The sequence below is a fragment of the Arvicola amphibius genome, chromosome 7 (assembly GCF_903992535.2).
Source record: "Arvicola amphibius chromosome 7, mArvAmp1.2, whole genome shotgun sequence".
Lineage (NCBI taxonomy): Eukaryota > Metazoa > Chordata > Mammalia > Rodentia > Cricetidae > Arvicola > Arvicola amphibius.
In genome coordinates, this window is record NC_052053.1 from 45510564 (window position 1) to 45651086 (window position 140523).

Sequence of the window (140523 nt, forward strand, 5' to 3'; positions counted from 1 at the left end):
CTTCTCTTTTTCTTTTTGCTTTTGAGACAGGGTTTTGAACCTGTCTCAAGAGTTCAGCCTGGCTTTGAACTCACTGTGTAGCAGGGCAGGATCCTGAAGTCTTCCACATTCTCTCATACCTACCTCCTGGCTGCTGGGATTACAGGCGTGTGCCACCACACCTGGTCTGTGTGATGTTAGAAACTGAACTCAGGGTCTCATGCATGCCTGGGCATGCATTTTATCAACCGAGTTACAAACTGAGGCCCGAAGTGGCTTTGACACAGGCTCCTTCACCACCAAGGGACTCCTTCCACAACATTCTAAGCTCTGGGTATCTACTCTTTCTTTTTTTTAAGGCTTGTTTTATTTTAATGACTGATCCACCTGAGGCCACAGGCAGTCTACTATGTACACATACAAGGGAAGCTCTAAAAAATATTATAGAATGCTTCACAGATTCGCGTGTTATCCTTGCACAGGGGCCATGCTAATCTTCTATGTGTCATTCCAATTTTAGTATATGTGCTGCCGAAGCGAGCACGGTATCTACTATTTCTGCCCCAGACGTTCCAATCAGACAGCTCTTTCTGCAGTCACTGTATCCTCTGAGGTTTGAGATCTGATACACATCCTTTCCCTCTTGGGTGTGATGTGGAGTCAACCTGTCCCTCTGTCTGGCTGCTTATCATTGACCCTGTTTTCACCTCCTATGTATTCCAATGGTACCCACAAAATGGACACCACACTATGGGCAGGTACACTGTGAGCCCATGTCCACACTTAGGTATGCATGTCGTGGACACACACAGGGCTCACACTTGCCATGGATGGACATTGTGACCATAAGGACCTGCAGTGTGTACCCACTGAGACCCCACTCTCCCACATGGAGCCTGCTGCTCATGGAGGTGAAGCTGTTGTGCCCCCCATGACAGCTTTTCTTCCCTCCCTCTTGTTGCTGAGGAAGTAGTGGGTTGAAGGACTGAAGTCATGCAGCTAGTGCATGGCAGGAGTGGGTTTGGATCACCAGGGCCTCCAAAGCTACCTTCTCTCTCCTACCTCACTGTGACAACCTGAATGCGTCTCTTTACACACACACACACACACACACACACACCTTTGTGATCTGTGCCTTGCACATATGGTCTATCAATATGTGTCTTGGATTTTCTATTTTGAATGATATATTTTGCAGAATGAAGGCTTTTAATTTTGGTAAAGTCCAATTTACCTTTAAAAAAGAATTCAAGATTTTTGTGTGCCATTGTTTTCATAAATAAATTTTCAAAGATTTCATCTATTTTTTTTTCAGGGCCCTTTTAATGTTTGTTAATTTAGTTTAGCTAATTGAGTTAATTCCCGTTAGTTCTCTGCGATCTAGTTCAAGTTAACATCTGTGTTTGATGTTGGGGTTGATGTTTAATTTTTCATATGGTGGATACAGCTCTTGAGAGCCTTTTTGTAACAAGTTCTCTACTGCATTGTCTAGGCTCCTGTGTCAATTGTGGTGAGGTCTTATTCCAGGGTTCTAAAATATACATAACATCTTTCATTTGTTCAATATTTCATTTAAGAGTTGTGTGTGTGTTCACGCACATGTGTGTGAATGTGCATATACACACAAGAGTGCAGGTGCCTGCAGAATCAAAGGCTGATGTGGGTGTTGGAAACTGAACCCAGGTCCTCTGCAAGAGGAGTGTGCTCTTAACTGCCGATCCACCTTTCTAGCCTCCACTTCTTTCTTTTAAACTAACATCAAACCACTTTGTGTTACTTTTTGTAGACACACTTAAAATCAGGTAAATTATTCAATTTCATTTTTCTTTCAAAAATTGCTTTGACTGTTCTAGGTAATTTACTTGCAGTTCTACAAATAAACTGTCAACTTCTGTCAAAAAATCGAATAGGGATTTTCAATGGGATGTGTAGAATCAGTTTAGGAAACCCAAAGTCTCATATTGAGATCTCTAATCCATGAATATGACATATCATTTATTTATTTAACTATTTACTTATTAATTAATTAATTAATTAATTTTTGGAGACTGGGTTTTTCTGTAACTTTGGAGCCTGTTCTGGAACTAGCTCTTATAGATCAGGCTGGTCCCGAACTCACAGAGATCTGTCTGCCTCTGCCTCCCAAGTGCTGGGATTAAAAGCGTGCGCCACCATTGCCCGGCTTGGCATATCATTTATATACAGCCTTTTTTACTCCCTCAGTAACTTTTCTTTTTTTGAAACAGACTCTTACTGTGTATTCCAGGTTGACCTTGAACTCACAGAGATCCATCTGCCTCTGCACCCTGAGTGCTAGGATTAAAGATGTGTGCCACCACACCCAGCTATTTTATTATTTTTAAGTGTGTGCCTATGTGTGTGCGTGCATGTGAGTATAGGTGCCCATAGAGTACAGAGGAGGGCACTGAATCTCCAAGTGCTGGAGTTACAGTGGCTGTGAGCCACCTGACATGGGGGTTGGGAAGATAACTCAGGTCCTCTGCAAGAGCATCACACGCTGTTAACCACCAAGCCAGCTCTCTAGTGCCTTCTGAAGCCACATGGTATCTTTCTGACTTCGTCTTCTTTCTCCCTGCATTCAGTTTAGTTTCCCGCCTCTATTCTGCTTTGCCATAGGCCAAAGAAGCTTTTTTTTTTATTAGCCAGTGGTAATAAAACATATTCACAGCATACAGAGGGGAATTCCACATCACCAACTTCTGGCTGCCGTAGATGCAGATACAGCCTGATGCTCTCTTGCTTCAGCTGGGGAGGGGCTACACCCTTCACTGTCAAAGGGGCATCTCCTTTTCATGAGATCCTAAAGCTGAAGGCCAGGGAGGCTGCCCATCAGGATGGGGTGTGTCACCTCCTTCCTTTGCCATGCACAAGGAATTAACTGAGTTTTCTTGAGTGTTTCCTTCTCATAGTCAAATTCTATTTTGTTTTGAAATTATGTATGTTTTTGTTTGGGGGTCTGTGGATCAGCAGTAGAGGCTTGCCTGGCAAGCATGAGACACCCACTAGGTTCAATGCCTTGCCTGGCATGCAGAAACAAAACAAAATATGACAGAAGCTGAATATTGTTTGCTCTTAATGGACATTGTGCTACGTGTCTTGTCTACTATTAGAGTCTACTGCACAGGAGAGGAAACTGAGGCTGTGTCCTAGGGCATTCAGGCAAAAGTGGTGGAGTCCTGGGCCATCAGTCCTCACAGGTTAAGCCACAGACCCCTCACTTGTGTGAGTGCTAACCTATCTTGAGGTGGTGATCCAGATACAGGGGCCAGTAGGAGCCAGCCGGAAAGCCCCTGAGAGAGTGACAACCTAGAATTTCTCAGTAGCCCCAGATGAACCCTGGGGACAGTTTATAGCACAATGGAAAAGCCAGTGTCATTGTCCACTTATATGAGATGCCAGGCTCAGTTACTCTCCGTAGTACCTTCCATCTTGGAGTGTACCCAGAGGGTTCTTCACACTCTCAGCACCCATGACCTCTGGAACTACCTCTCCTGATGGATGACAGCCTTCACAGAGAGCTTCGCAACCTGCTGGATGATGTAGGGAAAGGTCTGAGAACCAAGATGCTGCTCTTGGCCTTGCAGCCATAGGACTTGTGATTTTAACCACACAGCATCAGGAAAGCCCAGCTATCTCTGCCCTTGCCAGGCTAGACCTCCTGGTAATAGGAAAGAGGGCTGGGAACTCACAGGAGAGCCGCCAACCAGCTAGCACCCTTGCCTAACTGCCAGTTGTGCAGCTTAGCCTGGAGGAAGGGTGAGCAAGATAGAAAAATGCCTGTGGAGGGGTGCAGGGGGCTGGGGTCCATGCTAATTCCTCTTCATTCTCAGAAAAGCACAGAAATGGCTGAGCCACAAATCCTGTTAGTGCTTTGCTTGTGTCTCTGGAGGGCACGTGTCCAGTGGTTCCAGACAAAACAGTTCAAAGGCTTCCTGGGGGCAGCAACAGGACAGGGCAACCCAAGGGAGGGGCCACAGCTGGGGCTGCTGGGTCCTGGTAGGGCTGGGGGCTCTACTCCCTGGATAGCCTTGGGAAAGCCCCTTATCCTTTGGGCCTCAGTCCCAATGTGTAAAATTGGAGGGTGAGAGAGAGCAGACCGCCAAAGGGCCTGGGTGCTTGTGGGATATCCTAAGTCTTGCTCGGGCAGGGGGCCTCAGAGTCCCCCTTGGGTGTTGCTTCCACCTCGCCTCCTTGTGCTTTGGGTTCCTTATCTGTCCTGGATAGACCTGGCCCACAGAACATGTGTCCAGTACCAGTGTATCAGCTGGGATGTGGCATACAGCGGCCGCTCCTTGCTGCATTCATCTGTGACCCTCCACTCTTTCCTGAGATATGTTTGCGGAGTGCTAGGCTGTGGGGGGGGGATGGTACTGAGTTCAGGGTGCTGGTATCTGAGGTACTGGAGTTTAGGACTGTGGATTTTAATGTCTGGGATGTTGTGGTAAGAGGTGCTGGGATCTGGGTTAATGGCATTGAGGGTGCTGGTATCTGGTGATCTTGGATCCAGCATGTTGGGGTTAAGGTTCTGGTTTGGGGGTACTAGAGCCTAGATTGCTCAGATTTGGGGTGTTAGGATATGGCATCCTAGTATCCAACATGCTGGTGTTGAGGGTATTGGGCTTTGCTGCTAGAGTCTGGAGCACTGGGGTCCAGGGTGCCCTCCTCCTGGAGGAGCGAGCCATTCACTTGTGTTGGCACGAGACAACGGTGAACCAAGCCAAACCATGCCTGCGTCAGCTTTTAAAACCACTGAAATGAGCTCACTTGTCGTGCTGTGGTCCAAATATTTTGGCCATTTAGATGCAACCTTCTGTGCTTGTGAAATTAAGTGCATTATTAATCTTGCCTGGCCCGGTGACAGGGTAGGCAGATCAGATAAATCTCCTGGCAGCACAGAGAGGGAAGGATGAATGCCTTCTTATCGTATAAGGAAGATGTTGGTGTTTCTGCAGGCTCTTGGAGGGGAGCTGACCCTTGGGGAGGGCTGACCAGGGCTGAGGCAGGCCTGTGGCACTGGGGCTTATCAAGAGGAGAATGTCCTTGAGGTTTGAACCCTGTTTCTGGATGTTACATGGGGCAACGGGCAATGTAGCTGAGGTGGGGTAGGGTACTGTCCTGCTGGATCTCATACTGGACTTTGTGGAGGGCGGGGGGTCCGAGACTAAATCTGATTATGAAAGTAATAAAATTCATTGGGAAAGGTGAGGAAAAGCGCAGAGGAGGCTGTACAAGCCCAGGCTCTCTGTAGAGCCTCACTATCATCAGTGAGTAAGGTGGGGTGCATTTCTTTCCAAGCTTTACCATATGTATTAGGGATTGGGCTCCCACCATCTATGCATCAAGCTGCTTTTCGCTTCCCCTTGCATTGCAACATAGCAATTCTCGCATAGACTCATATGAGGATACTCAGGACCCCGTGGTTGGTCAGCTCCTCTGCACTGCTGACCACAGGGCAGTCTACATGGTGCAGCAATAGATAGTCAACTGTCCTGGGTACGTGCACTCATTCTAAGCTGAGCTGTGAAGCTGTGTATGATTGGCAAAGCAGAGTCCACCTCTCTGCTTTTGTCCTGTGGCTGCCTGACAGCAGGGACATGTGTCCTTCCTAGCCATTCAGCATCTCTGAGTGGTTCCCAGATCTGCTGAGAGGCACTTGTTTCTCCCTTAGTTTTCCAAGTATGGAAATTCTTGAAAGTTGAGACCAGAGGCCAGACAAGCTATGGGGAGGCCTCCTAGCACAGCTCGAACCTTAAGGGTTACATCCTTGGACAGACTCAGCTCACATGACCTGTATTGTCTGGCAGCCTTGGTGCTATGAAGTTTGGGGCAAGGGTACCATCACTAGAGTGATCTTGAAGCTTCCAGCCACATGATTTAGTTGTGGCCCAGCCCCAACCAGTTTGTCTGTCACCAAACTGCCAGCCCTTGCACCATAGAGAATTCCTTCCCCGATGCTGAACTCGGGATCCTGCTGCTCATTCCATGTGTAGAGAGAGCATTTGCTCAACCAGGCTCAGAGACATTGTGTCATTTGATGGAGAGAATTCTACATGGTCAGTCCTCTCCGAGATGGACACCGATACCTGAAACCTGACCAGTCAGCAGAGAGGGGTACATGCGCAGATAGATCTGACCCTGAACCCCGTAGACCTGAGATCCCAACATCTCTCCACTATAGCTGGATTTAGCATGAATATGATTAACTTGGTGTGATGGTTTAGATAAGAATGGCCCCTAGAGGGTCATATATTTGAATGCTTAGTCACCAGGGAGTGGCACTGTTTGAGAAGGATTAGAAGGTGTGTTCTTATTGGACTACGTGTGTCACTGGAGGTTGGTTTTAAGGTTTCAAAAGCTGATTCCGGACCCAGGCCCCTACCCCTTGGCATCTTTGCCTGCAAATCAGGAGGTAACTCTCAACTACTGCTCTAGTGCCGTAAGTGGCACCATGTTTCTGCTATGCCTCCACCATGATGATAATGGACTAACCCTATGAAACTGTAAGCAATCCCCCAATTAAATGTTTTCTCTGGTGATGTTGTCTCTTCGCAGCAACAGAACTAAGACACTCAGAAAACAACAACAACAAAATAGCATCCATACTGTCTCAAAAGCTCACCATCCCCGCAATAACAACAAAATTCCAAACACCACTAACAGTGCATGGCCAGGAGAGGAGGACTTTCGGGATGACAGAACTGGCAGAACTAGGCTCTTTCCCTGCCCTGCTGCTGTGGAAGGGGGACGGGAGCCTTGGCTTCCATTCCTGAATGTCCACAGCCTTCCAGTTGTTGTTAAAGCCATAGGACAAGAAGCTGGGGCGTTAGGATTCCTTCTAGATCTGTTACTACAGGGGAGTCCATCAGGTGACTCAGTGACTAGTACATACTAACCAAGGTCTGGGGTCCTTAGGCAGCTTCAAGCAGGATGTGACCCTCTACCTGATTGCTGCCTTCCATACCAAGGACAGTCACAGTTAGTGTTGATTGCTGAGCCCCTGCACAGCCCACCGGCCTAAGGCAGTTTCCCTTCTATATCTATCTTTACCTTTTCTGGGCTTCCATCACTCTGGGGAAGGGCTCCAATAGGCTGTGAAGGAAGCAGAGGGCTCCTGCAGCCTAGGGGTGTTCTACCCAAGGGAAGCTCCAGTTTAGGACAGTAGGAAACTTCTAAGTTGTGAGGACATATTGAGAGCAGACACCTCATGGGAGCCCCACATGTGAATGTTTACGAGAAGCAGGTGTCCTAGGAGGTAGGTTGTGGTGAGGGGCCACATGTGTGGCATGGCATAATGCCCGGGGCTTCACCTCAGCTTCTTAGTGATGCTCTGGGAGTACAGACCTGTCTTGGGGTATTTCCCTTGTTTCAGGGAGGCTCTGAGGCCTGGGACTAAGCTCTCAGGCCTGCTGACTGCAGGCATCTGTCTGGCCTGCTCGGGGTGACCTCATTTCCAGGACAGCCCCTTCTTGTGTCTCAGTTCAGAAGAGGCTCTTTTGGGGGAAGGGGACCCTTATTAGAGGGACAAACAAAGGCCAATTGTCACCATGAGCTGGTAATTCATCGGCTTAGGGACTGGGCTCCCCCGGGTATTGTGGCTGTCTTGTCTTCTGGGACTCAAGATGGAGGGCTTGATTAGGGGCCCAGGATGAGGCAGGGTGGGGTTAAACCCACCCCGTCATAGATTGTCTCGGACATTGGTTGCTCTCCAAAGCAAACCCCTAAAGTCTTTATTAGTAAATGAGCCCTTTTCTCAGAGGGACCTAAATCTTGAGGCAGGGGTTGGGGTAGGGGGCACAACTACATTGATAGATAAGTTGAGGCCCTAGGGTGGAAGGTCTTTTTTTTGGGAGGGGCTGTATAAGTGGAGAAGGACTCTGATGTCGGGATTGGAAATGCCTCCCTCAGGCCCCTTCAAAACAAGATCCCTGTGTCCCTCCATTAACTTTTTTGGTTTGCTTTGTTTTTTGAGACTGGGTTTCTCTGTAGCTTTGGAGCCTGGTCCAAGCCTGTTCTGGAACTAGCTCTTGTTGACCAGGCTGGCCTCGAACTCACAGAGATCCACCTGCCTCTGCCTCCCGAGTGTTGAGATTAAAGGCGTGTGCTACCACCGCCCGGCCCCTCCAATAGCTTTTTAAGTGTTGGGACGTTGTCCAGTGGGGACATGGAGAGCTATGAATTGTAAGTCTGCCTATAGTGAGTGAAAGAAGATGCGTGTGCACGTGCAAAGGCATGCGTATATTGGTAAGTGGGTGGGATCAGCAAACTGTTGTGGGTGTCACATGGAAGCTGGGTCTTCAGGTAAAATGTGGAGTGGCCAGTATAGACGAGGCGTGGGGCAGCCATTCCTCCTCAGCTAGCCTGAGGAGGGGTGGCTGTGGGTAGGGCTGGTGTACAGGAGGAAGATGACTCAGGGAGGGAGGGAGAGTGCAGGCCTCGTGAGTTTTGCTAGGAGTCTGGACTTCATCCCCAGGGCAAAGGGAGCTGGAAAAGGGGTTGGAGCTGGGTAAACTGGGTGGGGGTAGAAGAACTGCCTGCTCTGGGTTGGGCTGCGGTTGGCAACAGGCTGACCAGTAGGAAGTAAAGTGTGGGCCTTTGGGGGTCTTCATTCCCCAGGCCTGCAGTCGGCCCTGGACCTCCAGATGTAGGATGGCAGCCTCCCTAGGCTGAGCTGCAGCCTGGAGCCTAGCCAGGACTCCTTCATGGGCCACGTGAGCCAACACTGACTGGATGATGTGTGCCAGGGTGTGTCTTTGCCTCTTTCGTTGACTGGAGGGCTGGGCAAGGGAGAGCAGCACTTAAAGTACAGTTTCTCTTGCTGCAAGCCCCGAGGAGAAGCACTCGGCAAACTCCAGGGTTACTTTACCCATTCTTCAATGCAAAAATGACGCCTCTTTATGGCGCTATCAATAACCGCTCGCCTCTCCTGCTGCCGCAGTGGCCACATACATAATATTTAAACCACACTGGTGGATGACAGAGACAGACGGATATTTTTAATCCCAACAGACTATTACGGTTCATATCATGTCTGTCAAATAAATATTATGAATCATTTCCCGTTATCTTTATGGGGGCAAGTTGGTGACATCAGGGGATTGGGCAGGGAGTCTTTTCTCTGAATATTTATTCAGTTCGTATGTATATGTATGTGAACAGGAAATTTATGGAGCAATTGTCGATAATAAATGCCCCGATAAAACACATTATCTCCTCGCTTGATGGGCTACGTGTGGAGAGGGGCAGGGTGCAGGAGGTGGCGAGAGTGTGCTGCCTGAACTCAGGTGAGGTTGGGATCCTGTCCTAGGCTGGGAGATTCCCTCAGCGTTCTTAGCTCCTGTGATGTGTTAGTATCTACCGTACACGGTCATCTTCTCATTTTAAGCCCCCAAGTCCTCTGTGATTCATTGATCATGTCCTCTTATCTTACAGAGGAAGAGACCGATGTCCACAGAGGGCCTTTGTCCGGGGGTAGGGTTGGCCGTTTTGGCCTCCTCCTCCTGGTACCTCCCACAACACCCCTTTCTCCAAAGCCAACAGCTGTCCTTTCTCTCCGGTCTCCAGTCTTCCCTGCCATCTCCTGCCCTGTCTGTCTGACCCCCACCCTGTGAGGAGGCAGGTGCAGTGGCTCGCTGGATGGAGGCGTGTGAGACTGGCAGTCTTCTGGGGGCTTTTTGGGAAATCTGGCTGGTGCCCATGGTGCTGGGTCCACTGTGGGACCCAGAGTCACTCTCTGCTGTACCAGTCTCAATCAGTGTCTCTATCTATGGAATAGGGAGTAGGGTCTTCCTGGCTGGGAAGGCACTGGTGGAGGCCTGAAGTTGCTGCAGACCTGGCACCTGCGATACACAAACATCCTTCTCTCGGGACTCATCTCTCCTGTCCCTCCACTTTCCCCAGCACCCCTGGAACTGCTAGGGTCCTCTGAAACGCACAGGTTCTTGCGCAGAGCTGCTCCCTAATCCTGTTCCCTCTCTCATAAGCACATCTGTCCCATCCCATCCTGTGCTTCTCTGCTGCTGGTGACAGACAGAAGGATCTCTTGGGACTGAAGACCCTCCCCAAGGTCCTGATCCATAGGCACTATTGTCCTTTGTGGCTACCAGTTGGGACAGACAGGAGTCCAAACAACTTTTCCTCTTACCCTCTGGAAAGACAGGCATGGAGAGGAGGGTTGAGTCTGGACCGTTGGGCTAGTCACAGCTCCATGCGGCCCTGCCTCTCTGAGCTTCGCCTACCATTACCCAGCTTGGCTCATGGTTACTCCAGACTGAGCCACTGTGGGGGTGACCAAGGGACTCTGTAGGTTAGGGTGCTGGAGTTCTGAAGAGGGTCTGGCAGAATGCCAAGCTCCTAGTCCACCTTGCTGAGGATTAGACATTACAGACCCCTGTTATCTACCACTAGTTCAGGATTTGAATGTCCTGGTCAAGAATATTCCACTAGAAATGAAATGGGAACAGCTCAGTCCCCCTGGGGTCCCAGGAACTGCTGGGCCCCAGATGTCTGTCTGATGTAGCCTCAGGGTGCCCAGCAACACTGGCCTTTAAAACTCCATTCACTAGGCAATCCCTAGACTGTTTACAAGGCTGAGTCGGAGCAGTGTGAGAAAAGAGCCAAGGTACCTTAAAAAGCATCCTTCACAGAGTTTAAAAAAAAAAAAGAAGAAAACTCAAACAAACCAACCAAATGGCTCTTAGACTGTAGGCATAAGCAGAGAGATATTATCACAGAAGCTTTTGGCTGCCGAAGTATATGGTACAGGGAGGCTTTTCCCATGGTCAGCTTGGTCCTGGGCCAGCCACTGTCTCTGGCAGTTTCGTGTGGGTTCACGCCTACCAAAGAGCCCCAAGTTGAGGGGCAGGTGGAACATGGTGGACGCAGAAATAATGCGCAGCCTGCTCATGCTTTTCATCCCAGAGCTGCAGGGTTTGAGGTAAGGCCTCCCTCCGGTACCCTACCTGCCCTTTGTCCTGGGTACCTGTCTGTGTCCCTGTCCTGTGTTCGAAAGACACCGTGATTGCTGAGGCTGGACGTGAGACTGGACTGGGTTAGTAGGGTCTGGACCCTTTATGTTCCCCACTATCCATCTATTTCCTAGAGTGGCAGGCTGTCCCTGTCCCCAACTAAAATCCCCGCATGGAAACCTGCCTTCCTAGGCCTCTCTGCCTCCCAATAGTTACAGCTGTCCATAGCAAGTGACAAGGCTGGAGGAGAGTTGGGATGGGGAGGGTGCTGGACTCCAGAAAGTCGGGCTGCCCGTCCATCATCAGGAGGTGACCTCAAATTCCACTGCCAGCCCTGGGGACCTTTGGGCTGAGCTTTCCCACAGTAGACCCGAGTGTTGTGGTCTGACGGCCAGGCTGGCTTTCAGCTTCTTCCTACCTCTAGGCCACTGCCATGCCAACCCTTCTACCTGGGCGTGTCATCCTGACTCAACCGGACAAACATGTCCGTTCTTCATGGCACAGCTCAAGGACCAGCCATCAGGAAGTCACCAGAGCCCCTGGCTGGGCCTTGTCCTCCTGTCTCTGTTCATGGTGCTTTGGTTCTGCCTGCACGACTTCATCCTGAACTATGGCTTCTGTGGTCGTGGTGTGGCCATTCTAGCCTGTGTCTTCCCTATCTTGTGACAAAATAACTACCACCTGCCAAGCCCTCCTCCTGGCCTAACAGTCTCTATATTGCCTGGTTAGTCATTCCAATGACCTAGTAATGAGGGTGGGATTATCTGCACTTTACAGATCAGGGAGCCAAGGGCAAGAATGGGGAGGCTCGGCTAGGTCACTAGACAGCTGAGAGGCAGAGCTGGGGTCTGCCCTTTCCTTGCAGGTCTTGACCACACCTTCCCTGAGCACCCAGGGTCGAGTCTTCAGTATGGACTGCTGATTGGAGAATAGAGATCATTGAAGTTTCTCTGCTCATCACCCCTCCCCTCAACCTTCCTCATCCTCTCTGTTCTGAGACTCAGTGTGGGCAGGCTGTCTGCAGCCCGCAGATTGCATTGCACTGGCCATGCACTGGGAGGGGGGCCTGGAGGTTCTAAGAACACCTCTCTGGCCTTGTTGTGGACACAGGGAGTTCGTTCTACCCACTCACAGCCTGCCAGAGGATTCTCAAAATGGCCCTGTCAAGGAAGGGAGTCTGGGTGCTTTTCCCTTGGACTAGGTGCACCAGCAGAAGCACTGTAAATTGGGTGCCACACTAAGGGAACCACCCAGGTGATGGGACAGGCCTGGGAAAGGGGGCCTAGTTTGTAGCACAACCCAGGGCATTTAGTACCCCTGATTTGCTCTTCCTTTTCTCCTGCCCTGTATAGACAGGCCATAGGAGCACCAGGGATGACCTTCCTCTGGGACAGGTTTTGGGCCTTCTGGGATGCTGTGAAGAAGCATCTTTAGGAGGGTTCCATAACTTTCCTCTACAGAGAAGAAAAAGTGCAGTTCTGAAGGGTGGCAGTAGTGCACCCAGGCAGGGCTTTCCTTTATGTCTGGAGGGGAGGTGCTCTCTTTGGGCAGCACCCACTCTGTGTGGCCTGTGGACTTTGGTAAGCCCCTCTGCCAGGGCCTCCACGCTGGATGTTGGTCTGGCAGGCACCAGCTGGGAGTGGAGGGAGGCGGGACTGCCGGTTGCCTAGCTTGGCTCAGCGACACAGTGCGCTTAGGGAGCTGGCTTGGCTCTGCTCAGGTAGCTCACACCCAAATCCGAATTCCAGCCGCCCAAGACGGCGAGCGGGTTGCGGAGGAGGCCCAGGCTCTCCCTGGGTAGGAGTGCTTCCTTTCGTTTTTAAACAAACAAATCATGAATTTAAAAGTCAGGGCAGAGAGCTGCCCAAGGTATAAAAATAGCCTGGGGCCACTAGGCAATGTCCGAAGACGGCACAGTGCCTCTCGAACCCCACACCTCAGAGGAGGGTGGGAGCTGTCGGGGTAACACCGGTACGCGGAGCGACCCCCACCCCCACCAGTCTGGCCTTCGGTCAGACACCGTGGTCCTTTTGGGGCTTCTCGCGTGTAAGTGGGAGGGACTGGGGCATCGGAAGGGCAGCATCCCCCTGCTCAACTCTTTGCCTCTGTCTCACCGCCCATCCCCGGCCTCAGTTTCCCCATGTGTCCATCGGGGTGTACTGGGGCCTTGGTTCTCTTTATAGAGAGCCCTGCCGGACCAGGGTCCCAGAGCGACCACGGCCGGCCTCTTTGTGTGTCCGCGCAGACAATGGCCCGGCCGCTGAGCTCTCCTCCCGGCCCCGCTCTCCTCCTCCACCACCGCGGGCCGCGGGGATTTTGGGCAGCTGGGGAGGGAAGGCTTCTTCAACCCGCCGCCCCGCCCTCCTCCCACGCCGCCGCCCCTTGGGCTCCCGGGATGCCCTGGCAGACGCAAACTTGCAAGTTTGCAGGACGCTCACAACTCGGGGTCTGGAGGCGAGCGCGGGGCGGCGGCGGCGGCGGCGGTGGCGGCGGCGGCGGCAGCGGCGGGCGGGGCGCGCACCGGCTGCGGGCGGGGCGAGTGGCCGCGGCGGCGCTGCGCCGAGTCCGCGCCCGTCGCGGGCCCCCCGCCGCTCCCCCCGCTGCAGGCCGGGCCGGAGCGGGTCGCGGGCGCGCGGCGGAGGCGCGGGTCGCGGGCGCGCGCGCGAGGCGCGCGCAGGCACAAGTAGTTTACATTGTTGGGCGACTTTTGCAACAACTCGCCGCGCCGCGGCCTCCGCGCGCCGCCGCCGCCGCCGCCGCCGCCGGCTCCCCGCCGCCCGGGCCCGGGCCGGCCGCGCCGGGGGCCGCCGCGCTGCCGCCCCGCTGCTCTGCCGCCGGCCGGGCATGAGTTAGTCGCAGACATGGACACCAAACATTTCCTGCCGCTCGGTAAGTGCCGGCCGCGGCGGCGCGGGCGAGGGAGGGGGCCGGGGCTGGCGGGGCGGGGGCGCGTGCGCAGCGCGCGTGGGGGGTCCGGCCGGGCCCGCTGGGCCCCGCGCCGTGGCGGTACCGAGAGTTGGCGCGCCGGGCCCGGGGGAGGCGAGTGGGCACAGGGCAACTTTTCCCGGGCCCGAGCGCGCGGCGGGAGAGGGCGAAGGCGCCGGGCCTCTTGACTTGTCGGGGAGCAGGAGTGGGCGGCGGGGCTGGGGCGAGCGGCAGGTTCGCTCGGGACGTGGAGAGGGTCCCTCACGGTGCGCCTAGCGCGTCCGCAGAACCCCGGGGCGCTGAGCCCCAGCCTCCCAGGAAACGGGCCACGCCGGAGGAGCAACTTCTGCGCTCGCTGGAGGGCTCCAGGCCTCCCTGGCACTGGGATGGGGGCGACGCGCTGTGCTCCAGGAGGCCACTGCTCCTCCGGGCTCGTCGGGATGCTATTTGGAGCAGGCCGCTGGCCCCTGGGTGTCTGTTCGCCCAGGACGGAGTCTGCGATCTTGCCATTCCCCGACAGCAGCCCAAACCTAGGTGGGCACGGTCACTCAGGGGCCTGTGATCAGGAACATCAAACCCAGAACCGGGACCCCACGCTCTGGCACCCCTAGTTGTTCTCCTTGGTATTTAGGGGGAGGATAGCCCATCGGCAGAAAAGTCCGTTTTCTTGTCCTGTTGCCCTCCCGCCAGCAGTTCTCAGCCGCAGACAGCCTGCCAACTCCGGGAGTAGAACCGAGCAGGGTCTGATCCCCCCAACCATTGCTCTCGCTGGGGTTTTGGGAGCCAGAGGGAAGCAGTGTAGAGAGACTTTATAAATGAGCTCTGGGAAGGATATTAATTTGGTGGTGAGGACAGCAGCCAGGCTGTCAGGCTGGTGAAGAATTTGTGCTGAATGGCAATCAGGACAGCTGATTATGGACGAAGCTCCATGATGATCATTGCCTCTTTGCCTACCCATCCCCTATGAAGCTTGGGGTGCAGTTTGGCTACCCTGGGGTGATCAGAATCTAGCATGGCTTTTAAGATTTTTGGTGATTTGGGGAGGTGGCCCCCCCTTGGCCCCAGCCTTCTTGCTGCAGAGTGACTTGGGTAGAATGTTCCAAGTTTGTCAAAGCTTCAGACACTCGGTCCTTAGGAGTAGCGATGGAGACCATGGGAGCTCAGCTGAGCTTGCGGGTCTGCCTCCCAGGCTGTACACTCCTGTCCGTGTTGCAGTTGAGAAACTGGCTGGTAGAGGCCACACTTAGAGACTAAGTGGTGGATTTGGCATTGGAGCCCCCAGCCAAAGTCCCTGGACAAGAAAGCTGTGTTGCTGTGGCTTATTGCTGCAGGGCCTGATGTCGGGTTGGTTGGGCTCCTGAGACACCTCTTTCTCTTCCAGCCAAGCCTTCATGTGCACGGAGCTGGGTCCTTAGGACAGGAGTGTTTTGCCCAGTCAGAGACCCGGGACATGGCTAGGGTCTTGGGATGGGAAGCAACGCCACAGATGGGAATGAGATTGCAGGGTGGCTGGACTGGAGACTCCAAGAAGAGGAGTATTGTCTCGGAGCTACTGTCCCTCCCCCCCCCCCCCCCCCCCCCCCCCGACTAGGAGACCCAGAGTCTTGGGTTCACAGAGTGGCTCTCAGGACCAGCTTGTGGCCTCTCAGGCAGCCCATGCCCCAGGGCTGAGTCCTGGGCTCTGATTACATTTTATTTTTTCCTAAGCTTGTGACCAGCTCTGAAGTCCAGTGCAGTTGAAGGTCCATTTAAGTGGCTACTTGCCTAAGCCCTTCTGTCAACACAGCCTAATCCCTCCTGGGGGCTGAGTGTCAGAGGAGCCTGCTCATCCAGGGTCTCCACTGGCTGCTTGGGTCTGACTTGAAGTGGCTAGGAAGGTTTGGCTATCCCTTCTTCACTACCCTGCTACTTTTGGGGTCTGGGACTGAGGGCTCTTCCCAGCCTGCACTGTGTGGGGTTTGGCAGTCCAGGTAGCCTCTGAGCCTCTGTCCACTGAGTTGATCCGTATGGGACAGAACTGAGAAGAAAGGGAGGCTGGGGAATTTGCCCCAGGCAGCCCCTGTTTCCTGGCCTTGCTGCCCAGGGCTGGCCTTCCTCCATGTCTGTCGGGGAGTGGGGTAAGAGCTGGCCTCAGCCTGGATGGTGGGATTGGAAGGCTGAGCCTGCAGAGTCCAAAGGTCCCGAGACTGCACTGACCCTCTCAGCTGTTAGTGGCCCGTTTGTTTGCGAGGGTAACAGGTTCCCAGAAGCAGGGCTCCAGGCCTCCAACCACTCTCTTGTAGGGTACTTGGGGACCTAGTGAACCTGGGGCCTGTGTGAGGGGGCTTTTTAGTAGCATCAGAGCCCTTGTGACCCAAAATAGAGCACATTCCGGGCGTCCCGAAATAACAGGGTCACATGACTCAGGAGGCTGGGCTTGGAGTCCAGCTTGGGCCTGACGAGGCAGTTCATGGTTAGGCCCCCAGCTGCCTACTCATTTGGGCATTTGTTTTGGGAAACTCTGGAGGGGACTCTGTTGTTGACTGAGGAGGTGTTAGGGCGAGAAAAAGTGACCCCCTGTTGGTAGTCTGACTGTGGCAGTGGCCTTGCCTGCCTGTGTTCTTCTTTGGGCTGATACTGTTGTGTTGGGCACAGGCATCTGCTCAGATGTGGGCTCCGAGAGCTAGGCCCACAGGAAGGACTGAGTGAGGGTGGGGAGCCCTCCACACAGCACAGGTCTGCCCTGCTCAGAGTCTGTGGGATGTGTGGGGAGTAGAGCTGAGTCCACAGCTTGGTCACGTGGGGCAGCTGCCGTGGGCTGGCTCCCAGGGCCAGGTCTGCCAGGGCCCAGGCGGCTCTTCCAGCTCTGCATGTCCTTCAGGGCCTGGGCTAGGTGCACCTCCTCCGGGAGGTCCCTCTGATTGCCATGCTAGTGTCCTGTCCCATCCATGCCACGACTGTCCTGGAGGCTGAGCATAAGAGTAGGACCCTGCCCAACCCTCATGCCTTCCTTTAGGAAAGGAAGAGGCTCAGAGGGTTTGCTGCTCTGTGGTCACTGTAGGGGTGCTCTGGCCAGCGTCCCTCCACCCATATGAAAGGGTCTCTAGTATCCACACGTGTGAATAGACCCAACCTGCACAGAATGTGCTATGAGAGAGTGTTGACCCACCAGTCAGTGAGGCTGCCCCGGGCTTCCTATCTTTAGTGATACGGGGTTTCACTATGTTAGAACATGTTAGGGCCAGGGTCTCCACTGTGAGTGAGGCCTGGCTCTGCGGAGAATTGGGCTGGTGGACCTGGCTCAGCTGTCTTAAGACGTAGGCCTTGTGCATGGCCTAGGGCCAGGACAAGCCAAGACCTGCTTTCCTTCCATGCTCCTTATGCCTAAAGCTTGTGGGCCCGGGAAGGCCTTGAGGTATCAGATTGGCTACTGAATTTTCATGGGAACTGGCCATCAGCTGGGCCAGAGATGGGGTCTGGAGTCCTAGCTCTCCAGAGTGTAGGCGTCCGGTTTGTGGCTTTGAGTGTGTCCGTTTGCAGGTTCACCTTCCAAACCTTTGTCCCAATGCTCTTTTAAAGAAATTTTAAAATTACTTGTGTGTGGGTATATGCGTGTGTTGTGTGTGTGTGTGTGTTGTGTGTGTATGTTGTGTGTGTGTACTTGCAGGTACACATGCCATAGCATTTGTGTGGAGATCAGAGGACAGCTTTTGGGGGTTGCTTCTCCTTCCACTATCATGCGGGTCTTAGGGATCTAACTCAGACCTTGGTAAGCAAGTACCTTACCCACTAAGTCACCTCACCAGCCCCCAGTGCTTTTGAAACGGGCTAATTTCAGTGCTGGGGAAGGGTTGGGGGAGATGGACTGTCTACCTGCTCATGGGCCTGCAGTCTGCCCTTGCTGTAAGGTGTACTTGTTCCTTCCCTGTCCTTTCTCCCTTCCATTCAAACTCTCTTCCATGGCCACAGAGGGCCCTGAAGGACAAACACATGTGGAGAATTGATTTCAGCCACCTGCATCTGTAAAATGGGCGCATTCCTTGTTTTTCAAGGCTGTTGGGCCTGTAGCCTGTTTTGTCTTGGCTGGTTGGGAGTTCACAGAGCTCTTTATGGGGTGTGCCCTTTTTCTTTCCCAAGGTGAGGTCTGTAACCACGTCTTCTCTAGTCCTCTGCCTTGTGTCAGGACAGGGCCAGGTCACCAGTGTTGAGCCCAAACCATCCTGAGACTCCCCCGTGCCGTTGGGCATGGGAGCAGAGATGGAAAGTGGGTATCCAGAGAACACAGCTGCAACCTCTTGACCCCTTGGCAGTGTGTCCCCTGCCTCGGTTTCCAGTCCCTTGCTGGGCTCCCTTGACATACCCCAGCTGCTGCATGCCTCTCTCCAAGGCTCAGCGAGTCTGTTGGAGCGAAGAACTGCGTGTGAGCACACCCACCCGAGTCTGGTGCGAGATGTTCTGAGCAGTCGTGCCCCAGCGCCTCACAGACAGGGAAATTGCACCCTAGAGTTACAAAGCAATTGTCTAGCTCAGCAGCTGAATGAGCGTGAAACGGAGCAGAAAGCAGCTAAATAAAATTGGCCCAGGACGTGTGGGGAGAGGCCTGGGTGTGCACAGACACACATACCCCCCCCCCACTTACCTGGTGCTGCCTTCCACCCCACCATGAGGCAGCAGGCCAGTGCTGCAGGCCTCTCAGGGTCTCCTAGACTTCACATGGATCTGTGGGCCCGGCAGCTTCTCGCAACCCTGTTCTTTGAAATCTCTCCTATCCTGTGTTCAGGACCTGCCCACCTGGAGAGGGTGCTGATGTGTATCCATTGGGTGTCTGCTATGTACTGGTACTTAATTCAGGACCTCATGGGTAACCCAGGAGCAACCTCACTTAGTGATGGAAGCTCCATGGTAGGGTTTGCTTACCTTGGTACTTCACTGTCATGTCTCCGTGAGGTTCTCTGCTCTGCAAATTGATTTCCCAGACAGGCCCAGCCCTGATCTTCAGCAGGGCCAAAACTTGTTCTTGAACTCGTTTAGGTCCTGTTCTGTCAGCGTCTCAAGAAGCTGCCTCTAAGAGTGGGGTCCGTGCCCAGTCTGGTTTCCCAGGAGCCCTGCTGCTATCTCTGCTTCCACCCCTGGGCTGAGTAGCTGTTTTGCCTTTGGACTGGCAGGTCTGAGGTCTCACTGTGATGGCTCTAGATCCTTGACCCTTGGAGGTTTGCCCTCCTTCCTCAAGGCCCGTTGTAGAGTGGAGACTCCTTGACTGCCACTCCGAGAGCGTCTAAAAGTTACCAGGTTCCACTGGGCTATTGTAGGTTGGGGGTAGTGGGCAGTAAGAGGTACCTTCTACCCAAAGACCCAGTAGCTTGGCTATTCTGCCTCACTTTGCCAGGGCCGAGTTGTTTGCTAACAAGATCCATAGGGGCCCGTGACAGGGGGCCAGAGGAGGGTGGCCCCACTGGGTTCTCAGGGCAAGGACTTGGTTATATCTGCAGTCCCTGCCCAGAACATGAATGCACACATATATGAATGCACATGTGTATGCACACATACATGTGCACTGTGACCTGGCTTTTAGGAATCCATCAGCGTTGTGCCAAGTCCTTCTAAGGAGGCCCCGGGCCTGCTGGTGACCTCTGTCCCTATGTATGTAGGGAGTACCTGCTGGGCTCAGTCTCTTTCAGCCCATGGAGAGACTGGCAGAGGAGGGGGTGCATGACAAGGAATAGCCAGACCAAAGGCCCAAAGGCAGGCCTGGACGCAGCAGTCATGGTGAGAGGTGGTGTTGTATGAGGCTAGGCTGGAACAAGCATGGTGACAGGTGGAGTCAGCTCAGGCCCCCTGCGCTTGCAGGGGTGGGCTGGAGGCTGCGGACTGGGGCTAAGGTGGAAGTATCTCACACCTCGTCAGTGTCTCGGTTGGGGAGGGGGCTCCCAGGGCTTCCTCTTAGGCTGGCCCCTGCCTGACCTGTGGGGTCTTCACCTTTCCTGGCCAGTGGTCCTGCTTATGAGATTGAGGAGAGGACCCCGTCTTGCCCATCCCTTGTAGTTTATCCACTTCCTCCATTTATGCCTTTGGCCTGTTCTAGGGGAAATCTCTTAACCCTGGGGCTTATGATGTCAGGGAGTGTCTTCAGGGTTTTTCAGATAGGTGAGTATGGTGGTCATAAATTTATGCCCTGGCCTGGAAGGACAGGCAGGCCTGGTGTACTGGATGGTGCTAGGGACCAGGTTGGCTTTGGGGGAGCCTGCTCTGTGGGATCAGAGTAGGTACCCTGAGGGCCATGATGAAGAAAAGGCTTTGGGGCTTGGCACTAGGACCCTGGATTTCCTCAGGGAGAGGTCAGCACTGAGGCTCAAGTTCATGTCTCCTTCATGATGACCAATCCTGTTTCAGGGGCAAGTTCTGTCAGTTGGTCTTGAAACTCAGGGGAACTATGTATATTTTTCCGTGGAGAGCAGAGCCTGTTCTAGCCTCCCTGTGTCTCTGCTGGCCCATTGGCCATCTCCCCAGACAGCATCCCGGAGCTCAGGGCTATTAGTGGAAGCTATAGCATCCTGAGTGGGAGGGGATGGGAGCATGCTAGGCTGGGTGTAGGCTAGGCTCTGTGTGTGTGTGTGTGTGTGTGTGTGTGTGTGTAAATCCTGCAGCGCCTGTGGATAAGCCCTGCGGAGTTCAAAGCCACTGGGTGTGCGCAGGCTGTAATGAGGTTACTGATTCAACTGGCTTCCTGGTGCTGCGGCCCAGAGTGCAGGGAGGCTGGGAAGCCCCATGAGGGATCTAAGTATCCCATAATTGACCAATTTAGCTTAAGTGTCCGTGCTGGCCCCGGGCAGAGGTCAGGCGGTGACAATCCAGGTGGCTGGAGTAGCTGCTCGCAGGCTCAGAAGGTGCTTCATTTGTCCAGGACCTCTGGAGTGGAGCCCTTTCCACATGGGCTACCCTCTGTGTTTTTGCCTTGGACCATGCAAAGGGTTTCAATTTTGTCTTCAAACCAGTTGCTTCTCTGCCTACTGTCACTCTGCTTCCTTATGGGACTTATGAGACTGGATTCCAGGCCTGGCTGGTAGAGTGCATGCTTAGCCGGAGTGAGTCCTGAGTGGCCGGCTTTGATCCTGTGTCTCTTTCCGAGACTTCCTGAGGGTAGGGCCAAGCATGTATTGCCCAACTTGAGCTGATGGAATCGGCCTCTGGCTTTGCTGGAGCTGGAAGATGCCCAGTGCTCTGGAAAGGGCTGGCAGGGCCATGTAACCTCATTCTTTGGAAAGTCAAGGCCTGGTGTCTAGACACTTTACCAGACAGGTGCCCCTCAGACAGCACTGGGCACCGTGCAGCCTGTGACAGCATAAACCATTCCTTCAGCTCAGGGACCCTGGTAGATGTCCCTCCTTCAGACTTCTGATGTCTGGACATGCCTTTTGTCAGCTTGCTCTGCAGAATGGGCTTTTAGAGATGTTACAGCTACTCTTAGTTTGGGTCCACCTGAGCTTCTGATTATGCCCTGCCCAGGTTCTCTCTCCCCAGATGTCTGTGTGTCCCTAAGTAGCTCTTCTTCTCCCTCTGGCCTTGGCCTCCCTAGGGCCCCTGGCAGCTGGAGGCCTCTGTGTTTCCTTTCTGGCATCTTGGCTTTGTTCTGGATTGGTGGCCATTCAGTCTTGTGACACATCTGGGGACCAGCTCCTTAGGAATGACTGTGTTCCCTTCCCTGGCTTAGGGGGACAGGAATCAGACTGGAGTGCCCCTGAGACCCAGGATGCCATGGGCTCTTAGCCAGCCATTGGTGGTGGAACTGGACGTGGCTCTGGATTTCAACTGGGAGTATTAGAGAAGACCCTTTGAGGGCAAGAGACAAGCATTGCAGATACTGTGGTTTTTAAGAAAGGGATGGGGAGGGGCAGGGGCATGGGGCCTACAGATGAGTGGGTCAACCCCTTGCCAGCCACCACCTAAGTTTAAGGTGCCTGGGAAATTGAGGACACTTCATGGAAGTGTGACAGTTAGGTTTTGAATCATGAGTACAAGTTTGCTAGGTAGGCTGTGTAATTAAAGCAGACCTTCTCCAGAGAGCTGTGGCCCCAGCTGAGACTCTAGGGATGGGATGCCCAAGCCAGGCTTCTCTGGCCTTCCTCTTGCTAGCTGGGTCACAGGTGTGTGCTGTGGGAACCATGTGAATGTGTGCGTGTGTGTGTATGTTTGTGATGTGAGGGCATGTGGCTGGCTTATGTGGGAATGATTAACTCTGTGTGGAGCTGAGGCTGAGTCCAGACCTGGTGGGGATGTGGTGGCCACAGATCCTCTCTTAGCTGCTCCCCTGATGACCCAATTTCTATTCTCTCCTCTGGTTCTCAAGGTGTGGAATGTGACCCCGCTGGCCCCCATGGGTCATTGCCCACTGAAGATGCTATCTTTAGGGTAGGCGGCCCTATTCAGTCCCATTTTGGATGGAACAATAGGCTTCTCCCCACAGTCAGTCAATCTTCACGTTTTTGGTCCATCCCCATTCCTATTCCTAAGGTCATTTTTGGTATTATCTACCACAGAGACTACAAGAAGTACTGGCCCTGTCCCTCTTTGCTGGCTGTGGGACAGCTCTGATTGGGACCAGAGTCCAGGGGAGGTGGCAGAGCCACCCCCACGTACCTGCTCTGGACTTTCTGCCTAGGATCAAGGTTGAGGAGGGTTGGGGAGGTGAGGACCTTAGTCATTGGATACCAGAGCCAAGAGGGGCAGAGCTTCTTTCCCTCTTGGACTCCCTGGGTATGATGACAGGGCACCTGCCACCACTTGGTGTTGGGACCCTGGAGACCTGGCCTAGAAAGGCTGGGTGATGTGGTTTCCAGGCCCTGCAGCTTCTTAGGTACTGCTATCCCTCACTCCTTGCGGCATATACTTTCTGACTCAAGCTGTATAACTCTTCCTCTCTTGTTTTCCTTGATGGCAAGCAGGAAGGACGGACACCCGACTTTGGTGGAGGTGGGGGGGGTGTATGTTTGCGTTGTCCTCCAGGATCCTTGGCAGTTTATGGCAGAATTGGCTTCAGCCTTTTCCCCCAGGGCCCAGTACCTGAGTCTCTTTCTGGATAGGCTGGCTCTGAGTACCCTGTCCTGGGCAGTTTGCTGTGGAATCCCCAGTGCTGTGTTAAAACCCTGTAGGGTGTTTATGGAAAATGCCCTCTGCAGAGCCCCTACCCCAGAATCAGCAGGTGTCTTCCCTGGCTTTTGGGGCAGACTTCTTTGATGTTTTCATCCCTGAGCTTGACAGCCATGCTCTTTCTGCTGTTGTGATCTGCTTTAAGACTTCTGGGTGTCCCTTGGCTGTGGCCTCCAGCAGTTACGTTCCTGACCACAGCAAGAGTGGGTGCAGTTTCAGAACTTCAACCCCAAAGAGAAGTCAGATGTGCTGGTTTCTTATAGCTCTGCCTGCTGAGTGCCAGTCTTGCAAGGGGTGAGGGAGCTGAGGCAGGGCCGTGAGTACCTAGCCCACAGAGGAGCTCCCTAGGGTGCACAGGCAAGACCTCCTTCTAGCTACGGTTATGGGGAGATATGCAGGGGCAGGCATGGCATCCTGAGGAAGATGCAAAGTGGGAGAATATGTGCTCAGGAGGAGCTTTGGAGAGGCCAGCAGCAAGCTGCATGGTCACAGACCTGTCTAGGGGCATTGGCCAGGAAAAGCATGGGGCTAGGTCTTAGTGAGGGCAGAAGGCCAGAGGTAGGTCAGAGGAACTGGGGTCTGAATGTTGGGGAATAGAGCCTGTGGAGGTGATGTGTGGTGAAGGCTCTGTTGCTATACAGGGGGTGTAGTAGCAAAAGTCAAGGTAGGAAGTAGCAGATGGACGGTGGGTGGTTCCTAGACAAGGTCTGAGGAGGGATGAGGTCCTTCCCAGATGTCTAGAAGGTGCTGCTGTGGGCCAGATTTTGGATGGACCCTAGCCCATCTGTATTCTAGGCCTACACTCCCTTCTGGGCGTCACAGACTCTGTCTTGATGGGGCTGTATAGCTTAAGGCAGTGCTTGGACCAAGGCTAAGCCACCACTAGTAGGGTGGGCCCCAGGTCTGGCGTGAGTAAGAGGGGAGGTGGTCCCGGCTTTGTCTTGGGATGGGTGCCTGGACCCCTGTGGTTCTAGCTCCTTCACCCTCACAAGACTACCTGTGGTCTTTAGAGAAGTTTGACTGACCTGGGTGGGGCATGCACATGATGTTACTGCCTACAGACAGCTTTCTGACTCAGGATGTCCTCTTTAACTGCATATTCTTCCTGCCCCTGATGGCCCAGGTGAGGAGGATTGGCCTGCTCCATGCCTCATGAGGCCTCTTTGGTCTGGGAGGCAGAGCTGTGGGCACTGGCAGGTTCCCTGGCTGTCCTGGCCAGTGTTCTCCACAAGGCCTCTCTGGGCAGATGTTTGGGGTGCAGCTACAGCCAGGCAGCTGACCGGTTGGCTCCTTCTAGCTCCCATGACTGATGTGTGGTGGCTTCTAAGGGAGAATTTTGTAGTGTTGCAGGGCCTTCTTGTGTCAGACATACTCTCTGTCCACCTGGCTGCAGGACATGAAAACCACTTCTGGCTCCTGGGTCAGACTCTGGCCCAGCTGACAGCACCTTCCAGGTCATAGGGTCATTGGACAGGTCACTGAGCCACCCTTGGATAGCCCACTGGTGGGTGGTGTGTACCCTTTGGGCAGCTGGCTCTTGAAGCTGTGGCTGGCCAGCTGGTATTGCTATGCTGATGTCATGGCCTCCCTGCCTGCAGTGGCTTGGGAACTTATCTACTTGTGGATAGTTATTGTGTCTCCTGTGCCAGGCGACTGGACACACAGTCACTCATGGGGCAGAGGAGAGGACGGCTGCTGGGCCCACATGGCCCTGGACATGCCTGATAAGCTGTGAAGTCATTATCAGAGGGGGCTGTGCTGTTCTTACCCTTGGTCATGATTCCAGCCTTGCATGGTGGAGACTCTGGGGGACCCTGCACCTTCTGGGACTTGTGGGTGAAGTGGTGTGGGAGCTGGTTTTGGGGGGGTCCTTCTCCCCTCCAGGGCTCAGGTTCCACCAGGACTCTAGAAGGGGCCTCTCTCCCTGAGACCCCTCCACCCCTCCTGGCGGCAGGCCTGCTGGTCACCCCTCCGTCCCTCCCTCCCTCCCTCCCTCCCTCCCTCCCTCCCTCCCTCCCTCCCTCCCTCCCTCAGGTTTCCCTGGCTGCCTTCCTGAGAACAACACTGTGACTGTTGTCACTATTACCATCTGCCTCCTGCTGTGGCCTCCTCACTTGGTGTGGGGACCTGGGGACTGAGGGACCTGCATTGTTGACCAGTGGGCAACTGAAGCACATGGGGCTCGTCCTTTATGCCTGGGGGACTAGAGGGCTGAAGGTCCTTTTGTTCTTTTGTCCTCGGTCCCCACTTGTTATCTCACTTATGGGGACCTGGGCCTACAGTCTCCTGGTTAGCTTATAGGGTCTACAGCCTGCAGCCCACTTGGCAGAAAGCCTGGACCTGGTTTGTAATGTGTGATACTCTCTTCTAGTCTTCCTGCTTGGATCTAGGCCATGCTGGCCACCTCAGACTTTCCCTGGACTTTTAGAGTCCAAACACTATGAGCACGGGGCCCTCCTGCTTGTTTGTGTAACTGGGTGCTAGGCAAAGTGTGAGTGAGGAAGTCTTTGTTCTTTGTGTACGTACCTGTGTAGGTGGATGGACTTGTGCCCATGTCTGACCCTCTGTGTGTCCATCATGTCTGTGTGTGAGGTGCTGCATATCATCCACATATGAGTGTGTATGACCATGTGTAGGTATGCCTGTGTTCATATGTATTAGCTATGTTGAGTATATGTGGCTATGCATGTGTGTCTGTATGTGTGTGCTTGTGTCTATTAATGGAGTTCTGTGTATCATTCACATGTGAGTGTGCATGGCTATGCATGTGTATCTGTATGTACACTTGTATTCGTGTATGAGGTTCTGTGTATTATACACATGTAAGTGTGCATAGCCGCATGTGTATCATGTCTTCATATGTGTGTCCACGTATGAGGTTCTGGGTATTGTTCACTTATAAGTGTTCACGGCTATGTGTGAGCTTGTATCTTTGTACACTCTGTGTCTGTGCATGAAATTCTGTGTATTGTTTACCTGTGAATGTGCATGCTTATGTGCATATGTCTGCATACTGTGTCTGTGCATGAGCTTCTGTGTGTTAGCTACCTGTAACAAGTATGCACACTTGTTCATGTGGGAGATCCTGTGTATTGTCCATGTGTGGAGTATGCATGGCCATATGTAAGCTTATGTCTATGTGCATACCTGTGTTATACATGAGGTTTGATCTGTTGGTCATGTGTGAGTCTGGATGGTTGTGTGTCTGTGCATACCTGTTCATGAAGTTCATGTATTGCCTGTATATGTGGCCCTATGTGAGCATGTCTAAGTGCATACCCACATCCATGTTTGAGATTCTGTGTAGTGCCCACATGTGAGTGTGCATGTCTATGCTTGAGTGTATCTGTATTCATGTGTAACTGTGTTCATGCATGAGGTTTGTGCATTGTCTGTGTGTATCTGTATGTCTGTATGCACACCTGTGTCCATGCACAGGGGCTTGTCATGTGTTATATGCCAGTTTCTCCAGGCCTAGACCACAACAGGTATTACTAGTTGTCTACAGCACCTCAGCTTCCTTTCTGAGGTACCCTCGCCACTCCCTACTAGCCTGAGTATTGACCCAGAAGGTGCCTGGTGCTGTCAGGGAGAGGGCAGTGTGCCAGCTAAGGTCCAGTGGCCTGTCCCTGCTTTCTAACTGTGGCTCCAAGGGAGGTCTATGCCCCAGGGGATGTAGTTAGTAGGGCCCAAAGCCAGGGTCAGTTGCGCACACTTTGGTGTAAAGGAGCCTGGCGTGAATGCTGGCAAGGCTCAGCAGGGAAGGGTAGGAAGGAAGGCTTCCTCTCATTGTGTGATGAGGAAATCAGGTCTGAGAGCTGCAAGCAGGCTGTGCGGGTGGGGGAGCCAAGGGCTAGGCTGCCTGTGGAGGACTGCTCTCTAGTGCCTTGTTTTCTACTGTCCACTTCAGGCAAAGCGAGCGGATTTGCAGATGGGGGACAGAGCAGGGCTCACTGCACTGCAGCTCCTGCCACGGGGCTTCAGCAGGGTGGGGTACAGTGTGGTATAGCTCCCCCTTCTCCCTCCCCATGCCTGAAGCCACAGGGAGATACAGAGAAGTCATGTGGCTGGTTAGCTGCTGAGCTAGAATTTGAATCCAGGACCTCAGGACTCCCCTTTTCAACACTTCCTGCTGGGTCTCAGGCGCCTGGTTAGCCTTATGGTGTCAGCAGGGGTGGGGACGCCTTGCATCTGGGAGGTACTGGAGCCAGCTTGCCTTGCTAAGCAAGGAGATACCCTGTTTCCTTCACAAACAACTGGGGCCGGTCAGAGCAATTTTATTTTTATTTCCTATTTTTACTTCCTCGTGGGCTCTTTTCAGCAACTCTGGGTTAGATGGGCCCCACCCTCCAGTCTCCACCCGGCTTCCTGGCCCAAGCCTCAAACTCTGGACAGGAGCTCACATGGATGTCTGTGTGGCCTGGGAACAGGACCCTGTTTCTGGCTTGTCCTCACCTCGCGCTGGTGTGGAGGGGTGACTCCTTCCCTTCTCACTCTGAGAGCAGCCCTGGGCAGTGGGTGGTGGCAGGTATATACCTTAGTGTCTGACTCAGTTTCCCTGCTCATCTCTCTGGTTCTTGGTAGAGGTGTGTGCTCTTGGTAGGGTGGGGCATAGACTTTGGGTAAATATGTTGGCAGTGTGCCCAGCTGAGACCCGGCTGGGCAGGGTGTAGTGAGGGCAGTACCAAGCTGCGCTATGGCTTGTGTCGATTTGTTTCCTGGCCCTGGCCCAGCCCACAGTGTGTATGCTGTGTTAGGGGTGTTAGGGGTCTGCAGAGCTCTTCCTGGGTTGGGGGTTCTTACCTGTGGGTTGCCATTTCAGCATAGCCAGGACTTGTACTGGTGACTGGTGGACATGGGATCCTGAATTCAGTTCAGGCTGCCGTGACCGCCAGGCCTGGGCAGGGCTATGTTTTCATGGACATCTGGGTTCACTGAGTTCTCTCAGTGTCTGCCTGGTAAGCCTTTCCACCTTTTAAGAGTCCTGGGAGAGAGTTGCGCCATTCACAGGAGGACCAGGCTCAGAGAGGTGTCACTGACCCTGAAGTTACTTAGCTTACAGCAGGTTGGTGGCTTCCATGAAGAGGTAGCTGGAGCCCACTGTCTCTGTGCACTAGGCCACCCATCAGGTTTGGGGGATTTGGCCAGCAGGAACAGGATTCCTCTGACTTCCCTCCTAGTCCTTCTTGCCCTGGCTGGCTTGGTGCTGGCCCAAGTGGTAGTAGTGGCTTCTCTTCAGTGTGAACCACATGGGAGATAAGGCAGAGGAAGTGCTCACGGAACCTGCATGTGTGCATGCTGGGGTTTTCAGGTAATCCTTTGATTAGAGACCAGGAAAGACAACCTCACAGTATGTGTGGGTGTGGGTGTGAGTGTGTGTGTGGTCTTTCTTGGAGAAGTCCATCACATTACAGATTTCCATGTGGCTGCCAATTGGAGGTTCCCTGGGCTCAGGCATTTGGCCTATGGGAAATGAGCTGTGTAAGTCATCAGTGGGCTGCAGGGCTGGGCAACTTTATCCTTAGGCAGTGTGTGTGTCCTAGTTGGTTTGTGAGCCTTGGACATCGTGGGAGCCATCAGCGGCATGGGAACCATGGGCAGCAGATGTGTCTTGGACGGCATGTGTGCCTAGCTAGCGCATTTCTATCTTTGAGTCTTTTCTTTCTCATCTCTCTGTGTGTAGGGCCATGGCTCTCACCTCTAGAGTGGTCATAAGAGTTACTGAAATAGAGCTTATTGCTTGGTTCTCGCCCTGAAGTAGGGAGTGATGGCTGAGGGCCTCTCAGAACTGCAGAGTCCTAGTCCCAGGACCAGGGAGAAAAGTTGTTCATGGGTCTGCAGACTGGGATGGGAACATTCATTATGGGGAGGGTGATCAGGTGCGCAGATCTGCCTCTGGGGGAGAAGTATTTCTCAGGAAGGGGCATCTGGGATGGCTGCTTCTAGAACCATCCGGAAGTGCAGGAGTTCCCAGGGCCAGAAAGGGAGACTGTTATTGGTTGTACCCCAACAGGGACTTAGGAATAGATCCATTATCCCAGCTCCACTGGTCTTTCTAGTGACCAGAGGAGACACTTGTCCAGCAGGGTCCCCATGCCTCAGGACCCGTCCTCACTAGTACTGTACTGAGCACAGCCTTGAGCCTGTGTGTTCGATGCTGGGTTTCTTTCTCCTCTGTGCAAGGTTTTTGTAACTGTGGGAAAGAGTGCTTCCTCCCTCAGGGAGCAGCCAGGAGTGTGTCCAGCAGATGTATCTGGTGCCTCAAGCTCTCTGGCTGTTGTGTCTTACAAATGTATGACATACAGACATCGGACTGCCTTTGTGCCAGGCCTGGCTGCTGAGCCCAAGGTACACTTGTGCCTGTGTTCTGTGCATTCCCATCATTGGGCCTTTGTTCATGTCCTCCCTCTGGTTGGTTCGTGGTCTCCTTGTCCCTTGTGCTTCTTGCTCTCATCTCTGGGGGCTTAGATTCAGTATCTTTAGGAGTTGCCCTGGCCTGAGCCCCATCTCTACCCTCATGAGTTTATCAGATGTGGGTTAGTGGGGACCTACCTGTCTGGAGTCTGCAACATAAATATGGACAAACCCACTCCCCTATCCACTTCCAGGCCTGTTTTCCTACCCCTTTCTGTGTGAGAGTGTCTGTCCTGCATGTGGGGGGAGGGGAGCTAGCTTTTACAGACTGTGTGGACTGGTACCAGCTAGACTTCACGCTCTCTCTTAGGGTTCAGCTTCCTGCCTCAACGCTCGCCACCCTCCGGAAGGGGCTGTGATTGGGGTCCGCCCCATGTGCCTGACTCAGCAGCCACAGGGTGGGGGAAACCGGAGGTTTCTTGTCTAACCCCAACCCAGGCACCCTCCCACAGCCCAGATTCCTCTTGTGAAGGTGGGTGTGGAGTCCTCAGTTCCTAGAAGAACAGGGTAGGGCTAAATCCCTGGTTTTAGACTCCTCCTGGGTCCCTATGAATGCCTGCCAGACTCTGTCTCTGACAGGTGTCCACGTGTACACCACCTCCACCAAGCAGCCCTGCTGGGTTAGGCTCCTCCCACCGTCCCCATGACTCCTGTGCTTTCAGGGACTCAGTGCGGGGCCATGCACGGCCTGGTGTGGAACCTGACTATAAGAGGGAGGGGACGTGGAGGTGGAGGCAGAGGAAAAGACACTCCTCCTTGTGGTCTTTGCTTTCTGGGAGTCTGGGCCTCGTGGTTACATCTCGACTGGGCAGAGGTGCCTAGAGAGAGTTGAGGTTGGGGTCCTGAGCTGTAGCTGCCTGGATGGCTTGTTCTCCAGCTGCTTCCTGGTGAGCTCTAGACCAGTGGTGCTTGAGGAGACAGTGGGTGTGCCCAGTGGCTGCAACCTTAGTGGGGCTTTAGTGTCCTCAGCTGGCAGATGCTGGCACAGTCTGACATCTCCTGGAGACAGGTCGCTAGTGAGTTGACAGTGGCTTGGGAGGACAGTTCTCTAGCGATCCTGAGCATTGCTGGGAGGAGACCAGTAACTGAACGTCCAGCTGTGTAACGTTTATGCTCCCTTGGTGGCTGGCAGCGATGGGTCTGACCAGCTGCCTTCACTTTGCACCCAGCTCTGGGCCTGCATAGAGCAGGACAAGGATTTGCTGGGTTGGTTCCACTGACCTGGCAGCTGCCTAGCCTCTGTCCCTTTTATTCACTCAGTAGTGGGCAGCGTTCATCCTTAGGCACTTGTGGAACCTGCCTGGGGAGGGTTCTCACTGAGGCCTTAGGAGTCTGGGGAGGTTGAGGAGGGGGTCGCTGGGCCTAGCTAAGACCTTTCTGCCGGCCCCTTGCCTGATTAGCCTAGTGGTCAGAGGGCAGCTGAGGTGTTATGAGAACGGACTGTGTGACCTAGGCTGCACTCATGGCCTCCAGGGGGGCCACACACCACTGTGGAACTGCCAGGTGGATGCTGGGGATCTTTAGCCTACACCCACAACAGTGCACGTCAGTAGTGTGGGGAATGGGCATAGGAAGGGTTAAGAAGCTCAGGCAAGTAATAATGTCTCTAATTTCCCCATGTGATTTAATAAAAATGTAAATCGCTGGGTGGACGGCCGCACCGCCACAGTGTTGACCGAGATGGATTGCGTGTGCTCCGTGGTCAGCCTGCCTTTGTCTCTGCACTCCCAGCAGACTGGTGCTTCCTGCTGTCCAGGAGGCTGGACACTGAGGGTCAGACGCTCTCCTCCCTCCACCTCCCTGGCCGAATGGGCAGCTGGAACACCTGGGCATCTGTTGAGGAGGGCTGCAGAGGGACTCTGGGCAGCCTGGCTAGACAGACCAGCCTTTGTATCACCTGTCCTTCACCTCCCGGAAGAGCGGTGACTAATCTAGGATGCACTGAGCTTGGTCAAGTCCTGGTATGTAGAGGGGTCCCTGGCCACTGAGGTCTTCCTCGGGGTGACATTTGAACAGAAGGTACAGAATGAGAAGTAGGCACGTGGAGATGGAGAGGAACTGCCTTCTGGGTTGAGTTGCAGTGTATGCAAAGGCCCTGAGGTGGGGGCTCCCTGCTCCTGGGGAAAGGACAGAGAATGAGGGACCGGTAGGCACCAGATCGGGTGATGCAGACTGCCAAATGGGTTCTGTTTGTAGAATCTGGTGGGGCCTGGTGAGAAAGGGCCCAATGAAAGGAGTAAATCCAGAGGCTGTGGGGGTGTGGCAGCTATGTGTTCTGGGCTCGTGGATCGCAGTGATGTCTAAGGTCTTGGACTTGGGCTGTAGACTTAGAGTGACCACACTGTTGGGGCCTGTGGTACATTTGTGGGGACATGGATGGGAAGATATCGAGGGTGTGTGCTGGAGCATGGCTGCTCTGAGCAGAACGATGATACATTTTTGATGGGTTTTAGGGAGACTTTGAAGTTTCCTAGGAGGTAGAACTAGGGTGTTTGTGGTCAGGTGGGACATTTTGATGACCTGGCTGGGAGATCAAAGTGGGCACTGGTGTTGTACTATGATGCATCTTGGATATGGGGCTGTGAATGTTAGGTGCCTGTTCTCAGCAAGCACAGGGTAGTTGCCTGCAAAGGTTCCTGGGGACTGTGACATTGATCACTTGTGCTGATTGCAAATCTGAGGACCGTCTTACTTAGAAGGCCAGTGTGGTGACTGACACACAGGTGAGGTTTTAGCTGTGTTCAGCTGTGCCCAAGTGGCCACGTCCTGTCTACTGAGGTGGCTCTCTAGCTCCTGCCTGACTTATCTATCTACATCTGCTCATCCTATCAGAGGCATCGGATGTCGCCGGGTACTCCTGTGCTGGGTGCACGCTGGGCCTGGTGGCACATGTTAATAATTAATTAATTCCAGCACTCAGGAGGCAGAGGCAGGAGGATCTCTGAGTTCAAGGCCAGCTTGTTCTACAGAGCGAGTTCCAGGACAGCCAGGGCTACACAGAGAAACCCTGTCTCGGGGTGAAAGAAAAGATTCTGGATGTTGAGACTTGGGCTGTGGGGCCTGGGTGAGAGTCCCAACGAGAACTGAGTGTCAGTGCATAGCTCAAACACCCAGCTTCCCCAGCCCTGGGATGCTGCCCAGCCTGTCCATTGTTTCTATGTGAAGCTCTGGAAGGAGCAGATGCTGCTTAGTTGTGTCCCCTAACAGAGAAGGCAGGTTTTGCGGAGGTTATTGGCTGGGTGGAGCTGCTTACCATTGCCCAGGAAGGGACTTAGGCCACCCTGTTCCACTCAACACACTTTTAGCCCCTTCCAGGAGATCTGACTGGTCATGAAGATACCAGTTCCCCAGCTGATCTATAACTACTGTCTCCTGTCTCCAGCTGCCCTTGCCTTTGCCTTGACACTTGTATGTTGCTAATGCTAATGGTTCAGCCTTGGGTAGCTTTGGGAAGGAATACTTTGATATGGATGGAAGGCGTGGCTGGAGTTGTTAAAAGGGAAACTAGCATCCAAAGGGACCTGGAGGAGTAGATAGGCAGATGCTGGGTGTTGGGAGGCCTGACTAGAGGTTGGGAAGGAAGAGGGCCCAGCTGCTGATCCTGGTCAGCACCTGATAGCCCCTTCCCGTGGGATACAGTGACCTACACCCTTAGTTAAGACCTCAGTGGTGACAGGGAAGGTTGATGACCGCAGTTGCTCACTAGTGCTAGATTAGGATTGTGTGTGGATGTGAGCCCATCATCTTGGGGTTAGGGAGCAGGGCTGCCTTGGCATGGTGACTTCACTCGGTGGCTCCCCTGTGTAGTGACATCCAGCTTTGGTCTGGGCCTTCTAGGCACCTGCCAACTTGTCTCATAATGTTTGGTATCTTGGGTCTTACATGCATGCTTCCTTCCCTCAGAATTGCAGCTCTGTGTCTCCATCCCCTAGTGCTGAGTCTGCAATGTAATGTCCCTCTGGGAGACTGCACAGAGGAGGCACAGCCTGGCTGGTTGGGGAGGTGGGTAGAGCACATGCAGGTCATTCTGGAGTGGAAGCAGCATGGACAGTGAGTGCTACTCGTTGTGCCTTCAGTACCTCCTAACCCCAGCTGGGTCCTGTTTTTTTCTTCTCTGGACCCCAAACTCATTGCTTCTGTTCACAGCTTGATCAGCTCTGGGATCAGAGAAAGCTGGTCTACCAGATGGCTTGGCCAGCACATTGGGCCAGCAGCATTAGGCTGCATCATTTAGAGAGTGTTTGATTAACTGGCCTGTCTGGAGCTGGCTGGGCAGCTGGGCAACATCAGCCCCCACTCCACACTGGGTGCGGAAACCACAGAGGAGGGAAGATCCGGCCTCAGGGAGCCCTTGGGCTGGTGCAGCAGAGCGATGTACCTAGTACAGCATTGGCTTTACTCCCTGGCCCCCGCTCCTCAGCTGTGTATTTTAGCTGACCCCTTGACCTCCTTGAGCCTCAGTTTTCCCTGCAAGGGGCGAATGACTCTTTTTGGGAGGTGGTAGCCTTGAGTCTGACACAGTGTATGACAGCAATCCTGATGGTGTTTTAATAACTAGGTCCTGTGGGGACTGCCAGAGTTCTTCCTATGGTTCCTCACAGTGTTTTCCCCTGAGTGGACCTAGTAGAGGGTGGAGTATAGCCTGTGTGCGCCACCTGAGCTCACTAGTGAACCTGTATGGGGGTGAAGGCACCTGCTGAGCTGGGCTCCCTGGCCAGGTGGCCCCCTTTTCTGGGAGCCATCTGGCTGTGGCCTGGAGTCGTCTCATCAGAATGTTTTTATTCTTGGTTGAGAGGCAGAAGTGGGAGCAGTTACGAGTAGGCTCTACCTTTCTAGCTGTGTGCTACATGAGGAGATGCAGTAGTGAGGCTGAGGGATAAGCTGGGACCTGTCCCTGTCCTGGTGAGAGCCTTGGCCCTCTCTGTACTTTGACTCTGGTGACTCTCTTGAGTTTGTGTCCAGCCAAGCTGACAATGGCCTTGGGCTGGATTTGGCTTGGCTGGCACTGCTGGGGACTGCATGCTGTGCACATGTATCTAATCAGGTCCCTGAATCTAGCAAGACCGACAGAACCTCCTCTCCTCTGCGGCACCCACCTTGCCGGACTTTGTAACCTTAAGTGTAAGTGACCAGCTGTGGAGCGGCACTGGTGCGCCAGGCCCTGAGCCCTCAGCTCTTTGGGAAGTTAGCATGCTAGGGGCCTGATTGTTGCCTGTAGGCCTTAACACACGTAGTTCAGACCGGCACCAAGATGGGCCAATAGACCTGGTGAGTATCACTGGGGCATTGGACAGACACTTAGTCCTTCTGGCTGAAGTATTCTACTTGCACAAAGTGGGTGTTGTTGGGGGACACAGGAAGAGCTGAGCTAGCAGTGGGACAGCATCATGGGGCTGGGGACGAGTGTGTAGTGGTAGCTGAGCAGGCTAGTTTCTAGCTCTTATGCATGTGGGCTCCCTATCTTCCAGTTTGCCCTGACCCATCACCCTGACTTGGTATCTTACTGACATGGGGAGCCTGGAGAGGGCAATGATCCCATGCTTTGGAGTAATGCAATCCTTTCGTGGCCCCTGAATATTTCATCAGCAGATTAAAAATTGAAGCTATGCCGTCCCTCTCTCCTCTGGGAGGGTGGGGGAGGGGCTTGTACTCTGTCTCAGGCGGGTTTGCGTATTTTTCTTGGTAATGGAGCCATGTCAATTAGAAAATGACATTGCTGTTTAAAATGTCGTTCTGGGGCCCTCTTTAATTAAGGCCGAGATGGAATAACCAATCTGTTGCCGTGAATGAAATTTTAAACATCAGAATGAGAGGTGATGACGTGGAGCGGGCTTTGTCATGGAGTGGGTGCAGAGCCCTGGGTGATGGATGACGGCCGTGGCCTGGTGCGGGCTGCACTAGTGTGCATGTGTGTGTGACCCTGTTAGTTTGCAGCCTGTGGGGTGCACAGTCCTGATCGGCTGCAGCCCCGTGAGAAGGAACGATGCTGCCAAGGCTAGAGGGTTCCAGATGATGAGCAGGGCCGGGGCACAGTAGGGAAAGGTGTTCTAGGTCTGAGGGGGTGGACAGGACAATATGGCTGTTGGGGTTGCCTGGGGCTGTAAGAAGTGCTGTTGAGACAGGGACTGATAAGTCCAGTGGGGAGGACAAGATGGCTCTGACTCTCAGGAGCTTCAGTTTACATAGGTGTGTGTGGAAAACCTTGGGGGAAGGTGTGTAGGAGATCACACGGGGCCAGAGAGCTGTGGGCCTCTAGGTGACTGTTTAGGCTCTGAAGAGTAAGAATGGGAAAGGGCTGCATTGGCTTCCTGGGGGCTTGTAAAGCGCTGTGAAGGGGAGGGGCTCCTCTCCAGGCCCCCAGATGGCGGCACAGGACCTGGTTGGACTGCCTTGTCTTCCTTGCCTAGCCCCTGTCCAGCAGCAGGCAGAGTGGCCACCTGCCAAGGCAGCAGGCTGTGTGAGGGGAAGTGTCTGGGCCTCCAGGTCTCCTGCAGCTCTGTGCTCAGCACCGCTGCGTGCTGGCCACTGCTTGTTTTGCTTTGGCGGGGCCAGGCGCACCCTGGCTGCACCCTGTAGCTCCCAGGACTTGGTCTTGACTCTAGAGTCAGCCTCCCTGGTGATACTATCGATGGTTGCCAGGACTGACTGAGAGGGAGAGTATGTGGGGTAGACCCCACAGCGCACAATGTGGCCTTAGCCTTGTGGCTGCCGGCTAGCCCTTTTTGTCCCCATATTGCTGTGTGGTCAGCTGGGAACTCACAAGCCTGGCTCCCTTCAGGGACATGAAGGACTCTAACCTTCTCTCTGGGTGGAGGTGGGCTGGATCAGCGAGCCATGCTTTGATACCTTGGCTCTGCCTTTCACCTTCCTTGGCAAGAGGAGGTCAGCCCTCAGTCATGCTTTCCCTTTGGGGATATTCGGCCCTTCTGATGTCTGCTCAGGATGGCAAGCCGTTGACGCCTGTTTAGGTTCTCTTTCGGACTGGCTCCTGGAGTACAGGTGGAGGACCAACGAGCAGCTTAGATCTTCTCTCTGTCTGGAGAGTTGGGGCACAGGGTCCTCATGTGACTGGGAGGGGCAGGCCCATGACTGAAGTTTCTGGCTTGAAGAAAAAGACAGCATTTAAATCTTGTGAGAACAGACACAACATTGAACAGCAAGACTGGGGAGGATGTGGAGAACTGCCGAGTCCTGCTCAGAACTCTTCCCAAAGTACAACTTGAATTTCTGATGGCTCTTGGTGGTGGGAGCCCCGTGGGCAGGTGAGGAGGAGAGAGGAGACCCAGGTGACAGACTGTGTGTGTGTATGCCACACTCTGTGTACCATAAGCTCTTGCCTTGTGTGGCCCTGTCACAGATACTCCTCACTCCAGACCCTTAGTTGCTTCTAAAAGGTGCTTGGTACCCATGTGTACATGTGCCCAGCAGGACCACAGAGATTGTTCTGAATGTGGTAGTCTGCGTGTAACCTTCTTTTTCCAGCTATGGAAGAGTGTACTGACTTGTTTGCACCTTTCTTTTCTTCCCCAGGACAGGAGGGCTGAAATGTTTCAGCATAGGGTTGCTAGGTCTCTCTCTCTCTCTCTCTCTCTCTCTCTCTCTCTCTCTCTCTCTCTCTCTCTCTCTCTCTCTCTCTCTCTCTCTCTCTCTCTGTGTGTGTGTGTGTGTGTGTACACACCACCCATTGGTGCCTTTGAGATGTGATTCATTCTTGTCTAAAGCCACATCTATGTGGGAAGCCAAGAGACTTGACAGCTCAGAATACCTATATGAGCCTCCCTGGGAGCAAACTTGGAAAGTGTCTCGGAGATGCTATAGATCGGGACCAGGGCGTGTGAGAGGTGCTGCTCCGGAGAACTGTGGACCAGCCTGCAGGAGGCCTGTTCACTGGGCTCAGCAGTGGTTGTGGAAGGCTGCATCGGTGCTGTCAACTGTGGAAGAGCTGCTCAGGCAGGGGCCCTGGCTGCAGTCTGTTTCAGTGGATCTCCCAGTGTCTTCCATTTCAGGGACAGCAACTTTCTTCACCACGTTTGCAGCTCTCGGGGATGCCTGTTCACAGGCCATCATGCTATGGAGTGTAGCTAAGCAATGTTGAGTAGATGATGACTATGCCCCAAGGGCTGTGGCTTTTGGCACCCAGGCCACTGTTTAGCCTATCTGGGCAGTAGTCTTGGGGCAGGGCCTGGCACCAAACCTTTCCCCCTTAATAGTGCTTCTGCTGTGTAGTGAGGGGTAACCCTGGACTGAGCTCAGCCATGAGCACACCTTGCTCCATTGCTGCTCATGGGGTCCAAATCTGGGTCAAATCTCCCCTCACACTGCTCAGACCACAGTGGTTGCCATTCCACATGCCTAGGTACCCCTAGGTTTCCATCTCAAGACGAATGTGGAGGATATAGGAGCTGAGAGGCTGCCAGAAGTCTTTATTGGAGCCAGGGGGTCTTGCCTTGGAATTCTGGAATTCAAAGGACTGTGCTCTGGTTCTCAGGGCTGAGTTACAGACAGACATCGGATACAGAGCAGAGGTGGGCCACTCTGTGCCTGCCAGCGGGATCCCAGCATCCCTCTACATCTCATGGGCACTGTGTGGGTGCACAGAGCAGGGCACACTGGAAGGCAGGAGAGAGGGACTGTGTTGTGAGAGATTTGTCTCTGTCTCCATCTTTCCCCCACAGGTCCCTAGCCGCCTGGGGAGATGCAGGACCAAGTGTATAGAATCTGTGTTATGGGTTGTCCATTCACCAGTACTGCCCTGTGGGCAATGGCCAGCTTCAAGCAGGCTTGTGTGTTTGAATTTACCCACTGGCTGGTCCCCCACAGTGGGTCTGCTGGTAGAACGGTTTTTGAGGGAAGTCGGGAAGTTGAGCTACAGCTGCCTCTTGGTCAGTCATAGCAGACCAGGGAGGTATGGCCTCCCAGCCCCAGGTTCTTGATCTGCTGTGCCCTCTGGAGAGCTGGGAGGTGAATTTAAAGCCACATGATATTCACTGGGAGATTGCCCAGTTTGGCCTTGCCACTATTATTTTTGTTCAATTTTTTTTTTCTCCCTTGGGCTCCACTTTGCAGAATTGAGGTGAGAAGAATAAGGCTTGCTTGGTTCAAAATACAGGGACAGCAGGGACCAAATTGATGTCATAGTGGTTGCTCAAAGGTTTCCAAGGCCTGGAGGCTATGGAGCTGAGGAACTGTGGGACCCCACTGAGGGTGGGGAGCTCCTCTCCCTAAGTATTCCCCAGCCTAGCAGGACTGGAGAGGGAGGCAGCCTGCCTCCTCGTTGTGCAACCTGCTGCTGGGCAGGGGAGCTCCTCACAGGCTAGGCTCACCCTGCCCTGGAGTCTGCGTTCTTTGGAAACCATCTTGGCACCACCTTCCAGTGGAGCAGAGGCTTAGAGGAGGCTGGGGGCTACTCGCGGGCAAGGGTAGGGAGCTCTTGCCCTTGGATGATGTTGGGGCCCCAACCCCTTCTGTAGAATCCAAGGCTGCACCGTAGGGCTGCCCGTATGGGAACCTGGGTCAGCTCGGCCTCCTTGCCCGGGTGACCTGGAAAAGCAGAAAGCCTAAGCCTTGCTTCCTCTGGCCCCACCTCCTCGGCATCCTAGTCCCCACCCTGCAGGGAGAGGGCAGTGTCAGGCTCTTAGGTGGTGGAGGGAGCTTCGCCACTTGAGCCATCTTTTAATAGTGAGCTGGTAGGCAGAGCGTTCTCCCCACCTCCCCCCCCCAGTTGGGTTTTGTAAGAAGGGCCTTACTGACTAGTTCACATCTTAAATATATGGGACCATGGCTGTGATTCGCTGGGAGCTGGCTTGCTAGCCAGGTCCTGGCGCTACATTGTGTGGGCCTCTGTGCAACAGCCAGAGCCACCACTGCTTATTGATGTGAGAACCATGAGTTAATCAGACTGTGCTGTCCCCAGGGATGGTCTTGCTTAGTGGGCTCTGATGGTGTGTTAGCCATGTCATATGGGGAGGGTGGGAATCTGACTGGACTGGTTGGTGGCCCTTGTGGGCCTTGAGGTTGGGAAAGGGTGGTTTTTCCAGGTAGGGGCAGCCCTGCCCAGTCTCACCCTGTCTGGGGTCCTACCTAACCACCATCCTTGATGACTCTGATAGACCATCTCCTCAGGGCCTTCTCACCCTGCCTCCCTCTCTGCCCTGAGCACAGCACCTCCCGGGGAAGCTTGAGGCCCCGAGTGGGCAGAGAAGTATGAAGGCACAGCCGGAGTAGAAACAGCAAAGCTGAGCCAGCCACACCCGAGCACACCCCCACCCCCAGCCCACACCGGCCCCTGCTGCTCCTTATCTGCCGTCTGCAGGCCTGTGGCAACAGCCTGCTCTGGTTGAGAAATGCGATGAGCAGATAGCCGCTGGGTGTCAGGGTGGTTGGACAGGTTTGGTACCTGACTGCGGTGAGAGCCATTCCAGAGCCAGGGAGAAACCTGGCCAGAGTTCACTGTGCTGTGCGCAGGCGGCTGCAGCCTCAGGCAGCCACGGCCTCTACCTGCTGCCCAGGCCTTGGATCCTGGGAAAGGTAGCTTTGGAGTCTAGGACTGGGTCAGTCAGGCCCTTCCTGGGCCTCAGTTTCCTCATCTGCCCCACATGGACATCAGTGATGTTCAGTGTGTTAACAGAGCTTTGTGTGTTCACAAGGACTGACCCTAATGTAGTGTCCCTAAGGAAGTGAGCTGTAGGGTTGTGTTAGGGTGGAGTCCCAGGTAGTAGCCTGTCTTTGCTATTTCTGACCAAGAAGGTCAGCTTTGAGGTTGGGAATGCATGCCCTCCCTAACCAAAAGTCAGATTCTCTTAGCCATAATCATCCAGAACAACAATGGACCCCAGAAATGGGCCCTTTAGGACAAAAAGAGCCCCTTAGGCTAGAGCCTATGTTGTATGCATCATGGCTTCCTAAAGGGCCTGTTTATCTCTTTACCCATAGCAGCCTATAACCTGACTTGTCCTTGGAGTACATGGAAGGCTTGTGGCTGATCCTGGCAGAGGGAGAAGTCATGGTGAGGAGGTGCAGAGTTCGGCTGTGGTCTGGAGTGCAGGGCTGAGGACACACAGCCAGCTACCTAGAGTGTCTGCAAAAACGCAGGGACGTGGCTAGGATTGAGTTCTGGGTGGAGACAGTTCTTTTGGGGTGTGGCAGCTCGGGTCACAGACAAGTCCTAATGGTTTTCCTATTTGACACCAGTTCCTTCAGAGTGAGAGGGCTGCCAGTGGGCATGTCCCCAGCTGGGGAAGGGCCAGGAGCAACTGCCTGCTCAGGTCACAGCATCCTCACCTGTAGAGTGAATGTCATGGCTGATGGGTGTGAGCTGGACACTGGACTGGTCAGCTGTTACCAGCCCCTGAAACAGTCGGTAGATGGGGACCCTGTGATAGAGCTGGGATGAGGAGAAGGGTGTTGTAGTTGCAGTCCAGGGCGTAGGGCCTCCTTTAAGCCGGAATGGAATGGGGCTGGAAGGAGGGCTTCTTGGAGGAAATGACACCATGCAGGTCCAGACCAGGGAACAGATGGGAACAGCTTGTACATAGGCCCCAATGTGTAAGAGAAGTCATGGAAATATAGCCAGGCTTATATTTCCAGGGGCTGGGAAGTTCCCAGAGATACTATGTGAGTCTAACCTTGGCTTTGTGGTATCGGGGAGCTGTGGGGGCAACAGGGATCAGTTCCGGAGTCTCCAGACATTTGGTGACCTGTTTCCCAGACTGCTATTTGGATGCTATTCCAATAGGGTGGTATTTAACCCTCTACTTCAGATGTGCACGTTTGTGTGTGTGTGTGTGTGTGTGTGTGTATACACGTGTGATACCTCAGAGTTCACTCTTTGGTAATTATCTGTTAATAAGTAATCGATTGTTACATATGTGAGGGCCTGCGCTTCTTCCTCCTCCTATGCAGGCCTTTTCTCCCCCCTCCCTCCCACAAGGTCTCATGTAGCTCAGACTGGTCTCAGACTTGTTATGCAGTGCTGGATGGCTTTAAAGTCCTGATCCTTCAGCCTTCATCTCCCAAATGTGGGATTGGAGGAATGCACCGCATGCTTGGCTTCTCAGTCTTCATCATTCAGCAGGTTCATGTAGTCCTGTGCTGCTAAAGCCCATGGGAAATAGATCCTACAAATTCTAAATATAAAATAGATCCCACTCAACCGATCTCCAGGCTCCTGGCCTCTCCAGGGATGTTGACTGTGGCATTGTCTCTCCAGGAGTTGAGATGCTGGACTACAGAGGCCCTGATGGCTGTCTGCCTCCATTAGTGGTCTAGGGTACTGTCGCTTTACTCAGTAAGTAAAACAAGCCTTGGTATCATGGAGGCCTTGCAGTTAGAGCAGGGACCCATGATCCTGGGGACCAGAGTGAAACCATACTCTGGCTAGGGCACGTGTGGGCTATATAAGCTACCCTGACCCTGTCCCGTCTGCCAGATCCTGAAAGCAATGCCCCTGTCTACCTCGCTGTGGGCTGGGCTCTCGATGTTAACCTCTGTTCTTGTGTGGCCATGGTGGGTGTGGTGAGGCCTGGCCACTAGGTCTTCACGGGGAGTCATTGGAAGGTTCTGGAGCTGAGTGGTAGCCTCGAAGTGGCATGTTGTCTCAGGAGTACCCAAGTCCTTATACGAGACTCTGCTTTTGCGTTGTCTTAGCGAGAGTGACCCAGAGTCCCTGAGCGGGACATTAGAGCTGTCAGTTGTTTTGGTGTACTCCAGGTGGAGGCCGTAGGGCTGCAGATGACTGCTTGTTGGGAGACTGAGGGAATGGCTGCCGTATTCCTCTCCCCTGTCCATCCCCCCTCTATCCCGCCCTCCCTAGAACTGGCTCAGGCTGCCAGAGACTGATAGATGGTGGAGATAGGGGTTCATATTCTCTCTCTTTACCGCAGAAGCAGTCCAGGCCTGCTCCATCCCTGCGCCCCAGTTCTCCTTTCTGAGAGGCTGGTGTTGGGAGAATAGTGGGCAGCTAGTCCTGGCCGTGTGGGCTCTTCATCTGGCACCCGTCCCATCACTGTTTCTGCTGTGATTACTGGCTGTCCTCAGCTCAGGGTGTTTTTGTCAAGGCAGAGGTGCTGTCCCAGACTTTGAGGCCCTTGATGTGAGCCTGTCATGGGGGACACTGCCATGAAAATTCCCTGGCTCGGAGGTCAATTTAGGATCTGAGGTTAACAGAGGAACAGTGGCTGGAACATCAGGGATCATAACAGCTTATTCTAAGTCTGCAGTTGATGTGTGTGTTTGTGTGTGTGTGTGTGTGTGTGTGTGTCCCTGTGTGTTAGGGGTATGTGAGTGTATGTGTATTTGTGGTGTGGTATGTATGTGTGGTGTGGTATGTGTATATGTGTGTGTGTTGTGTGGTGTGGGTACGTGTATATGGTGTGTGTGAGTGTGGTGTGGGTGTGTGTGTCCCTCAGGTAGCTAAGACTGGAGTTCCATGTGGACTGGAGGGTGGTTGTAGGTTGTAGTCAGGCTGGACTTGCAGGTGCTGGGCTCTGGAGCGGGCAGAGCCCTTGAGGCTTGCCAGCAGGTTTGGGAAGCCTAATGAGGGCAGGAGTCCTGGTGAGCCGTAGTCCCTGGATGAGCTCCCATTTTCCCCTGAAGCTTGGGTCTGGGGGTTCCTGGGTAGTCAGGAAGCCCACAAGTGGCAGCGCCCTGTGCTTGTCTGACTGCCTCACCAACCCCGCCTTGCCTTCAGATTGGACTTTTTCATGTGCCCTACCATCTGATGCCTAGTTAAAATGGTGGCTATATTGCTAATTTATTCATCAACTAGTTGGTTGATGCTAGGCCTGAGACTCGGAAGGAAGTTTTCAAAGATCCCACCCCACCCCAGTTATGGGGCTAGAACACAGGGCCTGGCACACTCTAAGCAAATGGTCTACCGCTGGGCCACACTCCTACCCCTTGGAGATATTTTATTGTTTTTGTTTTGTTTTCTTAGGCAGTATCTTATTTTAACTCACTTTGTCCCTGAATTTAGTGATCCTCTTGACTTAGCCTCTGGAATACTAGGATTACAGGTGTGTGCCCCATGCCTGGATTAAGATTTTGTGTGTATGATGAATTGTCTGTATATATGTGTACCATGTGCTCATGGAGGCCAAAAGAGGGTGTTGGATTTCCCGGGAATGGCGTTACAGATAGTTGTGAACTGTCATGTAGATGCTGGGAATTGAACCTGGGTCGTCTGGAACAGCAGCCAGTGCTCTTAACTGCTGAGCTGTCTCTCTGGACCTTGGAGATGTACTTTAGTCTTCCCATGTCACAGATGGGTAAACTGAGGCCTCCCATATGGGTGGACCTGCCATTCTTTTCCTGTGTGCCCCCACCCACCATACTGGGAGCATCTTGCCTTGGAAGGTCTGCATAGAGGACCTGCCCATCTCTCTCCGAGATACACCTCTTCCTTCCAGGGTCCAGCCTGGCCAGTATCCTGACCAGCAAGAGCAGTGGCAGGGAGATAACAGGTGACACAGGAGGCTGTGGGCTGTCGCCCAAGTGTGGTTCTGGAGACCAGATGCTTCCAGTCTTAGGGATTCGTCAGGGCCTGTAAAGTCCTCCTCTGTGTGGCTGTCGCCCATCATTTGTTGGTAATGAGCTTTTTCACACTGTAATTTGTGTCTCCTAATTACTGAACAAGTGCCTAATGGTTCTGATTAAAATCAAAGGGACTCCTTATTTGGGAACAGGATGTGGATTCCAAGGCTGCATACTGCCTGCCCAAGTGACCAGGCACAGGTGGAAGTTACTAGAATGGTGACCTAGTGTGAATGCTTTGGTCTTCCATTTGCACTTGTTCTCAGTATCCTGTCTGTAGAACAAGGGCTGTGGGGGGGTTGTCCCCTTCAGAGCCTGAGCCCTCTGCTCCTTGTCCTGCAAGCTTGGCTCTCTTTCGTTCTGCATGCACCCTCTGGCTTGGCACTGCCACCTGGATCAATCTGCGCTGCCCGCTGGTGTAGCGAGCCCCTTTATGTATACCCCCTCCTACTTCCACTTGCCATGGCTGGCTCCTGTCTTGCTTCTAGCCGCTGTGAGTGCAGGGCAGGTTTTTAGGCGGAGGCCTCATGTCTGAGCCTGTGGCAGCCTCCCTCCCTCTCTGGCCCAGAGTACCCAGTGAGAGCAGTCATCCCGACTCTACCGCGTGCTCTGCAGCCTGCCCTGTGCAGATCCTTCTCTGTATATTAGAGGATGCAGAAGGTCTCAAAGCTGCCTTCCCATCTTGCTCATCCTTCTAGGCAGGCTCAGAGCCAAATCTAGAGCGGTAGGCTCAGCCTAGGGGCTGGGGCTGGGGAGGTGAGCCCTCTGCCCTTCACTGTTCTCTCTGCACCATGGGGACCTTTCTGGGGCCACTGTGACCCAAAAAATGACTGTAGCCTAAGTAATGGTCATAGACCAGGTTGGCAGGAAATGTCACTCTCTGTTCTTTCCCAACCTGTTGGACCACAGGGCTACTTGGGGCTTCTAAGATATACTCCCTTCTGAGGGAGCTGCCCACCCGCTCATCCCCCTCTGATGGGAGGTGTCCATGTGGATAATTAACCTCACCCCTGGCTGATTCTTGTCTGAGTACCAGCCCTCCTTGGCCTCATAGGACCCTGAGCTCCTCCTGTGGGCCAGGTAGTACCTCTCCAACACTGTCCTTCAGGGAGTCCCCCTCTGGTGCCCATGGAGGGCTGGGATTGTGGTGGTGGTAAGGATGACCTGGTACCCTCGTCCCTGTGCTATGCTAGGGACCAAGTGCAGGTTTTGCCAGGACTGGTCCAGTATCAGCTGCTGTCTACCCGGGCAAAGCCTGTGGCCTAAGCATCCAGGGATACCCAACATCCTCAGTAGCAGTCATCAGAAGGACTTCTTCACAGTCCTGAAGCTTGGGGCCCTGAAGACCACCTAGGATGGTGAGTGCCTGATAGACCTCCTGATGAGAGCCTGAGGCACTTGTTTTGTGAACTTGTGTTTTTAGGATTTTTTTCAGGGAATCTTCACCTATGACCTTCACAACTGGCAAAGGAGAAAGAAAGAAAAGGGGACTGTGGAGGGCACGGAGGCTAGGAGCTTACCTTGCACATCCACATGGATTTTCCAGTTCTGTCCATTTTTCTAGATTTTTCCACGGTAGTGATGACGGTTCGTGTACGTTACTAGGGCAGTTATAGTAGCTCACCTTTCAGCCAAGCAGTCAAGGCCTCGCTGTTTTGACTGTAAGTTTGCCGTAGGGAAAAAGGCTGAGAGCATGACCGGTGTTTGCGACGAAGGGCAGCCACACGGACGACGGGCTTTACGGAAAGTGGATGTTGGCATCTGAAGGGAGCGCTGTTGCTGGATGGGCTGGGTAGCCCTGTGAAACAGACTTCAGGCAGGGCCTGGCTAGTGTCTTCGGTGAGATAATTTCACTAGCCCCTTCTTGGCCATCTACCTTACTGCATGTAAGAGCAGTTCCTTGAAGCTCAGCCCTGGGACTTCTGTAGCTACAGAAACTGAGGCCCAGACTGCCAGACTGAGCCCTCACTGGAGCTGTGCTTTGCCTGCCTGGACTAGCCCTACTTCCTGCAGATTCTCTGGCCTTCCCGTTAGAGGTATGGGCACAGGTGACACACTTCTAGCCCCTCACTCACACCTAGGACAGAGCCAGTACGTGGCAGCTATGACTTGGAGCAAGCAGCACAGGCCCCCAAAGCCTTGGTGGTTGTGGAGGAGAGACCCGCTGGCCACTCTGGCTGGCCAGACCCTGCCTTGGCTTTGCGATCACTCTACATGATTTCTGAGGCTGGGGAAGGTTATCCACTGTCCAAGGTCGCCTGGAACAGGCCCACCGGAGCAGGCTGAAGTGTGAACCCAAAAGGCAGGCCAGCCCTGCTGCGTGTTCTCTTGGGTCAGGGATCAAAGGGCATGACCCTTGGTGCTTGTCTTTCAGAACTGTGCAGGTTGGGTGTTAATCTGCCAGTCACTTTCACCCCTTTCTTCTTGGGGGTCAGGACCAGCATTTGATTAGCATCTCTCAGGCCAGTGCAGTGCGTGGATCCTGGGAGACACAGTTCCCCGGATTAGGCTTCAGGACCCCTCCAGGCTTGTTTGCTGTGTCTGGACGTGGGGAAGACGGGGAGGGAGACACCTTTTCCTCTATTGCTGCTGGCTGCCCCACCTCTTTCCCCCACCCCCTCCAGGTCTATCAGACCTTGGCATGGACCCAGGAATCGCATGTGATTGTCTGTTCCCAGCTTCCTCAGCAGGGTGCCTGTTGCTCCTGTTTCTTCCCCCCACCCCCCACATCTGGAATGAGTTACATAGGGTGTCAGCTGTAGAGTGGTCCCTTCATGGCATGGGTGGACCTCCCTATTGGCCCTGCCCCTGCTCAGCACCACTACAAGCCTCCTCCTTAGTGAGCAGCTAGCAGGGATAGCCTGGCAGGGCACAGAGGGGCGGGGCAGAGGGAACTCTGGGGCTTCTCTGGGTGGGGCTGGAGAAGCCATCCCCCTTGGTTGGCTTCCTGCTTCCAGAGCTAGTCCTACAAAGGCAGTAAGGGGTAAGAAGGGCCCCACAGGCTGCCCACAGAATCCTTTCCTCTTCTATCTGCTGGGGCTGTTGGAAGGAACCTCCAAAACCCCCACTCAGGGTACAGACATTGGAGGATAGGAGGCTGTGTGGATGGTCATTCAGAGGTCACCAGCTCAACAGGCGGTGTGGAGGCACCTTTAGGTTTTGGGCTTTCCCTTAGAGGGATCTGTGGGCTGTGCCTCAGTGGGCCCCGTTGCATGCAAACCTGGCTTAATTAGTAGTGTTTACTGACCTTGTAGATGCTGCACCAGCTCTCAGAGCTCCAGGTCTTTGCCTATGGTGACGGCCTTGCTGTAGATACAGACAGCTGATGAGTACAGGCTCCTGTCTGGAGGGGTCAGCTTGCACAACAGTCTGCTGGCATGAGCTGCCTGCAAAAGAAACCTGGCTCCCAGGTCCATAGAGCCCACCTCGTGAGTGGCATCGTGGCTCTCCCTAGCTACCCCCAGAATGACTTCTGATGGGATAAGGTTTCCCCAGTGGGTGAGAATGGTACCCATTATGCTTACATTCGCTCTAGTATTGGGAGTGTCATGTCCTCTGTCCTGCTCTTCCTGCAGTGGTCCTGCAGCGAGGAAAGTTAGGTCTTGCCTATTCCCCTATGAGTGATTCCTTGGTGGGTATCATCAGGTACCTACGAGGAGTGCCAGCTATCTGGACCCACAGTCCCTTCCAGGTGTGACTGCTGTTGTTCTGGTTGTCTGATTGCTCTGGTGATACCAGACTTCTCCACTAACTGAGGTTCCCTCCTAGATCAGCCAGCTATGGCGAAGGTGATGACGTGTGGGCTGAGGGTTTCTGGAGAGCTTGGTGTCCTGCTCTTTGTGAGAAACCAGACATGTGACTTTGTGTGAAGATAGCTGTATGTGCTGTGTGGGAGCATATGAGAGTTAATATATGTATCTATGTGTCTGAAGTATATATATGTTGAAAGTGCATGTGTAACTACATGTACGTGTTGGTCCCTGTGCTTGTGAAGGTCTCTTATGTGCCACATCCAGAACCAGGTGAGTTCCCCAGGACCTTGGACCTCCTGTCTCCTCCATATCTGTGGACCTAGATCTTGTGATCTCCTTGGGTTCAGGCCAGTGCCAGGGAGGCTGGTTCTTCTCTGGCCAAGTGACTAGGAGACAGACAGTCCCTACCTTTGTAGATGTCTCCAGGGCATCTACCCCAGTGTTTTCTAGGTTCCCCTTCCTTCAATGCCATGTTTTAGAGGTGTGAGAGGAGCAGCTGAGTTGGGGATTAGCTGTCTAGTTGAAGGCCTGATTTAACCTAAAACTTAGGGATGTCCTTTACCCATTTTGACATGTGGATGTTTGAACGTGTGTGAACTTGACCAGATTGCAGGATTCTGTGTACCAAAACATGAGGCTGTATTCTTCCCCATTGTGGGGATCCCTGGGGTGGCTGAACAAGACCCAGGGCATGGAGAGAGTAACAGATTGCATGATTCCTTGGGACACAGCAGGAAACCATGGAAAGAGGTTCTGGAGGCACCCAGAGGGGCATGTAGGGTGGCAGCCACAATCTCCTGGGGTAGTCCAGGCTTTGGTGTTTTCCTGAGATGAGCCCTGCTCCACCTCCAACTGGCTGTGTGACTTTGGTAACAGTGGGTGGGACAGGCTCTCTATCTGCCGGGGATTCTTGTCTTCATGCAGTTAGCAGAAAATCAGTAGTGATTTACTCTCCTGGTCTCTGCCAGGTCTTTCCTGGCCTCAGGGCCCAGATTGAACCTCCTTCTCTGATCCTTATGTCCCCGGCTCTCTTCTTAAATGCTGGTCCCTCTGTATCTCTCTGGATGGCACTTCCTCTCCACAGGGCAAGAACTGAGCCTTCCCAGATCTCCTCCTTGCCTCCAGATCCACTTGCGATGGAGAGCTGGTCATATCCTTGTATGATATTCTGTGCTTCTTGGTATAGTCTGGTTGTGCAGAGGCCTTCAGAGAGCTGATAAGAGGTGACCACCTCATTACCTCCTGAAAATTCTCCCTTTGCTTGTTGGATGCTGGAATTGAGACACCTGGACAGAAGTGCTTGCACGTGGAGCCTGTGGTAGTGCAGGACTGTAACATGCTGCCACCAAGCCATAAACACCTTTGGGCCTCAAAGACTGGGTGGGTGGTAGTGTGGGACATAGTGGAGCTGGATGCCCCGTTACAGAGTGCTGTTGCCTTCTGGGATGGGGGTTTGACAGTAGGGGAGACACCACTTCTGATACCTTGGAAGGTGGCAGGCCTGAAAACTTGTCGGGTCTTAATGCTGAGATGTCACTTCTGGAGCTGAAGATGGAACATGGGTGAGGTTGGCTGCCACAGGGTGTCAGTTGTTGGTGGGGCCCTGTCCCTGCTCTTGGGAACTCAACACTGTAGAGTTCTCCAGCAAGAGACTTCGGTCCAAAGTCAATCATCTAACTCCCATCCCATTAGAAGTCTTTCATCCCTCTGGGTGTCAGGCTCAGTTCCTACTAGGTCTGTGTCCTAGGAAACGTTCCTCCAACCCACTAGGCCTTAGTTTCCCTTCTTGTCTGCTGTGGTAGTCATGTGGACCCAAGGGGTGGCCTTGAGTGGCTCCTGCTGTCTTCAGGGTGCTGTGCCTTTGTTCAAAATTCAGCTAAGGCCTTCAGGCTGCTCAGAGCCTATAGTAGCTCCGGCTGTGAGCTGGGGGTGGGGCAGGGCCATTTCATACAGGGAGATAATCTAGGGAGGGAACTCTCTGGCCTTGGTACTGGGTGCTCTTGGTGTTCAAGCTGGGGGCCACAGGGTTGCTTTTTGTAGATTGTGGTCTTCTGAAGCCTCAGTTTTGGCAGATTGCAGATTCTCCTATTTCTGGACAGGTCTCCCGAGACTTAGGGTAGAGCGGTGTGGCTGGGGTCTGTGTAGCTTGGTGCTGGGGAATGGACTGTGGGGGACACAGCTTTGCCTCTCCGGCATGGCCCTCTCGTGACTCTGCTTGTCCCTGAGTTGGGGGCAGCAAAGGCAGTCATGGGGAGCACAATCTTCCCTGTATGTCGGGCAGGCCAGCAGCACAAGATGGCCACCGTTCTTCCTGGGTGCTGTGCGTGTTGAAACCCATCTCTGACGTGACCAAGATGTTGAAATAAGTTCTTGTGAGTTTCCCAATATCCTGCCAGCTCGTCACAGGACTGGGTGTCAGGTGCCTGGTGCCAGGCCTGGCCTGTGTCTCCCTCCTGGGGTGCCTAGGCCTCACTCATTTTCCTCCTGAGAGGAGAGGCCACTCGCCCCCCTCTTCTGCAGAGGATACCAGCTGAGGTTGTGCTGTCAGGGCAGGGTGGTAATACTCAAGGCTCAAGAAATCCTGATAACTTCCCCATTTTATGAGGGGGGGAAACTGAGGAAAAGCAGAGCTGTGGGATTTGATGTCGGGCTTCTGAACCTGTGCCTGAGCAGAGCGGCCTAGGAGAGTGGATGGCAGAGTGAGGCGGCCTTAGTAGCACGGTGGGCGTGTGTGCGAACCTCAGCACACCATGAGGGCCCTCCTGAGACAAGGCTGGACTGACCACGTGGGCTGCTTTCTATGGTGATGGATACTGGAGGTTGTGGGCTATAGGAACCTATGCAGCAGCCAGTGGTGTCCTTATGTCCAGCACTGCTGTGCAGTACCCTGCGGCCAGGCAGGCTGAAAAACCCCATGACCATCACTGTGGTGCAGGCACTGGGCCTGGAAGGTTTCCCCACCTCCCAGGAGGTTCCCGTGTTTATGTTTAGAGAACAGACGTGCTCAGGGAGCCTCCATGGCCATCCTGGTTCACATACTGCCCTGTGAGCAGATCATCAGATGTCCAGGGACTGGGGCATGAAGATCTAGTCATTAATTTGGGGGTGATTCACACACCTTTGGGGCAGATAGATGCTGGCTCTGACCTGGTGGGCTTAGTGGCCCCAGGCAGATGGCTCTTTATCTGATCTGGCGGCCAGGGTTGAGGAACAACTGCACTCTGGTTCTGTGAGTGAAGTGGTGGGGCACAAGAATGCTTGAGACCATTCTCCCAGGGGTGTGTGTGTGTGTGTGTGTGTGTGTGTGTGTGTGTGTGTGTGTGTGTGACCCGCCCTGTACTCACCGGTAGGGAGGTGCCTTACAGATGAGGAAGCAGGCCCTCAGAGAGGGCAAGGAACCTGAGCCTGCCACACAGCATGGCAGCTGTATTACCAGGGCTGCAGTAGCGGGAGTTGGAAGCTTGCTTTCCCGAAAGAGGAATTTGTAATGCCCAGGACTGGGAAGGAAGGTGTGCATGGTTTCGGTGCAGACATGATACTGGGCAGAGCAGTGAACACAGGGGTTCCATCAGTTGCAGGGCACCTGCTGCGTATGGGGATCTGTGCCTTGTGCTATGGCATGTCAGCTCTTTCACCTCATGCTCTGTAGCCTTGAGTTCCAGGTTTTTCTGGCTACCCTTCTAGTGAGCATATGACAGCCCAGAGGGTTGACATCTCTTTCTGGCCTTGGACTGAGGCCTTCTGTGTCCTGTTTCTGGGACCCCCCAGCATCTGTCTGCTGGCCCTGGGACTGTGCTGGGGGCCTCTCATAGTGATGTGTATGCAGGTTTGTTCTGTCCACCCCGCCAGCTGTGCGGATGGCCCAGGACAGGCTTGGGAGTGTGGGAGTGTACTATACTGTAGGTGGAGGGAGATGAGCAATGCTTCTGTCAGGAAGCCTTCTGTGATACCCGCTTCCGGCTGCAGTCCTGCTAGGTGAGCTGGGTCTCTGGACAAAGCTTCTAACTGGATGGGAGTCCCTAACAGGGCCCACCTTGCCATCTGTCTCTTCCTGACATGGGCAGTTAGGGGTGAAGCTGTCTGATTACCAAGTTCTCTCTGATGCCCATCTGTATATGGGGTGCACATTGCTGGTGGTCCTATTCCTGAGGAGCAGGACCTGTGGACACAGAGAACTGAGTCAGATGCCCACAGCTCTTGCTGTCCGTGGGTGGTACAATCAGAACTTGAGCCCAGACTTCTGATGGTAGGTGCCTAGGTAGAACTGAGCCACCAGTTGGTTCTCAGCACTGTGCAAAGCCAGCTTTGCAGTGGCCGCAAGTCCACTTCCCCACTGAGGCTCCAGGCTGTCTGCATTAGAGTGACTGCCCTCCTGTGGGTGGGCAGGCCCTGGGGTCCTGTCCTGAGGGTTGAAGGAAGTCTTGGTTGCAGTGGTGGTGGGTGTGCCTCGCTCCCTCTGCCCCACATATGTAGCCTTCGGGTCCAGAGGGGATGGCGCCAGAAGAACAGCTGCCTCAGAAGCTGTGCAAGTGGGAGCATAGGAGGGAGACATTGCAAGGCCACTTCCTTAGCCTGCAATCTTTGCAGAAGAGGAAATAAGTCCCAGAGGGTTTGGTCAGCCTGTGTGGGGTCACATAGCCATTGGTACCTTGGTTTACAGTCTGGGCCTTAGTTGTCTGGTTCCTAAGTTCCTGTGGGTCTGAAGCTGGCACTGACCAATGTGTTGGGCTCTGTTTTCCCATTCTCCAGCAAATGTCTGTTTGGCAGTCTCCCTGGGCCAGGCTTGATGACCTATCAGAGCTGTGGGAGAGCTGGCTGACCACTGCTGCTCTAGCAAATGCTTTTCAGGGGCGGGGTGGGGGGTTCCTGCAGGGGGCGCTGTGTTGCTATGTGGGAGTCACCGAGGGCCAGTTTCAGGCCCAAGGAACAGCATGTTCAAGGCTAGAGTAGGACTCCAGAGACACTAGAGTAACTGGGCTGAGGAGGTGGCAGGGATCGGGGAGTGTTTGATGATTGATTGTGTGTGTGTACAGGGGTGGAACTGTCCTGTGTGGTGGCCAGTGTTGACTGGCCCCTGGGGAAACCTGGCTCCAGACCCTCAGTGGGAGACCATGAGACTTGGAGAGGTTGCTAAGTGCTGAGCCTGTACCCTTTCTTGGAGCTTGGTCCCCCGCCCCCAAGGTGGACTAGAAAGACTGGCTCCAGGCATATCTTGGCCCACTGGACAACTTGTTCATCCCAGGGTCATCTCAGTGATGGGCCCAATTTAGAGTTAGGACTGAGCCAGACTTGGGGCAGATGGTGGCTGGGATTCCCAGGATGGGTCCTGGGGGTGGGACACCAGCCCAGGTCTGTGGGGCCATGGAGCTTCAGAGTGGTTCCGGGCAGCCAGGGTCCCTGCAGTATAAGGGTATGTGTAGATGTCTGTGTTCCATAAAATCAAACAAGTTCCAGCCACTAAGACTGTCATCCAAGGCAGAGAGAAAGCAGACCCTCCATCTCCCCTGTTTCCCCAGGGCAGAGCTACTTGGTGGCTTTGGCTCTGCCTGTGGACAGTGACTTGCCTGTTATGTCCAGGGTCAGAGCATTAGAAGAACTCAGTGTGGTGTCTAGCAATGCTGGAAGCTTCAGTGGGAGGCAGCCACCTTCCCCCGCCAGTGTTGGGAGCAGCATAAAAGGGGTCCCAGGCCCCAGATGGATGCCTTCTGATTTGGGGGCAGGGTATGTACCTGCATAGCTTTCTACCTAGTGACCCTGCTTTGTGTGGGCTTCTAGAAGCCCTGGATCCCTAGGAGGCCAATGTGTTATGTGTCTTTTTATCCTTCTGGGGGCAGGGCCTGCCCATGCCCCTGCCTTAGCTCTACTGTGTCTCTTCTGACCAGAGATGGCCACCTTTCCTCTGCCTGGTCCCCTTCCACAGCTGCCTGACCATCCGTTTGTCCCTCTCCCACTTCCCCAACAGTACCTCTCCCTTTTCCTGTGTCCCTCCTGCCCAGTTCTCCTGTAGTTCTATCCCTACTCCCTCCTGCCCCGCCCCGCCCCCCTGACCCCCTGCTCTTTGTACTCAGGTGGCCTTGGGCTCCTGCTCAGCTAGCCTTTGGCCAGCAGCATGGTCTTGGGCAGGTTGTACTTCTGAGCCTCTTTATTCTTCCTGTGAAAAGAAGGCAGGCTTGCTGAAGGTGTGAGAGAGCTGGAGAGGTCCCAGTTGTCAGCTGCCCCACAGGAGCATATTGGATAATCAGGTTGTGTGGACAGCAGCCTCTCTTGGCTACTCTCGCAGGTAGAAAGTGGATGTTGGGTGTGTCCACCTGTGGAGGCCAGGAGTTGGGAGTCCCTCCTGGCCCCTTAGAGCTGAGTCCAGTGAGGAATCTAGGCTCTGAAAAACTAGTCTTGTGTGGCGCAGGTGAGCACAGGGTCTGGGGAAGGAAGCATCCAGTGAGGTGGAAGCATCTACTTCCCTGGGCAGCTGGCCAGGTGGGCAGGCCAGAAGGAGGTCTGGGCAGTGTGTCATCCAGCCTTTGTCCTGGCGCTGTGCCCTCTGTTCAGGCGTGCTCTCTGCTGCTATGACTGACTCCTACCCAGACTAGCCTCAGGACTGCCACTGGGGCACGGCGACTCCAGATGGTTGCCCAACCTCTGGAGGCTCAGGTGTCGAGAACTGGGGGACGGGGGGACAGAGCTCCAGCTTCCCTACTTCAGAGATAGGCAACCAAAATGAGCTTTGACTTCCTCACCCTCTGGTGATTCTGGGCAGTATTGAGGGAGGCTGTGTTGAACTGGCTAAGCTGGGTGCCTCCTGCACATCCCAGTGCACTGTCCCCCAGTTGGAGGAGGGTGATAGTCTTGTCATCCTTCCTGGGAAGGAGTAGGTGATACCAGGGCAGCATGTGTCTGGAGCATGGTTGAATTCTGCAGAGCAAGACGTGGAACCTGAGGGTGGGTCCTGGCTGGGTTTTGGGTTTTGAAAGTGTCCTGGTTGTATAGAGACAAAGCTGATTTGTGCGCAGAAGGAGCCACTGGGTTACCGTGAGAGGCACACATCTTTCCCATATAACTTGGTGTTTTCCCCAGTGAGGCAGCTAGAGGGTCCCTTAAGTCCCCCATCGGCTCCCATCGTAGCGCCTTTCCCACAATACCATTAGAGTCCTTCCTCGCAGTGTGGCTTTAGTGCTGTTGTAACCGGAAGCTGTCTCAGTTTCGTCGGATTTCGTTCTTGTTTTATGTTTCTTGTGTGAATGTGCCCAGTTCATTGTCCTTCCAGCTGCTGTGGGCTTTGGGCTGTCAGGACCCATGCTGTGATGCACGCTCTCTGAATACATGGCTCTGAGTTAGGGTTGCTGGAATGTGTTTGGTGCTGTTTTCCTTGGAGGTGACAGGACACACCCCTTTGTCAGGATGCTCCTGTGTCCACTGATGAACCCTACACAGTACTAGTACCAAGACCTTGTGCTGACAGCTGAGCACGAGACTTGTGACCTGTTGGATTTCAGAGGGTGAGGGAAACCCAGAAGCTCTGTCCTTGTTTGACTCTCACCTCTGCTCCCTGTGTTGTCACTGTTAGACACCTTCCTTCTACCCCGCAGCCTGTCCTGCCCTCCTAGACGGGCAAGGTGGAGGCTGTCAGGGTGGTGCACAAATGTGCCTCACTTTGACAGATTCTCCAGCTGAGAGTCTTCCTGTGCCAGGTTGATTTGAGCTAGAGGTGGCACTGACCACCCAGCTAGGCTGAAGCCCTGGTGTGCAGCTTGGCATTGGTACAAGCTAGGCGTCTGCAGGCTGCTGTCCTTCTGAGGGGTGGCTGCACGGGCCAGGGCGGGGCTGAGGGCGGTGAACAGGCTTTCAGTGACATTGATGGGATTAGAAGCAAGCCCAGCAGGAAGCTGACAACCTGGTTCAGGGCCAGGCCAGGGAGGGGAGCTTGTGAGGCCCTGAGCTCCTGGAGTGCCTGACCATCCCGGGGAGCACTGGGGACTTGTCTGGGGACTTGTCTGGGGATGAGTGCTGTTGTCCCAGGGAGCACTGGGGACTTGTCTGGGGATGAGTGCTGTTGTCTCAGGGAGAATGACACACCCTCTTCCACGAGACCAGTATCTGAAAGACCAGACAACTGTGGTGTTGTGGTGTGCTATGTGTAGGGCCCTGCTCCAGGACCCTCCACCCACACTTCCTGTGCTCAGAAGTGGAGTAGGGAGAAGTGGCCTGGCCCTGTGGCTCCATGGCTTTTAGGGTACATGAATGCTTACTAGCTTCTTAAGAGCTAAACTCCAATGTCCCGAAGAGCATGGGCCTTGTCCCCCATATCCAAGAAGCAGGGCTCTGTCCTTGTGGAACAGTCTTGGAACAAGAGCCAAGTGTAGCAGCCCTTAGCGTTCTAGTTGGTCTTCAGATGATAGGGCCACTAGGTCCAGGAGATGGCTGGGGTGGGAGCAGGTGTTGACTCCATGCAGCATTTGAGAAGTAGGCTTCCACAAGCCACAGGCTCCATGCTGCCTTCTTACACCTCGTTAGCCTGGCTGTGATTTTGTTTGGGTTCCTCAAGTCATCTTGTCCTGCTCTGTCCATGCCGTGCCCAGAGAGAGGCCCTTGTCTGTCTTTAGGTGAGGACAGAGTCCCTCGTCTGTCTTTTCTGCATCTGTCCCTGCTTAGCAGATATAACTCAGCCAGGTCATCTGCCTCTGGCTTAGTTCTTGGCTCACATCCAGATTCCTCAGCCCACCCTGGCCACACCTCTGCACAGCAGGACAGATGTCATGTTGTCCCCTGTTAGGCCTTCTTGGTCTTTGCCTGGCTGTGCCCTTCTGACTTCTTCTCTTGGATGAGAGTAGCTCCCACATCTCAGGAGTCTGTTCCCTGTCCTGGGGACTCCCAGAGAGCAGGAGCCTGAACCTACCCCCTTAACTGTATGTGACCATGGCTCTGGGCAAAAGTACAGGACAGGGAACAGACTCCTGAGATGTGGGAGCTACTCTCATCCAAGAGAAGAAGTCAGAAGGGCACAGCCAGGCAAAGACCAAGAAGGCCTAACAGGGGACAACATGACATCTGTCCTGCTGTGCAGAGGTGTGGCCAGGGTGGGCTGAGGAATCTGGATGTGAGCCAAGAACTAAGCCAGAGGTGTTGCCTTAAGCCTGGTGTTGGAGGATAAAATGTGGCTGTGAGAAATGGCAGAGGTAAGGGGAAGCAGTCAGACCAGGGCTGAGCTGCTCTTGGGGTACTGTGAGAGGGCCTGTTTCACTCTGCTGTCCATGGGGGGCGGTCTGTGTTTGGGACCTGGGTTGGGAGCAGCCCGCACTGGACAAGGAGCTGGTCTGAGCCAGTGTCTGGGTTACAGATGGTATTTCCACAGCTTCTGGCAGCTCCGGGGCCTTACCTTATGTTCTTAGCCTCCCGCATTCCTGGAATATGTACAGGACACCCTGGTTTCTCAATGAAAAGACACCAGGTCCTGTCTCGTCAGAAGTAGAACTCTGGCTAGGCGCTCCCTGCCTGCAGGGCAGCCTTGCTCTACGGTGGCAATCAATATGAGCTTCCCCAGGCTCAAAACTTGTAGAACTCTCACAGGGGGAGGGCCAGCATCCCCCTTGATCTAATGTTGGAGGTTTCCCTGGGCCCACAGGCATGCAGAGTAGCCTTCATCTGACTTCAGGGCTGTGTCTCTTGGGGACAAGAAGGCCTGGGTCTCTCATGGACTGTTCAGCTTCAGGGTGAGGACTACAGTTCTGTTGGTGTGTGTTTGCGTGTGTGTGTGTGTGTGTGTGTGTGTGTGTGGTGTCATGTGTCCTCCTTCTCCCCTCACCTGATCATGACCTTCAGGAACCCTTTCCTGAAGACGTTTCTTGACTGTGTGACTGGCTGGCCTGGTGGAGTTCAGGATACCCTGGTTCCCATGGCCTATCTTGCCTCCCAGTGGATCAAACTTGACTTTGGCACTGCTGTTGCCTGCCGGCAACAAGCCTGGGCAGGTGAGTGTTCATGGATGCCTGCGGTGTGGGCCGGAGGTGGCAGCATGCTGGCCCTGTGAGTCATTTAGATCCTGGGGAGTGGGGGTGGCAGGGCTGGCTGCAGCTGAGAGGCTGAGGCTGACAGGCTAAGGCTTGTTTATAGTTAGCTGTTGATGGAGCCTGGAGGGGATCTGCCTGGGACTAGGTCAGGGCTAGAGTGGTCGCAGGAAGTAAGGAGCCTCCTTTGGGACACTGTCTACAAGGCCAGACCCTCACTGATGACTGGGCCCAGATTGCCAAATGGCCTTCAGTCTAGAGACCAGCTGGAGCTTCCAAGAGGAGCAAGGAGGGCTTCGAGGAGGAGGTACCATTGGTGGGAAGACTCAGAGAGAATGACCAGGCAGGACCAAAATGGGCCCTGATTGCTGATGGTCATGGGACCTTCTGTATGTGGGGCCCACAGGGACATTGAATCTACCCCCTCCCTTAGGTAGGCACTACTCAGGTAGAAATGACTCTCTCCAGGGAGTTAGGAAATTGTCAGATGTCAGATTTGGTATTTAGTGGGTACCTCTGAGGTCGTCGTCTTTCTGCCCTGAGACCCAGGCTAGCTAGCTAGCTAGGCCTTTTGATAGCCGTTGGTGTCTGTGCTGAGGAGCCTGTCAGTGTGTCAGGTGGAGGAAGAGGGACATAGTCTTAGTGACCACATCACCAGGGCTAAATTTAGCCCACAGGAGCTAGGTCTTCTACCCTCCTACCACTCTGCCCGCTTGTGCTCAGTCTGGCTGCCTTTGGAAGGAAGGAAGCTGAGGTCTGTGTGGGGCTGTTTGCTCTGACGGGGCACAGAGGCTCCTGCTTGGGCCCAGGCTCTGGCTGCCTGTGTCCAGACTAAAAGGTCTGACAGGGCACAGAGGCTCCTGCTTGGGCCCAGGCTCTGGCTGCCTGTGTCCAGACTAAGAGGGGTGAAGCCGGGGAGGGGGAGCAGGGGCTTCTTACAGGGCCTCCCTGGGGCTACGAGCTGGGTACGGGAAGGTCCAATACCCAGGGGTGAGCCTCAGTGTCATCTTGGATTATTGGGCTGAAAGGAAGATGAGGGGCAGGCGTGAGATCAAGTGGACCCCCGTGCTTCACTGGAACAGTGGGTCTGTCTGAGGGATGCGAAGTAGCCCCTTTTGATCATGTGTCTACCCCAGTGATGGCTGTGTTGTTCTAGTTAGTATATAGCAGCCTACTTGGGTGGTGATGGGTGCTGATCTCGGCGTTTTCTAGTTCTCTTGGTGTAATCACCACCATGGCCGACCCCAAGCCACCTAGGTGATGTTGATGTCATTGTGTTAGGAAGAAGTGACCATGGCAGAACTGGTTCTGCTATTCTGCCTGTTCACAGTGGCCAGTAGTGCTCACAGATCTGCTGCAGTGTTACACTGCCAAGTGTCAGAGGACCTATGGTTTAGCTTGGCCTAGGCAGCACCTGACAAATAAGACCCCAGCTGAGAGGCGTGGTGGGGCTAGGCTGATGTGGGCCAGGTGCCCCTTGGCTATGCCATGGGTGTAGGCACTGGTCAGATCTCAGGCCATGAATGATCTATACAGACATGGCTGTGTGTGTCATGGAGGTGAGAACAAAACCCAGTAACTATTCCTGTTAGAGACTTCTCCATTAGTTGACATATTCAGGTGGGCCATAGAAAGGCCTGTGCCTCACGTGAAGACCCTCAGTGAGTGAGCAGGGGCCTGTGACTAGTCAACTGCCTTGCTCTGTGTGGTATTCTCAACGGGCTCCGGCAGTAAGGTTGTTGTGTGGAGTGTGGATAGGATGTGTTCAGAGCTTAGGATGGAAGCCATACTGAGGCTGGAGGCAAGGCTGTTAGCTTTGAGAGGTGGCCCTAGTCCTAGGCCCTATCTGCTCTAGGGCCTTGGTTGAGCCTTGGGGGATAGGTGGAGCATTTCCATTCTTGCTGAGTCAGTTTTCTCACAGATGGCCAGGATGATCCTATAAAGGGCCTCCCTACCTCATCCCTACTATGTCTTGGGGGTATAGGCCTTATTTACCTGCCAGACCAAAGGCAGAAGGATCAAGGGTTTCCTAAATGTCCACCAGGCACAGCCAAGGTGGCATGGCTCACCTCTTAGTCAGAGTAGAGGGTCAGACAGGCTGGCTATGGCAGTCCCTCCAGACAGGACAACTTGGTCTGTTGACTGTAGCTGATCTAGATGAAGTCTGTCTTGAACCAAGTTATCAGGGGTCTGGCTAGCACTCAGGACAGTAGCTTGGGTCTGTCTGTCGGGGGTGTTATGTCATTATGAAAATAACACAAAACCCAAGCCAAGGGAAAGCACAAAAAATAGGCTGTGTTTTCTTTCTCTGACTTAGATCCAAAATCCCAGGAACCCTCTATTGCAAAGTGCAACCCCTGCGCTCCTGATCTAGGTAGCTGGGTTTGGGAACAGAGGTCAGGTACCTGTGATGGGAGTCACTTGCAGTGTAGGGTGGAGCGGGGATGTCATGCAGACAGTCCAGTGCATTCCAGAGTGTGGACCTTTATGTGGTGGAGCGGGGGAGCTGCTGTAACCCTGCAGCAGGTGTGGTTCCCGGATAATATTAGCTTAGTCCAGTTTGGGATAGTGAGTGATGAGGGAGGGTAGGACTGCCTCTGGCTATCAGAGCAAGAAGAAGGGAACCCTCTTGCACCCGAGTGTCCCAGGAGATTGTGGCCAGTGGGGTTTGCACATGCTCATCCAAGCCAGTTCTCCCCTTCTGCCCCAGCCAGCCCCTCTTCCAGCCCCAAACCCCAACAGAAGAGTTTTCAGATGGGTGTCTGCACATGGGTGCACCACGGACAACTTTCAGTGCCCCTCTGGCCTTGATGACATCTTGGTGGTCTGTTCCCAGTGCTGCTGTGGTGGACATAGTGTGTGTGCCAGTGCTTGTCACTCAGAGCTGCCCCAGCAGGTTGACTCTGTACTGCAGACCCCATTGCTTGAGTAGGGCAGCCCAGTATGACAAAGCCTTAGGTGATGGTGGGGTAGAAGACTGTGCTGTGTCCCCATGCCCAGCTCCCATCACTGGGCCTGAGTTTGGTCCTTGATTGGAAAGCCACAGAAGGCACCCTGTACCCTGAAGAACAAGCCCTGGTATAGGTAGGAGGCGGTTGGGAGTACAAAGTCCTCTTTACTGCTGTCTTTCTTGAAGTACCGTCCTCCTCCAGCAGTGAGGCGGCAGCACCCTTGTGCCTCTTCCACAGGTCTGGCTGCTCAGGCATGGTCTCCCCAGCTTTGGTCTTACTGCATTCTTACACCAGTTCCTAGCACCAGCGGCTCCTGGCCTCTGGACCTAGCCTTGCATCTGCTCTGTAGGATTTCCCAGGACTTGAAAGCCTGACTTGCTATCCAGTGTGCTGCAGGCTGGGGATTGGAGGGAGGCATAGTGTAATGTGAGGGTATAGGCAAAGTGCAGGCTCCCCCAGGGTCCAGGCTAGGATGAGGATAGGCACACTGTCAGACCACGGAGCACACCTGAGTGCCAGGTGGCACTGGCTTCTGTTGTCCCACCAGCGTACAGATGGGGAGCAGGCCCAGCCGGGTGACCTGATTTGCTTCAAGTCAGGCAGGTGGCTAGACTCAGAGGTGGGTTTGAACTTGGGTCAGTGCATCTGGGTCAGGTGGGAGTCTGTTTGCACCAAGTACTGTCTGTTTCAGATTGAGGAAATGAGGCTGCTTCCCAGTCTGCTTCCAAGAAGCCATTGGTTTTGGCCATCAGGAGCTGCCTGTGGTCACAGGTGTCTGGCTGAGGGTGGAGGGCAGGGCGGGCCCTGGGAAAGGGGAACTGGGCTACAGGGCCAGTGCCAGCACCACTTGTTCCTGAGAGCCCAGCTGCCTCCAGAGGCTCACCCTGCTTGCTGCCTTTCCCTTCCAGGCTCCTGTTCATTGACCAAGCTGCATCGCCTGAGGCTGTGGGACCCCGAGCCAGCTGGCCGGGGAATGATGGGGCCACCACCATGGTGGGACCTATCACCTGCGCTCACCATGAGGCTGCGCCTTCTTGCCTCTCTCTCAGGAGGTGGCCTGGCCTGGCAGGCAGGGGACCACAGGTGGCTGGCAGGTGAGGGTAGGGTTTGGTATGGTATAGAGGATCTTACTGCAGGGTTCAGGAGTTGTGTCAAGGGAGAAAGAGAGGGCCTGGGGACCACTGGGAAGGGAGTCTGTCAGGGTTCAGGGGCCTGCGTATGGACTTTTTTTATAACATATACCTGGGTGATGCCTGGTTATGCCAGCCTATCATGGCTGGGCCTATCCAGGCTGCTCAACTCAGCCCACAAAGAGCAAATGAGGCTTATCCCAAGAGTGCCATGCCCCACATATTTGGGTCTCACTGGGTATCGGCAACAGAAGATCTCTTCCCCAGGAAGGTTTTTGGAAAAAGGCCCAGGCTTTAGACTCTCACTGAGTCAGGGGTGTTGCTTTCCTTATCTTGAGGCCGTAGGCGGGACCTCCCTCTTCTGGGTCGGGAGAACAGTGGGATTTGGTCTTTGTCTAGCTAGAGGAATGTGGAGGACTGGCCCTCTCTTCCTGGGCCTGGCATTGAGATACCCTTGATGGGGTGGCACAGCTCTGTCCTGATGCTGTGATGCACAGTTGGCTTCAACCCTAGCTAACCTGGATCTCTGTCTTATCTGCCTGTGACTGCCACTTGAGGTGGCGGGAGTGGGGGCCTTTGGCGCTCTGAGGGCCCGTAGGACTGTCATAAGTCTCCAGAGCTGCCGTCTTGGTGGCTGGCTGACTGGCTTAGAGTCTTTCCTCTTTCCAGCAGCAATGATATCCTTTGTATGGTACGCCCCAGGCTGCATGTAGTGTTCATAGGTCTTCGTAGATATCCTGGAGACACACTCTTCTGTCCACATTTGAGGGGAAACTGAGGCTCAGAGAGGTGGGGTCACTTTTCTAGTGCCAGTGGGAGGCTCCGATGTGGGCATCAGTGTTCATGCTGGACCGTGTTGTCAAGGCATTTGCAGTCTCCTTTGTGTTTGGAATGTGTAGTTGAGACAGCCCAGGAGCATGGTATGGGCTCCTTGTGTTCCTGTGTCAGCTGCCCTGGCCTGCTGGGATTTGTGTTTTCGTCTTTTCCTCATTTCCCGCTGCCTTTCTTTTGAAAGACTTCTTTTAATTTTATGTGTATGAGTACTTGCCTTAGAGTATGTAAGTGTTCCATGTGCATGCCGAGTGCCTGCAGAGGTCAGATGAGGTCGGATCCTCTGGAATTGGATTTGTAGATGGTTATGCCATGTGGGTGCTGGGAACCAAACCTGGGTTACCACATGCATGCAGGTGCCCACAGAGGCCAGAAGAAGGCATGGGATCCCCTACAGCTAAAATAACAGTTGTGAGCCACCTGATGTGGCTCTCTATAGAACCAAACCCCAGCTCTCTATAGAACAGTAAGCATTTTAACCGCTGAGATGTCTCTCCACCTCTCTGTTGATTTCTGGCTTGTTCCTAACCTCTTGTCGGTTGTTTGTTTTCTAGGAAGCTGACCAGTGTGGCACGTTAACATTGTGTATGAAGGGGAGTCAGTAGGCTCTGAGCCAGGGTCTCTTAATTAGGCCCAGTGTGTGCGGTCTCTCCTAGTCTGGCGTTCCTGACTTATTTATGTTGTTCCCCTGCGTCTGGCTACCTAGGCTTGGACTTGTCACCTCTGGCCTAGTGAGATTAAACCTCAGTGTCCTTTGTCACATTCACTAGGTGATGCTAAGGGCTTCCTGGGGAGGAGTGGGCTTGAAACCTTGGAAGGCAGTTTCCAGGACCCTTTCCCTTCCTGCCAGGTGCTAAAATGGTGTTCCCTCTTCTGCCCAAGCGGGGCCTGATGGTGCCTCCTGCCTGGCTTTTTGGCTCCCAGGCTGTGGCTGTGGCCTCCTCCTTCTTTTGGTTTTTTTGAGACAAGGTTTCTTTGTAGCTTTGGAGCCTGTCTTGGAACTAGCTCTTGTAGACCAGGCTGGCCTTGAACTCACAGAGATCCACCTGCCTCTGCCTCCCGAGTGCTGGGATTAAAGGCGTGTGCCGCCACTACCCAACTGTGGCCTTCTTCTTTATCTTGTAAAGCTGAGTTTTCCTCAGCTTATTAAGCTCAGACCTCCAGAGATATTTGGTCATCCAAGTGTCTTGGTGCCCCATCCTTGGGAGTGCTGTGCTGGTACCCTGGTCCTATTGTGCTTGGTCCAGCCTGCTCCCATCCCTTTCCCTCTGGGTACTCTTACCACATGGTATTGTGGCAGAAATGCCATTTCTTTCGGTCCCCCTCCCCTGACACTGGCTCCGGCCTCGGTTGCCCTGAGAGCTGCTTGGAGAGTAGACTAGGAAGGGGGTAGGCAAGCCCAGCAGAGAAGACGAGGCAGACTCAGGCACCCTTTCTCAGAGGCTTTGGTGTTGGGGGCTTGTGGAGCATTATGGGTGCCTCTGGTGCAGCAGAGACCCCTGCCGTCCTGTCTGTGGAGGTGGCAGCAGAGAAGGCATGCTGAGCTGGGCTTAGCCTAGCAAGGGCTGCATCTGTTGTTGGTCAATACTGGCTCTCATCTGTACTGAAGGGATAGACAGCTATCCTAGGTGCCATCTGGATGAAGGTTCTGGTTCCCAGAGTACAGAGAGGCTGCCCTGCAGCCTGTCATTCATTCCATCCCCTGTCCCTGAGGCCCTTCTATGCTGGTGGCTGTCTGAACACCCCTCTCAGGTTCTGTGTAATGGGCTACAGCATACAGTGCTGCCTGTCTCCTGCCCATTGCAGCCCTGATAGGTGCAAGTTGGCAAGGTTGGGACACGAGGCTAGTGAGGGTCTCTTTTCTCAGCTTTAGGGAGTTTGTGAATGATGACTGGGTGGGAGATCCCACACTTGCCTGTTGTCCCCTAGATACCAGTGTCTCCCACTTGCTGAGGGCTGAGGAAGAAGTATAGACTGCCTGATCATATACTCTGTGTGCAGAGATCCACTGTGTTGATAATCTTGATAATATTATGCTATTACAGACATCATAGACCCCAGCTAAATAAGATATGGGGATCTCAGTGGCAAGGGAAGTTCCTGGGGTTTAGCCTGGGGCCCCAGGCTATGAGTGGCGTATCTCAAACTGTTTATACACTTGGCATGGTGTCAGGCAGTGGGAAGGATGTAAAGTTGAGTCCCCTGGAGAGAGCCCTGTCAAACTGTGGATGGACATTGTGGAGGGTCTCTGCTGATTTCCGTTAGCTGCAGTGCAGGCTCTGTCCATGTGGAGTCAGGGACAGGCTGTGGGTGGTGATTGGGAAGTTCCATTCTCACCCTGTCTCACAGATGAAATCCTGCCCCATTGGCAGAGGCTCCAGCAACCAGACCTCTGTGTTTGCTGGGTGCTTGCATTGTATACCCTGGCTAGTCACGAGGGCATGGGCAAGCCCCTGCTGAGAGGAAGATAAATGCACTGTTAGGGTATGCTGAGGAGTCACGAGGGCATGGGTGAGCTGTTGAGGGGAGGGTGTGTGTGCTGGTGTGGGCTAGGGCTTCTCGAGAGGCTTTGGGGAGCTTGACTTCCGACCCTGGTGCCCAGCAGAGGCTCCACCCTCCAGGCTCAGCCCTGTTTCTGTCTATCATGTGGTCCTGGACAGCCACCCACTGTACCACATTGTACTTATGTCTGGAAAATCGTGATGCTCAATGGGTGTGGGAGGATTTGGGGATGTCCCAAGAGAGGCACTCTTTGTCTTGGAGTATCCCCTCTGTCCTGACCATTCCAGAGTCCCCAGTGTCCCTGTCCCCTGGAGCCCAATTCACTTCATGGTAGGTAGGTGTGACCTGGGTGGTTATGGCCTAGGTCCCCTCTAAGTGTGGCTTAAGACCAGTCAGGAATGTAAATGAAGATGAGGCCTGTGGGGGAGGACAGGAAGCCTAACCGGGGTTCCGTGGGTTCCACGACAGAGCTGCGGGCAGGTGGGTGATGGGACCTCTGAGCCACCAGGAGCGACGTGGCTCAAATTGAAACAATCATTTCTCTTCCTGTTAAATAGAAACTGCCTTCGAGAGTCTGCCGCCTCAGGGCCCCCTTGCCCCCGCCACTGTGGGGCAGTTGGGGTTTTTCTTGAAGTCCCCCTCCTCCCCTCCCACCTCCCCTCCTCTAAAGTGTGGGTAGGCACCACAGAGTGTTGGAAACAGACAGACAAACAGCTCAGGGGAACAACCAGGAGGGGAGGCTTCAGTCTTCAGAAAGAAGCCCCTGCCTGGTCTTAGCGAGGTAAGCATCCTTCCAGGCTCCAAGGGTGGCATGCCATCCCTGGCCCCCAGACCAGGACATTATGATGGGTTGTCCAGGGCCTAAGCCGAGGGTAGTTTCTGTGGGGCTGAGTTGTGGCAGGGACAGTTGTGAGAAAACTGAACGCAGACTGGCTGGCAGCTCCTGTTCTGGGCTTGGCAAGCCCCCGTCCTCCCAGAGCTGAGGCCTTGCCACAGGACAGAGCAGCAGGTCCTTCCTGGCCTGGTGTTTCCACTAGCCCACATAGTACCATGCCAGTTGAGAGAGGCTGCAGAGTGGGGACCCAAACTGCTTGTGACTGTCGCCAAAAGTGTCTCCTTTGCTATTGCTCTGCAGTCTGCTTCTGAGGTGCTGACAGTCACCTGCCCCGTGTGAACGTGAAGGCACTTCTGTTATCGGTTTCTCACATAGTACAGGGTGGAGAGGGCATCACACAGCTGCCAGTCTCCCTACCAGCTCTTCAGTTGTCCTGTCCCTCTGGTCACACTCTCCTGTGGCTTTTCTTTCATTCAAGCAGCCTAGGGAAGAGTGGGTGTGACTTCCTCCCTTTGTCTAGTCCTGCCCCTGGCAGCACCTCTCAGGCTACAGGACAGGAGACTTGGCCTGGCTCTTGGACAGCAGGCTGGGATAGTCTGTCTGCTGTGCTCAGGGATGGACTGGGTATGCCTGGGTCGCTTGTTAGGGCTTGGAAGCCAATTCACAGGCTTTTCTAGGGCCCTGGAGCTGAATGTTACCTGTTCCTGTGTTCTGACTTTCAGCACTGGCTGGCGCAATCAAGCCACCTGACTACTGCCCCACAACCGTCTCTGGGATAGAGAATTAAGGGTGCTTTTCAGTACAATTAGATGCCTCAGAGCTATCTGAAAGGACCCAAGTTCCAGTCTGGGGTCCTGAGCCTGGCTGATAGATTCAGGACATTCTATAGGTATCCTGTATAATAGCTATGTGACCTGCAGACTGGGGACAAGCATCTATTAAGGCTTCTTCTCTCCTGGGTAGGTGAGAGGATAATACCCAGGACAGGAGAATGGTGCCAGATAAAGCACCCTGGGGTGGTATTCTTCACCCATAGCAGGTGCCAGGACCCTGGAGGAGCCCACCCCAGGCCTCTAAGGACAAGACTGCCTGAAGACCCTCAGTAGAGATCGCCTCTACATGCCCTTATTTAGCTTTTCCAAAGAAATTGCCTTGCCCTCAACTGAGACACCTTGGACTCACAAAAGGAGGTGACAACAAAGGAGCCAGAAATTGGGGGTGTCTCTGTACTATGCGCAGGTTAGAGCCCGGCAAAGATGTCTGCAGCAGGCCCTGCCTGGTACCTGAGTCTGAGGCTTGAGCAGCTTAGGAATCTTCTCTCTGCTGCCCCCTAGTTGTACTCAGGCAAAGAGAAAGTACCATGTAGCAGGGGCTGGAGGGGTCCAGCCAGACTCATCCAGCTGCCTGGTCAGAGTGTACCCCACACACCTCTCCACTATCCCATGGAGGGTGGACGGGCACATCTCTAAGCCATTGGGAGTTTGGGAATGGAGACGGACCTGGCTGTTTGGGCAGGACTGCCCTGGGTGATGTGCACCTCAGCAGCAAGGCATCCCAGACAGTGACCACCACAGTTGGCCCAGAGGGCGATGATACTGACTGGCAAGAATTGAGGTGGGAAGCCTTGTGCAACAGCCCTGTTGGACTGTGGGCTTCAGGAAGAGTTGGCATGGAAGATAACCTCTTGTCAACACCTTGGCTCTCATGCCTGAGTGTACTGGCATCTTCAGTTCTCAACTCCTAATTGAATGCTGCCTGGCACAGTCGTAGGCTAGGCATCAAGGTGGGGGCTCTTCCTTACTTCCTTTGTCTTCCTGGCTATGCTTCCCATTTCCTTTACTGTGGTTGGCTCTAGCCACACCTGTCACCATCGGGTCCAATCATAGTACCACCCAGGGCTGTATGGGAGGTAGCTGCTAGCCTAGGCACTATTTTCTGTTCCTCCTGTGCCCCTCCCTAGCCAGCCCCAAGTTGGCTGAGTATGGTCAAGAGAACCCAAAGTACTCTATCTTTGCCACTTGCAGAATTCGTCAGCCTCTTTGGGCTCTAGCCTCCATCTGTACAATAGAACAGAACAAGGTGTGAATTAAGGTGTCCATTTCCATCAGGTGATAGATGCTGATGGAGATGGTGTAGTGATGATATTGATGGTGGTGGTGGTAATGGTGATTATTTGATGCTGCTAGTGATGACGGTGGAAGTGTTGGTAGTAATAGCGATGATTATGATGACAGTATTGATGATAATTGATGACATTCATGGCAGTGTTGGTAGTGATGATGGTGTTGGTATTGTTGATGATAGTAGTGGTGGTGGTGGTGGTATAGTGATGCTGTTCATGTTGGTGGTGATTGTGATATTGATGGTGATGATACTGTTGGTAGTGATGATGCTGATTGTGATGTCGGTGGTGGTGATGATGTTTGATTATATTAATGGTGATGAACTGATAGGTGATGATGGTGGTGATGGTAATTTTGATGGTGGTGATGATACTGAGGTGACAACCATTGGTGCTTCTTGAGGCCCTCACAGTGGATATTGTTTCCCAGGCTTACACCCTTTAGACTTTGGTGATCCCATCTCTGTGAAGACCATTGCAGTGGTACATTGTACACTAAGAGTTGAGAGTTTGGTCAGGATAGTAGGGTCTTGGGCTGACAGACTTTCTGGGTCTGGATCTATGAGACTACTGGGTTGCTCCTGACAACTGAGTTCTCTACTTGAGAGGCCCCTGTGGTGGCCTGCCTGTACTGGGTCCTCTGGGATCTTGGAGTTGGGTTGGAGTCAGTCTTGCTTTTTCTGACCACGTAGGAGGAAGCTGAGCTATTGACTGGGGCTTTTGAGGGAAGGACAGGGTGACCCCAGAACAGGCCCCTAGAGCAGTAAGCTGATGCTCTGAGAGGAGACAGAGAATGAGCCAAACCCACAGCTGGAGGGGACCCCTGAGGAGTCCCTCCTCAGGGAGTGGGAGTCAGACTTGTCGTAGAGCTGGGCAAACAGGACTGCTGGGGGATGTTCTTTGTGCAGACACAGAGCCTCAGCCCATTTTACAGAGAAGGGAACTGAGACTCAATATTGAGGGTCTCTTTGGCCTCAAGTATGGGCAGCAGCCCTTTCTCACCATGGTTAGCATTGGCCAGTGGGTCATTTATCTTCCTGTCCTCCCAGTGCCTGAATCCGCCCCCTCCCCACCCTTGGGGCCTGTCTTCTTCCTCTCTCCTCTGGCCTCCCTCAAACCCTGGTGCCATGGTCCCTGCCACATTCCCATTGTTCCTCCAGGGCCACCACTTCTCTCTCCCAGGTCTTCAGGGGAAGTGGTACTTCCAGAAGGTGGAGGCTGGAGGTGGGCAGCCCAGGAAACTCTGAGGACCCATGAGCTACCTACTGCAAAGTTTCAGTTCCTGAGGGGGTGGGGGTGTCCCCAGGCTTAGAACGTGACAGCCATCCTGATGCTGGTTCACTGTGTGGCTGCATGTTGCCTGCATGCTGACTGCCTGCCTCAGGTCCTGCCTTGGTGGCCCTAGAGTATCAACTTCCCATGTGCTGTCTTCTGGATCCATCTGTCCTCCCTCCCTGGCTCTAGATGGAGCAGCCGCACGGTCCACTTCTGTTTACCCAGACACATGACCTGCTTAGATCCTACTGTGCCAAAGGGCTGTGGATGATTGTGTTTCCCCCTCTAGGAGCTGGGGTTCACTGGCTACTTTGGAGGGCTGTGGGGCTTACCCCACCCCAGCTTCAGTGAACTGCAATGAGCTGCAGTGAGATGCAGTGCCATTTCCTGCACCCTGCCTGCCAAGCAGAGGCTCGAAGGGAGTTGGTGGGAGTTCCCTGGGCTTCCTGCTGTGGGGTCCTGCTGTTGACAGGCATCTGTAGACACCATATGGCATAGGAACTCTGGTGGGCGTGGTACTCCTCTCTTGCCTATGACCTCAGTAGTGCCTGGCATCTTGGAGTCACCAGAGCTGTTGCCATGCATTCAGTATTTCAGCTTTATTAATGTCACCCAGCTTCTTGCGCTCTCCCTCTGAGGTCTAGGAACTGCCCTGGGTTCTGGGCTGGGGACAATCCATCTCTGCTCTGTGTTTAAACCTCCAAGCATTCATACTATGGTCAGTTTTGTACCCAGGGAGTGCTGAGTGCTCCTTCTTCCACATCCCCTTCCTGGACTGCAGTGCCAGCTGCCCATGATGTGTATGAGATGATGAGCATCTTCCCTGCAGAGATGGGCTTCCTGCTCTGCATCTGTCCTTCAAGCACATGCATGCCCCTTGGCCAGACTCCTTCCCCGTGGTCCCTGGCTATGTTGGTGGTAGTCCTGCAGAGGTATCTTGGGATATAAGATTATGTTTGGGATCTTTGTGCCTCCGAATTTGAGGTTTTGGGGTTCTGTGGTTCAGTTTCCTCTCAGTTCATGTTCCTGATCTTCTTTGTGACTTCTTAGGCAGGGAGTACCATGTGTCCTGTAATCCCCGGGTCTGAAGCTGACACATTGCAACCCTAGGCCCCACCCCACAGGTTCTGATGCTGGAGGGGTGTGGAGATTTTCCTAAGCAGTGGTGTTGGCTGGTGTTAACACCCCTGCAAAGCCAAAGGGAGGCTGCTGGAATTGTGCCTTATGGGGGCCATGGCTTATCAGGGTAGTGACAGCTAAGTGCCCGAGAAAGCAGAGCATGACATAGCATACACGAATATACATACACATGCATGGTGTACGTGCACATGCTTGCACACATACAAGGATGAACGGGTGTTTCTTGCTAATTCCTTTCCTGGTTAGAAAGTTTCTCCCTCTACAAGGACCCAGAAAACACACCCAGCCCATTGTCACCCAGGCTCTGGGAAGGTGTCTGCAGTGGATATTCTTTGTAAACAGGAAGGCCTGGGGTGGGGGCCTGGGGCAGTGGGAATTTGCCAAGGTAGGCATTGCTCTGGTGACAGCCCCTTCTACACTGGAGCTGTAGGGACTTAGAGTCTGCTTGGCGGCCTACCATCAGGCTTCAGGCAGGGTGGAGGATTGGGGGAGGGATGCCTAAGGGAACCTCCACAGGGACAGCCACATTCCCAGACTGGAGACTTGGCTCTTGCTGCTGCTGTCTCCCCTTCTTCCTGAAGTCTGTCCATATGCCACCTTGGCCAGTTTTCTCCTCTGTTGGTGTGGCTTCCCTCCTTGGCAGTTTCTGACTTGAGCCAGGTATGGGCGGTACCTTGAAGGATCAGAGAAGCTTGGGGTCCAGCCGGTAGTTGGCAGCCTTACAGCCTGTCTCCCTCCTTCCTTCATTCCCTTCTTCCTGCTGGAACTTTGTTCTGCCACTCCCACAGCAAAGCCCACAGTGAGGGGAGCAGCGCAGGCCCTGGCATTTTATAGAGACATGGTTGCAGCCCGAGCCTCCCACCCCAGCTGTTCCCTGTGTCTGCAAGGATCCTTCCTTGACTCTCCTGGGCAGAAACACTCTCATGTGGTGAACATGGCTGGTTTTTCCTGGTGTTTGGGCACAGCCAGCTCATGAGAGCCACACTTAGGGTAGTGTGACAAGCTACCCCTAGGTCTTTTGTCTCTCCTGTTGCCCAAATCTTCCCATGGGGGTGCAAAGAGCCTGAGGAATCTGAGGGATTTCTCTTCTGGTTATGCCCTCATCTTGTTCTCAAAGGCCAGGAAAAGCGGGCCTTCTCTAGATCCAGCCCAGCTTCCTCCTGGGTACCCATGGCATTATCCTGTCTTCTTCTGGGATGCCTGCAGAAGGTAGATGTGCTCAAATTCTCAGCAAGATGTGGCTCTCAAATGGGCTAGAAGGGGATCCAATGAGGGCTTAGCTGGTAAGCTGGGTCTCACAGTCATGGACCTCAGAAGACAAAGCAGGCCACGGGGAAGGAGCTGTCTCACTTTCCTTATCTGGAGGGCAGGGTTGTGATTGGTCAGCCCAGTGTAGCCTCCAGGTATCCCAGCAGTGTGGAAGTGGTTGTGTTTGCTTGGCCTGGGGCAGCTGCAGATTGTGCTAAGTTTGCCTTTGGGCAGTTCTTATCCATCAACCTTTTCAGATTCTTCTACCTTAGGTAGGAGGTGGTGGCTTTTCTGACAGGGTCACAAGAATTCAATTGACGTCAAAGGAACAAAGGCATTCCAGGTTCACGTAAGCAATTGGATTTGTATTTGTTCCTTTTGGACACATTCTTCTGTCTCCCACTTCCTTCCCTAGTTCCATAAGTAGTTTAGTGGCCTATAGAGCTGGTCTGTAGTTCCTGTTTTGGCCAGTAGGTGCTACCACCTCTTGGTTCTAGGATTGCGTTTTTTTCCCTTTTGTTTTTATTTATGTGTATCGGATGTTTTACCTGTAGAGTGATATTTCATTTGTATTTTAATAAATAAAACTTGCCTGAAGTCAGAGAGTAAAACAGCTGCACTGTTTTAATTCCACACCTTTAATTCCAGAAGCCACAGTAGTTTGCAATAGAAACTGGGTGGTAGTGGTGCACGCCTTTAATCCTAGAACTTGAGAGGAATATAAAGCCGGAGGAGACAGTTGTCAGGCTCAGTCTCATTCTGAGGATTCCTGGAGGCAGGGTCGCCATTTTCGGACAGAGGTCGAGGTAAGAGCCAGTGGCCGACTGCTTTGCTTTTCTGTTCTTCAGGTTGAACCCCGATGTCTGTCTCTGGGTTTTTATTAATTGTGCTACATACCTCTTTGTAAGTGTACTATGTGCATGCGGTCCCCGAGGAGGCCAGTAGAGCACATCAGATTCCCTGAAACCGTGTGGGTGTTGGGAACCAAACCCTTGTCTCGAGAAGAGTAGTAGCACTGAGCCATCTCGTTAGCTAGCCCTTTGTTTTAAGACAGGGTCTCACTTTGTAGATAAGGCTTGTCTTGAGCTCACAGAGATCCTCCTGCCTATGCCTGCCTGGTCCTGGGATTAAAGACATATTACCACCTTACACCGTTTTTTTACTTTTTTATTTTATTTTATTTTTTTTTTTTTTTGAGACAGGGTTTCTCTGCAGCTTTGGAGCCTGTCCTGGAACTAGCTCTTATAGACCAGGCTGGCCTCGAACTCACAGAGATCCGCCTGCCTCTGCCTCCCGAGTGCTGGGATTAAAGGTGTGCGCTATCACCGCTTGGCTAGTTTTAGATTTCTTAAATTGGCTTTTTGTTGTTGTTCAGCAGACTGGATTGTTCCCAGTTTTATGAATGGCCAGAGTTTCTGGCAGATCAAATGAAGCTCATTTGCGGATGGAATTGGTTCCTCTGTCTGTCAGTTGGGGTAGTCATGGTAGCCAGGTTGGCCTCCCCATAGTGGACCTGGTCACAGTGGAGCCTCCTTACTGCCTTGAGGGGAAACAGGGAGGAAGTCCCCAGAGTCTTTGAGATGGATATTGGTTAGGTTTCTCTCTGAAGATCTGTTCTTGCTTCCGTGGCCTCTGTACCACTCCTGGCTTGGAACTGGCATTGGTACAGCTACTGGGATCTCCCTGTACTGTGCTGGTCATCAGGTTCAGAACAGGAGCATGGGCTTTGGCCAGAGTCAAGTCTGGTCTAAGAGTCACATCCAGAGTGCCAGTGTTGTCTTAAGACGTGTGGTATCCTCCGATGTCTGCCCTAGGCTTCTGTCTGCTAAGCTCACATGCCAGGACATGACCAGGATAAGGTAGGCTCAGAATGGCGAGGTCTTTCCAGGATGCTGAGTAGTGTAACCAGTCTGTGTCCTCTACCTGGGGTGTGCTAGTCACTCCCTTCCCATCACTTCACATGCCCGTAGTTCTTCTTGTCTTACCAGAAGCAAATGCCATGGCAGTGAGGTGGCAGGAAAGCTCAGGACTATTCTCCAGATGAGAGGGAGGGAGGAAAGGATGGAGGGTAGGGGGATAGGGGGCTTTCTCAGAGCATCAGCCTTGGAGAGGCAGGCAACTCCCTCTGCCCTGTGCAGACTCCTCACTGTCTTTTCCATGGCCTACCAGGTCTGTGGGCAGCAGGTCCAACACCCGGGAACCTGCCTGGCCTCTGGAGCTGGGAAGGCCTGATTAATAAGACTTTTTACATGTTTGAAACCTTGCATGAAAGGTTGATATGTGGGAGGTCCCAGACCCAGCCCTGCTCTGTTGGCTTGCCAGTCTCATGCTTGGCACACTCCCAGGCCCTCCACAAGGTCACCTGGAAGCTCCTCATTGACGTGGGAAGTGCCAGTGCCTTTCTTTCCTCTGGAGTGGGCTGCCTTGCTGTATGCCCAGAAGTTCAGGCCATGTGGTCCAGAGGGCAGGGTCACAGACTTCAGAGCCTTCAGCTTGCAGTACTGGGCCTGGCTCTGCCTCCTCAACTGTGAGAACTCCAGAGAGTGTACCTACTGGGGTCCTCCAAAGATGGTCTAGCTCTTGGAGTATGTAAGAGAAGTCCTGGCATCCTGGGCTGACCTTGATCATGAAGGTTTGCCTGTGACTTGAGAGGGTGGGAGTGGGTAGTTGACGGGTCCTAGAGGCTGCTCTGACCCTCCTTGCAAATTCTTGTTTTGCAGACTTCTCCACCCAGGTGAACTCTTCATCTCTCAGCTCTCCAACGGGTCGAGGCTCCATGGCTGCCCCCTCGCTGCACCCCTCCTTGGGTCCAGGAATCGGCTCTCCACTGGGCTCCCCTGGGCAACTGCACTCACCTATCAGCACCCTGAGCTCTCCCATCAATGGCATGGGCCCACCCTTCTCTGTCATCAGCTCCCCTATGGGCCCGCACTCCATGTCGGTACCCACCACACCCACACTGGGCTTTGGGACTGGTAGCCCCCAGGTGAGTGCTGGGCCGAGCTTTGGTGTGACTTCATCTGTTGGCTGTGAACCTGTGGGTCAGAGCTGTCATTTCGACTTTTTCTTTATGAAAGTGGGCTGCAGAGCAAACACTAGCCTCAGAGCGCCTTGCTGGTGGTGATGGCGTTCACTTTCACTCTGACTGACCCAGACTGGCCTCTATGGCTCTGTCTTGAAATTTCTCACAGTCGGTCTTCAAGTCCCCCTGGAGCCTGTCCTCATGATTGTAGAACTCTGGGGTACCTGCTTTCTCAGGCTTAGGTCCATCTTCCAGGGCCCCCAACCTCATAGGTCCTCTTACCCAGGCCACTGGGCTCAATGTCAATGTCCCTGGGCCCAGGGATGCTGCTTCTTGGGTCCCACTGAGGCCCTGGTGGCTCTGGCTTTCAGTGGCTCCGTGGATGTTGGCTATCCACAAGACTTGACTTTCTTTTTGTGGGCCTAGCAGGGCCCTTGTCCTGCTGTGGGTACCCTGGGTTCCTTCCTTATTCAGCCTCTTCTTCTCAAGCCCCCGAATGTCTGTTGGATGGAGCCTGTTGTGCTCTGCCTTGGTTTCCTCGAGGCTTCTGGTGGGTTTCTACCAGGAGTTTTGACTTTGGTAAACATACAGCTCTGCCTCTGGAGAGCCTGCCCTTCAGGTTTCCTTCAGCTGTCCCTGAAACAGGTCAGGGATCTCCTTTCTGCTTTGACTTTCTCAGTTTGGGTTCTGTCTCGACACAAGTAGCTTTGTTGTGCCCTCTCACAATGGCACACCTGGGACTCCTCCCTAGAACCACAGGGCTACAGCACCTATGTGCCCCTTAGCTTCTCACACAGCCTTGTGCCTTGAACCATGCCATCTCCCATGTGCCCTTCCTGGTGCTGGGTATGCTGGAGACCTCTCACTGCCTGACCAGGGAGCCTGTTGGGACTGGCTTGAGCCTCTTAAACGTCTGCTCCAGACAATCTGGCTAGTTTTTCTAGGCTGATCCCATCTAAGCCCCTTTGCCCCAGAATATGTGTGTGTGTGTGTGTGTGTGTGTGTGTGTGTGTGTGTGTGTGTGTGTGTGCACATGTGCTTGTTCCCACAAGTACCTGTGTGCATATGTGCATAGAAGAGCAGGGGTTCCTGCTCATGAGCAGTCTGTCACCCTGCCCCCGATTCCTCCCTCACCTTGCTGTCCAGAAGTAGGCAGAAGGTCTGAGGGAGTGCTGGTGTGAAGCAAGCCTGACCACCCGGCTGCCTCCCCAGCCTGGCCATGTTATTTTTATCATAGCTGCTCTATACCCTTGCTAGCTCAATGCCACGCACAGAGAGGGTAGATGAAGACCTGACCGCCACAGTTCCCTGGCTTCAGTGTTGGCACTTTGCTGGGTCTGGATGTAACTATATCAGGCCGTGGCCACCTGTGCCCAAGCCACTCCTGTGTCTTATGTGATCCTGAAACTCTACTAGGACAGGGCCCAAGGGGATGTTCACCACTACTTCCCAGTCCTGCCGATCTGGCCATGCTGACTTCCCTGGGTGCTTCACAAATGCGAAGCACTTCTGAGTGCCTCAGTGTGGAGCCAGTGAGGGGCTGAGGCCTCTGATCTTCCTGGTGTACAGGAGGATCTCCCACTGTGGGGGCCACAGTGACTTTCGTTTTTTTGTTTAGTCTTGTTTTGTTTTCTCGAGACAGGGTTTCTCTGTAGCTTTGGAGCCTGTCCTGGAACTAGACCAGGCTGGCCTTGAACTCACAGAGATCTGCCTGCCTCTGCCTCCTGGGTGCTGGGATTAAAGGCATGCACCACCACCCGCCCTACATAAGCAGGATGTTTTATGATGCCTGCAGCCAGCCAGGTGGGGAATGGAGCTGTGGGGAGCATGCAGAGCCTGAGATGGAGGCCCAAGATCTGCTCTGGATAGCCCATCCAAGGGGGGCTAGTTGAGGGCTGGCCTGGACCTGGGAGGACAGGATGAGGTAGGGGTGGAAGAGAGGATGCCTGAGAGGTAGGCGGAGACCCAGGTGGGGCACCAATGATGCAGAACCGAAATAAATGCCAAGGATATGAAAGGGGAAATGGGATGACCCCACCCAGGGAGGCTGTGGGCTCCAACAGAGGGCTGTCCAGTCCTGGGTCTCTTTAGAGTTGTATAGGGAACACAGAAGTCTCAGGTGGGTGGGGCTTATGGTCCATGGGGGAGGTTGAGGAAGGGGAGAATAGAAACTGCCCTGATTCATCAGCTCAGATCTGGAAAGAGCAAAAAAGCCACGGGATCCCAGGACTGTCCACTAGTGGAGCACTGAGGAACCCTGTGAGTGTCTGTGGGTCTGTGGTGAGGTTGGGTGCTGCAGCCCAGCCTTTGCTTTGTCGTGACATCAGGGCTTCATGGGCCCTGAGCTGTTTATGCTACAGAGCTAAGACCTCCAGGAACCTCAGGGCTTGGCTTCCCATACAGTGAGCAGAGCGGGTGTATGTAGTCTCGCTAGCAAAAGCCAGTGGTGTCATTCTCCTTCTCCAGGATTCCCACCTAGGGCCTTCAGCTCGTTAGCATATGAACTGCTCTCTTCTGCTGTTAGACGCCCTGCCTGTCACCAAGGACTTCCGTGTCCTGACACTCAGGGTTTTATGTGGGCCCAGGCTGACCAGCAGCCCACCTAAAGCTGACCAGAATGAGGCATCCTTGCAGAGAGCCTCCCTGCCTATCTCACAACCCTGGCCAGCTAGGGCTGCAGAATTCTGAGAGCTAGGTCCCCCATAGAAAACCTCTGGTGCCTCTGTGCTATTCCTGTCCCGTGAGAAAGAGGGGGATGGGGCAGGAGGCCCTGAGGAAGGAGGTGAGGTTCCCCTTGCAGGGGGCAGCAGGAGCTATGCAAGGGCAGTGCAGCTGTACAGCTGGCTTTTTGCCTTTGTCAGGAGTTTTCAGAAGTGGGGGGATTGCCCAGCTGGGCTCTGGCGCCCTGGCAGATAGGCAGGCAGAGGGAAGCGCCTCTGGGCCCTGTGCTTACTGCAGAGCTGGGCTGGAGGCTGCGGAACCAAAACTGCTGTGTCATTGCGACGCCGCAGCTGTTGCCTGGGTGACACGGTGAGTTTCCCACGCTTGCCCCTGGCGGCCAGCGGGCGGGGCGAGGCAAGGGGTGTGCCGAGGCCAGGAGGGCCATATTGACCCTATGGCTTGATGTCTGTGGTGTCTACTTGCTCTCCTCTCTTGTCTTGTCTCAGATTCTGCTGTCATGGAAGGTGGTGGGGATATGTGTGACTCTGGAAGACCCCAGTCCTCTTGGCCTCACCTGGGTAGTGGGGGGAGCCCAGAGCACCTGTGCTCTAATGTCCAGAGCCCATGGCAGGTGTTAAGTGACAGGGGCTCCTAGAAGGGTGGCGGAGTGTAAGTGGCCTCCTGTATGGCACTGAGACATGAGATCCCTGCTTATGTGAGGTACCTTTCAGTGGCCTGAGTTTGCTGGGAGGGGTCCTCTGAGGGCGGTGCATGGAGCTGAACCCTGTTCTAAGGATGATGGTTCTGCTGTCCCTCAGCTCTGTGGCCTGAGTGAGTGAGGCTGTGTAGAGTGGAGTTGCTGGAAGCCCAGCACTCACTAGTGCCCATCCCCAGCTTCCTAAGACTGACCCATCCTGACTCATCCTCTTGCAGCTCAACTCACCCATGAACCCTGTGAGCAGCAGTGAGGACATCAAACCCCCGCTGGGCCTCAATGGCGTCCTCAAGGTTCCTGCCCATCCCTCAGGAAATATGGCATCCTTCACCAAGCACATCTGTGCTATCTGTGGGGACCGCTCCTCAGGTAGGACGGACTGCCTGTAGGGCAGGGGCACGATGCCTAGACAGAGCTCACAGGGCCGCCCTAGCATTTTCCATTGGGCTGGGTACAGGGAGACGGGAACCCAGGGGTACCTCCTCTGCCCTAGAGCAAGGGGTGGGCTGAGAGCTCCAGGGGCCTCATGTTGTCCTTAGGTAAGGTAGACACTAGTATGGGAAGGGTGGTTTGGAGGCGTGCCAAGAGAAGATGCAAGCATGGATGGCTGAGGTGCAGTGATAGTTAGCCTCCTCTCTGGGCCAAGCCTGTTGAAGGACCCCCCTGCATTGTGCTACTGAACCCCAGTAGCCTGAGAGCCACGAACAGTGACCATCCTCTTCTAGGGAGCAATAGCAAAAGCACAATGGTAGCAGAGTTGGCGATGCTCATCCTCAGGGGTAGTGACCTGTAGCCCTAGCAGATAGAGAGAAGGTGGACCTGGTCTCTGACCAGGGAGGACCAGGCAGGGTCCAGCCTGAGCCTAGACAGGGAGTCTGAAACCTGAAGGCAGAGCCCTCGCCAACAACAAGACACATGGATGAAGGTTTTGTCATTCACCCCTCTGTCTACACCCTACAGGCAAGCACTATGGGGTGTACAGTTGCGAGGGCTGCAAGGGCTTCTTCAAGAGGACAGTACGCAAAGACCTGACCTACACCTGCCGTGACAACAAGGACTGCCTGATTGACAAGAGGCAGAGAAACCGGTGTCAGTATTGCCGCTACCAGAAGTGCCTGGCCATGGGCATGAAGCGGGAAGGTAGGCCTTGAACGCTGTCCTCCTGCCCAGCATCCTGTTCTCATCAGACCCAGGAGGCCTCCATTGTCCCTTTCCCCAGTATTTTTAGTGTGGAGAGATTTGAGCAGAGTCCAGGCCTGAATTTTGTAGTTTGCCAGACTTTAGTGTAGCCTGATGGCTTCCTTTTTATGCCTTCAGTGACTGGGTGCTCCCTCCCTTCAGAGCTCAGTGGAGCCCCTGGCTGTGCTGTTAAGGCTGCTGTCTGTATAGCTCGTCTATTGAGGGACTGCCTTCATGCCAGCTCTTCCCCGGACCAGAGTTTTACTGAGTGCTTGCTATATGGCTAGACCTTGGTATTTTACAATAGACAAGACAGACCAGGACCGTCCCACTGGCAGCTTGACCCCAAGAGCAGGAGCTGAGCAAATAGTCCCCTCTTGAGGTATGGCAGGGCTGAGCCAATACTGCCTGGCCGAGAGGGTCTGTGGAGACCAAGCACTGACTGGAAACATGGTAGAGGAGGCTGGGAGCAGAAGTGGCTGTAAGGAACGTGACGAGAGAGGGTGTCTCTCCATCTGCCCAGTGAGGGAATGGCCAGGGAGGCCTGTGGTATGAGGCACATTTGGGTTGGAGTGATGGAGGGGACCTCCAGAGACCACCAAAATATCCCCCAGAGCCTGATGAATGTGAGGGTCATCTTGAGCTTCCCTTCTTCTCAAGGCCACTTGGCCACTTCCAGTTTTATCCCTGGCATGGTCACCTGTTAACCTACAGACCTCTGAGCAGCAGGACTCTGAGCCTCTTTATTAGCAAGATATGTATGTAAGGAGTAGGGAGGTTATGTAACAGGCCAGGAGACTCCCCAGAGGTCCCAGATGTCAAGTTGTGTAGCTAGACCCTTCGGTTCCCCAGCTACATTGTCTTCTCCTAAATCTGTGTTTAGAACAGTTAGTTCTCTAGTTAGAAATGTGTGTGCACGTGTGTGTGTGTGCGTGCACGTGTGTGTGTGCTCGCGCGTGTGTATATGTGTCTGTATGGGTGCCTGGGTGAGTGTGTGTGTGTGTGCGTGCGTGTGTGTGTGTGTGCGTGTGTGTCTGTGTATGGGTGCCTGGGTGAGTGTGAGTGTGTGTCTCTGTATGGGTGCCTGGGTGAGTGTGAGTGTGTGTGTCTGTGTATGGGTGCCTGGGTGGGGTTCTTCCATCAGTTCTAGGCCCAGGCCTCACAGGGCTGGGCACTTTCTGAGGCAGGATCTGCCACTCTGCCTCCAGAACTGCCCCTGGGGCTACCCCAGTGCCGGTTGTGTGTCCTTCCATCCTCTCACCAGCTCTTCATTGTCCCTGTCCGGCACCAGCCTAAGTAGGTCCGGTGCTGGGGTTTGCTCCTCTCTTCGCATTGGTCTTCTTTCGGTATGTTCTGGTCCTCTTCTTGACGAGAAGCCCATGCTCCTGTGGGGTCCTTCCATGCTGTGAGGTCAGCAGGGGTGGAGGGAGTACCTGCACCTCATTCCCAGTGCTGGTGTAGGGCAGCATACGAAGAACTGTGTGCTGTGTGCTGGAATGTGTGTGGTAATGTCCCTAGCCAGTGCGTTCTGAGTACATGTTTCACACAGAGTATAGAGTTTTTGTAGGTCTGACCTTGACTATGCTGGGAGATTTCCATGGCCATGAGGGGCCAAGTCTTAACACATTTGTCTAGCTAAGCTAGACCCCAGTGTCTGTTGTTCCCCCCTTTCTATAATGAGAGGACAGAGGGAGGGAGTGCCCTACCAAGGATGGTACTTGTCTTGGGGTACCACATGCCGTCAGGGAACACTTATTGGGAATAACCAATACAACGCATCCTCTAGAGGGCATGTGCTTGAGTGGATAGACCTGGGTGCACTGTGGCCAGAAGGTGGAAGTGGGGCTGTGTGAGCCTCTCGGGAGCTGAGCTCAGCCCGAGCCTTCTCTTTCTCAGTGCTATTGTTCCGGTAACAGACACTGTTATGGGTATGAGTTCCTAGCCCTTAAAAATGACTACCAGATAAGTAAGTGGCTTTAAGTCCCTGGGTTTGGTCAGCAAGAGCTTGGGAACTGGTACCTGACCCAGACTTGGGAGCTGAGCATGACTCTGTGCAGGGGTATGCCCAGGATAACACCTGATTGTGGGCAGATCAGGTGCCATGTGCCAGCTGAAGGGAGTGGTGTCTGTGAAAGCCAAGGCTATCAGTAGACCTGGCATGTGACAGATGCTACAGTTCTGACCCTGCAGCTCCCGTGACCTCTTCTTCCACTGCCCGCATAGTTGCCCTTAGGTACTTGGTGTCTGGACACCAGCTGCCTGGCCTTCCAGAGGTGTGGGCAGTGTGGACGGTGCTCTCAAATCCCAGTGTAATGCTGTTGATAGGGGAGGCTGGAGTCAGCAGTGTGAGTCTTACTCTGTGCTTCCTGTGGGTGGGGGCACAGAGCATCCCCTGTCCAGTCCTTGCATGTAGAATGCTCACCCCCCCATGCCTGTGCTAATGCTGCCCACCCTGCACAAAGAGGAAGTGGAGTTCAGACAAGAGGGCTCCAGGCTGTCTGTCTGCCTGTGCAGAGCCCTGCGGCCTGCTCTGTTCCTTGGACCACTCTGGCAGCGTTTTGGGTCCTGAGAAATGCTATACCCATTCTTGTGGAGAGATGCACCCCAGCCCCAGCTCGTGCCTCTTTATTCCTGTGGGATTTATGAGCCCTAAGTGTTTAGTACAAGCCCCGTGGTGCACTCTCTTGCTCTAGACACAGCCACCATGGAGCTTGGCCCCCTGGGCTGCACAGGGTATCTGTGTGGCAGCTGTAAGACATCTTGAGGCCTTCAGGCTTGGTGGGTACTGCCACCCATTGGCTGCTCCTGGGCAGGGAAAAGGGACTTTGTCTTGGCCACTTGAGACCCGTTGCATTTCACAGAGCCTGTGGCTCCTAGTCCAAAGCTTCACTTTCGAGGTGGTTGGCCTGGGATCTTACCCTGCAAGGATCTCTGGGAGGGTCCCCAAGGGCCTGTCCCCATCTCCACCTGCATTTAGGTAGTGGACACTGCCCCTCTCCCCACTCTGGGGCCTGGACCAGTCCCCAGAGCAAATTCATATTTGATTCCCTCTGCTCTCCTGGGCTAACCACTAGAAAGAGTTCTGTGGGTAGTGGGTGGGGCTGTTGGCTGCGTGAGTTGGATAGCCTGACAGCCTTTGGAGAATCTTTGAGGCCAGATTGTCAATCCAGGGCCTTTGGCCCCGAGAAGGCAGGATGTGCACCACTGACTCCAGTGCTGGTTCAGCCCCTGCGACTAACAGTAAGCTTGGAGTCTGAATCTCATAGTCTCCCTCTTCCAGGCTTCATCCCACATAGCCCAGAATTGTTGTGAGGAAGGAGCTGACCACAAGAAGGCTATGTTTCCCTGTAGGGTGGCCCTGCCCTGGGAGAGGCACCATGGCTTCAGGCTGATGAAGGATACTGCAGGCTGATAGCATCTATGTTGGGCAATAGCAGGGGCCTGCGTGTGCAAGCAGCCACGGGGACTTGTTTGGCAGCATTCCCCAGCTGGGGGTGGGCAGTGCCCTTTACGGGCTGAGCCTGGGCCTGTTGACTGGTGCAGGTGGTGGTAGGGCTGGGGGGCGTGCAGGTGTGTTGATCTGCAGGCTGGAAAGGCTGCACACTGCACACCCCATCCTCAGCTCCCTTCCCCTGAGGCCTTTTTGCATTTCCTTCCTGACTCTCTTAGCTTCCTGCACCCTGTCCTCTGGCTCTGGAGCATTTGCGTGCGGAAATGGCAATTTCTGCTCTGTGTGTGTGTGTGTGTGTGTGTACCCGTGTGCGTGTGTGCACGCGCGCATGTATGTACACAGACAAGGATGAGCCCACCATTTCCGCTGTAGGGAAATGGCCCTGGCTTAGTTGTTTCTCTAGGTTTATGACTTTGCTTCTCTGAGCCTAGTGTCCCCATCTGAACTATGGGTATTCAGCAAGGGTCCCCTGAGGCTTGTTGGTGGAACAGAGCAGATGACAGCTCAAGCCAGCTGATAGTGGGGTTGGAGCATAGTGGCCACAGTGTGTGTTTGTGCTTGTGTCTGTTTTTGTGCATGTATGGATGACTGTCTATGTTTCCACTTTTCTTGTGACTTGTCCCAGACTTGTTTGTGAGGGAGGGAAGGCCATTCCCCCTGAGCTGCAGGGGCCTTGATGCACTGTGTGGCCTCTGGGAAAAAGCCAGTGGCACTGGCCTTCCACTGCCTGGGCCTAAAGAAGAGGCAGTTGGACCAGTGCATGTTGGTAGAACTTGGTCCTGCCTACCTCAGGGCCCAGCCCTGGGCTGTGGAGGGGCAGAAGAAGGCTGCAGTTTTTGGCAGACCCCTAAACAGGAAAGGCATAAGATCTGAGATACTCTTGTACCCTGACACCCTACCCCAGAGACCTCTCAGTTCTGCTTGGGCCCAGTTTCTGATCAGTCCCGACACACTCCACTTTGTATGTCCTATGTGTAGACCTAGGTGTGCAGGAGGAGGGTCATCCCCTGCTCAGCCTGCATCTGGATCCTGGGAGGACTGAACCACAGGCCACAGGCAGATGAGGGAACCTTAGGCAACCACCTCCCCCGCAAGGCCTGTGCAGGCTTGGAAGGATAACGAGGCCCTGTATTTACAGACGCCTCCCGCCCGAGGCTTCCCGGCGCCAGTGGAGCATAAGTCAAACATGAGTGCGTCTAAAAGGTGATTGAGCTGGCAAAACATAAATCCCCCGCTCCCTCTGCCCCCTCCACTGTCTATAAATAAAACGATAATATTTATAACGATGCCGCCCTGAGCTGCTGGGGCCCTTGGAGGCTTCAAAGTGCCTCACAAAACATTTGCTAATTAATTCTCGGCTGCCCCCGCACAGGAGGCAGGTGTGAAGAGCCCCTCATCCACCCAGGGACAAGCTCGCAGGGATAGCTGGCTGCCGTGAGGGCCTGCACTCAGGGTTGCCTTCCCCTGGGCTTCCCAAATCCCAAGGCTGTCTCTGAGAGCAAGGAAGTCCCTTCCTGGGGAGTGAAACTGGGCCAACAGGGTGGGGCCGGCCTCTTCAGGTGTTTCCTTTAGGGTCCTCTGGAAGGCAGACTCTGCCTTGACATTTTACAGGAGGTGGGGTACAGAGATGCTAAAGCAGTTGCCCGAAGCACTGCAGCTGCTCAAGGGAGACCGTCTCCTTCTAGGGCCCATAGTTTACTGTGGCACTCGGCTCTCTGAGTTGTCCTTCCATCTGGGAAGGTGAGGTAGTTGAGTTGACATCGTCCTAGCCTGAGGCTGAAGAGTTCTGTCTTTGGGCCTTGGGATGTAGACTTCCTGACTCTAATTTTGCCTGTGATTGGTCTATTCAGATGCTTGTCAGTGGGGCTGTTTGTGTTGCTGGGTTGATTTCTCCAGGCTCTGGGCCACAGTCCTCTGACTTGTGGAGTGACCCTAACCCAGATGCTCAGCAGCCACATGAAGGGCCCTAGAAGCCCAGCTGGGGAGGGATGGAGCTGGCAACCTTCTGTAGCCCCTGTAGGCTGGGCACCATCTGCCCATAGCACTCAACTCTACACCAGCCCCGACCTGCTGTCAGATTTTCCAAAAGAGCCAAGCTTGCAAAACACCAGCCTCTGCCCAGCTCCTCAGCCCAGCTGGTGTGTTCTGCAGACATCAGAGCAGCCTCCCATTCTTGCCTCTTTCATGGCTAGAAAGTCTCTGCCTCAGCCAGGCCATTGAGTCTCGGGGATCATAGGCCCAACATGGGAGAGCTATGTATTGGTTCAGTCTGATCCTCAACTGAATGGTGTTGGTGGACCCAGCAAGGAACAGTAACAGTAGGGAATTAAAAAATGGTCACTCGCTGGGTGGTGGTGGCGCATGCCTTTAATCCCAGCACTTGGGAGGCAGAGGCAGGCGGATCTCAGTGAGTTCAAGGCCAGCCTGGTCTACAAAGTAAGTTCTAGAACAGTCAGGACTGTTGGAGAAACCCTGTCTAAAAACAAAAACAAAACCAAAAATAAATAAATAAGCAGAATAAAGGTCACTCGGACTGTCACAAGCCGCATGCAGAAAGGAAACCTCTGGGCCTAGCATTACAGTGGGCACCGTGAAGAGTGAGGGGCAGTGAGCATGAGAGAGGCCCCTGCGGTAGGAGAACCCCTTCTCCCTTCAACCCTCCTGTTGACCTTTGTGCTGTATTTCCAAACCCATTTAAGGGGGTTGTGGGTCAGAGAGCCTGGGGTCAGGAGGTAAGTCTGGCTGTAGAAGAGGAGGCTGCTGCCGCCCTGTCCTTGCGATCCTGATGCTGCCAACCTGTGCTCTGTCACATAGGGAATATGAGACAAGGTTTGATTGAGATCTGACCAAGGTCCTGAGATGGCAGCCTTAGATCTCCCTGGTCACACCCTTGGGCCCTTAGAAAGGCATTACCCCAGGCATCTGTCTAGAGAATCAGTTCTCCACCTAGCCTGCTGCAGGAACACAGCATGGAGGGAAGGGTTAGGACCTTACTGGTGTCTGAGCATGGTGGAGACAGAATAGATTCAGGGGAGCCATTAGCGGGAAAAGCACACTCTGGCTTCCGTCCGAGGCTCCTCATTGGACTGCTCTTCAGTGGTGTTGTCGGCCAGGCAGCTGTTGAGTGAGCTTGCCCTGCCTCTGTAGTTCTTTCTTGCCACGCTGCCCCCACCATCCCTGAGAGCTGGTCCGCTCACAGCTGTCTGGGAGATGTTGTCTGGTGGGTGGGCAGTCCCAAGGCCTGTGTCATGGAGGAAGGGGGCAAAACTGTGTGGTCTGTGTGAGGCTGGGGTGCCTCTCCCGTCTGCAGAGCTAAGCATGGAGAACACGGGAGCAGTAGATGCATGCTGCATACGTGCCTGGCACGTCTCTGACCGCATTTGTCCCTTGCCCCTGGTCAGGAGCATGCCCTGCACTCCTGGAGGTGTTTATATGTTGTTTCTTTTGCTGTATTATTTTCCTCATTTTATTTCCTTCTTCAGGCCCATTCCCACTTCTTTCAGGAAGCCTTCTTGGGTTTCTTTGCATCTTCAGACCATCAAAGTCTTTCATACCTGCTTTAGTATTCTTGTGGCCCATCAGCTCCAGGAAAGGCCATCTGCCTTGACCTTAGACAGGCTCCTGGTACAAATAAGAGCAGTGTGCGTCCAGGGTATGCAGCCACCCAGTGGCCAGGTACAGGCAGATACAAGGCTGGGCTCTGAGTGTGTCTCCCTCAGCAAGCCCTGGAGGGGCCTCCAGGATTGTGGATGCACTGGCTTGGAGCTAGCTCTTCCTGGCTCTAAACACGGGGGAGTGTTCCAGGAACTATGGACAGCCCGGGTGACTGTCTCCTGTATATAGCCGTGCAGGAGGAACGGCAGAGAGGCAAGGACCGGAATGAGAATGAGGTGGAGTCCACCAGCAGTGCCAATGAAGACATGCCTGTGGAGAAGATTCTGGAAGCCGAGCTTGCTGTTGAGCCCAAGACTGAGACATATGTGGAGGCAAACATGGGGCTGAACCCCAGCTCAGTGAGTCTCAAGACGTTCATCTGCCTTAGTTTACCCCTGGTTACTAACTCACCCTCCTGCTTGAACAGCCAATGAATCAGAGTCCTGTGGCTGCTATGGTCTCTTATCCCCAACAGTGGGACCTCTGTTCTGCTGGCTGACCCTGTGAGTGCCCTACTCTGCCTGGGTTATACCTGGGGTACTGTGTCTGCCCTGTCCAAATGCTCAGCAGACTCAGGGCCAGGGCCAGCTGTCATTGTGGGGTCTTGGCTCATGTGCATGGTGAAGCTTGATCTCAGGGCAAGAGAATTCTTCAGAGAAGCTACAGGGAGCTGAGCCTGGGCAGAAAGCTCGGCGGCAGCTGCTAGGCTCTAAGGCTGTCACGAGTGTGTGGCCTCAGGGTGACTTTGCAGCCTCTGTCCCACTCGTTGCTGTGAGAAAGTGGAGGAGCCAGCAGGGAAGTGCTCGTGGGTGGCAGCTGCCATGACTGCTGTTGAAGCAGAAGTGTCTCTTGTTCCTCTAGTTCGTCACCCTTGAACTGGCCACCTGTAGGAATGGCCTAGACAGCCACTTCCCCAGTCTTCCTATACCACCTGCCACCTCTAACTGCTGCAACCCCCAGACAAAACCACTGCTGGCTCTCTGCCTAGCTGCCTTCAGGGTCTTGGTTTCAGAACAGGCTTCCATGCCTGTTCCTGGACTCTCACCTGTACTCTTCCCCTGACCCTTCCTGCCTCACCCCCTGCCATCACTTCAGAGGCCACTTCAGAGGCCATTGGCCAAGATGGGCTTATTTGGGTGGGAGACTCCATTTGCCCAAGCCCCAGTGAGGAGGTGGCTGCAGCCATGTCCCAGATTGGGGCTTTTCTTGGGCGGATCCAAGAACAGAACCTTGGACAGACCCTCAGGCTTTATGTTGTCTCAAGCTCTTGGCCCCTCTGCCCACATGTGCTCTCAGCATGATGTCCAAACTCCCATCTGACCTCTGTGTGGGCCTCTGGGCTGGGGTCAGAGCCCTGTGGCTAACCATTGGACACCAGGCCAGGTAGACCTCAGGGAAGGCTCTATGGTTTCTCTCTCTCTTAGTCAGGGTGATGTTTGTCTTCTTTTGCTTCTTGGTGCCTAGCCTCAGTCTTTTGCTGCGAGCTAGACACAGAACACTGGCTCTTTTCCTTCAGCTCTAGGCACAGGGCAGTGGCATAGTAGGCTATCCCAGGAGTCAGTGGGGTGGTGTCTGAGCTGTCCCAGGGGCTCAGACACGTCTCTTCCCCCTCTGTAGTCTATGAGTGGAAATCCCCTCTTGCATACTTGTGAGGCCCGTGACAGAATCACTGTCTCACCCCCCACTCCCATTACCCTCCTCTCCTGTGTCTAAGGCCCGGGGATGTCTTACTGGGGAGAGGGTGTAGGGCCTTATAGGTAGTCTTCTTTTGGGGACCCAACCCTGGCTGTGCTATAACACCTCCCCCCATGGAGACCTCTGAAAACCTTGCCCACTTGAACCTGCCCAGTGCTCTGGCTGGGGTCCTGTCCTCTGACTCCTCTTGCCAGTCCTAGAAAGGAGGGGAGGGCAGTATCAGGACTGTACCTTGTGGAATAGGATCCTAGGGGTGGTTGCCTGGGCTGTGAAGGCTGACTGAGGTCATGTAAGGCTGTTGTTGGTAATGTCCTCTGACGAGCCTTTGCCATCCTCCCGGGAGGGGGCAGGCCTTTAGAGTTACCCAGTAGAAGGTCATTGTCCTCCTAGCTTCCTGTGACTGGCATTGATCTGATCCGTACGTGGACCGGGTGTTTCTTCCCTCAGCTGCAAGCTAAAGAGGCCAGATAGGCAGCACCTAGCCTCACTGATGGGCTGCTGGCTCCTCTGGGCCCTGCCTGGGTGGTCTTGTGACCACACCTCCCTGGCAGGCAGTAGCTCATTAAATGTCTGCCGTGGAGCCAGCTCAGAGGAGTGGAGCTATACAGTCAGATGGAGTAGTTCCGAGCCAGAGCCCACCCAGCCCCTCCCTCCCAGACAGCCCTCCAGATAGATAGTTCCTGCTGTGCTTGGCCCTCACACCTGTGCAGCGCCTGCCTCCTTCCTTCTCTGGTCCTCTGCTCCAGCCTTCTGCCCAGTCCTGGCAGATGGCACATGTGCACGTGGCCGCAGAGGTCACAGTCAGCCCAACCACAGTGGCACTGTGGTAATCTAGGATTCAGTAGGGCGGCCAGAGAGAAAACTGTTTCGTGTGGCAAGGCAAAGATCACAGATTTTGAGTGCAGGACTTGTCGTCTGGTCTGTGTATTCCCTCAGCTGGATTAGGGCCCACACTCATTGTTTCCCACCTTGGTAGGTGGCAGGCAAGGAAGACAACCGTGGAGTGACCCTGCTGTGGCTAACAGGCAGGGCCAGGCAGTAGACAAGCCTGAACGCTAAGCAGAGTCCCTGGTACTCAGCATGGCTGGGAGACATCAGCACCCCTTTTGACTCTGTCCTGGGGATCTTGTACTGACATCTCCTGCCCTTGCAGCTCTAGGCTTCCCCCTGCCACCAGTCCTGCCAGGCCGGCGGTGTGAAGCCGGGTTGTCAACTGCCTTTCACTGAGCCCTTACAGGCCCTTCACACCGGCCTAGCTGTTTAGACTGAACGTCACTGCCGACCAGATGGTTTCTGTCAGCTGAAGCCCTTCTAAGGCAGGCGATTCTCTCTTCTGATGCTCGGCCTCTTCTGTTTTCAAAGCCAGGAGTCCTGTGTCTTGTTCTGGGGTACTGTTACCTACCACACTTTGAGATCAGAGGGCCATGACCATAGCCCACCTGCCAGGCACTGAGATAGGTTTCCCAGTCTATTGTAAGGCCCCAGAAGGACTGGGTGTTCCTCTTCTGGGCAGAACTTTCTGGAAGGCTTCTAATGGCATGCCCTCTCTCCCTGTGATCTGGAATCTGGACAAAGCATGGGCTGGCCCCAAGTTTGCAGATACATGTCTGTTAGAATGTCTCCCCTGGATGGACTCCTGTTACCTTCAAGATGGAGCCTGGCCCCAGCTCAGCTCCCTCACCTGCCTCTTACATGGCTTCTCTCCCATATCTTTTCCTCTTCTTCAGGGGTGTGGACTGCTCCAACAAACAGTCACAAATCCAGTGGCTTCCTTGGTACAGAGTTCTGCTATCTTCTGTCATTGATCTGTATGACCCTATGTTGTCTTGTTGGGCACCAGTCAGGACATTGGCAGGACTGAGTCCTCCTGCTTTTCCTGCATTTGGAGGTCTCTAGCTCCCTGGCTTGGGGCTCCTGCCAGTCTCAGGTCAGCCACGTGCCCTAATCTGCTTTTCTTGATATGTTCCATCAGACTCTGAGCCTCCTACTTCTTCTGATGACCTCTGGCATGATACTAGGCCAGCTCCATTAAGCCAGGGTCATTCCCCATTCCTGGTATTGCGATTGGGTCTCTTCTTCAAAGTCCTTTCTCTGTGTTAGGTCTCAGATGCCAGGGGTTGGTATGTGGGTTCTGGGACTCTGCTCCATGGGTGTTTTATGTGTGGGGTGGCATTCTGTCAGGATACCAGCGGTGTGAGGCTTGATTGGTGTCCTTCCTCCACTCCAGCCAAATGACCCCGTTACCAACATCTGCCAAGCGGCAGACAAGCAGCTTTTCACTCTTGTGGAGTGGGCCAAGAGGATCCCGCACTTCTCTGAGCTGCCTCTGGACGACCAGGTCATCCTTCTACGGGCAGGTGAGTAGCCAGGCTTGGTGAGGCTGGGGCGGGAGGCTGCGAGTGGTGGGTGGGCGTTAATCCTGCTGTCTAGAGCTACTTCTCTCTTCCAGCCAAGAATGTGTCAGTAAAGGGTCTCATCAGGTTGCCCACCAGGTCTCTGTGACCTCTGCAACCTTGTCCCCTGGGAGCTGCAGGTCTTTTTCTGAGCAGAGGTCTTGATGCAGGTGTGTGGAGCATAAGTGGTGTCTCTCATACTCAGCAAAAGGGACTCTGCTTGGTAGGAGTGTAGCCTTGGAACTTGGCACTTGGCATGGGGCTAGCCCTGCAGGTTGTCCTGACTCTTCCTTATTAATGCATAATAAGGAAGAATCCTTAACATTGATTGGATTCTACCAGTGACTAGTAGGGTGCCAAGGTTAGGATCCTTAGCTCAGGTGGAGAGATGGGGATATGTTGGGAATGGCATCTGCAGCTCTTGCTCGCTGTGGAGCTCGCCTCACTTTCCGTGAAGGACCCTGGAGGCTGTGCTTTCTTGAGGCGCCTGAGCACCTCAGCTGCTTTGGTTTTTCTACACCAAGGGCCGCAGCTCAGCCTCAGCTCAGCCCACCCCAGTAGATAAAATGAGCCATATAGATGGATCCCTGTCTTTCATGGAATGTTTTGGAAGCTGTTTGGTTGGGGTGAGGCTCACACAGACCCCAATCTTTCTGCCTTCCGCTTGAAAGGATCTCTTGGTGGGCGTGGGTTGCCGAGATTAGCAAAATGGGTCCTGCCATGTTTGCCTCTGCCTGGGTGGACTTGTTCCACGTTGGGATGGTGTGTGGCCCACTTTGTAAACAGAGATTCCTCTGAGGCTCTGGGAAGCATGCTGTCCAGGTCTTTGCCCTAGCCACTGAAGCATGGAAACCCATGTGAAAGAGATGGCCCTAGGTTGGGACCTCAGGTGACCCAGTCAGTGTAGGGCTCAGTTGATTAGATATGAGATGGGGCACGGTTTGCCCACGTGCTCTTGTGGGGTCCCTGAGGTCATGTTTCTGGGAGTGATCTTTAGTATCCAAGTTGGTTGAACCTGTGGCAAGAAGCATAACAGACCCCACCTCTCACGTGCTGGCTGCCTCAGTTTCTCCCGTGTAAGATAGATCAGTATGTCCATGTAGTCTGGCAGCCATGAGAGGGAAACCGTGGGGCCTGGGATCTCAGGACACAGGGGTTGAGCAGGCTTATGCACTGCCCTGTTGAGGAGCCCCTGGCTGTTTGTGCAGAGTCTTCTCCTTATCCCCCTCCCCACGCCCCTTCTTAGTGCTTGTGCAGCAGCTCTGGTTGCTTAGTCCTGGGCCCTGCGATGCATGGCTCCAAGGTGGCTTTTCTTCTCAGTACTCAGCTCTTGGGCGCTCCACACGGCCCAGACTAGCATCAGTCATTCCCTAGCCATCCCAAGGGAAGCCTTTGGGAGTTCCGACTCCTCCGAGGCACGAGCCCTCTTCAAGTATAGAAAGAAGCTTCTATTCTGCCCTGAATTTGTTAGGGGTGTGCTTGGTGCAGGATCCTCAGGGATGACACATTGCTGGTATACTTGGTAGAAGGAACAGGCATTGCTCACACTTAGGTGCTCCGGACGACACTTGCTGGAGTTGCTCTTTGGGACCCTTGACTTGGGTGTGGAAAGAAATGGGTCTAGAACGTGCCGCTTCCAGAGGAGAGGGGAAAGGACGAGATGGGGGTCATAGGAACAGCGGAGTGACCATATGCTTTTCTCCCCCAGGCTGGAACGAGCTGCTTATTGCCTCCTTTTCCCACCGTTCCATAGCTGTGAAAGATGGGATCCTCCTTGCCACTGGCCTGCACGTACACCGGAACAGCGCTCACAGTGCTGGGGTGGGCGCCATCTTTGACAGGTGAGCCGATGGCATTGTCTTTGTTAGGCGGGGAAGGTCTGATCTTTGATGAGTAGGTAGAATGGATGCCATCTTTATCACATGAGTGGTGTAACATCACCTTTGATGGGTAGAGGGGTTGGGGACCATTTTTGACCAGTTGGCTAAGTATGCATTGTATTCAGCAGGTAGGCAGGGTGGGGCTATCTTTGTGGATGACAGGCCCCTTGGTCTCTTCCTGCCCTTCTGGGCACAGCCTCTACTTAGGAAAGACATTAGTGTGGAAAATGCAGGCCAGACATGTGGAGACTGTCGTCTGTGGAGTCCATTGTCAGGGGAGTTGAGGCCATAGGCAGCCTTCCTTCTTTGTGATCTGTGTATCTACAAGGACAGCTGCACTTGGTTAACAAAAACAGATTATGTTTCTGGTACGGCTTTATAAGTGTCAACATTTGGCACGTCCCAGACAGAAGCAGTGCTGTTGTAGCCCCAGGGTAACCTGTGCCCTGAACTAGCACCGAGTGGCTGGTGTTTCTGATCTGCTGGGCCTCACACCCGCAGCGGGCATGGATGTGTGCCTCTGCACTGTCTTAGCTGCTTCTCAGAGACATGCTCAAAGGAGCAGGCCGGCTGGAGTGCCGCCGTGTCCAGTGGCTGCCTGGCTCCACCAAGTTCCTCTCCTGAATTGCCTATCCTGCTTATGCCCACCAGGTGAGGTATTGTGGCTGCTTGTCCTTTCATCTGCCTGGTTAGCACTATGTACAAGCTGAGGGCCCATGCCAGACCTCAGTGGCAGCTGAAGTTGAGAGGCTGGGGATGGCACAGGGGCGTAAGGAAATGAGTAGGAATGAACAGGCCCTTAGGAGGGAGCAGGGCTGGGGTGGGGCAGGTGAGTCCCTGCGCTTCAGAGCCTTGAAGCTTGAGGTTTGTAAGGCCACCCACCTGTGCTCTCTGCTACAGAGGAGACAGTACACAGACGGAGCTCTTCCCAGGAAAAGACCGGTTAGAGCACACAGACAGTCAATGCCGGGCTCTGTGTTGCAAGCCTTCTGGGGGCCTTTGACAAGCTCACATAGGCGGCTACTCCACAGGGCTGGTATTGGGGCTTAGCCCTCTGGAGTCTGGTTTTGGGGAATGTCGCCCTACCCACATGCCTAGCTAGCAGTGAAGTGGCAGCACTGGGGGCCTTATACTTAGATTTCCTGGGGATCCCAAGCACTGACTGGAGAGGTCCTAGCTTATCCTCACTGTCAAAGTGAGTTGCGTGTGGAGTCTGACCCCTGGTAACAGGGCTCCTCCTTGCTGCTGAGGTCAGAGAGACTGGCTGATATGGGAGTGGGGCCTAGGATTCTTTCAAGCTGCATTCGTGTTGAGTGAGCTAAAGACACTTGCAGGCCCTTGGAGAGGTTCCTGTCTTGCTGAGGAGGCTGTATGTGTGGTGATGAGGCTTTGTCCCAGTGGAAGTCTAACCTGGAGCTGAGGGAAACAGCCATGAGTTCAGGGCGACCAGGAATGGCCACACAGCAGGAGATCTTTTGACTCAGCAGTCTTGGGGTTCCTCCTCTGGGCCCAGATTCCCAGACAGCCATGGGGTGGTGGAGGATCCCACCCTGCAAAGAACCATGGGCTCATGGTGATGCTTTCTTCCTATGGCCCTGACCAGGCCCAGTGCTTCCAGCTACGTTCAGCCTACCCTGGCCACCCCAGGAGTTCAGTGGGTCTCCCTTGGTGGCGCTCTGTCTAGTAAGGCTGTGTCTAACATGGACCTTGACACCTGCTTTTTTTCTGCAGGGTGCTAACGGAGCTGGTGTCTAAGATGCGTGACATGCAGATGGACAAGACGGAGCTGGGCTGCCTGCGTGCCATTGTCCTCTTCAACCCTGGTATCGCCCTCCTGCCTCCCATGCGGCCAAGGGCACTTGTGTCTTCCTGGCTGCTCTGCCTCTCGCCTTTACTTTTAGGGCCCGGTGTCCCCATCACAATAGACAGCACTTGTATGGAGACTTAACCAAGAGGCCCAAGTGGCACTCTATAACCATTTGGCACTAGTGGGCTCTGCTGTCCACGGTGGTCTTCTGTCACAGTGAGCTCCCAGGATGGGGTTGGTGATCTTGTCGTCCTGTTAGGTATCCCAAGGGCAGCCAATATTGTCTTGAACTTTGGCTTCAAGGGTGTTTGGGGTTGTGGAGAGCAGCTTTCCGAGGATAGCAAGTCCTTTCTGGGACTCTGGAGCCACAGTATTCAAGGCCTCCAAGCTGTTGCTGTCACAAGGCTTGGACACTGTCTTCTGTGCAGCACCGTGCAATGGGAGGGAGGCTCTAGTGTGAGGAGTGGGCCGGGCCTGTGCTCACAGCTCTGGGTTGGTGACAGATGCCATTAGTGACCACTCCATGTGGTGATGGAAGCATAGTATAGTTGAGAGTGTGGGATCCTTGGGAAGAGAGTCAAGGATTCGGGGGATGGCCCACAGGGTTGGGGGTGGATCTAACGAGGCCCTAGGGAGCTGCTGAGGCTGGGGCCCTTGGTCCAGAAGGGTATGCATGGGCTTTTGTGTTTGAAAGTTCATCCTTGTCTGCTGGGGAGGGGATTGTATGTGGGTTGGAGGCTTGGCAGATGGGGCTCATCAGCCCTGCCCATGGTGGGTAGAAGGTATGGAGGGGCAGGGGCATAGGCTTCTACCCATGATAGCTTACCAGTCTGTAATTCCTGGGCCAGACTGATAGGTCCCAGGTTAGGTCTGTGTGACCTGGCTGGAGGCATGGGGAACCAGGGAGGTCTTGGCCAAGGGCTATGGGGGAGAGAGAGAGAGAGGAACTGTTAGGAACTAGGTTAGTTGAAAATCTGACCAAGTCCAAGGAGCCCCCAGACCCAGACCACCCTCAGTATTTGCACGGAGACACTGTGCGTTGATGTGGATGATGTGGTTGTGGCATAGACGCATCCTGGATTGTGGTCAGCGTCTAGGCTCTGAGGAGGAGCTTCCAGGGCATCTGCTCGTGGTGTGGTTCAGGGAGTTCCTTGGTGATGGGCTTGGAGCTTTCTTCTTGTTGATTGGGGCCCAAGCATTGAAAGCATTGATTATCTCTCATGGGCACCTGGAAAAAATTGGGAAAACTAAGTTCTTGAAAGTCAAGGCGCTGGTTGGCGGTCCCTTGGCTTTCAGGTGGCAGAGTGAAGGCATGACTCTAGAGCATCCATCCCCCGGGGCTGTGAGCTGTGAGTCTGCAGGGCAGCCATGCATACTGTCTGCTGTGTTTACGTGTGGCTTGGAGACAGTCTGGGGGCTCTGACATGAGGCCACTTCTTCCTACAGATTCCAAGGGGCTTTCAAACCCTGCCGAGGTGGAGGCGCTGAGGGAGAAGGTGTACGCATCACTAGAGGCATATTGCAAACACAAGTATCCGGAGCAGCCAGGCAGGTGAGCTGCACCTCCACCCCCAGGCTCAGCCACCCATCTCTGAAGTTCTTTGTGTGCCACAATTCAGTGGTGCCCTCCACAGGTCCAGTGTGGAATGCTTTGAAGGCCCTGAGTAGGAACTAGGCCACCCTCTGACTCACAGGCTCTGAGGACAACACACCTTCCCTATACCTCATTGTGAGCATTGGTCCAATTCTTGGTGCACAGTAGGTGCTTGTCATTGTTCGTGAATACGAAGCCTTTTGTTCTTCACTCGTAAATTGAACCCGTTAAGAGGGCTGGAAATACCAGCACCATGTAGGTGCTTTACAGTCGTGCAGAGGAGATGGCTGAAGCTGGAACACACATTTTCTCAGTATGCCTAAAGAAGACTGGTGTCTACGGTCATGTTCAGGCCCATCTGTAGCGCTAGGCACACAGTAGGTGTTCAGAAGGAGAAATGGTGCATTCCTGGACTCAGTCTGATGTTTCATTCTTCTCCTCTTGTGGGGCGCCTCTCAGCCTCTCAGCCTGCAGACTGGTGTGAGGGGGTGGGGAGGACTGGGCAGATGGGCACACTAACCCATCTTGTTGCCTGGCATGTACATAGTTAACTGTCCACACTGCTGCTTAGTCCTCATCTGGTTTGGTTTAAAGTGAAACTTCCCGGAGGAGGACAGGAGGGTGGCAACGGCTTGTTTTTCCTGGCTTCCTGCCTTAGCCCATCTCGCCAGCTCAGCAGAAAACAGCCTGTTCTCTGGCACCTCTCCAGCCTCCAAGTTATGCTTATGCCTTTAAACTGAGGATGGTGGGGCAGCCAGCCACAGGGCTTCCTCCCTGGAAGTGAAAGACATGGTTAATAATTAATGAGGCTCAGAGCCCCTTCCAGTGTATAAGAGGACCCCCGAGCAGACGTAGAGGTCACATGTGGGACCCCAGGTCCTGTCCCCACACCACACTGTCCTCTCGTGTCTGCCGCGGCGGCGGATTGGCTTGGATGTCTGTCTTCCATGAGCCGTTAGACTCCTTTCCCGTACCTATCAGTCTTTTGTCCAGGAAATACTCCAGGGGTAGAGGGACCCAGGGTCCTTCCCAGCACCTAGTAAGTAGCCCAGCAGAGTCCTTTCTGGGGAGGGGCCTGCACCATGCTGGGGATGCCCGTGGGAGACTGACATTCCTGCTGGAGCACAGAATTCCCCAGCTCACTGCTGGCTCCACCTCCAATGGGGGTCCCCACCCTGTGGCTTTTCAGTCACTCATTGAGTACTGGGTATGTTACCCTTGAGGCTGCCCACAGATCTTTCTGTTGCCTCTTCCTAGGACAGGCCCTCCTGCCTCTAGAAGGTAACTGCTTTTGCAGAGGCCTCTCTCGTGCACAAATCCATTCATGCTCTTACCTGCTTAAATTTTTGCTGTGGCTCCCTGTTGCCCGTGGAGCAAGCCCACACTTGTAACTTCTCTCCCAAATCCTGTTGGGCCTGTCCTGGCCGACAGTAGTCTTCCCGCTTCCATTCCAGGGCCCTGTGGATCTTGGTGCACCTCACCCTACCCTCGCCCTACCCTTTGTGCTCTTTCGTCTCTAAGGAGCCTCCTTTCTCCAGTTCCTTGCTCCATCTTCCTGACCGGTCAACTCAGGCAGCTTCCTCTGCAGGCCACACTCAGGTCTCAGGCCACTGGTCTCAACTGGTCTCTAGGGAAGGGACAGGTCTCTAGAGAGGGGAAGTACCGCCTGGTCTCCTTGCCAATCCTTATTCTCTACTATCCTGCAGGTTCGCCAAGCTGCTGCTTCGCCTGCCCGCACTGCGCTCCATCGGGCTCAAGTGCCTGGAGCACCTGTTCTTTTTCAAGCTCATCGGGGACACACCCATTGACACCTTCCTTATGGAGATGCTGGAGGCCCCACATCAAACCACCTAGGCCCCTGCCACTTGTGCGCCGGACCTGCGCCCTGCCTGGACACAGCTGCTCAGCTCCAGCCCTGTCCCTGCTCTTTCTGCTGGCCCATATGGACCTTTGGGGTGCAGTGTCCCTGTGGTATCAAAAGATGCGTCACCATCCTTGTCATCTTTATTACTGCTTGCCTTTTTGGCCCAGGGTCATGGCCAGAGCTGGTTGAGACCCCGCCAGCCCCTCCCCCACATCAGGCTCTTAGGCTTCCTTGCAGTCACCCTGAGGGGCTGGGGTGCTTCTGGAGCTGGGAGAAGGGCTTTTTCTCGTCGCTGTTTGCTGTCGCTGGTTTTCGACATGCCCATGTGGCACCTCTGTTTGGAGTGGCCCATCTTTGCCTGTTCAGAGTCCTGGTACCCAGCTAGGGTGGGAATCCACCTGGGGTCAAGAGGGAACAGGTCCTATACCCTTGGGTCATAGCTAACCTGTAAAGCCTGTTTCCAAAGATATCCTGAGATGTCAGCACAGCCACTGTGCGGGATTCTGGGACCCCCCCCCCCCCACCAGCGAGGCTGCATGGGCTGGAGGTTCTCTGTCGTGTCCGCCCAGTTCCTCTTTGTGTCATTGTCCCCCACCATATGTCTCATCAGCCCAGGTTAGCCAGCTGTGGTGACTCGTCTTCTCCCTAGTCCAAATCTTCCTTTGTGGTCTGCAAGGTGATGCCCAGGATCATCCTGGAAGGCCACCCTGACTCTCTAACTCTGTGGGCAACACATGGACTGTCCTTTTGCTGGCCTCTTGTAGGACACCGGACATCCTGAGGCTCAGGGAAGGAAGAGGGCTGTTGTCTGGTTTCCTGAAAGGGGGCCAGAGGGCCTTGAGGATGGACCAGGCAGATAGGAAAGGTGACTGTCCTGGTGTGGGGCTCTCGCATGGACCCCTTACTGGACTGGCCACTTCTATTAGGAATGCTGATGGGCCTTTCTGGGATTCCTCTTGGTGTGATGTTGTCCGTGGACAATGTTCAGAATCTTACTCAAGCAAGGGCTTTTTCACACCTGCTCAGGTGGCAGGGTGTGGACTCAGGCTTTGGTTTGTCCATGTGGCTTCACCTCAGGCTCTGAGTGTGCCTCTCCGGTTGAACAGCCTTGATTGCACTGTGAGGCCTCCCTGGGTCCCAGTCTTCATGATCTAGTCCCAGACCCAGGGGCCCAGGTTGGTCAGGAGCAGGGGCCTTAGTGGGGATGACCACAGTGCCTCCCCAACAGCTGGTCTCCCATTGGTGCAAAGGGGTAAGAAAGGAAGACCTTCATGGAGCCAGCCATCTAGGGGGTTGGGGCTGGAGGTAGTGGGTAGGAGGAGCCAGTTTCATAGGCTCTATGAGGAAGGACACATTTCATTTTCCAGCTTTTCAAAGTCCCTAACAAGAGCCAGCTGAGGCACCTATAGAAGGTTCCAGAAACATCTTCCCTGTAGCCGCATGTGGTGGCATGAGAGATGTGTGTGGGAGGCCTCACAGTTCCCAGGACCAGCCAGCTGCCCCTTCTAGGCTTTCCTAGAAACCCCATGCAGCCTTTGAGGAACAGTAGCACCAAACAGGGGTACAGAGTCTCCGGCCCACACCTAGTGCTGTGCCTTCTGCAGACCACGGCTCCCCTTGTTGGGCCCCATTATATGGCTGTGCCCTGTGTTCTTCTGAGCCACTGAGGATGGTCCGTGGCTCCAGCAGAGAAAGTCCTGGGGCTGACTCTGGGATGCTGCCATGTCTGGGCTTGGCTGGCTTTCAGGAACTGGGGCCATGGCCCCTAGTCCCAGTGGTTCACATAGCCTTACCTGTCACCGCTGGTCACCATAGACTCCCCGGTGGGCTTCCTGTTCTTTAGCCTCATTGTCACCATTATTGTGTATACAGTGCTGTTATTTGCAGGGGACGTGTGGGCGTGGTGTCACTAAGGAAAGAATTGGGTTCATTTAACCAGACATTTAGTCGGTTACCAATCTGGTTCAATTAAGGTGATTGTAATTATTATTGTTATTATTATTTTGGTGGGACAATCTTTAATTTTCTAAAGATAGCACTAATGCCAGCTCATTAGCCACTCTGCACCCATCCCAACCTCAGCCTCGTTGGATGACTGCCACTGATGGTCATATGACATCCACACTGCTGCTTCTGGGCCATATTCTTCATCTGTGTCACCTCCCTGCTTGGAGATTCACTTGGGGCTCCTATGGCTGAGAAGTGACGATGACCACAGAGCCTGTGGCAGCTTCTGGCCCATGTCACCCTGAAACCACAGTTCACTGAGGGAATTTGGCCCCACACCCTCAGTTTTCCAAATTACCGCATCCCTGTGGATACTAGGCAGTTTGGTGACAGTACCAAGGGACACCTGCGCCCCCTCCCCTGGGATTCCAGAAGACCTGGCTGGAGCAGGCAACCAATGGCTAATCATTTGCTGTCTCCATCACAGAATCAGGGTATGTGACCTGGTCCCCGTACACACAGGTGTGTGTTGTGAACACGTATGTGCTGTCCAGAGACTGCAGAGGCCGCAGTGGCAGGAGATGCGGCACAGTTCCCGATGTTTTGTGTTCTTTTTAATCAAGACTTTCCCATTTTCCTGTACATTTGCTTCTTGTGAGCAAGGACCTGGGGTCCCCTTCTGTGGGGAAGTCAGGCTCTGGTGACTCTGGAGGCAAGGGATGCATCTATTTTCAGATGCTGCAGGGCTGGAGTGCCCTGATCTCTAGCCATGCCTTAGCTGGGATGCGCGGCCACTGTGGGGAGGATGCCGCGTCCGCAGGGAGTAAAGATAGAGGAATGTTTAACGCACCGGGAAGGGTAAATGAATCTATTTTTGTACAAATGTAATTTTATCCCTCATGTAAACTGGATGGCGTGGCGGGGCACCTGTTTTGTCTCTGCTGTGGAGCGTTGAGAAGCGTGGGGACACCAGGACGCTGAGATGGCAGAGGAGGCCCTTCCGAGGAGGCTGAAGACTTGTGAGAACAGCGCGGAGAGACACTTCCTTTGATGGGAGGGAGGGCCGCAACTGGCAGGGTTTCCTTCCCCTTCTTGGTGATTTGAACAGCCTTGCTCTGTCCTCGGTGCCTGCCTGCCTGCCTGCCGGCCTGGCCGCCACTCGTCTGACTGTGAAATGACTTCCCTGCGTAACTGCTCTCTGGGACATTGTGGCGCAGACGCTGGGGGTTGATGAACAGCAGTCTCAGGATTGTAGAAAAGAAACACAGAAAAACGTGAGAGGAGAGACAAATATGAGCGTTTCAAAATATATCTCCATTCGGTTCTCATCTGTCCTGTCTTGGGAGTTGCAGACGTGTGGGGTGATGGGAGTGGGGAGGGGGGGCTGTGGTGCTGTGATGCACTCACTCCTCTGGGACCCCTCTCCAATGGGCACCAGCTTGTGGACACTAGGACCGTGCGTGCTATCTGCCCAGCCTGGCCCTTGTGCACCTACCTCTGTGCTGGCTGCAGTGGGCAAGGTTCACACGGAGGCCCCAGGTACATGATGTCAACTAACTGCCCGATTAATTACAGGTTAGCAATACCCCATCTGTGCCATCTCATGTGATAAATGCCCTTTGTCTCCATGCTGTCTGCAGGTTGGACTGCATCTGCCCCCAAGTTTGGTGACACTCTCCTGTCATCTCGGAATGCCCCTCTCTCCGAATGAGTTTACTCCCCGGAGGCCCTGGGTACCTATAGGCTGGGAGCAGGACCTGAGGGGCCTTGAGGAGTTGGACACTTGTCTCTAGCTGCCGGCTAGCAGGCTGCAGAACCAGGCTCCTTGAAATCGCTGCCTAGAAGCACACCATCGTGTACCCTTTCATACACACGTGCTGCAATACCCCAAATATTTCCCACTTGACTGTGGAGGGCAGTGGGAAGCTGGACCCAGCATGCTGGGGTTCAAGACCCTCATAGTGCCGTTCCCACTTTCTCAGGCATCCGAACAAAAGCTGCTCTCCCCAGAAGTAGTCTCCCCCAGGTCCCTAATTGGCCAGCAAGACCTTGTAAGATGCACTTTCCTCTTGACTGGGAGGTGCTGCTGGCTAGAGAGACATTGTCCTGAGCCAGGTCTTCCCCTTGGTAGAGCCAGTGCCATCTCCAGGAGCAACGAGAACCTTTGGCAGTCTAGAGGTAGGGGACCTGGAGCTGCCCATCTGATACCTAGGGCCAGTACAGCCCTTCTGCCAGCCCACTCGGGTCCTCTGATAAATTCTTGTGCCCAAGGCTCATGCAGGCCCATTTCTCTGTATGGAAAGAGGGTTGCCTCTGAGAGAAGTGGGAACTTGTCTCAGCTTCATGCTCTCTCTTTATTGACATCACCACAGATTAGAAGTGGGGTTGGTCTCTGTTGGCCATACCCTTCCCTAGAAGTCTGTCCTCAGAAAGGACAAGGGACCCTGAAAGAGGCTTCAGGTTGGGCCAGGGAGCAAGGTGACAGTTGGTAAAGGCAACACACCTGCAGAAGGGATGGTTCTCAGGACCTTTGGTGACCAATGGGTGGCGGGATGAGACAGATGAGTCCAGGTGGGGCAGGATTGGCCCTAGCTCAGGTCTCCCTGGAGTGGTGCACGGGACTGACCACCTTCAGGGACAGTACTGAAGAATGGACTGCCACCTGAACAGACCCAGGCTGCCTGCCGGCATCACTTGGCAACCTGGTGTAAGGCCTCCTTCCTGCCTCTGGTTGCCATGGCAATGCCTGCTCAGGGCAGTCCCTCTGGACCAGAGATGCCTGGCTTGATAAGTTTATCAGCAGCAGAATCAGGCAGTGGCAAGCTGAGCCAGCCTCTAGGCCTGTGTAACATGAGAGGCCAGGGTGGGGGGCAGGGCCTCAGGTCTGGGGACACATGATGTTTGGTTGGGATATCACCAAGCCCCTATTCTTTCTCTGCTCCTGTGCCTGGTACTAGGAGCCAAGGGACAGGAAAGAACAGATTTTCCCACCAGCAAGCAATAGTGGCAAAAAGAGTGGTTGTGGTGGAGGTGACACATCTTGGAGCAAATGGGGCTATCCTTGTCTCCAGGCCTGAGGACTCCAGCAGTAACATGCAATGCTAAGGCATATCGGAAAAGCTGGGTAGGTAGGGATCAGAGCAGCGAGGGAGCCAGAGGACTTGGAGATTCCCAGAGGGGAGTGTGTCCTGGTGACTGTCCCCTCAGTTTAGAGAGTGAAGGAGTGGGTGGTTATTTAATGGAGAGCCCTAGAGAAATGCCAGGAGAGGCTCTGAGAGGCACAGCTGAGGACTTAGCCTGCCAGTCCTTGCAGAACCCCTGAGGGCGAAGAGGCTGCCTGGAGGCTATGCCAAGGTGCATTAGAAGCCGGGAGGCTGCTGAGGATTTGCTGGGTGGCCCAGGACTGACAGCTTCCTGACTAGTTCACAAATGTGAGGCGGCACTGCCCCCTGCTGGAAATGTCTGGATAAGGCTGACTTCCTCCAGGGACTCTGGTCCCCCCAGGGCCTTGTGCTATGCAATGCACTCTATCTCCCCCCCCCCCCCCATGAGAATTCTCTGTGAGCTGGCCGAACCTGAGGCAGACAGTTCACCATACCAAGAGCAGTGTTTGGCAGGGTTGTAGCATCTGCAGTGTTCAACAGGACGCCGGTGAGGGGGCTATGTGCTCACTGTATACCAGTGCTTGATTGGCAGCATGGCCCACCTTGGGCCTGTTGCCTTAGCTCTGATATGGACAGGGTCCCCATGCCCAGGGCCATGGTAAAAGGGGTCCTGGTCACTTGGGAGATGGTCTTCAGGTACCACTTGCTCTCCTGCTAATAAGGAAGCTGGCACTGGCGTTGGGGCAGTGTGGACTCAGATACCAGTCTCGAGATCTTGGAGAAGATTAGGGTTGTGGGTCAGGTCTCAGGAGAGGGCATCATTGCTCTTACCCGCTGGGAGAAGGATCCTGAAGACGAGGCACCATGGCACCCTCAAAGGTGAACAGCGAGTCTTGGAAATCTAAGAGCTGCCTGGGGTGGTCAAGTGAGGGAAAACTTGGGGCTGTGGAGAAGCTTGACAGCTCCCCTCTCTACCCATCCCTCCCTTCCCGTCTCCTTCCCTCCCTCCCCCCTCCCCCTCTTGTTTCCCTTCTATCCCTCCCTCTAGCTTTCCCTCACCTTTCCCTCCTCTTCCTCCTTTCACATCCCCTCCCCATCTCTCTTCTTTCTCATTCATTTCATGCATCCTTCCCGCCACCTTCCCGTGCATCTGTCCTTCTGTCTGTACAGCCATTTATTCACCTTCTGCCATTTATCCTTCTACTCTTCCATATGTCCACTCACCCATCCACACATCTGTCCATCCATCTTTCCACCTCCCCATCTATTGACCCTCTGACATTTCATAGCCTCAGGGCCTGTTCTGGGAGCACTTTAATCTTTCCATCCAAGCCTTTTCAAAACCTGCTTGCTGATAGCTGCCCTCAGGCCTGCAGCAAGTGGGACTATGGGAAACCTCTGGATGGATGCAGCAGCCTCTCTTCTTTCTGAACCCTCAGATGCATCTTGGGAATCTAGAGTGTGTAATATACACACACATACACACACCAGACCTGCAGCAACAGAAGGAAGGTGAGGCCCACCCAAGGGCCTCTCAGCTGGCTCTCCTTCCAGGTTTTTCTCTGAGCAGAGTCAGCTTGAGGCTGCAGGCCCTGATTGTGTAGCTCCACCCCCACAGCTGTGAGGTCCTCTATGGCAGGCCTGAGCCTGCTCTCACCCCAGAGCACCTATCTGGGAGCAGAGACCTGCTCAGCTGACCCAGGGTAGTGACCTTCTCCCCTGGACAATTAATTTCTAGCCTGAACTGTGGGCTAACCATCCTTGTGAGGATGTTCCCCTCTCTTTGGTCAGAGTTCACGCTGTGTGGCCCTCCTGAGCCTTTAGAACACAGTAACTGTGGCAGTCCTAACACTACCCACACATGGGAAGCTGAAGCCAGGAAAGAGCATTGTCTGCTTTCCCTGAGATAGACTCAAGCCCCACACCTGACTTCCAGACCCACTGCCCCCAAGACGAGCTGGACCACACACTGACAGCTGCTGATAGCGGAAAGACAGAAGGTGATGCTCCAGGCAGCTGACCCGGAGGACAAAACTCCCTCATCTCTCAGCACCTGGGACGTCGGGAGTTGACTTCATAGTGTGGGTCTCATAAGGGCTCACAGTATCAGACCCGTCACCCAACAGTCACCATCCAAGGCATGTGCCCTACAGGTCTGAAAACTTACATCCACCCAAAACCCCGCAAGGGAACATTGCTAACACCTTTCCTTAATCACTCCAAGCTGGAAGTGACCAAGGTGCCCTTTGATTATGCACCCATACCACAGCATGCTGCTCAGTAATAAGCGGGTGGGGGTGGGGCTGCTAGCCCCGGACACACACGGAAACGTCCTAAATGCATCATGATGGTAAAATCAAGGAGAAGCCCCCGTCGAGGAACTCCATTGGTGTGCTTGGGGCTCTGCTGGGAGGAAGGCAGAGCTGGTGAAACCCAGGAGCCTTTTATAGGGTAGTAAAGTTATTCTGGGCTATCCAGGGTCAGAGGACACTTGGCAAATTTCAGAGCATTCTAGCATCGTGAGTAATCTTACTGTCCACAGGACTTCAGGGACTCCCAGGGTGCAGGTTAGCCTGTGTTATAGAAGGGCAGCACAGAGCTGTGGCTGCTGAACCAGTAGAGGGCAGTGGGGCCATGCTAGAGTGGCTCCACAGTGGCTCCATGGTGGCTGGAGCAGGAAGGGTATACCTTTCAAGTTCCGCCCCCAGCAATCTGTCTCCATAATCATCCCCCACAACCTGAACGTTCTCCCCTTGCCTCAGACAGCACCATCAGCTGGAGAGCATGTATTCAAACCCGTGAGCTTGTCGGGGACAGTTCACACTGAAACTGCGTCATGGAGGGACAAACAAGGGGAGGTGGAGCCAAGGATGCAGTGCTGGCTCAGCGGAGATGTGACTGGGCACTCACACCACTTACGTGTGGGGATTAGATTTGTGCACACACAGGGTAGGTGACACCCCATGGTCTCACTTTCAGCTGAGAGACACCTGTAGCGACCAGAATGTCCTGGGAGCAATGGGTCCAAACACCCAGACGTCTGGTGCTAATTCTGTTCTCTAGGTCTGGGGGTCCTGGGAGAAATAGCTAGGTCTTGGGGTGAAGCAGAGACTGCACAAACTGAGCCTGGAATATTTTACAGGGTTGGCAGATAAAAGTAAAAAAGCATTAAAGACATTAAAGGCTAAAAGATGACTCCCCCCCAAAAAAGCAGTCCATATCAAAGGGATACAGGAGCCCACCAAGAGTCCCTGGTGTCCAGAGTAGAAGCAGTGCCCGTTGGGACGGCATGAATAATGCAGTAATTGGATTGTAGCTAAAAGTTTGAAATCCACAAGGCTGTGCTCATGTAAACAAATGATTGAATAAATAAACCAAGAGTGGGGAAGAGGAAGGGAAATTCCAAAACAAACTTTGCCGCCCACAGCAGATACGGAGTGGAAGCTTCCGTTGGCGCCTGAGTGTGGGCTCAGCCCAGTGATTTCCCTGGAGGTGCCTGGTGTGCAAGGGAGAGGAAAGTGACGTTGTTACCGAGGGCCACATTATGACATCACGTCTCCAATTACCTATGTATTAGCCTTTCTCACGTGACCAATGCCTGAGAGAAGTACATAGAAAGGAAAGAATCACTTGGGCTCACCTTGGCCATTTCCAATCATCATCCCTTGGCTGTGCTGTTTCTGGGTCCTCTCAGGGTAACACATCACAGGGGTAGACGTGGGGAGGGGGGCAGCAGATGCTGTGTAGCAGAGCCGCATAGCTCATGGCAGGTAGGAAGCAGACAGTGAGAAAGGAAGGGTCCTGCGCAAGCCATGCCCTTCAACTCGGGTCCCCTGTGAGCTATTTGCTCCAGCTGGTCACCAGCTCCTGACTGCCCATCTAGTGAGTTAATCCAGTCACAAAGTTAGTGGCCTCGCCATCAATCCACCCCTTGGTAGTGTCACTAGCAGAGAATCAAACCTTTAACATAGGAGCCTTTGGGGGATATACTTTATATATAAGCTAAGGCATTCCACTCAAAGGCTCATGTAAGCCCATCTCTACCAGTCTTGGAAGTCTGAAGAGGTCCAGCATTGCTCAAAAGTCAAATTCCAAGCTGGGCATGGTGGAATACTCCTGTAACTCTAACACTCAGGAGGCTGAGGCAGGAGCATCACAATTTTGAGGCCAGGATGAGTTATATATACCGGGAGGAGGCCGCTTGTTTTTCCCAGCCGCCCAGCTAGCTTACACCAGAAATAATCACACAGAAACTATATTCATCAAATCACTGGCCCATTAGCTCTACCTTCTTATCGGCTAATTCTTACATCTTAATTTAACCCATTTCTATTAATCTGTGTATTGCCACATGGCAGTGGCTTACTGGGTAAAATTCCCAGCGTCTGTCTCTGGCGGAGACATGGCATCTATCTGACTTCACTTTCTTCCTCCCAGAATTCAGTTCTGTCTTCTCCGCCTACCTCAGTTCTGCCCTATCAGGCCAAGGCAGTTTCTTTATTCATTAACCAATACAAGCAACACACAGAGGGGACTCCCACATCAACGACCCTTAAAAAGAATTCAACCCAAGTCTCCCTCAGTATGGGCCCCTGTAGAATCCGAAAGGAAACAACATGCTTCCCAGCTTAGCAGAAACTGACCAAGAGGAGTGCACCAGATGAATCCCACATTAAATCCAGTCACCTTAAGGCCATCAAAAGGGAGGTCATGAGAAGCCCAAGGAGATACAGTGACTAAATGCAGCACAGTGACGCGATCATGAGCTATCAGTATCATCTCAGCTAAGGCGTGTGATGAAGATGGAGGAGAAGGAAGAGACTGGGAGGGGAGAGGAGGAATGGAGAGAGGGGAAGGGAGGGAGGGAAGAAAGGCAGAGGAAACTATGGAGCTGCAGGATCTTTGCTGCCTGTAACCTCAGCAAACTTAAAGCCATCCTAACGTTTAAAATGCATTATGGGGTGTGGTCTTTATACAACACCTGCACGCCCTGTTGGAGCCACAGGGAAACTAGGGCGCATGCCAGGCCAGGTGGTTTTTATTTAATGGTTTTATTAGCAAATATTAAATCTATATAATAACGGGTTACAGCCAGGTGTGGTGGCACACACTTTTAATTCCGGAACTCAAGAGACAGACAGGCAGAGCTCTGTGTGTTTGAGTCCAGCCTGGTCTACATGGTGAGTTCCAGAGAATTCGCTGCCTGCAGACTTCCTTATGAAGAGCAGCCTGTTGACAGGAGGCCACCTGTGAGAGACCGTGCCTACTAGAAGTGAGGACATGGCTTGTCTAAAAGTACCTGTGGCTTTGTTCCTATCCAAGAGGGAGATGAGGGAGGAAGGGAGTAGAACATACACCCTGTGGTGTTGGGGAGAAGTGAGTTTCCTGGGATAGCTCACACCTTCTCTCCTCTCTCTTCTGCTCTGTCTCCCCTTCTCAGCTTAGGGTCTAAATGACTCCTTTGCTCAGGTGTACTGGAACACCAGCTGCTTTGTAAAGTGACTGGGTGGCATGCAGGTGGCCATGGTGGCTGTCCCATCACCTGATAACTCAGTCCTTTTTCTGGGTACATGGTTGGCACATGCAGAACCCATTATGGCCCTGAGGGTGTTGAGAATCAAAGTGCTGTGGCAAGGGGCCAGGAGGTGTCCATGGTGTGGGGCATACAGGACTGCAGAGCAGCACAGGGGGGAGATGGAGTGGGCATTGGCTCTCTGAGTTTCAAGGGTCGGTCCTGGGTTGAGCAGGTGGTGACTTCTTAGGGGGTTGGTGGTCAGGCTGTAATGGAGGACTGGGATCTTCCAGGGACTCTGGGTAGGGACAAATCAGTGGGAAAGGAGCAAGGATCTGACAGTAAATGCAAATCAGGTGAGCTTTGAATAAAAGTACACATGGCTTTCTAATTAGCAAGAGGAGACCTCTTGGAGCAAGCGAGTGATGGGCAAATACACCGAGGGGCAAGGCTACTCTTGAGCTGTCACTACTTCAGTCAGCCACAGTGCCGCCATGTTGGGAAGGACCATCAGAGACCCTGCCTGTGCCCAGGGGAAGGCAGATGACTGGTTCTGCTGCAGCTTCAGGAGTGTGGAGGGTGTGCCTGGCCATCCATAGAGTACAACCAGCAGCTGCCCGTGAAGGGCTGAGTGCCGACATAAGGGGAGCCGACAGCAATGCCTAGGCATTCTGGGCTTCAGACCCGACCCTTCCACAACCCTGCCTCGGGTGGCTGCTTCCTGTTGGTTGTATCAGCCCATTGGGGAGCTCTAGAACTTCCTAAGTCCTTATCCTGCCCCTTTCCAGGGCAGAGACTGGCTCTTCTGTCTGCAGAATTTTAACAGACTGTCAAGCTGGGGTGCAATTCTTGGAGTCAACAGCAGGTTGTGCTGTCTTTCACTTCAAACTGGACTTCAGACTGCTCTTAAGGGGAGATTTCTGTGGATTATTGCACTGAATTAATCGTTTTGAATTGAAGAGGCACTTCACAGACTATATCCTGCAACCAGCTTTTGTTTTCCCTGATGTCACTATGGGCAGAATGCTTCCTAAACTCGCCACAACCCTGTTCTGTTCAGCTTCTGTCCCAAAGAGTTCCTTGTGAGCTGGGTATTTTTTTAGTGCACTTGGGAACTAAAGAACAGCAACCTGAGGTACCCGTATACCAGCTGTCTGCACCATTACCCACCACCAGAGGGCAGCATCACCTCACTAAGTGTGGATCAATCATAGCCCCGTGTCTTCTAATAGCCACCCCCAAAGCCTCCTGCTTTCAAGGCCCAGCTGAGTTCACCTATGCTGCCCCAGGCTCGAGGGTGGGATGGGGGCAAGGCGCTGCCTGGGAATGGCCTTGGAGGCCAGCAGAGCCCCTGCCTGCCCCTTGGTGGTATGCAGGGTGAAAGGTGGGAGAGGCAGGGGTGCAGGGCTGGGTGGCATTAGCAGACCTCTCCCTGTGCCCTAGAGCATTGTCCTTCAGCACGGCTGGAAATGTGCATGCAAACACTAATGGCCCCTTGCTGTCCCAGTGGGCGTGACTAGATGTCTGTTCTTGGCCAAGGTATAGTTGAGTTGCAGTTGGTCAGGTCAGGGCCTCAGGCAATGGGAGGCATTTTACTCCAGGCACCATTTGTCTGTATATCCATCTATTCGTCCACCCATGCATCCATGCATACCTCCATCTGCCCACTCACCCACTCAAGCATCCACCTGCCCATCTGCCCATCCACTCATCCATATACTCAACCATCTGTCCATCTGCTATATATCTGTCCATCCACTCACCCTGTACCCAATCCCCCATTTTATCCATGTAGTTATCTACCCATCCATAGTCCATTCACCCACCCAACATTTACATATCCACTCATCCTTCATCCATCCCATCCATCCATCCATTTGTCCATCCATCCATCCATCCATCCATCCATCCATCCATCCATCCCGTCCGTCCGTCCGTCCGTCCATCCATCCATCCATCCACCCATCCATCCCATCCGTCCGTCCGTCCATCCATCCATCCACCCATCCATCCATCCATCCTGTCTGTCCGTCCGTCCGTCCATCCATCCATCCACCCATCCATCCATCCATCCATCCATCCATCCATCCTCTTACCCATCCTCCATCTGCTCATCTACCCATCCATTTATTCACTCAGCAAACACTGTTGGAGCCATGTGGCCAGGCCATGTGCGTGATTCCAGGAGAGAGTAGTGTTTTTGTTCAGCAGAAAACTCACATGAACTGAATATGCAATTAAAAATGGAAAACTTCCTGCTAGCCACATTAAAACCAGGTGAAATGAACTTCATATTTTCTTTAACCCAATATAGGAAACACTTCCCATTTCCACATGCACACAGTATGAGACCCGCATTTTGGTGTCAGGTCCCCGTGACCTGGTATAGACTTTACCATGCCAACACGTCTCCATTTGGTCCTGCCATAGTTCAAGCTCTCAAGACCGACAGGATTGTCTGACGGGGGTCTGGAGTGCTCTCACAGTCTGCCTTCTGGAAAAAGGTACCAACTGAGTGGGTAAGGAGATGGCATTTGCGGTTGGCACTGAAGGATGATTAGAATTCTTCAAGGCAAAACAGAAAAAAAGAAAACCTTCCAATGTCGTTTCTGGTTAGGTCTCAAATCAGGTGTGTTCAGTGACCTTTCTACCAGCAGAAGGACCCACGCTGTGAAGGAGCTGTGAAAGGCAGTCCTCCTGTCTCTGCTAAGTTCCATGCCCACACTGTGGGGCACGGAGTCAGGAGACCCTGTTCAACCATCTCTCCTGGTTGGTGCTGGGAGACCCGATGGCCTGTCCTGACTGGCTCTGCCCATGCCCCTGACATCTGGGTAGAGCGGAGACTCACTCTTCTTTCTCCTGTAGGTGGTGCCCTTGAGACTCTACAGAGTCGCCCCATGTGGTTGATGGGGCAGATCTAGCCCTTCCTTTCTGGGTGTTGGAAGGAGTCTTGAGTTCTTCTAACTAGGGCACTGACTGTGTCGTCTGGCTCATCTCCGTCTGCCTGGGGGTCCAGGTGGCTGCTCCCTGCTCCAGAGGGGGTGGGAGGAGTGTGCACTGGATCAGTTAGAGCTAGGTTCTGTCATAGGTGGTCTTGGACCCTGGACATGTCATGGCGTCTACTGTGGCAATCCCACCTGCCTCCTATATCTCTGCAGGTTTTCTCTAGGCTTTACCATCTTCCTCTCCTGATGCCCCCACAGGCCTCGTAAGAGCTGAGCTGATGGCCTCCCTGCCTGCCTCACCTTGGGGTCACCGTCACTATCTAGTCAAGGGTTAATTTGGAAGACTTGGTTTGGCCACACCCTGCACAGTCCCCAAAGGCGTGACTCTGACCCAACTCCTGGTAGGTGACCTCTGACCTCAACCCACTTGGAGAGTCTGGCCTGATAGGGTGTCTATGTTTGCCTGGCGGTCTCGGGTCCCCTCAGTGGTCCATACTGACAGTGTGATTTATGGTGGGGCCTGGAGCCATGCTATGTCACTTGATCTCAGTAGGGCTGAGACTACTGTTCTCTAAGGTGGTCAGGCATGTTAGTGTGGCCCGCTTTCAGTCAGAGCCCCGGCATGGAGGCTACACAGGCTGACCTGCCTTTCTCCCACACGTGAAGGAGACAGTGCAGTTAACATGCCTCCTCTGGAAGGGGACCAGTGAGAGAGCGGGCCTGATCTCCCTGGACTCTGAGCTGTCCCTCTGCTGGTGCAGTATGTATCCTGTCCCTAAGTAAGCCCCAAGCATTATGGGAACTTCCAGGTGGTCCAAGGCCCTTGGCGTATCCCTGGGTCTGAGGTAATCTTGAAGACTCCAAGCTCCAGGGCCAGTGTGTCAGTGACTGGTCAGAAGGCAGGAGACAGTGTCACAGGGATTGTCTGACATAGCCTGGGTTTCACAGACGCTGCATTACAGTTTCCAAACCCGTTGACAATTTGCTGACCCCTCTCTGGCCTCATCTGGATCTCTCCACTCTGCCTTCTGGGTCAGCACTCTGGGACAGGTTGCACTGAATAGGGCTGGAATCCCCTAAGATAGCATGGGGGCTCTCTGTTTTGGGGGGACAATAGGGATTGGCCACTGCACCCAGCAAGGCTTCATTGACATCCAGGAATGGTGGGGCATGGGGTGTGGCCCTGTGGACAGCTCTGCCTGTGGCCTCGCAGTTCCAGGTACAGCCCCGAGCCTTGGGGACAGTTGTCTCTTCTGCATAGAAGGGCCTGCTCCCGCATGCATCCATGTGGCCTGAACATGCCTCAGAGGCTCAGGTGCTGTCCCTCAGAGGTGTAGAGTTCACCCCCTCCGTTCCACTCTAGCATCTGATCAGGGACCATGCTTCCCTGCTCTGGAGGAAGACAGATCTTAGAGCTTCAGCTACCACCTCCACAACATGGAGACCCTATGTACATATGTAGCTGGCATGGTGCCAGGTCAGTCTGAACCTTGGGCCTAGTCTTGACCAGTGTCCTGGTTTCTGCTCAGCCACAGCCTGGCCAGGCTCTCCCCATCTGGGCCAGAGGCTGTCTGTAAATCCAGAGGCCCCTCGGCCATGTCCTATGGACCCAAGGCATGGGGTGGAGTGAGCCATGGACTCTAAAGGGTTTCTGATGTGCCTGATTCTTTGAATGTGGCCGCTCCCCCGGCCAGGCCTGCAGACGTGGCTGCCCCCACCCTGCCACGTCGCCACTTCCACCCAAGCCGGCAGGAAGCTGCGCACACTCGCTCCCTTTTTGTAAATTTTTGGAGGGTTGTTGTTGCAGGGAACATCTGGATAGGGCCCAAGGAACATAATAAAAAAGGAGAGGAGGCCTGGGGGAGGGGCGGGGGCTGGAGGTCGGAAAAACCATCTGACTTCGCTTTGCGGAGACAGCTGCAATTATGCTGCCGAGGCTTTTGCAGCCGCTTCAGACCACGCCGCTGACGTCAGTGGGAAAATATGAAGCTCGCCATGGTTTGGTGACACACAACATGAAATACACCCCAAGCTCTCTCCTAGCCTTGCTTAGAGTGGGGTGGCTGATGGGTTTCCCGGAAGTGGAGAGCCCAGGGCCTGTCTCTAGAGACCCGGATTCTCTCATCCACGCCTTCCATGCGACAAGAGGCTGAGTGCATGAGTTCATCCCCATCCTCACACCGCTAGTTCCGGGGATGGAAGCATCCTGTCTTTTATCCCGCAAGCTCCATCATCCCTCCATCCTCCTCAGGACCTGGCACGGCACACGGGCCTCAGGATGTCCCACTTGTTCTGCAGCTCCAGCAGCTCTTCAGAGTTGTCCTGTGGCTTCACAGGGATGAGTGTCAGTGCCTCTCAGGATGTCCTCGGATCCTGGCCATTGTGTACTATGGGGAGGGATGAGGCTCCTGTTCCAGAACTGTTCCCAGCTGGGTGCCTTGCCCGTGTGGTCCTCAGTGTATGAGGAGGTATCATGATCTAAGTTTCCAGGGTTTTCCAGGGACACAGGGACATCTAACAGGGCCCAGCACTCCAGGAGGGGGGTCCACAGCCTCCCCTGTAGGCCTGGTCAACTTTTGCCATTAGAGCCAGGCTCCAACAGGGCGGAAAGGCCTGCCTCTTGTGAGGATGTGTGAAACACAGGCGCCACACTCATGCATGGTGCAGACAGAGTTCTAATGTACAGCCTCATCTTCCCCACACTGGTCTGGAAACTGTGGCCTAAAATTAAATCTGACGGAGAAGCCCAGTGCACAGATAATACAGTGAGTATCTGCCGAGGGCTGTGCCTGGGGGACCCAGCCCTGCAAGGTTCTGGCCCACTGGGCTGAGCTAGACTGTGGATCACTAGGGTCCTGCAAGCCACTCCGCGGCTTGATAGTGCATTTTACAGGTGGGAAGCTGAAGTCCCTGTGGACAAGTCCTTTGTCACTGGCCTTAAACTGGCTGGGCCCCACTGACTCTGGCCTCTACCAGTATGAAGGGCTTAGGCCCTTAGAGGCTGTGGAGCTGACCTTAGGGCCCTGCTGGAGCAGCCCTCACTGTGACAGGAGCCAGGGCCCAAACAGTCTGACAAGAAGCCATCTGGCAGTCGAGATCCCTGAGTCACAGCTGGGACAGAGCCCCTGAGGCATTTTTTCCTGTGGAAAGAGCTGTGGGCTCCTGAGCTCTTGACCCCTCCCACAGCCTTGGAGGCAGGGGCAGGGCTGGCATTGAGCTGTGCCGCTCTTCACCATTGGGGGGGGGAGAGGGGACACGGGGTTGGGGGACGCTGATCACCTTTGTTGGACTTTCAGACAGCCTGAGTTGAAGCCAGAGCACCAAGTGGGTGGCAGATAGCTGGACTTGGGCCTAGTCATACCTCAGCAAGGACCTCTTCTTGGAGCCTTTTTTGGTCCCTGTCCGATGTAGGCTCCTGGGCAGGCAGCAGTGGCCATTTTTGACAGGCGTATAGGAGAATTAGTCTGACTGAGGGTGTCCCTTGTGGCCTGCTCAAGTTGAGGAGGGCCGGTAGGCCTTAGGCAGCTGTGTTTGTTCTCCTGAGGCTGGGAAGTGATGTTTGCTGCCTGATCCTACTGGACAGGGGGAGTAGTCGCTCTGAAAAATTTCCCAATGGAGTCTTTGCCCTGCTGGTTGTTGTGGGAGGCACCTGTCTGTCTTGTGTCCCCACCAATTCTCTGCTGGGAGCTGGGAGCAGTCACTAAAAGTCTCCAAGGTGTGTTGGAAGGCAGTCGTGTTCCCCAGAACCAAATGTGCATCCCGGGCCCCGCAGATGCACTTCGGGTGATACTGAGTCCATGGCAGGAACCTGCAAAAACCAGGTGTCAGCAGGAGGCCTGAGAGACATTCCCACCGTCTTGTGACTCCTAGGCTGGTAGGGGAGAATGAGCTTCAGGTATTCCATGGAAGCCATGGTCACAGGAGAGGAAAACTTTAAGGGGAATTGGCCTCTGCAGCTATCGCCAAGGCTACCCGCTCCTTCAGGAAGCCCACCCAGGCTGTCCCTGTCAGGCCCAACTTCCTTCTTGGCAGGATTCTGCCGAATTTAGCCTGTGGGCCGCAGGGTGTGACATCTGTGCCCTGTTAACACAGGCTCACCGCTCTTCAAAGCTCTGCCTGGCACCACCCGCCAGGCGCAGTTCTGCCCGTCTGTGCACTGTGGACTTGCAGTTACCACCATCACTTGGGGTCTCTGGCAGTGGTTTCAGGCTCGCCACTCACCTCACTGTGGCGGACATCCTTCAGAAAGTGGGACATAGATCAGAATCAAGTCTGAACTCAGAGCTGGGGTCTGATCTTGGCCCTTGGGAGCAAGGAGACCACATGTCTGTCCATGCCTGGCTTCTCTGATCCGATTGGCCCTTCATGAAGGTCATGTGCTCTATCTCAGAAGTGTTAGCTGTGGCTCCCTGGAGTAGAAGAGGATGCATGCTGCCCCTCCCGGGGTCCTGTCTGAGAGACCCGCTAAATAACATGTGAGGTGCAGAGGCCAGGGAAGAGGGTGCCAGCTGAGGGTCACACTGCTGGTTAGTGGCCGAGTCTTGACTCAAACTCAGACAGACCTCCCTCTGGATTCTTAGCCAGGTAGAATTAGCATAAACCATATTTAGTCATATTTGTGTGTGTGTGTGTGTGTGTGTAGAAGGAGGCTGGCTTCTGGAGCTGAGTCCTTAATAATCACCCTTTCTGCAGCTTTATGTTCAATACTTCTAGAATGTTCCAGTACTCATTCTGCATGTGACACCTACTCAGAGTCCCAAAAGTGTTTTGGTGCTTTTTCATATCCTTTTACAGCTGCCCCTTCCATAGGCTACATTTCAGGAGCAGTGTGGTTGGCAGGTGGGCCTGGCTTCTGACTTTTCAGAATGCTATAGCCAGATGCCACCAGGCCTGCATCAGCTGAAGGCCAACCAGGACAATTCCAAGTGGTCACCTTGTAACTGGGAGTCACTTCCTCCTCACACAGCTACACGGAGCAGCTTATGTGTCCCCACAATATGGTGTTATCCTTCCTGGCTCACGGCTTCCATCTGTCCAAGGCAGATCTACCTGATATTAAAGAGTCAGCCCTGAAAGTCATACATTGTCACCCCAAAGGGTTCTGCTGGTCACCTGACTCCTCAGATTATCTTTCTGAGCTCAGCAAAGCTACACAGTGGCATTCTCCAAGGTGGCCTTTGTGGCTGTGGTCCATGTAATAAGAGCCTGGATCCCCTCTTTGGCAGGAAGAGCCAGGTGTGTTTGAGTTGGCCTGAAGCCCAGGCTTCCCATGTGTCTTCCACCCAGGCCCATAGAGCTAGATGGGCCTGAAGGTCCCTTGCAGGATGTGTTGTGGCTGAGAGGAATGCCCAACAAGAGGGGTGCATATCCCAAGCCTGGCTGAGTGTCCCCAGCCGCCTCATCTGTCAGCTGGGCAGGGTGACAGAAGTTGCCATGGGTGTCAGGAGTTGTGTGTTATCAAAAGGACATCTAGCCAGGAACACCAGCAGTATGTTTCTTATAATCCCAGCGGCCAGACTGTGGCCCATCTGCACTCTGACCTCAGCCTTTGGAGAGCTGTGTCCTTGTGTCGGCTAGTGCCATGGGGTAGGGAGCAGGGCAGAGGAGACGATGACCCACTGCCGCTCCTGTCCCCTTATACAGTCATCTGCCTCTATGCTCGTCATTTTTTTTTTTTCTGCCTGAAGACAGATGATGTCTTGAAAGAGCTGGGACCTCAATTTTGTTGGAGTGGGGTAAAAATAAACCTTTATGGCTACTTAACCATAAAACACAAGCCAACAGAGTGGCGTCCATCGTCAGGAGGCCACAGAGATGGCATGGTCAGCCAGGGCCACCTGGTGGCAGGTCACACCCTCCAGAAGGGTCTGTGTTAGTGTAGACTACAAGTTCCTACTCCTGGACTCTCCATAGCAGGGAGTCACACACCCTGCTACTCAAGGCTTCTTTTCAGTAAGATTAAAAACAAAGCAACAACAAAAACTTAAAGGAAAGCAAGAAGGCTAGTTTGGACTTCAGGACAAAGCCCTGTGACCTTGGACAGGCGCTTCCTGTACCACTGAGGAGTTAGGATGTGCAGGACTGCCTGAGACCTCTCACTCCTGTCTGCCCTAAAGATCACCTCCCCCGAAGTCACTAGGCAGCTGCAAGTAGCAATAGTGGCGGCGGGGTCCCTGTTCCCCTTCTGTCCACCATTCCCTCTGTCATTCGCCCTCCTTCCCAGGCTTGTCTGCAGGGACAGGCCATTGCTGAGAGGCCCGAGTGAAGACAAGAGTGGCTGTAGCCTGTCCTCCAGCTGTGTCATTTCCTGCTCGGATGGGGCCTCCTTCCTTGTATACCAAAGGCTTGGGTCCCTACCTCTGGCTGATCAGCCTGATGTATCCCTGCTCACCCAGGTCCTTCATGGTTACTCACTGTCTCATTTTCAGAGCATGCTACCATTTGTGGCTGCCAGGATTTTGGGTCCTGGGCCAGAAAGTTAAGTTAATGTTTGATATTCTCATTTGTAGGTCAGGCAGGTAAGGCTCGAGGGAGTAAAACAAGTTACCTATTAGGATCTGAGGCCAGGCTGCCCATGCTCTTCTTGGGCCCCAACTGCCTGCATCTGCCTGCATCTGCCTGCATCCGCCTGCCTGTCTATTAGTTGCTGGAATTGTCTACCAAGTCCAGCCTGGTCGGCCCTGACACCAATGCCACGGAATCCTAGCTCTACCTGGAACTCCTCAAGCCTCAGCGTCTACTCTGTGAAACGAGGTGACATTGCCTTCTCAGCATGGATTTAACACAAAGAGACAAAGCAGAGGTGACATGGGGTCTTGGTGTCAGGCTGGTGCTGCCCCAGCCAAGTGTGACCTGCTTGCTGGTGTCGTGGTTAGGCTGTCTCCAGCTGGTCACTTCTTGACCCCGCAAGTTCTCTCTGGACTTTATTGTCCCCACCGCGATGAAAACTCTTTACCGACTGGACGGGGCCCCCTTCTGACTCACGACATCAGTGGAGACTGAAGTCATCAACCTGGGTGTCTTGTCATGTCGGGATGATACGATGGTGCCGAGTAGCTGTGGAGGCTCCAAAAGCCACTGGCAGGGGTGACTGGTCTCCCCTGTCTGCCTCTGTGTCCTGCATCTGGGGGACAGAGAGTCTGCGAGGTTACGAGTGGGCGGCAGTTGGGGGAACGGGCTGGCTAGTAGGTGGGGTGAGGCTCTGGCTGTTGGCTGGCCCGCAGGCTGGAGACCAAGACTCTGGGTCAGTCTTGTCTTGTGTCAAGGCGGCTTGAGCCACAGAGCAGAGGCAGCGTTGCCAAAACAAGGTTTAAAACATCTCAGAAAATGTGTGGTGCTATTTTCCATGGGATTCAGGCCCGGTTCTGGCTTGTTGGGGGAGGTGAGGATCTAGGAGGATCGGGATGGGGAGGAAAAGGAAGAGGCCCTAAGGAGGCCTAGGGTCCATTGTGAACCTGTCCTGTCTTCTGCGCCTCTTTCCTGGGCCCTATCACCTTTCCAGGACTTAGGAGCACGGTTTTGTCCTTTCCTGACCTCACCTTACCCTTAGCATCCTGGGAACAGGGCCCCATTCCACTTTCCAGATAAACAGTTAAGGTTAGAGGCAGGAGAGTATCTAGCTCTCATTTCCAGAGTGGGTGCTGGACCCATTAAAGAATTTGGCAAACCCAGCAAAGAGTTAAGGTGTAGGGCACAAATCCAAGGAAAATTCACCAAGAACACTGAGAAGTCACTCAGAGCCATGGAGCCTGGGCCTCTCGGCACAGACCTTCTAAGCAGCACCTAGGGCTCAGTGAAGATCACAGACTGGGGTTTCAGCTGCTCCTGCACTTACTCTGAGACCACACTCCTGTGCATGGCCTTGGATGCTGTGGGGCTGTCAGTGAGCCCCAAGGTTATGCTAATGCCCAGCTTTCTCTCTCTCTCTCTTCTCTCTCTTCTTCCTCCTCCTCCTCTTCCTCCTCCTCCTCCTCCTCCTCTTCCTCCTCCTCCTCTCTCTCTCTCCCCCCTCTCTCTGTTTTCCTGGGTTCTCTTCTCCCTGCCTGTCCCTGTGGAAGGAGTAAGTCTAGATCGAGCCATGGTAAGTCCCCTGCATGTTATGGAGTCGACCCTGGATCTTTTTTGGACTGAGGTATCCTGGGCAAACCTATTCCAATGTTTGACTAGCGGCTGTGATTGTGACCAAACAATCATCCACAGTTCATGGGTGCTTCACTAATGGCTGCTACCAAACAATCATCCACAGCTCGGGGATGATACGTGCCTATCGCTCAGGGACTCAACACAGAATAAATAAAAACCCATCCAGCATCTGCAGCTGGAGTATCAGTTGTGGGGGCCTGGTCTTTCCCTCTGTGCCCCATATCTTTTTTGGCCTTTCTTATAAACAGGAGTGGCCATAGGCCTGTGAACTTCCCTGGTTAAGAGTGTAAACTGATTCGGGACCCTGGGTATGATTTTTTAGGCCCATTTCAACAGTGATTGATGCCCACTGTGTACTCATAGACCCCGAGTGGCATGTTGGCCCTGTGTATTGATGCCTACTGTGTACTCACAGGACCCCAGTCACATGTTGGCCCTGTGCATTGATGCCCACTGTGTACTCACAGGACCCGAGTGGCATGTTGGCCCTGCGTATTGATGCCCACTATGTACTCACAGGACCCGAGTGGCATGTTTGCGCTGTGTTTGTCATTCATTCCACTTGGCTGAGATAGGCCTACCTACTCTGGGTATGGCCCCTGAAGTCAGGTCCTGCCCTCGGTGGCCTTGGAAGGGGCTGTTTGGGTGGGGACTCTGACTTTCACATTCCTCCCTAGAGGTTGTGTGATGAACAAGAAAACCAGGAGGGAAACAGATTGTGGAGGTTCTAATGGCCATGGTGGAGGCAGCACTAGGCCCTCATGGCCTTAGGGTTCTGGCTTCTTTGTGCCCTGAGTCCCCCCAGTCTAAGCTCCTGTTGGCTGATGCAGTCTCATGGGCTGCTGCTGCTGATCTATCTCCCTGGTTAGAAGGTCCAACTTCATGTCAGTTAGCTCTAGAACTGAGTATATTTTTACCTGGGAGTACTGCATGCCCTGAGTCCCGAGGGCTCTGGTTGTACAACTGTCTTGTCTTGGTGCTGCTTGGTGGAGTCTGTGGGTCCCTGGACTGCTCTCTCCATTGTCCTAGCCAGGGAAGCCACTGGGTGGGTAGCACAAGTAAGCTGGCAGGGCAGTGGAGAGGCCGAGCAGGCTGGGAAATGTGCCACAGACACGGTGCAATAGCCGTTCCTCCTCTTAGATCCATGTTCCTTTCTCTGTCGGAGGTGCATCTGTACCTGTTCCAATAAGCCTGCCCCGACAGTGGCCACACTGATGCCCTGGCCCCTGCCTACACACTCTGTCCTGTAGGAGCTATGGATAGGGAACTGGTGGCTGTGGAGTGGACTTCCTCTTTGAGACACAGGGGCCCACGGGGGTCACTCTAAGTGCAGGGCAGAATGGAGGTGTGAGGGTCAGCTATACTCACACCTGGATGGGAGGGAGAGGCAGGGCCCTGAAGGGTACGAGCATCTTTCTTTCTGGAGACTTGACTTCACACCCATAGGACCCATTGGCCGGGTGCCGAAGCCAATCCCTTGAATGAAGCCACTGCGTTTGTATTTATTTTGGGCAATGAGTAGGCGAGGCCAGTGTGACAACAGAGTGTGCAGGAGGAGAACCAGGGACCCCGTGAGACTTGCTGCTGTCTTTGCCATGGTTTGTCCTGAGATGGCTACTGGAGGTCCTCACTGTCCTCAGGGATGCAGAGGACACCTCCTTTGCAGCTGCCGACTCCATGGACTGCCATTGGCCCTGTGCTTGAGTTCCTTTCCTCGTTGCTGTAACAAAATACATGACTAACGACTAACACAATTTGCAGGAGGAAGGATACATTTTGGCTCATGGTTTGAAAGGGCTTGGTAGTCCATCATGGCAGGGCAGACACAGTGGCAGGAGCAGGAGGCAGCTGGTCACATTGCATTTGCTGTCAGATAGCAGAGAGTAGACAGGAAGCACATTTAGGTTATAAATCCTGAAAGCTCACCTCCAGCAACCCACTTCCTCTAGGTAGGCTCTGCCTCTGAGAAGTCACAGCCTGCCAAACAGAGCCCACAGCTGAGGGCCAGGTATTCAAACACAGGAGCCTATAGAGAGCATTCCCCATTCAAACCACAGCATCCTGCACGCCCAGTCCCTAGCTGAGTGTAACCGCCAGCCTTGCATGGAGGCATCTGCAGAACTGTGGGGCTGAGGACCCCAGGCAGATGCTCCAGTGTTCATTGAGGGCCGACTCTTGGTTTCTGTCATGTGGCTTCCCAGAATGTCTCTCACCCTAGAGTGCAAGAGTGTCAACTGCTGCAGAGAAGCCAGACAGGGCCAGGTGGTGGTGGTGCACGCTTTTAATCCCAGCACTCTGGAGGCAGAGGCAGGCGGATCTCTGTGAGTTTGAGGTCTACAGAGCGAGTTCCAGAACAGGCTCCAAAGCTACACAGAGAAACCCTGTCTTGAAAAACAAACAACAGCAACAACACAAGAAGCCAGACAGGGCAGAGACACATTGGGTGACAAGCAGAGCACTTTACTGAGGTCGCATAGTCTCACTGATGAGACAAAATACTTGACAAGAGCAATTTCAGGAAGGCGGGGCTGATTGACAGTTCAGAAGTACATGCCCACCACGGCAGAGCAGTATTCACGGTGGAGAAATGGGTTGGTCAGCGATCAGGAGGCAAAGGGAGGCAGATGTTGGTGCTCTGCCTGCCCTCCTTTTCATTCAGTCTGGGGCACCAGCCCATGAGATGGTAACTACCCTCATTCAATGTGGATATTCTCCTTTCCACCAAACCTTTCTGTCCTCTTAGACACACCTGAAGATGTTTCCAGGGCGATTCCACATCCCACTAAGTTGATAATGTTGGTTAGCTATTACATTGGGTATCTTTCACAGCTCTGGCAACAACATCTGAGAGACTGAAGATGTGGCCTCGGTGGGGAGGGCCCTGGGTCTGCCCTGGAGAGTCTGGTGATCTCTTATTCTTTCCCCACTAGATGCCCCTGGAGGAGGCTTTGGCAGGTTCTCTTGTCCTCACGAAGACTGTTAGCCAGCTGAATCAGGCCTTCCAACTGGGATACTTAGAGGACACACAGCCAGAAGGACATTCTACCCTGGCACCCAGAAGCCCTGTATGGGCTCTAGACTGTCTTGATTCTCACAAGCTAGGGGGCAGAAGGAAGAGCCCAGGGGTCAGGGCCCTGGATGGGGACTGTATTACTCTGGTCTCGTCCCTTGTACTGGGACTCAGGGAGACCCTCTGTTGGGAGTGCACTCCAGACCCTTACCCTCAGGTTCACTTTGGGTGGGCCCTTCTCTGATGGTACCCCACAAATACTCTTAATTCTCATGCTACCAGGTCCCCGCCCTTCCCCTTAAAAACATTATTTGGGATGAGATGAAACGCACCCTGATTATAGAGATGAAAACTGAGTGTGGACCCTCAGGCAGAAGCCTGGAACCCACTCTGTATCCCAGGCTAGCTTCCAATTCATGATCTCCCTACCTCAGTCATTTGAATGAGCTACAAGGCCAACCTCAGGTAGTTTTAACTGGCAAAATGTGTTTTGGGGAAAGGGGATGCTGATTCAGGAGAGTCAGGATGCCGCTGACAGGGAAGAGAAAGCATTTTATCAAGTCTGAAATGATGCTATCAGGATGATAGCTACTTTTAGATATCTTTTTTAATGGTTTTAACAAGATCTGGATGAAGACGAGGGCCACATCCTATAGCAGACCAGTTTGTCCAGGAGACCTCCTGGCCTTATCCTGTGCCTGGAAGACTTGTCCCTTGTGGTCAGGTGATGGGATAGGGCCAGGCCCATCTGTCATTGTTAACGGGGAGAGACACTCTTGTCTATGAGGACAACAGGTTTTTTTGGCTCAGGGACCTGAGGAGCTAGCCCCTCTTGTCACGAGCATACCTATTTTCTGTTTCAGGAGTCGGGGCAAATGTCCAGCGTGGCAGGAAGGGAAGTAGAGTGAGAGGTTAGACAATGAGGGTCTTGCCCATCTGCCTAGGGCCACCGTTGGGCAGAAGGCGAAGGGATGTCCGGAAACTGCTGTCTGGAAGGAGCCTTCTCCTTCTTGGATGAGCCTCACTCTTTCTGGGCAGTCCCTGGGGAGGCTGTGACTGTGTAACTAGCCCACTGGTGGGAAGTCGCTCTGCAGGGGGTCTTCCACCCCCCCACCACCCCTGTCTCATCTTTTCCTCTGGTCCTCCACTGGACTCCAGCCTTGCCAGGCAGTTCTCTCACTCTGCTGTTCCCCAACCAGACTGTGGTGTGTTTGCTATAAGTTGGGACTGTGGTACCTTGGGGGAGCATATGGGGTACAGAGTACTTGGTCCACTCATGCATGAGCAGGACTGGTGGGGGTGCTTGGACAGCCCAAATGTCTGTCTGTGGTGAGCAAGATGGTCCTGAGATGCCTGATTGGAGGTGAAGGCAGGGCACAGACCTTGGTGGGTGACATATAAAGGCCTGGCTCCCAGCCTTAGGAAAATGCTCTTTCTTGGTGCTTGAGATTCAGAGGGAATCTCGTGCCTTTCCTATGTTAGCTGTTTAAAGGTTGGTGGCTATTGTCCTGTCCACCCTGGTGCCCTTTAAAAGGCTCCCACAGGAAGAGTATGTTGTCAAACAGAGGACTTACACTCATGAACTCCTTGAAGCAGGGGATGGGGGAGATGGATAAGGGTGTCTCCTCACATCCCCCTGCCACCCAAGCTTCCTTCTCAGGTGTCACTCTGAGATAAGTTATGTTTGCCAGCCTGGCCATCAAGAGGGCTAGCTGTGGCCTGGATGTCTCTGACTCAGTTGGGGGAAGGTAGCTGGACAGTTTTCTCTGCTGGGGCCCGAAGAACCACCGCGCCCACTCCTGGCGTTGTCTGGGTGTCCCGGAGCCCAGAATCTGGGGCAGGAACAGCTGATGAAATAGCTTGCTCTTCAGGCTGGTCCCTCCTCTTGGAGGCAGACACATGTTCTTGTTCTGTGTCTCTTGTCCCCTCCACCCTCTGGCACTGTTTGACTCGCTCCGCCCTGGTAAATGTGCTCTGTAGCTCACTTAGGAATGGGAAAAAAAATTCTCGGTCTCTGTGAAGATTTATTTAGGAAATACATAAACCAGGCAGACAAAATTAGCTGCGTGTAGGTTTAATGGTGGTTGCTGCATGCATTAAAAATGCTTTGAATGCAGTTCTGCAGGCTCCTTTTCAGAGAAGCCAAACACCGTCCTTGGCAACAGAGTTTAAGGAAAGTTGAAGGTGGGGCCCTGGGACAAGGTCTGCAAGAGTTCTGGGCTCTTCCCTGAGCTTCACTGAAAGAAATCGGGGAGGAGATGGAACCTAAATCCTCTCTTCTGAGGTTCAGGGTACAAGGGTTAGCACCCACTTTTCTGGGGTGTCAATCAAGGCCTCCCCTATGACACCCAGAGAGCACTTGCTGCTTGCTTTTAACTCTTCCTGCAGACGAGCCCAGCCACAAAGTACCCAGCTTGAAGGGACCTTGTCCATCAGAGAGAGGGCCCCCACTGAACCCAAAAGTGGCAGAACGGTGAGCATCTTCTCATGCAGGTGCCTTGTCCTGTGCCCTGTTCACTCCACCTCCACGCAGGAACTAGGGTATACTACACATGAGAGATTGTGGCAAGGGGCGTCTGACCCTGACCTTGGTGCCTGGTGTCCCTTACCCAGGCTCTTATTCTTCAGAGCTGCTTCATTCAGCCATATGACCCTTGCTGCAGGTGGCACTCCCACAGGGTCAGGAGGCCTCATGTGGTTCTCCCAAGGGGCTTGGATACTTCTCTGGACAGGCACAAATCCTGTGGCCTAGGATTGTGGACCTAAGTCATTCTCAGCCTGCACAATGTTAGGACCAGCCCTGTGGTTTCAGCTTTGCATTGCCTATAATCCCTGCCATGTAGGTCCTTCTATTGTTTTGGGGTTCCGCTACCTTTTTTCTCACCAGCCATGGTGTGATTTAGCCTAAGTCATGGGCAAGAGGTGGCAACAGGTGTCTTTTAGCAAAAGGACTCTTCAGGGTCCTGGGAGCTGGTGATCTGTCGCAAGGATGGGCAGTCATATCACTCTAAGGGCCCTAAAGAACAATCCCCTCTGTGTGAGGGTCCAGGGGCTCCTGAGTAGATCTGGATCCTAGATTGTCCCTGGATCTAGCCAATGTGACCTCTAGTTTGGTCCTGGGAGCCTCTACCTGACAGATTTCTGGTGTCTATATCTTAAAAAGTTGCACCGAGGATCAAATAAAACATTTAGAGATTCCAGAGGCCCATTCTTTTTCCTCTCATGGGAGGAAATACTAAGAGAGGATGGGGGCAGCAAAGGTCACTTGGCTTGCAGACCTCAGGCTGGATATCACTGGCAGAGTTGTGAAAAGTCTGTGGTTGATCCAGAAGGGGAGGGACAAGGACCACACTCCTGTGACCTACCAGTAAGTGCGGTAGAACTGCTGTTCCTGCTTGCTCGTTGCCCTGGGTGTTGTTCTTTATGTGAGGCTGAGTGGAGAGTCAGACTCTGGGTCTTGGGAGATGTAGGGAAATCTTACAGGATCCTGCCACATTCCCCAGGGAAGCACGAGATTGTGCTGGTCTGGCTGGGTCTGGCACAACTTCATTTTGAACTGACTGCTAACAGGTCGGACAGAGATTCCAGTTCTTCATTTCCAGGTGTTGTGAGGGTTAATATTGACTGTCAACTTGCTAGATCAAGAATTGCCTAGAAGACAGCCCCCTCCACCCCTGCAGGTATTTCTGCAAAGGATTATCTAGGTTAGTCGAGATGGGGAAGGCCCACCTTAAATGTGGATGGCACCATTCAGTGCTGGGGTCCCAGACGACATGGAAAAGGAGCTGGGGAGCTGAGAGTCAGCGTTCATCTCTCTGCTTCTTGACTGTGAGAAACAAGGACTCCCTTCTGTTGTCAGAGCCCTGGAGACTCAGAGTAGGGAAAGTGAGGCAGCTTTTTTCATGGCTTGGCAAAACCTGGTGTCACCCCAGAGCGGGAGGCGCTGGCTGACTGTAGAGAAGTTTTGAACCCTGAAGGCAGGTCCTTCCTCCTTTTCCTCATTAGCTGAGTAATCAGGAGAGCACAATCTTACATATCATCTGGCTTTTATCTTTCCCCATGCTAGTCATGTTTGTCTGATTCTTAACAAAGAGAGACCATTGCAGGGGCTGGAGAGATGGCTCAGCAGTTAAGAGCACAGGTTGCCCTTCCAGAGGACCTGGGTTCAATTCCCAGCACGCACATGGCAGCGTATAAGCATCTGTAACTTCAGCTTCAGGGGATCTAATGCCCTCGTCTGACCTTTCGGACACCAGGCATGCAAGAGGTGCACATACGTACACACAGGCAAATCCCATAGACATAAAATAAAGATATTAAACAATACAAAACCCAAAGACCATGCATGGATTCCTCTATGCCTACATTTTGCATCCTCTTTAATTTAAAGCTGGCCAGATGTGTGACCTTGTCATGTCTTCAGGTCCTTAGGCAAGCTTGGTGTCAGTGACTTTATATCTGAACTTTTAGTTTAGGTGTGTGTGTGTATAGTTGGAGTTTGGGTGGGGTGGTAGTTAGTCTAGCAGGCGTTAACAGTGATCTAGCGTTTTCTGTACATTTGTAGCTGGATTTCAAGACACTTTTGAAAATCACCATTAGAGAGAGAGAGAGACAGAGAGAGAGACAGAGAGAGACAGAGAGTGTGTGTGTGTGTGTGTGTGTGTGTGTGTGTGTGCACGCGCGCGCGTGTGTTCTGTGCAGATGCCTATGGAGGTCAGAAGAGGCTGGAGAGAGAGAGAGAGAGAGAGAGAGAGAGAGAGAGAGAGAGAGAGAGAGAGAGAGAGAGACAGAGAGAGAGACAGAGAGAGAGCGCACGCGCGCGTGTGTGTTCTGTGCAGATGCCTATGGAGGTCAGAAGAGGCTGTCCAATTCTCTGGAACTGAACTCTGTATAGCTGTGAGCCATCACCCAGTGTGGGTGCTGGTAACCAAACTTGGGTCCTCTGGAAGAACAGCAGATACTCTTTACCACCGAGGCGTCTTTCTAGTCCCCTCCCTTTTAAAAAATCTTACACCATTTAAATGTGTGTGTGTGTGTGTGTGTGATGTGACTGGCTGTTTCAGGCTCCTACTGCATGTCTTCCCCATCATCATGAACTGCACCCTCTAACTGTGGCCCATAACCCACCCTTCCTTCCTTAAGCTGCTTTTGTTAGGCATTGTGCTGTTTTGGTACCCCCTTCCCCTCCCCCAGGACTTGATATCAGCTCGAGTCATCTGGGAAGAGGAAACTTCAGTTGAGAAATGCCTCCATCAGTGTGGCCTGCAGGGAAGCTTCTGAAGCATTTTCTTGATTAATGACCATGGGTCAACAATGTGGGAGAGCCCAGCTCACTGTGGGTGGGGCCACTGCTGGGCAAGCCCTCCTGGGTGGAATCAGAAGACAGACTAGCATGCCACTGGGAGCAAGCCAAGAAAGCAGCTTTCCTCCATGGTCTCTGCTTCAGTTCCTGCTTGAGCTCTTCTCCCCGAGTTGGTTTGGGTCACAACAGACAGCAAAGTAGGATTTCATCCCAGCACCCAGAAAAGTAAGCGACACAAGTGGGATCCTGGGGTGATGAGGGTCAGCTGGGGTGCTGCTCCAACCTGCGAGGTGGGGAGCATGCATACTGTGTTGTGAATCAGCTTTGTGCCGAGTCTGTGCAGGATGTGAGCTGTAGGGCAGCCGCGGCACAATGAACCGTGTTAGGGCTTGGGATTGAATGTGCTGCCTGCTGCCGCCTGGCACACACTCATGCCCATGGGCTGTGCACAGATGTGTCCACAGGATGATATTCAAGTCAGCTCTCACCTACAGCCCAGTTGTGCACCCACAGGAAGATGGATGTATTTATAGAGATGAAACAGCATTGGGAGGAGATCTTTAGGAACAGATACATATGTGAATTCAACCAATGTGCCAAATCATGGAGGAAGACAGAAAGATGTTGCTGGTCATGTGAACTTCAAATGGCCTCTGAGAGTCCTGAGTTCTCAGGGGAGCACACTCCTAGGGCAATCTAGAGAGAGCTGATGGGATACAACCACAGGGTCTGATTTCTGGTGAGACCCTCTAACCTCTCCTTCCCTTTGTGGTCATCCTGGCAGGAATGAGAATGTTCTAAAGAGACACATGCAATTCTTCTTTGCCTATTAGACTGTTAAAATAATGTTCACTAAGAAATTGACATGTCCTCAGGATATCATGTCTGGGGAGGAAAAAAAAGGCGGAAGCTCAGAGGAATAGCTCTCCTGGAAAGAGATTTGCATCTCGTCAGACCACCCTGCTGAGACGTTGATGGGTCAGGGATGAGTGGGGCCACACCTTGACTGGGATTACCTAGCTATGCATAACCCTGGCCCTCTATTTTAACCTAAACATCACACTAGGACCCTGAAAATGGACTTGGTGTATATGAGTATGTTCAGTGAATTACTCTGTCCCCTTTTCCAATGTGGCTACATTAAATAAACCTCCCCTTTCTGATTTTCACTGTTGAGTTGGCTTTTTCAGTTGGTTTATTAAGACTAGATGGCTGAGTCTAGCTTTTCAAGGCTGCCAGAATAACTCAGGAAAACCCTTAGAGAGGATAGAGGTCACCGCAGGGAACCCGTGCTGACAGCCTTCCCCAAACCTTGTGCTGCATGAAGACTAAGCCACTGCATGGACCACGGCAGAAGCGCACACAACACTGCCCTCCTCACTCCTAATGCCCATGACCATACTTGCCTCCCCCTTCCCGCTGTCTGCTGAGTGGGCAGTGATGCTTAGGGTGACCTTAGAGGACCCACAGGGAAGACAGTAAGGCCCATGTCTTGGATTCCTGGACCACCCACCTCCAGGTTCCCTGGCTTTGTCATGACCCAAGGTAGATTTTCTTTCTTAAGCCACCCAGACTTTGCTATGTATAGGGCAGGAGGGGTAAACTGTATGTGGACCATATCCGGTCAGTTTCTGTGTGGTGTGTGAAATAAGCTTAGAATCGCTTTCATATTCTCTCTCTCTCTCTCTCTCTCTCTCTCTCTCTCTCTCTCTCTCTCTCTCTCTCTCCCCCCCCCCTTCTTCTCCCTCTCTCTTCCTCAAGTTCTCTTTTTCCCCTTTCCTCTTTCCCAAACTCTTCTCTTTGCTTTTCTCCTCTCCTCCTCTTTCTTCCTTCACCCACCTCTGTCCTGGTGGGGGGGTGGTCAAGCCCAGGGTCTTACACACCCCCGGCAAGCACACCACCAATGAGCGACATCACTAGCCCTCTTTACTTTTCATCTTGAGACAATGTCTCATCCAGTTGCCCAGGCTGGCCCTGAACTCACTCTGCAGCCCAGACAGGTCTTGAGCTTGACATTATCATGTTCCAGCCTCTCCAGTAACAAGGATCACAGGTCTGTGCCACCAGAAACAGCTGGTTTTCGTAGTTTCCAAGAAATGCATTTCTGGTAGCTCTGGGCATGCAGTTCCCTGTGCTTTTCTGACTGGGTAGGAAGAAGCCTGTTGACTAATTTAGACTAGGTTCCCATCCAGAAGGCAAACATGCATAGTTTGGGGGTATCCATGCCCCCCCGGGAAGCTCAGATATGGAAAGAGGATGGGAGGCCCCCCAGGATACATATGGGGACATTATAATGGTGATTCAAATGCTCCCTGGGGTCCCACATTCAAGGGCAGAGGAATCTGGGATATTTACCCTTCATGAGTTTCCCTTGCTGGACCAAGGATGCTTCTGAAATACTGGCTGCCTGATTCTTCCTTGTGGCAGCTGAGACAAGTCCAGGAAAAAATCCATCCTAGGCTTTGGGGACAGCTAGCGATAAGGGACAGGACAGCTATTCACCGAACTTCTGGGCTGTTAAGAGGGAGCCAGGGCTGCACAGGCGAGAGGCAGGCTCTGATTCCAGCCCTGTTCAGCTGCAGGTCCATGGTGCTCATCCCCCGTACTCGGCTGCTGGTCCTGGGGTGGGGCAGTCACAAGGAGTATCTGGTCTCTTAGTGATAGAGATCTCCTGGCTGGCCAAGGCTTTGGTCCTCTAAGCTGGGAGACTTATTATCACTTCAGGAATAAACTCTCTGGCTTTGGACTTCATTAGACTCTGCCCAGACCCAGGGCCAGAGCCTAATACATCCCAGATGACCAGAGGAGGTATTCAGACGTGGATTTTCCATGTAAGGCCAGGCAGTCACAGCACCATGCCAGGCCTGGCTGGCTGGCGCTGTGGGTGTGTGCATCACGTCTCCATGGGGCTTCTTGGTTTTGGAACTCACTTCTTGGTCCACAGTGTTGGGAGCCACAGAGTTTATCCAGGGATAATGACCATGGCTCATGAAATCACAAGATTCCTGGGACTGGGTGAGACCTCAGAGGGCTCACCACTATCTTCTTATAGGACAGAGACAGAGAAGGCCACAGGGAGGGAATGGCACACCCCACGCCCACATTTTCTAGCCACTTTCAGGTAGAATGGAGACTCATTCACCGCAGCCAGTAGGCTTGCCTGGCTCTTTGTGTGAGGCGGGATGGACAGGAAAGGACTAGGGGCATCTGTGTGCTTGGGTAGCCTGGCTTGTGTATATGTTGGGGGGAGGGAACGTACTGAATCTGAGTGTTCAGTACAAAGAGCATCTTGGAGGGCTCCCCACTGGAGCCAAATTTCCTTTAGCATCTTGTATGTGACACCTTCCAATGTTACCCCCTTCCAGCTCATTGGAATAGCAGATTGTCTAAAGAAGCGGGTGTGTTCGTTGTAGACAATCCTGCAGCTGGAGCAGGATGAAATGTGGCCCCAAATCATGTCTGTTGGGGTGCATGAGCTCTGGGGGTTCTGTGACCCTGTCTACCATCTAAGGTGGGGGAGATCTCCACTCGGTTCCTAGGTCCCCTTTCCAATTGATAGGAGTGGTGGTGAGTGCTTGTGTGTGTGTGTGTGTGTGTGTGTGTGTGTGTGTGTCACAAGTTGGAGTAGGCGAGGTCTCTGGTCTGCTCTCCCACTCTCTAGAGGGAGAGCTGGAAGCTGGGTCTAATGTACTTTCCAGGCTTGGCCACCTCCCCTGTTCTCTCTGCCATGCATCTCAAGCATGCCAATCTGGGCTCTGCTTTATATTCTGGGAGTCCCTGGATGGTAGAGCATCTCCAAGGCTAGGAGCCTGAGATGGTGGCTCCGCTGCTGTCCTGCTGCTCCCTCTGTTGGATGGATGAAACTGTTACTGGTCAGCCATCTGGGGTCCTCTTGCTCCACCTGGGTGGATGTTGTGGGTGGATAGAGAGAAGCTTGCAAGTGTTTGTGTTTGGGAGCTTTTGGATCTCTTGTGTTTGACGGGAGTGAAAGGTGGCAGTAGCAGGTGGGAGCATAGCAGGTGGTGCCCTCTAGTGTTCACGTAGCTCTCCTGCAGGCCTTGGGTATGCAAACTCTAAGCTTTACAAGCCTTAGCAGCTCTTATGTAGGTCTAGGAAACAGGGGTTCTTTAGCCCCAGCTCCAGTCAGTGCTGGAGTTCTTGGTCTGGGTATCCCAGATACTTGGCCCTAAAAACTCCACGGGTCCCTGAGGGTCTTTGGAAGATCAGGCAGTCTTCTAGGGTGTGAAATTTCTTTTCTCTGGGTCTCCACGACCTCCTTTCTCTCCCTCTTTTACAACCAACAGCTCAGCTTTTGCTTCTTTCTTCTTCCTGCCCAGATCTCTCTCCAGCTGTCCAGCTGTTTCTTCAGCTGTCACGCAGCTGGCTGCCTTGCTGCTCTTGTGGTGAGGCCTCTATTGACTGCTCAACTCCGTTACTGCTGCCCATCTGCTCTCTGCTGCTTTCTTCATAGTACCAACTCAGCCCAAACGACTAAAGGCAGGCAAGGAAGACCCTGCGAGAGAAGCTTCTATAGCACCTAATGGTGCAACACAAGGCGAGCCAGCACTACAGTGCCTTCTTTGCTGGAAAAGAATCATCTCAGTGTCCTACAAAGAAGTACGCACAAAGGGAAAGTGACCTGGCAAGGAAATTTTATTTTTCAAAAAGGGTGGACCAGAATCCAAATTGGACTAACAGTCAACACGTGTAGCCAAAGTGGTCTCTGCCTTTTATCCCTAATGCAGGTGGAAGCTGGGTCCCATCCCATTGGTGGGAGTTTGTCCTCATACTCTGTTGTAATTGGCTGATGGTTGTGCAAAGGAAGGGGATGGCAGATCTTGGAAAATCTAGGGGCTGGGTAAACAGGCATACCACAAGATGGGGGAGGTTTAGGGAATATTGGCCCTTGTCTGGTTAGCCACCTTTGCTAGAAAGAAAAAACTTCACACATCAGACTCACTAACTGAGCCCAAACAACCTGCTTATATAGCTACAGAAGGGGTGTTTGGGTCAGTCACTGCATAACCACATTAAAAATTAAGGCTTGTGTTTGGACCAGTCATAGCAGTTATTTGGTTAGCTGTTGGGAAGTGCTCCCCTTCTGGCTTAGTGAGAATGGTTGCAGGGCATGGTGGTTTGAAAGAGAAGGCCCCTGTAGGCTCAGCATGTTTGAATACTTGGTTCCTAGGTGGTGTTGCGGTTTAAGGATACAGTGTGGCTCACTTGGAGCGGGCTTTGAGAGTCCATAGCTTCACCTTACTTCCAGCTCGCTCTCTCAGCCTTGTCTTGGTTGAGGACATCAGCTCTCAGCATTCTACTCCTGCCACTGTGTGAACTGCCTTTTGCCATGCCTCTGCACCAGGGCGGACTCCTCCCTCCGTGACTACAGGCTAAAATAAATGCTGTCTTCCTCAGACTTCCTTTGTTCAGGGTGTTTTATCGCAGCAGGAGAAAAGTAACTAATACACAGGTCTTGTAGAGTTTGCCGAGGTTGGTGTTAGCAAAAAAACGTCTTAGAAGAACTGTTGAAAAAGCCCTGGTTGAAGCTGCGCCTCCTGAAACCGGGGCTGCAACTGTGTATCTTCTCAAGAAGCCTGGTAACTTTTCTTCAAGTCAACCGGGAAAGTAAAGGAGCCAAAGAGTTACCGGCTGTGGAGTCCAATCGTCATAGCCCCAACACCATTGCTTCTTACAGGAAAAGAGGGTGTTTACAGCAAGAATACAAAGAATACAGCATTAAAATGAATAGTGATTTGAATAATGCTATTAAATAGTGTGCAACATCTTCTCAGTGCTCCAGGGAGATGTGGGTCTATCCCATCTGCCTCAGAACCAAAGCCGCACCAGATACAGGCACACTGGTCCTTACAGGCTCCTTTTCCCTTGGAGACCTCTTCCTCTGTGAGAATCAGGATTGTACTTAGGATAGCTGTTCTCCTATTTACGAGCATGCTTTCTGTGGTTGAGATAAATAGCATGGCCACAGCAGCTTAGAGAAGAAGGGTTTGTTTGTCTTAGACTCCCACATCACAGCTGATCATTGAGGTAGGAATGGAGGAAAGGGCATGAAGGATGCTTCTCAATGGCTTGCTGGGTCTGCTTTTGTACATACCCAGGATGCCTTGCCCAGTGTTGGTACCATCCACAGTGGACTGGACCCTCCAAAATCAATCATGAACCAGGAAAATAAAATGCTTGTTCTTGCCTGCAAGACAACCTTAAGGAGGCATTTTTCCTACTGAGGTTCCCTTTTCTAAAACAGTTCTAGCCTCCCACGGGACTCGGGGCAGATGCCCTTCTCAGACAGCTCCTCTTCCATCTATGCCTTTGAACAGGGCTCCCTTTGTCTGCAGGCTCCACCCCCAGGGCTTCCCCAAGTTATTTTTGAAGGGAGGGTACAAGGCACCATGACTCACAGAAGCACTTTGATTTGGAAGCACTCCACAACACTTCCTTAGTCCCACCCACCTACAGTGTGCTGGGAAATCTCCCTATTTGGCAGCTATGCCTTACAATGGCTTCACCCTGGACCGACTACCACTACAAGCTCAGCTCTTGGCATTCCAGTGTGGCAGCACTTCCTCCAGGAGGTGCCAGCCACCTGCTTCCTTTACCTTATGCTGGCTTCCTGGCCAGATGACCTGAATTTGAAAACCTCCCACCCACCTCTTCTTTCTCATCCTAGTGCAGTATGGGAAACTCCGGAGAGCTGAGTTGTCTGTCTTTTTGCCTCTCTCTCTGTGAGTAAATGGATATCCCACTTCCCCTCTTTAGGTGGTGTACAGAATTATTCTCCAAGCCAAGCAACCACCGTCTTTGAGTGTTCAGCTGTGCCCTCATGAAGAATATCATCCCAGCTGGGTTTTTCAACTCCTTATATTCCCCACTCAGAGGGTCTGGAGGGTCATAGGGTTCTCATCTGAGCACCCAGCCACTCCATACCACCCATTGTATGCAATCTCATTCTAAATTTGCATGAGTTTGGGGAGGGGTATTGGCAGAGGCCACTTGGTTGTTTCCTGGCCACCCAGATCCAAAATAATCACACAGAAAACTACATTATTTGAAATATTGTTTTCCCTATTAGCTTTTGCATACTTTTTAGCTAGCTCTTACATCTTAAATTAACCCATTTCTATTGTTTTATGTTTTACCACGAGGTTGTGGTCTTCTGGTAAAGTTCTGGCATCTGTCTCCTACAGCAACTACATGGTGTCTCCCTGACTCAGTCTACTTTCTCCCAGCATTCAGTTTAATTTTCCCCTCCTAGCTATATTGTGCCCTGCTGTAGGCCCAAAGCAGCTTCTATATAAGCAATGGTAATAAAACCTATTCACAGCATATAGAGGGGAATCCCACATCAGAAGGGATAGAATATATACCCTGCAGAGACTAGTAGAGGGAGTCTATCTATGTGGCTGTAGGAAAGCCCTCATCCCTGCTGGGTAAAGACTTTCCTATACAGCCTTTTGGGGGAGGAACATCCATACTCAGTAAGTAACCCTGCAACTATGTTTTGTAACTTAGCTCAATAAACTCATTGATGCACCAGAGTAGACTTTGGTTGAATCTGTCTCGGTTGTTGTGAAGATGCTGCTTATATCAACTAAGAATAGAAATTTTGGTAGGCATTGAACGGTGTACTTTGAGGCTATATGTTAAATTTTTTTCATGTGTATGTGGGGTATGAGAATGCGTATTTTCATGTTCGCATGTGTATGTGTGTGTCTGTGTGTGTGCATGTCTGTCTGTCTGTCTGTCTGTCTGTGCGTGTGCAGACTAGAGTTTGATGTCAGGTATCTCCCTTGATTGCTCTCTAGTTTATTTATCCAGGCAGGCTTTCTCATTGAACTTGGAGCTCACCAATTTGGCTAGTGTCTTAGTTTGAATTTCTATTGTGGTGAAGAGACACCATGACCACGGCAACCCTTATAAAGAAGAACATTTCCCTGGGGCTGGCTTACAGTTCAGAGATTTGGTTCATTATTGATATGGCAAGAAGCATGGCATCATGCAGGCAGACTTGATGCTAGAGAAGAAACTGAAAGTTCTATGTCTTGATCCACAGGCAATAGAAAGTAAACTGTGTCTCACACTGGGTGTAGCTTGAGCATAGGAGACCTCAAAGCCCACCCCCACGGTGACACATTTCCTCCAACAAGGCCACACCTTCAACAAGGCCATACCCCCTCCCTATGGGGGCCATTTTCTTTCAAACCACCACAGCTGGCTTGGCTAGTCCACTTGCCCTAGGAATTCTTGTCTCTGCTTCCTGTGTCCTGAGGTTGCAGGTGGGCTGCCACTGCTGTTTTCACAGGTTCAGGGAATCTGACACGACTGGATGTGTGCAGGGTGGTATGCCTGTAGATAGTTCTGGGAGTCTGAATTCAGGTCCTCAAGTTTGTGTGGCAAGTGCTTTACCCATCCTGGGCTGTGTCTTACCCCTCCCTTCCTGTGTGCTCTTCTCTTGTTTCCTGTCTGCCAAAAAGTGAGCATCCTCTTCCCCCTCTGCCCCTACCACTATGATGTTCTGCCCAAGTCCATGAAGTCAATCAATCATGGCCCAAACTCTTTGAAACCAGGAACCAAAATAAATCTATCTATCTATCTATCTATCTATCTATCATCCATCTATCTATCTATCTATCATCTATCTATCTATCTATCTATCTATCTATCTATCTATCTATCTATGTATCTTTGGTCATGGATTTTGGTCACAGTGAGACACAGTCAGACAAACACACACACACACACACACACACACACACAAAATGAGCACTCTCTGTGACAATAAAAGTCACTTCCTCCACTAACTCGGCCCTCCGTGCTCTCCCATGGTGGTGAAATAAGCATAGCACGCCTGCGGAAGGCTCCAGTTGAGAGTAACTCATGATCTACTTGGATAAACTCCTGTGAGTTCTGAGTTAGGAGAAAGGGCCAAGGCTAAGGGTGTCGTAGAAGGTTCTGGCTCACATTTGAACCACTTCCTGGTATCCCTGCTATGAGGGCTGGTTGATAAAGGGGAAATGACTCCAAGGGAACTCCTGGCTCAGTGAGAGAAGAAGGCCCCCAGCTGTGGCCTGAGCAGCCAGTGCGCCCAGAGCTGCCTCTGGAGAGTTTCCCTGAACTTTAACTTGCTCTTGGCCGATGCCCTGCCAGGCATTTGCTACTGGAGCAGGTTCAAGCACAGTTGCCCAGCATCCCCAGGGCTCAAGGGCTCTGAGTCAGGATGAAGGCACTTCCCAGGGGTCTGTGCAGTCTCTTCTGATAAGCAGAGCACCTGGGGTCTGCAGCGGAATTCCTTGTGTTGACATGGTGTTTCGGAGGCACAAGTCACAGCAGAACCACGCTTCCTGCTTCTGCTTGCTGCTCACCATACTTGGGCAGGAAGCAGGCGGAGGGACTGGATCAGCAAAGGTTGGATTCTATTCATGCCTTCATCCATGCTCCAGGCCTACAGGGATCCGCTCTCACTCCCTGCTGGGCAAATGTGCACTACAGGCAAACAGTGGTGAGAAAAAAAATCAAACAAAACCCAAGTGAAAGGGGGCGACTCCTGGAAGGCAGCAGCCTAGGGACCCAGGACTCAGCACACACAAGTCCAAAATGCAACATGCTCAGCGTGGGTGTTCAGGACTGTTTAGCCAGGTCACAGGGCCTGATTCTACCTGGGTACCAGGAGGGAGGGCTTACACACACACGCACGCACGCACGCACGCACGCGTACTCATGCACACATGCATGCATGCACACAAGTGTGTGCATGCTACCCTGCAGCAGTGGGTGTTAGAACGGCACCCTTGTCCTTGTTTACCAACATGCCATTGCTTAGATGAACCTTGTTTTATATAATCACCTTCAAATGCTGGATATTTGTGCTCTTCTCATCTTGAGGCTTTGGCAAAGGTCTTAAGGAGCCTTTCAATCATTCCTCCGGCCTGCAGGCTCTGTGTGATGAGAAGTGAGATGGGGAGCTGGGTCATGGCAGCATTGTGCAGGGCCCTTCGGGGTACATTGTGAAGCTTCCTGAATCGGGGAGAGCCGGTGTGTGACAGTAATGACAAACACAGACTGACCAACCCCAGAGGGCCCAAATGCCTGCCAGCTGCAAGGATGTAATAGCCTCAAGTTTCTAAAGATGCCCTTGGTCTTGTTGAAGGAAAAGACTCCCTGGGAGGCTGTAAGCGGCTCTACTTAACCAGTTGGCTGGCACTGGGTGGGAAGAGCCTGGGGAGCCCCCTCTGCTGTGGGCAGCACTGTTCAGGTTCAGGAAGGTGGGAGGTAGCCAGCTGATCCTGACGTGCTAAGCACCCTGCTTCTTGGTTGTGGTCCTGTCAGTACCCAGCCGAGTCCCTGGGCAAAGGCCAGCACCCTGGACCCAACCTCTCAGTTCATTAGCATCTATCCCCAAACCTCCCACCGCCAACTTTCCAACCTTACAGCCCAGGCCCTTCTAAGGCTGTAAGGTTTAGACCTTCCTTCTAAGCCACTCTGGTCCTCTTCAAGGAAAACCATGTGCCCCAACTGTGGAACCATCTCTGCAGTCTGAGACTTTATTATTATTTTTTTTTGAGACAGGCTCTCTCACTGAGTGCTCTTCTGGTTAGGCTGGTTGGCCACCAAATCCCAAGGATCCCCCCTGTCCCTGCCTCCCCAGTGCTGAGGTGACAGAAGCTCACCACTGCGCATTTCCTTTGGCGTGGGAGCTGGAGATCTGGACTCAGTTCCTGATTCTTGTGTGGCAAGCCCTTCACAGTCTGAGCCATCTCTCCAGCTCCTTCATTGACACTTGTATGTGACATGGATACATTTATAGTCAGAAGCTGAGTGGCATCAAATTGAGACAGCTAGCTATTCAAATGAATACAATGAATACATGGAGACAGTCCATGTCCCCCACGCCACTCCATCTTTCTGCTTCCAGCCCCTGCTCCCAAGAGGCAAACTTGGAAAGGGTCTGTGGATCTAGGAACTCTTTGGAGGGCATCAGGCAAGCTTGTTGAAGGCATTTAAGAGTCTGATCTAATCAAACTCAAACCTCTGTCTCCCACCTCCATCTTTATCTGACTTTCCCCACTGTTAAGTCTCAAACAGCTGAGATACCTATTAACATATCAAATGGGACTCTGGCTGCCAGTCTCCCAGCATCCCAAACTGGTTACATAGTCCTGGCTCCTCCCCTCACTTCTCACACCTGTTTCCTACCCTAAACCTCTCCAGGCCTGAGCCCAGCTTCTCTTTCCTATACAACTCGGCCATTCTCTCTCTCTCTCTCTCTCTCTCTCTCTCTCTCTCTCTCTCTCTCTCTCTCTCTCTCTCTCTCTCTCTCTCTCTCTCTCTCTTTCTCTCCCTCCCTTGCCCCTGCCCGCCCCATGTCCGGGTTATTCTGCTCGTCATGTTCTGTCCAGTTACCTCTGACTGTGCTCTTCCTCATACCTATAATAAAAGCCTTCTCTTCAACCATACCTGGAAGGCGCCACGTCCTCATTCTCATTTTCCTACCAAGGGCTGACAGGGTAGGACAAGAATTTGGCTAGAGACCCCCGAGTTGGGATGAAGGAAGGCTGTCTCATACCCCCACCCTCCTGCCTCTGCTTTCCCCCAAGTGTGCAGGAAGGGATCTGGGGAGAGAGCCTAGGGCTCCTCGGATGGGAGACATGCCTGTTTCTCATCTCACCTGGGCTGGGGGGCAGTGTATAGTTAAGACCGTCCCACACCTTGAGCTCTTATAGCACATCCTGGTCTGGTGTCTCCTCACAGAGGCTCCTGTAGGCACTACCCAGAAAGACCTAAATTAAACTGAACTGAACTAAAGGCTCTGCCAAGGCCCCAGGTGAAGCAGGGTTTTTAAGTTACTACAGGTGCTGGAGAGATGAACCAGTAGGTAAAGGCTCTCGCTGTCAAGCCTGAGTTCAAGAACAGCTTGAGTTCGATATCCAGGACTCGCATGATGAAATAGGAGCGGTCGCCAGCTGTTCCTGTTTGGCTCCCATATGTGTGCTGTGGCACATGGCCTCCTCCTCCAACTAAATAAAGTAAATAAATAATTCCATCCATGGTTTACAAATAAAAGCCACCATGGAGCTAGTACATACCAGGGGCCCTTATCAGAGTGTGGACCTCTCTCCTCCCTACACAAGGTACTACTTGGCCTCTTCTGCTCAGTATGATCCGACTTCGGCTCTGCATGCCCTTTTATCATACTGGGAGCATGGGAAGGAGCTAAGGTCCTTCTCTGTACTCAGAATCTGGAGGGCCTGTGGAGGGCTGAGCTTTGGATTGGCGTAGACAAAGGGTCTAGAGAATCCAGTCCCTCTGGCCAGCTGTGTGTCCCACCATGAACATGTGTCTACTCACTCTATGGCAGGTTGCTCTGAGTGGCTCTGAGTAGGCTAGCTGAAGCCCCGGAGGTCTTCATGGGCTGCCTCGGAGTAAGGCTGCCTTACCTATGCAGCCCACTGTTCAGTGTGGGTATGTCTAAGGACAAGTCCTGCGTTGGACAGATGTGCATGCGCAGATGTGGCTGCATGCCTCTGGGACCCAACCTACCTCTTTCTTGCCTCTCAGGTCCTGGCTTGGCCTCTCAGGAGCTTCCTTGGCTCCTTCTGCTGCTGAGGATTGGGCTCCATTGCGGAGACCATCTTTGGTTGGGTGTTGGGGGGTGGTCCTGAGGCAGCCTCAGGCTGGAGATGAGGACGTGGCATGTGTGCTCTCACTGGCCAGCCTGTGGGAGGCCCAGCTGGCTGACTCATCACTAGCAGAGCTCAGAGCAGAAGGGCGCAGCTGTCTGCAGAGCTTCAGGGAGGTGCTGTGTTATTGCAGAGTGGGAGAGTGGGAGAGAAAGGGCCTCAGGTCACGGCAGGCCCCCAGTCTGGCAACCTCTGTCCAGCCTTCACTGTCTATT

General features: G+C 53.4%; 1 protein-coding gene and 1 non-coding gene across 4 annotated transcripts; one reads left to right on the top strand and one right to left on the bottom strand.

Annotated features, from left to right (window-relative positions):
- Positions 1–416: 416 nt before the first annotated feature.
- On the bottom strand, positions 417–523 carry LOC119820051. The gene has a single exon (XR_005286331.1). It is a non-coding gene; the product is annotated as a U6 spliceosomal RNA (small nuclear RNA).
- A 12466-nt stretch (positions 524–12989) lies between these two features.
- On the top strand, positions 12990–100929 carry Rxra (retinoid X receptor alpha). Of its 3 annotated transcripts, none has more exons than XM_038336766.2 (10): positions 12990–13010; positions 74460–74725; positions 78356–78506; positions 79098–79277; positions 86611–86780; positions 90344–90473; positions 92218–92350; positions 94121–94212; positions 95643–95748; positions 97497–100929. In XM_038336766.2, the coding sequence occupies exons 2-10, from the start codon at positions 74516–74518 to the stop codon at positions 97642–97644; spliced, it is 1320 nt and encodes a 439-aa protein (XP_038192694.1). In that variant the 5' UTR covers positions 12990–13010; positions 74460–74515; the 3' UTR covers positions 97645–100929. The 3 variants fall into 3 exon arrangements, with proteins under 3 accessions (XP_038192694.1, XP_038192697.1, XP_038192698.1); XM_038336769.2 differs by lacking the exon at positions 12990–13010 and adding an exon at positions 13732–13853; XM_038336770.2 differs by lacking the exon at positions 12990–13010 and adding an exon at positions 22633–22719.
- Positions 100930–140523: the final 39594 nt, after the last annotated feature.

Excerpts from the sequence above, each read along its gene's own strand:
- Rxra (XM_038336769.2), top strand. The coding sequence starts at position 13,826 with ATGGACACCAAACATTTCCTGCCGCTCG. Across the intron at positions 13,854-74,459 it reads CAAACATTTCCTGCCGCTCG|ACTTCTCCACCCAGGTGAAC; the intron begins GTAAGTGCCGGC and ends CTTGTTTTGCAG. Across the intron at positions 92,351-94,120 it reads GTGGGCGCCATCTTTGACAG|GGTGCTAACGGAGCTGGTGT; the intron begins GTGAGCCGATGG and ends TTTTTTCTGCAG.